This window comes from Siniperca chuatsi, linkage group LG18 (genome assembly GCF_020085105.1).
Source record: "Siniperca chuatsi isolate FFG_IHB_CAS linkage group LG18, ASM2008510v1, whole genome shotgun sequence".
Taxonomy (NCBI): domain Eukaryota; kingdom Metazoa; phylum Chordata; class Actinopteri; order Centrarchiformes; family Sinipercidae; genus Siniperca; species Siniperca chuatsi.
Window position 1 is genome coordinate 6,471,217 of NC_058059.1, and position 144,179 is coordinate 6,615,395.

Genomic DNA, 144,179 nt, shown 5'->3' on the forward strand with positions numbered 1-144,179 from the left:
CTGCGATGAATGTCTTCTGGAGAAAAAGAGAAGTCCAATGCCTCCGGTCTGCCATGACATCATCCCTGTACACATCTGGAACTGCTAGAGCAAATGTGTGTATGTGTATGTGTGTGTGTATGAGAAGGGGGAAGCTGCAGAAGAATAGGGGGGCTGGTGACACATCAGCAGTATGGAGAAAAAGGGGGTGAAAGAAGAGTGAAAGAAAGGAAAGGAAAAGGCTGTTTATCTGGGGCACATAGACAAAGATAAGATGTATAACCAATTTGTGTAAACATTATTTTTTGCCTCAGCACTAATGAATCAGAAACCATGGCCTATATACAGTAACTCAAAGCCAAACACTGGTTCATGGTTTCGTTGAAAAACAAAAAGCACATGATGTTTTTCCTCAAGGAAATACTTTGGGGAGTTAAAAATGTTTTATTTATTTCCAAGGTGATGCAGTGTTTTTAAGATTTACACTCAAGTTACAAGTTGCCTGTAACCTGTGACACCACCAGATTTATTGGTCTGTTTTATATTTACGTTGTTGTTTGTTGAAGCTTGAGCATTTTGCTTGTTATCTGTTTACATGTTTTGCTCTGGAAATTCTGTGATGGGGCGAGAGAACGAAATAACATTTGGCGCTGTCATGATTTTGCTTTTCATTCATACCACTAGAGGGGGACACTTTACTTATTGTGTCTTACAGTTGGTGAGCTGAAATCATGTAAGTGACTGCCTGTCAAATCATGAGAATTGGAACCTTTTATGACTGTTATAAAACTGCTAAAGAAGAGTAGAGAGACAGATAATATTAATCAGACTTATTGATTTATGCTGTTCTCATGCTGAATTCAACATTCAGAGAGTACATTTATTGGATCATACAAATCTGATAGATAAAGGCAAATAAAAAGGGAGTAGCCCACAGTACAGTACATGCACAGCTAAACAATATCTCAACTTCCACTTCACGTTCATACAGAACTGTAGAGATGTGAAATGTTCAAAGGAGGAAATACAAGGAAGACAAGAGAGAAGTCGATGGTTGGAGGGATGTGGAGAAAGCTGTTTGCCAGATGTTTGTACTGCAACATGCTCTGGCAAACACATTTCGAGCCTAACCCCTCATTTAGTATTTTATGATGAACTTCCATTCTCCCTTGATGCAAATCACTCAAACTGACACGAAACTATCAAATTATTTTCTGTCCAGTCAAAACCCCGCATTATTATTTCTTATTCTTCACCTTGGAAGGAGGAGAGAGAGTTTACAGTAGGGAGGAATAAGAGAAAATTAAGTTGACATGAGAGGGGTGCAAAGCAGCAAGTTGTAGCGTCCAAATATATTATGCAAGAGAACATGAAATGGAAGGTCAGAAAAATAGAGGGGAAAGAGAAAGGAGGGAGGGAGATACAGCAGTCTCCGGAACCCATGTGTTCTGTAAGTTCAGGAGATGGTGGAGACCCTTTCTCACTAAAACTGAGTGTAGCGTGACCCACTAATCCAGCCACCAGTGCCTGAAATGTTGTTGTCTCCAGCAGGACCTGTGGAGCACAGCGGACCACAGCAGAGCGGAGCTCTGCAAAACCCTGATCCTGATCTCTGCTGAGTTAGAACAAATTACCACCAGAGCCACAGACACTGCCATGCCACATAACCAGTCTATCTGTCTGTCACTCTCTCCTGCTCCCTCCTCCTCTTCTTCTTCTTTCTCCTCCTCCTTCCTGTCTTGTTTTTGGTACCATTGCATCAGTTCACTGCTTAACTGACCATCATGACAAACTTGTCTACAATGTTCTCATGCAGCAGCAGAGGTGCACTCCACTTTTGATGCTCCTGTTTTTTCCATGATGAACATCATTCCCACTTGGTCATGATTCTCTCCTGGGGGGGGGGGGAGTAGAGGAAAGAAGCTGAAGTAATTTGAAGGGAGGGTGTTGGATGGTGGTGAACTAGCCAGCTCCCACCCCCATCCAGTCAGAACAAGGCCTCCACCCCCATGGGGTTATCCTTCCTTCAGTCTGGAAAAACTGGAAAAAGGTCTGACTCACAGGGTGATAAATTCCTTTCTTATGTTGAAGGATTCCCCAAGGAAACCATTACTAGCACAAGTTACCACAAGTTGCCATATTGACGAGTTAAAATAAATAAAACCTGGTTTTAATGCTACAACTAAATGATCAGCAAATGTCAGCTAATAATATCTTTGCTTTAGTAGATGTAGTTTTAGAGCCCAAAGAAAATACTAAAACATGTGGAATCACGTTTCTTTTCCCCTATATCTCCTCTCATATTTTCCATGTTGTTGGATTTTATTCTTGTTGATTTATCACTGTTCAGTCGGTGTTGTAGGCTTTAAAACACTTGTGTCAGAGCTTGGCTTCTGCAGAGGCTTTACACAGTTGTGTCATAGACTGTGTCAAGATTCTTCATGTTGCTTGGCTTGAGCTTTCGCTTGTAGGCGTGTAAATTGTTGATGGCTACTGACTGGCATTGATACACTTTGCATTATTTATGCACAACAAATTAGTTTCTTTTTGTAATTGGCTGTTTTTTTTGTGATTAAACAAATAATATCTTGATTATGACAGTGCTCTGTCCATCCAAAAAGAAACATGTTCAATGGCGAGCGAGTTATACACACAGCTGTGAGTTTATAAATCATCTCTGAGAATATCAGCAAAGGCCGAAGAACAAAATAATTCCCAGCTGCAGTCTTAAGTCAGCCTTGCCTTCATCTATCCTCAAAACATCATGGTAATGAAGACCAACAAGCTGTTTTCAATCAAACAACACAATCTGCACTTTATCTCTGCCTTTCTGCTATTTTCCACTCCTTCATTCATATGGGGGGATTCTGACTTGCAAAAACTGCATTTTGTTGTTGATGGAAGGAGAAAATGTGCAGAGACAATTCAGTACCAGGAGAGTGGTCTGCCAATCACGTTTGGCAGAAGAGACCCTAGGTGTGAAGGTCAGTCACTGCAGCTTGGACCAATAACAGAACCCCTGATTTACAGAGGAGGATTTCTAAAACTGGGTAGTTAGTTACATTTTATAGTCTTTGTCTATGATACTCCTTAAATGTTATCCTCAGATGTTCATGAAATCATGTTTCCATATGTCATTTGGTTAAAAATATAGCTACAATTAATAATAAAAGAGATCAAGTCTTTGTTTGCACTGATTTTTACATCATGATAGTAAGCAAAATCTTTTCCAGACCTGTCAAAGTTATGATCAAATGTTACTTATACAAAATCAGAATCAGGTTTATTGCGAAGTAGGTTTTCACATGCAAGGAACAACATATATCTGTTTTTTGAAAATGAAAAGAGCTGTACAGTGTTTGAAATGAAGATGATGGAATGTGCAAAATATTTAGATTTAGATTTATTGTCCAACAGGGAGCTGGAGTTACTACCTTATCACATGTGGACGGTTTCAAAGAATGGTAGAGGGAAGGGATCTTTGGATCGCTATTAATGAACAAAAAGTACATTATAGGGGAGACAGAAGCAGAACATGGATGGCAAAAAACTAAAAGCAAGCTAGTTGGTTGACTGACTCAGACTCTTCCTGAAATAGCTCCTTTTTTCGCAGGGATAATTAAACTTTCCCTTTCATCATCTAATTCAGACAGCTGCTGTCCTAAAGAAGCACACATTTCTTGTTCTCCCTATGCTGCCATTCTCTAAGAGAACCTCATGCAGACTGAGTCAGTATCAACAGTCAGTGACCACAAACTGGAGGAACTCTGTAGACACTCTAGACCACATGGTTTTCAATCCTGGTACTCTGAGTCCAGGCCAGAACCCTCATGGTTTTCATTACAAGTATCACATCAGGGACTGATTTAGACTTGGGATACCTATAAAGATAGAAAACAGCATATTCTCAATCCTTGTTTCATTAACAAGTACCAGGTGAGATGAGTTCCAGGTTTGAAATTATGATCTGACCCCATTAAAAAAACCTGGCAAGTTCTTGCCAAATGAGGAACTTGAATCTCACTAGATCCTGCCACTCTACTAGTGATTATAGAAGAGACAAACATCTACGTATTTGAATTAGTACTTTAATCAAAAGTCAAAATATATTCAACTTTTGACTGCAGAGAAAGACGTCTCATTAGTGTTAATGTATGTAGATTTGGGTGTCATCAGCATAGAAGAAAAAAATTATCACATACTTTCGAAGGATTATGGCAAGACGTCGCATGTTTATAGAAAGTTTAAGAAGGGCTTTGCACTGAACACTGTCCAGTTACACTAGTCGCAGAAAGTTAAGCTCCTTTCAGACACACAACTGTGTTGGCAAGTTAACATGTCTCATGTCTAAATAAGCATCCGAACAAGCATCCACTTTTACTTAAAAGCCGTGCGGTAAAACAGTAGTCTTACTAGGTCTGACCTAAGACGGTGTAGTCCCTCATTCGTCCAGGAGTGTTCCATCATAGAAAAGGTTTCAGTCGTAGTCATCCGGACACTGTTTTCAGAATCAAGATGTTTCGGCTCCCATCCGGAAGTCATTCTCAATTGTGAAAATGGTCTGAGAACTCAGAAATTTAAGCTACTCTGTGTTACTTAAGCCCTGCCCTCAGGAAGGAGTCTTCTGCTGTTTACCCTGCCTAGTTTCACCTGAAACTGACCTTCTTTTGTTTCCATGATGGCCCTGTGCAGATTTGGGTGTCATCAGCATAACAGTCAAAACTGACATCAATACAGAGCATTTCGGCAAGAGGAAAACAGAGCAGGCATGCAAATTGTTAACTTGGACGTACCGTGCAATACACCAAGGTAAACCTGGAGTTTTCTAAGATGAATGTTCTGTGAAATACTTCATTCAGTCACACAGACAGGACTCCACCAACAAGGTGCTACAAATTCCAGTGGAATTGACTATGGGATTTAAAAGACTGTGATTGTTTGTCCCAAATACTGCTCTCAGATCAAAAGTGAAGAACAACTGGAATTCAGGACAAGGAATTATTCATTTCAGTTAATAATAAATTATTTCCAGAAATGAAGGGAAAATTTAACATTGGAACCTTAATTGTAAAGGATATAAGAATCAAGCATAATCTTTTTGACCAATGGTTTAATCAGTATCCCTTTTTATGGATGCCAGAGGAAAGGAGGCAGGGGATTTTCGTAACAGATAATTTTATTGACTTTGGCAGGCATTATGTGAATTAATCTCATGAGTCCATCATTAAACCCCTGCTACTTTTACTGCATGTCAGGTGTACATTGTTATTGGTGACGAGTGGACAGAGTGCATGTGCTTCAAAGGTGCTATCAAAAAATACAAATGCTCTTGCACTGATGAGGTTGATTTTAGGATTAAAAAAAGTTGTTAGGGTTAGTTAGTTAGGCAGTAAATGAAAGGTGAGTATAATGGAGGATAGATGATCATTTTAATGCTCTTTGTAGCAGTGTATACTGTATGTTTTGGATCCTCAAACACTTCTGTTTAGTGCCCTCTTTGCCATAGAAATACAGATGGCAACAATTATCAATCAACAAATGTGTGGAGGAACAGAATTCTGCAGGCAGCCAAAGTTTTATAAAATTACCCATCTCCTGTGTTTCGGCAACTTTTGTTTTCTTTTCTATACCTACTCCCCCACAACTCTGTGGGACTTCTCAACTCGGAGACATCTGAACCAAATGTTTTGGGCCTTTCAAGGACCACTTTTTTAAAGATTTTTCTGTTGGATTTGATTTTGAAAATAAACAAAAGCATAGTATACCTACTCTTAAGGGAGAACTACCGTTTTAGTTTTCTCATCGTCCTACAATCACAGGTCACTTGTGCAACTTTAAACAGTTAGATGCATGTCATCTAACTCGTATGTGTTATTACAGCAAATGATGAAGTGTGTGTTTGTTTGAGTGGGTTTACGTCTGAGTGTAGATTATAAAGACATAAAAGCAGGATAAAATGTGGAGAGAAACAGCATGCTTGCTTTCTTGTGACTGAGATAAAAGGCAGAGAAAGGAACTCAGAGCTTTCTCATTACCTGCTGATTTCGCTAAATGTTTGTCATTCACCCCCTCCCTACTTTACCTTCAACCCCTAACCCCATTTCACTTGACAGCGTATATCCCTGACCTCTGGCCATCCAGGACCTCAGGCAAAAACAAATGAGCTCACCCGTTTCCCTCTTCCATACTTCTCTCAGGTTTAGGTCGTGTGTGAAAAGAGAGGTTTAAGTTACCTCAGCTATCAGCCAGACGATCTGAACCCCCTCCAGACATTCATGCCCCACAGCTCTTCCTCTAGGCTTCTTACATTGTGATACACCCAATGTCCATCAACTCAAAAAATCTCCCTTGACTCAGGCGTGAGTGTTTGTTCTTCACAAACCTCCCTGGGGATGATAAACTCATCCAGGTTGATGTATCAATTTTCTGAAATGTTGTGTCATGACCTCACTGTGTTGCCACATCACAGATTCATGACCAGCTCGTCCTGTCCAAAACTTAATCGAAACCATTTCATGAAAATGTAAAATGGACCGCAGAACAAGAGGCTGTGTTTTTTCCACTCTCCCACAGTATTTAGGGTCTAGATTTCTTCTGACTTCTACGCGGCAGCTGTTGGATCGCCTTTCATCAGGATTAGTCAGTGTCTGTGCTTGTCCATATTGGTACTTACTGGGGGTGGTGGACTGTTAAAACCCACAATGAGGGAAATGTCTCCCTAAGTACCCTATGACTCACTCCTGTAGCACTTCAGTTTAGTCATGCTGTACAGTACGTCTCATGATAGCTCTAATTCCGCAGTTTCTCTGGTTCTGTGTGCGCTGAAGGGAACAACAAGGACATATCCTACTTCTAATAAAGTAAATAATTAAATAAAAAAACAGGCTGCACATTCTCTACAGATGTTAACAATAGAGACGGTCAACACTCTCCAGATCTTGTTTTAATGACTGCTCAGCTGTGAGAGGATTTGTATGCTCATGTGCGAGCATGTGTTGCTATTTGTGCATGTGTGTGAGTGACAGAAAAAGAGAAAGACGTGTTTTAGAAAGGCCTGCATTTATTGTAATCTAATTCTATACTTTCTCCTCCATCCTCAGGCTTTCCATTCGGACCACATCTATCTCTTCCACCCCCCAGTCTTTATCCTGTGTCTTGTGTTTTAGCTGGCAGATATAAATCAAGTGTCTGGAATGGAAATACTCACGTTATTGGTGTGCCACATATGTTTATATTTAAAGCCTTTTCCTCTTTTTTTAAACTCTTTTGCAGAGAGAGCACCTGAAAAACACAGGAGGGGGAAACCGCTGGAAAGTGTGATTCAACCAAAAATGTCTGCCCCCCACCACATCTAATGCAGCTTAGCAGAATAAGATCTGTGTATTAACCAAGGAAGAGGGAGAGAAAGAGAGAGAGAGAGAGAGAGAGAGAGAGAGAGAGAGAGGGGAGAAGAGGAGGTATGGTTCTGCTTGACCCGCAAGGCCGACAAAGGTGGAAAGAATGTGCTGTCCAGACGGTGAACACGTTAACACATAGGGGGAAAAAAACTTCCTACAAGCAGCTTTCCCACCATCCCAAACCCCCTCACTCACCATTTACACATGGAGAGAAGGAGGAAGGGAGAGTGGAGGAAGAGTAAAGCGGATGGGGAGGAGGGGAATGAAAACGCAAACTGCAGAGAGATGAAAAAGGTATTGAATGGCAAAAAAAAAGAAAAGGAGGAAAAAGGTGGGTGGCCAGACAAAGAAAGAAAAAATGTAAAAGATGTATTTTGACCTTGAATTTTAAACAGAAGAGACACAAAGAGACAAGAAAAATTGGAAGCATTGGCTTCTGAGAGTATAATGCAGTAATATGGAAGAAGGGGGGCATGGCAGCCAGGTGGCCTGACTCAGCTCACTGCTGACCCAAGACACAAGGAATTTGGTAAAACTTCAGAACTACAGGAATAGGTCGACATTTTGGGACATACACTTATTCACTTTCTTGCTAAGAGTTTGATGAGAAGATTGATACCACTTTCATATCTTTCCGCCAGGATAAAGTTAGCTTGGCTTAGCAGGAGATAATTATCTTAGCTTAGCATTAAGACTGGAAATGGGAACTTATTTATTCCCATTGAAAGAATAACTATTTGAAAACGAAAATGCATCACAAATAGGGGCTGTTGCTCTGCAAATTAGCTTAGCTAGAGGTTTAGGACGGTTTAAACCTGTGTTGTCTGGGTCAAAGTCACATGATCACATAAACGGCATTGCCGTGTCTTCAGAAGCGGCAGTTAAAACTGCACCTGTGGTTTAGTCTGAACCCGGTTGCTGGGTCCTCTAGAAATCACCTAAACTCCTGTATAGGTCACAGGAGATTTAACTTAAACCTGCTACAGAGAAGATTTAACTTCAGCTCAGATAATTTTATTAATCTTATTATTCCCACCACAGTTTTAGTGTAAACTAATACTGTGTATTTGACATATTATTGATACTGCAGTAGGTTGAAAGGAAACTCAGGAGCAAATGTATTACGATATGATCGTATCCACGTAGACTATAAATAATAAAACATGTTGTGTCAAGATAAGGTTTCAGATAGGAAAAAACTTAGCCAGGAGATGGTTTCTCACCTAACGTGATTCACTGGTGACACTGAATTCATTATCAATGCTGCATCAAATCTTCAGACCACTTTCAAGTGTGAGAATCTCAATAATCGTGCACATACCATCACTCTCGGTGTAATTGCATTAATATGTATTGACTAATTGTACAACAATGTGGAAATTGTGAACAACAGTGGAAATATTGCAGAACACAACAGATCCCAATAACACCAGTACCAGTGCTAGTTTAGCTGTGGTTCAGCTGAACCTGTACTCATTTTGACAGAGAAATCCGATCCAGTTTAAACCCTTACAAGTTCTGGTTTAGCTGGACCCATTCTAAGCCATAGCTAAGCTAGCCAGATGCTAACTGACAGAGCAACCACCCCATAATGTTTGTAGTAACAAGTGTCTTTGTTGAGGACTATTTTCAGCTGTGGATTTGGTGCACTATGGCAGCAGGATGGTGTATGTGGGTACTGTCTCAGAAACAACCTCTCATTGATGTGTTTTTTAATAGTTTTCGGATAAAAATGGTGTTTTATGGCAAAGAGAAAAAAACAATATCAGGCTTTGGATACACAGGCAATACTTGTTAACAGGATCAATTCATTTTTGTGGGATTCGTTGACAATAAGAAAAATGGAGAATAGCACCACACTTCTTTCTTTAAATGCCCATATCAGTGTGTTTGCAAGTTTAAGCACTGAACTAAAAATCATGATTACACAACTCAAGCCAATTTCAATAGTCTGCTAAATGATTTTCACACTGTATGGTGATGAATGGAAGCCAATGGATGCTTGAAATAGCAGAACACACATTTAAAATTCTAAGACACAACAGCATGGTTTGCAGAGTGGTGAGCTGTAATATAAAGTATACATGATTTGTAGTAAATGGACAAGAAAATATAGAACTTAAAAATGTTGAAATATCTGTACATGAGTTCTGCACACAAATCACATTTTTTTACACTGCACTTTCAAGAGTAAGTTATAGGTAGATTTATTGCAATATCAAACTGAAAAATCGTGTAGGTTTAAGGAAGCCCTCTGCATGGAGAACTTTAGGGGCCTCTAGGAGATGGAAAAACGTCTGCCTGCCAATACTTTAAATGATCACTGAGGCTTTAAAGGGTGAAATGGGGACACTGTTGCTGGAAAGACACGTTGAATTTTTTTAAATGCAATGTTGCAATGCTTTGAACAGCACGAATTTGAAACTATCTGCATGGCAGTAAGTGAGAAAAAATATTCTTTTGTAATTTGGGTGCACTGTGTCTTTAAAAGTGTGGCTAAGGCAAAAAGAGCAGAAAGCAGAGAGACGTAGAACCAAAAACACAGAAACAAACAATCAGACTGCTGAAATGTTGACAGCCGTGATGTTTCCTGTTGTTTTAGTAAACAGCAGGCCCACCCAGCCAGCCTTAGGTATGTTATGTGTGTGTGTGTGTGTGTGTGTGTGTGTGTGTGTGTGTGTGTGTGTGTGCCTGTAGTTACACACGTGTAGGTGTCAGGCCTCCTCTGGGGGTCTCTGGCCCCGTTAGAGGCAGTTTATGGGGAACAGACCCACACCTGTCTGCTGTTTCCAGCAGCAACCAATGGTCAGCCTCCATCTCCCGGAGAGGAGACCCTCTCGAGTTCCACATGGAGCCAACATCCTACTGGGGGGCCAACTCTTCATCATGATTTGGGATGACCTCCCAGGAGGGGTAGCATCCAGCGTATCAGCTAGAGTCCCTTTGAAAGCATGGTCTAAATCAGAGGCAGAGAGGAAGATGCCTGGGGGAGAACCAGGGAGGGGTCAGAGGGACCCAGCTTGCCCAGGATATGGCTCCCTCTGCCTGGGATGACTCAACTGCAAAGCATCTCTTTCCAGGCAAAACATCCACGTCAGTACTCTCCCACAAGCTCATTGGGTCTTTTAATTACAGTCTGGATTTACTTTCCTTATCTGCAAGACTCATTTAATCCAATCCATATCTAGAAATTTTATTTGTAATACTTTATAATGTGTTTGTATATGCCTTTATATTTGTGAAAGAAGTGTACTTGTTCTGTTAACATGACTTTTTCTTGTGAGTGTTTGTAAGAGCATTAATTTGAGTTGGCATGACAGAGATTATGCACGAGCGTTCCTGGAAGTGTTGATAGCTCGGGGAGAGGACTCTGATGTCTTTAGCAGGCTGTGATTTCTGCAAACAGGGCCTTTCAGCCCCCTGACCACTCAGCCCTGCACCCCACTACCAGCTTCCTGTCCTCCTGTGGGACCCTCTATCATTACTATCCCCTTTTCTTATAATCCATCTTGGTTTTGATCTCCATATGCACTTCTTTCTGTATCCAGTATGCTACTTTCCTGAGATGTAAGACACTTCTTCTGTTACAAACTTGTCTCAAACTGATGACTACTTAGGGCTGCCAAAGATGTTCATACTTCCAGCAATCAACGCATGTCTCTCGTTTTTCAAAAACACTGGGTGGATACTTTTAAAAATGACAGTATCATTTTGTAGTGTGGATGAGGAAAACTGAGCTCTTTGAAAATGCTGACCAATGAATGTCAAATGTCTCAAACTTCCACATGTATTAATTGTCCTACTCAACAACTAGTTGCCTTTATCTTTCTCTGTGATCACTCATTTTCTACACCAATATACCCGATCACACAAAACAGGAATTATCATGGACACATCATTATCATGCAGTCAGACCAAGTAAAGAATTTTATATCGCCTCAGTTCAGCTGTCCTGGAGATCTAGGGGGTTCAAGTTCAAATCAAGGCTGTGTTGTTGGGAGGTGCTGCTTCAGGCACCAGTAAGACATGAAATATGATCCAGGAAGTAACAGATCTCTCAGTTTGAAGGCTTTGTTGTGACAATTGTGAGCTAAACGGTAGAAATACAAAGTTGACGTTACAAAGTAATCTACCAGGAATGTTCACTTGCACATATTTGATTGGCCAACTTGATGACGTGTTACAATCCAGCAAAAGGTGAGCCAGGTTAAACTTTTCTTCTGGACGACTGTGCATGTTTTTGTTGGAGTCCTCTGTGTTGGCACCCCTGCTGTATCAACGGAGTATTCAACTACGCAAATCTGTATGAAATCAGCAGTAGAATCTCCTTAGCTGGCAAAATATCGTTTTCTCATGGAATGAGATGTCACATCTTGTGACAACACTACCCTTGCAAAGGGTGCCGCTTGGACTCAGTGCTTTGCTGTTGCATTCAGTTTCAACTTTGACCTTGTTTGTCGCTGACCTTTCAATACACAACCAGTGAGATGACAGCAGTTCACGATGTAACCTGAAAGCTACCCATGGTGGTAGAAAAGAACAAATAGATTGCCAGTGCCTTAATTTGTGTTGAACCAAAATTCCTAATTCTCATACAATCTCTGCTTGGCATTATGTTTTTTGTTTTATTTTCTGGCGCGTTCATGCTACTTGGCAACATAAACCTACACTGCACTTTGCCTCTGCGACCTGCCTTGCTGTGGGCACAGCTCACACCACCGATCATGTGTAGAGGGCTTTACCATTGGTCTTAATTAACATGTATTCATGATCCTCCATCAAATTACAATAATTTTCATGCCATTTGACAACAAAAACAGAAATATATGTCAGTGAATACACCTGTATGTTGTGAGTAGCTATACTGAAACACAGAAAGTTTAAGTGGACAAAAAAAGAGCCTTACCCTGCAGAGACCAAGCAGAATATTCAACCACATTTGTCCAAAACCAGATTATGCTAATAAGGGAGGATTTTGTTGTTTGCCAACCAAAAGAGGAGGAGAAAGAATAAATGCTATAGTAAGATATTCATTGTGGAAAATGAACTTTAAACAAAACGACTTGAAACCATCAGTGTGAAGGGATTCTTGTGTGACAGGATCTCCTCAATGTATCTTCATTATTGTGGACATGTAACATGCAAACTTCCTTTTTCGTGTTATATAATAAATAGATTCTAAGCCCGTGAATTTCATGAGAAAATACATAATGATGTTGTATTGTTTGGCTTTACGGCTTGCTGTAAAAAGGCAGCTAAAGTTGAGGCTCATTAAATGCTGCTAAAGACCATGTCCTGGAGCTTGGGAGAACTTCAGAGTGAGGGCAAAACATGCAACAACCCACATCACACAATACAAATATGGAGGAAATGTAGCCACAAGATGCCTATCACCTTACGTCAGAGAGTGGGGTAAATTAGGAACAAAACTGCACTACAGATTTTGAATGTTTGACAGGATTGTAAGTGACTAAAGGTAAAGCATGCTTGCTTTAGCCATCACTGACTTATATTACTTCTAGCTGACTGATTTATTTTATTGAAAAGTTGCATGTGACTGACATAACTGGATTGTTAATGGAAAAGAACTAGCTTGCTGAATCATGGAAGAAACTTTATTGCAGGGTATTCGCACCCCCTCAGGAGATTTTTCCACTAAGTACAGGATGGTTTCCAGAGAAAACCTCAGTTTTAAAAAGCTTTAAAATGTAAAGTTATATGTTCTTTTGTCAGTAATGTAAGAAAAGAAAGGGAAACTTTTCAAGGTCATTTCTGTGGATTTGGATGGGGTACCTGATTATTTTGGCTGAACTGCCTTATGAAAACTACACTACACTATGGTGTAATGCAGCACGGAGGGTGTAGGGAGCAGAGGAAGGTGGGGATGGCAAGGCAAGGCTAATATGAAAACCTGACCCTTGGAAACCTGCTGTGCTCTTCCTTCACCTGAGGCTTTGCTGGGGCAGGAAGAGATAGAGCAGGGACAAGCTCAGGAATCCAAACATCCACCTCAGCTCAGACAGAGTAGAAGAAAGTGAGAGTCTTTTGACACATGGTAATGAAATCCATTCCTTCACAGCTTTTACAGCAAGAGTGAAGAGATTTTTTAAAGCTGTGGTCAGACTCACCTAAAACAATTTTCTTGGCAAGCTCAGTGTTTCCATAAGTCAACTTTAATTTGATATCACCTGACACCTAAATTGAGTGTCACCTACCAAAAGCTGTGGCTAAAAACAAAACAGGCAGCATCCTGGCCACATCCATCCACTCTGACCACAGCTTCAGAACAGTGTTAAGGATGAGCATCCACAAGAGCATGATTTGCAGTCTCATTTGACTCCACAAGCTGAAAGTAATGAAGCCTCAACCTCACACAGTTGCGGCGTTCCCCTGTCATTTGTTAAATTTGAAAACTGTCCCTAAATAGATGGAGGGTAGTTGTTTTTTTCAGATCAAAGATGGAGAATACTTAAATCCCCCGGAAACTTTTCAAATCTAAAATATTTCTCTATAACATTAACAAATAACAATCAAATTATATATTATCTTAATTATTAGTTTGACACTCAAAAACTAATTTGCTTGATCAGGACTGTGTGGGTGTGGCTTCATTTAATTTGAATCAAAGTGCTTGCAATATAAACAAATCTGCCAAATGTCATCGACATTTTGATTCAGATGATTGGTGCACGGCAGTACGTGACATCCCACCCATCTCAAACCAGGGCCTACTTCTGGACATTTAAAGTACAACTTAAGTTAAATTGCATGTTCTTTTTTGTCTGCTACAGCATACATATCTGCTCTGTAAATCACATGTGTTCTCCTTGACAAAAAAATCAGAAACCAAAAGGGAGAAAAGTAAATTTTCATATTTTTTTGGTTTCATGATGGCTAAGAGTAAAACACAGCGAGTAAAAATAAAAACTTCACACTGCATAGCTTCTAGCCCTGCTTTCGGGTATCAACACACAAAAAGATAACGAGAAACAATTAGAAAATATTAAAACAGCAGCCAACGGCCTGTCATCAGAGCAGTGCTACATTGTGACAGAAATTAAGAGGGAATGGTTTGACATTGAGTTAGATGCTAAAAAAAATCTTTTTAAAGCAAAGTAGTCCATGACTAATATGAGAGGCATTCAAGGGGACATGACAGTCATGGAGATATTAGATGAGAGAATATTATAGCCTACAATAGGTGATGTTACACTGTCGGGTGCAACAGAGGATGCTACTGGACAGAGACCTAAAGAAACTGAGGCAGCTTTCGGATTTTCCTAACTACTGAACTATAAATTGCTGTGCTGAAATTGGTCAATCAACATCAACATCATCAATCTATTCAGATATATATTTTATTTTAGAAAAATTAGTAATAACTACTAAGGCATTATGATTCTTAATTCAACAAACTTTTTTTTCCTTATGGCTACAGGCATAAGGGAATCTGTACATGACTCATATGACAGGTCTGGACCAATCGTAAATTTCGCTCGTACCTAAAAGAATTCATAATACGAAAATTTGACTCTGTTCATAGGAATCGTTCTTGCATGAGGCCCATTTTCTGCCCATTTCTTGTAAACTACAGCACAAGTTTGTTTACTTTGTCTCTCGTTCCAATGTAAATCAAGCACAGACACAAACATGCCTCTCCAGCAGCTGAGAGGAAAAGGAGTATTTCTAATATGAAGACCTTTTTTCTTTCTTTTAGTAACAAAAACTATTGACAATAAATTAAAAGAAGACATATGACATATTTCTGACTCAAAAAAGACTGACTAAATGTAACTTTAAAGATCAATGACAGATTAATCACCACTCTCATTGCGATATTGTTCTGACCCACAATCCCACTTCATAAAAGAACTCAAAGCTTCCCAGAGGTCATCCAGCAAATACAGTATGCATCAGTGATGTGGGAATTTCTCTTACTACTACAACATTTAACTTCACTGAGAGGAAGTCTTTAGAAAATAATGACATACTCTTGTAAAATGCTGCTGTTTACATTCCCCCCTGGAACGAGGACATGTCTGTTTCTTATCCCAGAGACCAGAGTCATCCTCCCTTTTTTAGTGAACACCCACCCAGCCAAAGTATACACTCATGAGACAAACCTGAAAGAAAATGAGCCGTCATCGAGCTCAGACATAGCTGTGTCAGGCACTACTCTAACTGACTGAAGATCTCTTGGTCTCTTTATGTATGTCTGTCCCAATTGTCTATCATGATTGTTGATATCTGTTCCCACCCTGTTTTTTCTTGGCATCACAGTCACACCACACTTCACCCTGATTGGTTTAAATCATGCTGAAAGTAAAATATTGGATCATGGTCACAGTAAATGACAATCTTGTCGTCCAAGACAGAAATGGAAGCAAAACCAACCTTCAGGATGGGTTACAAAGTGGGAGGGAGAATAAGAGCAGAGACATGAGAGAGGTGAGAGAAGTGGGGAGGAGGGATCTGGAAGGAAGGGGTCATAAAGTAGGGGAAAAGAAAAGAGGGGAGAGTTGAGAGAAGCTTGAGAGAAGAAAGAGAAAAGAGGGAGGGAGGGAGTGGCGGAAGGAGAAAAAAGTGACGGAAAGAGAAAACGTGGGAGCTGTGAGAACCTGAAGCAGACGGAGCAGTGAGTGATGCAAAAGGGTGGGATGGAATTTGGTCAAAAGTAAGAGCCAAGGCAAATGTGCAGCTGTCAAGGAGTTTTGTTCTCTTTAAAAACATCTTTCAGTTGTTGTGCGACTTGTTTCAACATACAAGGCAATGGTCGAAAATGTAAGTCAGAGAGGAAAAGAAAAAGTGAGAGGGAGAGCAAAAGGAAGCAAGGAAGACTGCTAAATAGCAAAAGGAAAATGACCAGACAGAATTCAACAGGCCAGTAGAAATGAGAAACAGAGAGGCAAAGTGGAGATCAGCAAGTTTGGTTACATATAGAACAAGCTAGAACTGGGGAGGGGAATGTGGCGAATATTGTGCACCAAGTCAAAAGTGAAAAGAACACAGCAGGGAGGAAACTAAAGGAAAACAGAAAGAAAAAAGGAAAGGCGGAGAAGAATTAATAGTATTTTTTCAGTGCACCATGTATCCCTCACCCTCCCTGTGGACCCAGGGCCTGCGCACATGTCAGCACACCAGTGCGCATATGTTTCTACTATTACATGATAGGCTGTGGAGAAAATATAGGAAAACCGTATCTGTGTGTGCATTGGGAGGGGGCAGGGAGAGAAGGGGGTGGAGTAATACCAACAAAACTGCCTTTCCAACAATGAGCTCCACCTTCGGCTAATGTATCTGTGTGCCTGAAGTTTTCCAGTCAAGGCTCAGCAGCCCCGCCCTGTCCCACCTCCTCCCACCCCATTGCTTTTTTCTCTTACTGAACAATGGCAGTATAACCTCAGAGTGAGCCAGACACATCGGCAGCATTATCTCCTTTTCTGTTTTTGATCAAGACAGCTGTATTCCACCTGTCCAGACCTAGGAATATTTCTTTGTTTTGACAACATTTAACATTTGAGCATTTAAGTGAAATGTGGCTTTCACATGTTACAGAGCTGAAGTCAAACCTGCATGAGAATCACCATTCACACATCATTACACATTAACAGTGGGGTGAGGACAGCATGGTGATGCCATGACATGAAAGACGGTCTGGTATGTGGTCGCCTGAATGTTAGTCCCATGATGCTGATGTTTGGCAGAGCGCTGTAATAGCGGGTAAGAGCGGGTTTGGTAAAGTATACTGTGGTAGCAGAAAGGCAAGGGGCTCACCAAAGTGTTGCTGTGATGTCATCCTATGAGGTCATCTATGACCTTATGGGGTGGTTTAACAGTTGTGTTATGGGGGCGTCCTGGTGGACCAGTGGTTGAACGCATGCATAACATATTCCATAATCAGCCTGTCACCTCTCTAATCAAATCAAAGGTTAAGTTATGTGATGGCATATTAGGTTACATTAAAGCGAGACTATGTCATTTTTGCTAAACAGCAGTCACTGTGGCCACAAGTGGTAATTATGGAGTAATGATAAATGCTAAAATGTGGTATAACAGTCGCACAAGCAGAAAAGAGTCACAAAGTCAGTAAACCTACTCTTACACAAAAATATCTTATCCAGAGTTTGCTGACATTTGCTAACATTAGCCACCAAAATCCAACAACCAAGTAAGGTTGTAGCAGCAAAACCCCTGAGTGGATTGCATAGAGGAAAGGTGCATCGCTTATGAATTCAACTTTTCATTTGTGAGAGGACAAATGTGCTATTTCTGCTTTAAGTTAAGCAGCAGAAACAAGCTGTGATCACAACACTGACACATTATCACCTTTTAAGTTGATATGGCAAACAGTTTATTTACAAATCAAGCAACATTAGCATTCATTTGGAGTCGTCCTATTCACGGTGCTGGGCAGGTGGTGTACAGTGCTTTTTAGAGCTTTTCCCCTGAAAACAGTTGCCTGTTGCAGCTAAAAACGATGAATGCGGTAAGAGACGCAAACAGTAAAGTTGTGGGCCGTAAAAGTAAAACACTGAGCTGAAAGACGCTAAAATGCACTGTAGAGCTGAGGGGAATTGCAAAGTCGGGTGATAAGTATCCGCCACTACAAGCGACTCCTTCCAGATTACACATAGAGCAGCTGTAAGTAAAGTTAAATTATGTTACGTTAAGTTATCTCACCTTATCTTACAGTTTGTACAAGTTAAATCATTAGCAGGAGCTGATGCTTAAACTGGGAATGTACAGTGCATCCTTTACATCCCATAATAATACCCCAGAGGCATAGGAGAGGAAATACTTTGTTACATCCACTTGTGGCTGATGAGCCTGTCAAACAAACTGTGTGTGGGACTGAATGTATATGAAAGAGAGAAAACAAAAAAGACAGAAAGCAAGAGAGAAATGGAGAAATTCCACTGCTAATGAGTATATATTGTCACATGTGTGTCCCATGTCAACAGACTTTACATTTAGCTAGTGCTTTGTATAGACAGACCATCCTAAATAAATCTGAGCTGACCCCTCTTTCTCTCTTTATCTATTTCTGTCTTTCATCAGAGAACCAGCATTCACAGGGCATGGCACTTAGTATTATCATACAATTCATACAGTATACAGGGCTTGTCCGATTGGTGATTGTTACCAGAGATGTTATGCCTGTAGGATATCAGTGTGGTGATCAGGTATCTAACTTTATCAGTTAAATATGGTCTTGTAACATGTGTGTTGCCAAAAGGTGCAGAGGGGGTGGAGGCTTTGGCCTTCTGCCGTAGCCCTAAAAGACTTTTCAAGCGATAAGCATAGTCACTACCATGATGTTTCTGGGTCTGATAATAAAGTGATATATAATAATATAATTTAAAATGTTCATATCATACAGCCACGCTAGCAACTATCTGAGGCTGTATTTAGGCACAGCAGTGATTTGAGCTAAACGCTAATGTCATCCTGCTAACACATACAAAAGCAATGTTAACATGCAGTTTTAATGTTTACCATGCTCACCATCTCAATTTAGAGTGTTAGCATGCTAACATTTGCTAATAAGCACTAAACAGTATGGCTGAACCTGATGGGAATATCATTATATTTGCAGATATTTGGTTGTCAAATTTTGACCTGCTGGTTGCACTAAAGGATTGAAATTTGGTGGTAATTCATCCAATAGTTGTTGAGACATTTATCGAGACACGTGGTGAAGACACACAGCTGTTTATTCACAATGTACATGAATTGATTAAAATTATTTCACTGACCTTTTCGCCTACACAGGCCAGTGAGAAACCATTATATTCTTTACATTCTTTAAATACCCTCGCCTTTGACGAAAAATGAAAATAGAACTAGAAGGTTATATTTTCATTTTTCCAATACAAAGCTTCACATTGTAAAATGAAAGTTTAACCACTCCTCAATCTCTCTAAAGAGAAAATGTCAGCTCTGCACTTCATTTGGGGCTACCCCATAACACCTTACAAATAGCTCAAGTAAAATGATGAACAATGGGGGGCAGTAGAGGCAGGTGGATGAAATCACCAATGCAAGAGGAAGAAAATGATGAACCTATAGACCATTGTTGCCACTGGCTACGTCATTTGCATTCTGTTGCCAGCTTGTGATGATGTATAAAAGTTACAAGTGGCATCATTCTGACATGGACTCTAATGCCACTCTTGAGGAATAACAATGCAGACTATTTCAAAAGAAAACACCTAACCCCTCTAGCTACAGCAAAGCACCAGGAGTGTTTTGATCCTGCATTGATATTGTTAAGAATCAGATTTATGTTAAGAAACCCTTTCACTGAAAACCAGTCAGATTAAAAAAAGTCTCAGTGGTTAAGAGGTTGTGATGCCAAACATATGTTGTTCTATATATAAAAATGTTGGACCAGTAGACAAAGAATGAGGCAGTTTGCCATTGCTCTGTAATTCCTTGAAGCTCCTAATGACACTATCTTGATGTCTTTATTGATTTTCAGCTATGCTTGCTCTATCTCCTGCTGCTCCCATCTGCCTCAGCTAGAGATTTTGGCTTTGCTGGGTTATTGCTTTCACATAAGTAGAAACAGTGCTGATGGCTATTTCAGGGTGTTTGTACACCTCTTCAAAACAGCACTATTGGAGTGGCAATTGACCCAGCAGTTTGTGTTTCCATCAAGAGAACACCAAATGGTGCCATATCCTGTGGAGGAATTGGGTTTGCATTCCTCCACTAGAGGTCCAGATGGTCACAGAATCAATGCCAGCATGTGCTGCAGGTTTCTGGCAGTCATGGTGGCTCACAGTCTTATTAGCGCACTTTTCATTTTGTGACTCCATGTCTTTTGGTGGCTACCTGCCTGTGTTTAGACAATATGGTGGAGAGTTCACTGATTTCAATATTGCATCACCATTGTCCAGTTTGGTTCCACAGAATATCCAGACCACTTCACCGGAATTTAATGGTTTATTTGTGGGCCAATGAACCACATAAGCATGTATAACCTTTTCTAATAGAGCAATCAGGATCATTACAGCACATAAAACAACTCATGTCCAACTAGAATCATGAATTCAAACCTATATATTTTTTTTTTTTTTACATATTAGCTAAATGTTTCTGAGAATTTATTGAACATCCTAGACTTGTTGAACAAGAACAAATGGGAGTCTGGGGAAGGAAACAGGAATATACTCAATCCAAGCAGTGTTTGGTGTTCATTCAGCACAACAAAACTCGGCTCTCCATCTTTGCAGATTAGTTTTGCAGGGATGGACGGCATCACAGGCTACAGTTCCACCTGCCTAAGTGGGATTTATAATCTTTATTTCTCTAGAACTTTTAATACCATCCAGCCCATAAACTGATATGTGATGCAGATGGATGTCTGCAAAGCTGTGAAGTGGGTGGTGAGCACCACAGGAACACGTTGTCCTGTTTACCCTCTAAAGCTTAGATTTTATGTTATTTGATAATCACTTACAGAAGTTTGGACTCGTGGGAGGTCAGGTGCAGAGCTTTGTCTTATTGTAGGACACAGCAAATTGGTGGTTAATGTCTAATGGGACAAGGTTATTAGAACAGTTGTATCATCCAATAGGCAGAAGCTAAGGTGGACCACTAACACACATGTTGAACTGGACAATAAAAAAGGTTAAAGGTCAAAACCACTCAAATCCCAAAATTTAGGGAGGGTTAGGGAAAGGTTACAGTTATAAATCCAACTTGCTACACACCCATCCACCACCCCTACCTCCAACCCGCTGATGAGCTTTCCACCTCGCTATATACTGTAAAGGGAATACTGTGTTTGTATTTAAATGTTGGCACTGGACATAAATCATGGGCTGATTTATACATAAAATGATCAGCTTGATCCTCTTAAAGTGACTGCAAAACCATTTTTGCTATGCTGCTCTAATCTGGGTGTTTGACAGGCTGATGAAGATGTTGGTGAGGAAGGTTTCTTTGCTTGGCTGAGATTGGGCCCGCTGGAGGTTGTGGTGGGGAAAAGGATGTCAGCAAAACTACGTACCATATTAGACTCAATGACCTCCTACCTTCATGCCATGCTGTCAATGTAATGAAGCTCATTCGGTTACCAACTAATTCCACTGAAGTGTGCCAGGGAGCACTTGAGGCACTGATTTGTGCCAGAAAAGATTATTTGTCCTTCTGTCTGTCTATCTGTCTATGTAAAAACATACTCAATCTGATTGCTGTTCTATTGTATTTCTAATAAGGAACTACTAGTTGTTGTCTCTTTTCACTGAATCACTCACATTCCTCTTCAATTCTAAAACACCACACATATGTTTTATACTTCTGGGTCATCTGTCATTCATTTTGACAGTTTTCTACACAACAGTATTCTTTAATCCTTTCTCCAAAAACCCATCTCTCCAGTGTGTTCTGACATCCCATCAAATCCCTTCACAAATCCCCAAACGCAGAAGGTGCAGATGCCAAACTACAACAAAATTGACCGCAGAAAATGTTAAGTCATCTAGTTTAATTCACTTAGCTCATTATTTCTTCCCCTTTCTTTCTGAACATGCAGAAAGAAAGATACACACTTTGCCTGCCATGGCTTTTTAACAAGTTTCTGGGTGTACATTTTTCTCAGTGGGTTGTATAGCTTAATAACTGCCAGCAGCTCCCAGTTAAGAAGACAAACTTCCACGGTCCCTTCCCTCCCTCTCTCCCCCCTTCCTGCCTCTGGCCTCCCTCCCTTCTTGTAACTTTCTGAAGTTTCTGGAAAGTGCTACCTCACCCTTTCTATAAACCCCCCTTTAAACAGGGCAATACTTTATGTGTGACTCGCTGAAATGTTTCCACCACTGCTAAAACTGGATTGTTAAAGACCCTGTTCATTTGTTCAACTACAGTACAATACTCCGAATTTCTTTTTCTATGCTTTGGTTGAGTCATTACCACTGTCATGTTTTATTTTGAGAGGAAATGGCTGATTTTAGAGTTACTGGCCTCAAGGGAGACCAGACAGAAAATCAATTCAAGCATCCAGGTATGAGTCTTGTCTTCGTATCTGATGAAAAGTACAATTACTCTTTCATTCACACACATATACGCACACACATCTAACATCTGCTTGGAATGTGTTGGGGGCCAGCGCTGCATAGAGGATGGAAAATGGCGTGAGGGAAGGCAAGGGAGGGAGGAGAGAGGGGGGGACACGAAGGGAGAAAAGATCAGTGGAAGGAATATGAATGGAAGGGGAAAAGAAGAGAGAGCGCAGTGCGATGGGCATAGAGACTATAAACCCGGAGATGATGGTCTCAAAACACAAGATCTGGAGTAAGCCTCATCAGAGCCCTGCACACATGCCCTGAGAGTGCAGCACGCATCACTAGCACACACTTCAAAGAGCAGAGCTCAGGCAGGCCAGAAACAGTCTAGACACGCTCTTCCCATCACACCATCCAGACCCCTCTGTTCATTTTGGCCTCTCTCCACCTCTCTTAGTTTATTTTTTCCATCTATGTGTCCCCCTTTAGACTGTGTCACTGCTTTTTGTAACAATAACAGCTCTTAATTATATTTATGTGCTCGCTTTGTGCTCACATGCCTGAACTGGTAAAGGAACGAGACTCTAAAGCCACGCTAGCGGCTCTGGGAAGCTGTCCTTAGGCACACCCGCCCTTTCAACTAAATGCTAACATCAGCATGCTAACATGCTGATTTTAAGCAGGTATGATGTTTACCATCTTCACTGACTTAGTTTAGGTTCTTAGCAAGCTAACATTTGCTAATTAGCACTAAACACAAAATACGGCTGATGGAATGTCATTAGTTTTGCAGTTTTGCTGCTGGTGCCATGGATGTATTAAGATAGTTGAATACTGTGCCCCCAGTCAGCCTTGCTGCCAATTTGTCCCAGTGGCCAACCACAGGTAGTGCAACAAAAAAAAATCCTGTGGATATAAAATAATTCTATAAAACTGTTGACATGACACCTCCAATTTCAAACAAGGTGGATTGTTACACTTGTGAATTTTTAAGCATTGAAGGTTACTATTTGTAAAACATTTGTAAAACGTTTCTAGAGCCTATTTTTATGTTTGTGATGCAGTCAGTCATTAGGACGCATCCTCTGGGGACCATGAATGTCTGTACAAAATTTCATGCCAATCCATCCAGTAGTTGAAGAGATATTTAAGTCTGGACCAAAGTGGTGGACTGACCGACCAACAGACCGACATCGCCATCCCTAGAACCACGCTGCTAGCATGACTAAAAAAACTAGATTAAAACAGTTAAAAGTGGAAAAACATTGGGACAAAACAGGAATTAGAAAAGGAAGAAAAGAAGAAAAGAATAGAAAAGGAGAGGAGGAAAAGGGAATGAAATGTACACAGAGCGGATGAGTAGCTCCCAGTGAGCAGTGGGAAAGTCCCCCCTCCCTCCCTACATCTCCTCCTCCTCTCTCCCTCCCTCACCAGTGGTTCCAGTCCTCAGGGACAAGGTCTGAATGGGAGCACTGGACTGAATCAAGGTTAGACATTGAGCAGACAGTAGCCAGAATCTTCCACTGAACACCACAGAAATGCTTCAGGATGGTTTTGTCTCCATTATGTGTCCGTCTGTATTTCAACATCTACAGTTTATGTCTTGTGTATGGAGGAAATTACTTAATTCTGAGACAGTCTGTTGTAGTCTGGAGTTGTATTAGAGGAAAATCTTTACAGACATTTTTTGTTCATTCAGAGTTTTGTAGTCTGGGTGTGTGAGTGTGTAATCAGCCACATGAAACACCCAGCACACTGGGATTTCTGACTTACTTTGCCCCATGGTACCACTCTTTCTTCAGACCGTCATGACCTGTGGCTGTCTGCATATTTTCGACATTACCCATCTGTGTTTTAACAAAGATGCCAAAACAGTTGTAAACCATATGGGTATTCCTACTGAACATCTTCCATCTTCACCAACTCTATCCCCTTACAAGTTGACCCCCCAAACTCTCTACCTCCTTCTCTCTCCTCTATCTTTTTCCAACTGTGCATTCACCAGGATACATCTGGATTTCAACTGCAGACTATTACATGGTAACAGCTCCAGCTTTTATGATCTTATGGAGAGAAGTGGCAACTAGCAGCCATAAAATGACAGACATCCAAGGAGTGGCATTTCTGTAACAGGCGTGTGATGAATGGGCAAATTGTGCCCTTATGTTCCTTTCATCTGAGTTTTGATCAAATTTAGATTTTCAAACATACTACAGCAATAAATTCCCAACAAGAAGTCATCACTATGCTGCAAGTCCTCTTTCTAGACATTGTGTTTATCAAGATGAGCAATGAGAACTTTGGCATGGGTTGCAGTGTTAAGATTTTCCACAGGAGTGCTGCCAAACCTCAATGAGATGTTTGTGATGAATCGCTATAGCTGGAAAGTGTATTAAACAAGGCTGGGAGATTACCAGTCAAATGAAGAGCGATGGAAATGTTGTGTGCATATATGCATTGTATACGTGTGTGTGGTTGTGTGTATGCGTGCTACAATTCACTGATGAGCAGGGATGCTTGTATAAAACTTGCATTATCCCCAGAAAACCATAACTTTTTCTATGTAAAGCCTTGAAGTAAAACAGGGGGAGGGGATGATTGGTGGATACAAATCAAGTCTGTGTAGTTCAGGTCCTCCTGCCTGCCTGCGTGCAGCTCCACCTGGCTGTTAACGCTTCTCTTTAATAGGCTTATCCATGCATATAATAAACATTGGATTTTCTTATCCAGCAGAAAGGAGGACAGGTGAGACGGATTCATCTCTTAGGCTTGAAACACCACAGGGAAATAGTTTGAATGTCTGAGATGGGGGCTCCTAGAATTCAGAAAGGCCCATTGACTTCAGCAGTACATAACTGTATTACATATGGTTGGTATTTTTTGTGTGTGTGAGAGTGTGTTTGAGAACATCTGCTGGGCAGACCTCGGATGGGATTAAGATGAGAGGGAGGCTAGGGTCCATCATACATTGATCTCTGTGACCTTTATACCATTGGGATGATTTGTTTCTAAAGTTGAACCTTATGATACAAGGAAAAAGTCCTTCATACTGGAATCAGTTTCAAAGACAAGAATTTCTTCTGGCGAGAAAGACGAGAAAGAGACAAAATGTCTCCAAGTGTCTCTTTTATATGAGGGGATTGTTTTGTTTCTGTATGAGTTTGAGTCCAAACCCTCAGATTGGCCTTCTTAGTTAGTGAGGTAACTGAGCCAATGGCATCATGAACAGTTAAGGGAAAAAATATGACCACAGGCTGCTTGACTCAGCACATCTCACTGTTTCCAGCATTTCCTGAATATCTCACAATGCTCCATACATAGGTGATCTGATGAAACTCTGAGTAAAAGGTTAAACTCTAAGAGCGGTTTGGAATGACAAACAAAACTAATACCCCTTTTACACCTGGCATTAAAATGCAATCAGTATCTGGATACATTATCTGGATAAGGAAAAAAGCATGTTAAAGCCAGGTGTAAATGCATGCAGAATGCACTTGGATCAAAATACAATTGAATCAGCCAGACTACATTTGGAGGTGGTCAGGCTTGCATTGTAATCGGATCTCGGCCAGGTGTAAATGCAATCTAAGAGTCTACAAGCCATACTAGTGGCTCTATGAGGCTGTTCTTAGGCACAGTGGTGCTTTGAGATAAATGCTACAGTCAGCATGCTAACATGCTCATGATGACAATGCTAACATGTTGATGTGGCAGTTATACTGTTTAATATGTTCTCCATCTTAATTGTGTTAGCATGCTAACATTTGCTAATTAGCACTAAACACAAGGTACTGAGGCGAATGGGAATGGTGGTGCTAGAGACAGTCAGTCAGGGGATCACCAAAGTCAATAGGATACATCTTCATGGAACAGTCAAAGGATTACTAAAGTTAGAATTCATCCTCTGGGGACATGAATGTCTGTACCAAATTTCATGGCAATCCATCCAATAGCTGTCAAGAAATTTCAATAAAAAACAAAAATGTCAGCGTTCTTTTGGTGCAAGTGTAATCTAATCTAATCATCTAGGCGAAAAGTCAGGGGATCACCCAAATTAGGAGGAAAAACGCCAACTTTTATTCTTTGGCATATATAAGGATAACAAGCTGTTTGAACTTAGAAATATAAATTGTAAGAATTTAACATAAAAATTTCATTTGTGGCAACAAACCAAACCAGTCTCTTGCTTCAACAAAAGGGAGTGAGCGCTGATATCTTACAATCTTAGCCATGATTCATTACAAAGTGAAAATGTTCTATTAAGTAAAGAAGTTGTTTAGAAACATTGTTAGTGTATTAGCACATCTCCAAGCATGCATTGTAAGTAGGTTCAAATTCCCCAGAAAGTCTTCTTTTTACTAATTTGAGGAAAGTTGATGGATGGATGGAGGTTTGTTATGCGTCACAGATGAATCACATAGTCCTTTGTCTGATCAAAATTACCAAAATGCACACCATGATGAAGATAAGGGTTGACTTCAACCACCCCCCACACTTTTTCTAAGGAATACATTGCAAGCGCGAGATCTGCAGTGATTAGGCATTGCGGCACATGCTGATATCAAACTACTACTTGAATTCCTTACAGAATATCATGGCAATTCATCCAACAGCATTTGAGATATTTCAGATTGCACCCAAGTGGTGGACTGACGACTGACGTTGCCATCCCAAGAGCCACGCCACTGGCAAGGCTAAAAAGCTTCAACATTTAAAAAAAATATTTCAATAAGTGGCTTTTACCACAAACCTTTCCCTTCCAATTTTGCATTTATGAGGGATTCTATCTGTTTCTGCGTTTGAGGATCTCTCAGAACATCCAAAAATCATCAAAGCTACAACAAACCAACAGAAACTGAGATATGATAAAAAAAAAGATTTGATCCAGATTTCGGGACAACCCCCTCCTACCCCCAGTGTCATCGTTAATGTTTCAACCCCACCACTTCAGACATTAAATGTGGGCATTTTTTTCTGAACTGAGCCACACCCAACAAGACTCCAGCTGGCCTGTGCTCTATCTCCACTGTTAAACTCCACTTCTATCGTGGAGTCTCTGATTAGCATATCCTGCTGGCTCTTAATTATTACAGCCTGTATGTGATGTTTAATTTATGACATCAGCTCTCCAAAGATTACAAAAAATAACAAGAGTGTGGGACAGAGAACAGCAGGATTAATGTGAGCCAAGAACAGGGGCTGCATGCCACATGTGAGACCAAGGTAGTGTATTTGACTGGTTGGTTGCTGGCAGAGTTGAGTGTACAGTCAGCCCAGGGGCAAGGAGCAATCCAAGCTGTTTCTCAGCTGCTGACAGAGTCATTGAGGTCATTCAGTTACATACAAAGTGATGCAAAACCTCCACACTTACCTCTGAAACACAGCTCAAGTCTCTTATAACCAACCAACCAGAAGAAATCAGCAGACATGAAGTACATTTCACTGAAAAGTGACGTCGTAATGGCTAATCCTTTTTCTCCTCATAATGAACATAACATAAACATAAAATGGACCTAATAGTCTCAAGTGAACATACTGTATATGTGCACATAGAGATCTTTGACTTTTGGCTAAATTCTTCACAAAAGGTTCTACACTAATGGTAATGAACAAGAATGGCTGTTTTATATGGGTTGTTTTCTAGGTTTAAGAACAAGAAAATTATGGCCTTTCCTAATGAAGTGGCTCAATCAATGAAACTGTTTATTGATCTAATAACTTATTTTTTTAAATCAGGGGAATGTATGGGTAAAAATCTGATTAAAAAAATCTGCTGTGGTTCAACCAACCTTTTTTTTACTTACATAACATACAAAATCAGGTGATTTGTGTTTGTCTTTGCTTTGATTGGAAGCATTTTGTGACTTCATTTACTGTAAACTGTGAACACTACCTTCCTGCAGCAGGAAATACGCCATTTTATGGCTATGTAACCACATGAAATCTAAAAATTATTTTAAACCGAGTTTCAAAATAAACAAACAAAACAATTCTAAACGTAAAATTCTAAAACATAAAATGATGAGCCTTGACTGTAGCTGCAGTGACATAAAACTTGTTTGAGATAGGTAATGAATCACAGAGCATTTTGTAGGGACTGCTTTTGGTTGCTCATAGTTGGTGCATCCCAGATTTTAGAGTTAGCTGCCAGACAGCAAACTTTTAATACAATTTTTTTTTTAAATCACTATCATTTGTGATCATTTATCACTTGACATCTGTTGTTGTTTAAGCGAACCTCAAAGTATCATTGAATGCACCGCAAGGGACAGTTTTTGAAACATTCCCAGCTTGCAACTACTTTACCACAAAATGATGATGGAACATTGAAAAAAAAAAACATTTCAAGTCCCTGCAATAAGTTTAATAGTGTGGTGAAATAGATAGAAATCAATGGCTGCGATAAAGACAGGAAACATATCTAAAAAGTTATATAATGGTTTGGGAAATGATTAACAGAAATAAAAAGTAGACAAGAGTTGTGGGCACAAAAACATATAGACCCACCTGTATGGTGATATGGAGTTTTACACGTGTATCTAGCATATTGTATAAGGTAGATACACAAAGAATTAAGAATTTTGCGATGAGGTAGCATTTTATCCTACTGGTTTTATTCTGCAAATGTTCATGATAAGTTTTATGCACTGAAACTTTTCTCCACAGGGATTACACTCCAGACTCAAGGGAGAGTTATTCCTCCAGAGCACAAACATGCAGACCACGGGACCCCTGCCAATGCGGGATTTGCACTCAATTGATAACTGGCAGCTGGTGAGTTCATGACAACGTGTCAAGTGTGTAGTGTGTATGTGTGGAGTGGAGATGTGTTTTTTGTTCATTAACGTGTGTGAGAGTGTGACTGAGTGTGTGCGTTTGCGCATATCTGTGCTCCTATGGTCTAATCTGATGAATTACTCTCGTGCGAGCAGCTGCTGAACACTTTCACAAATGTTTCACATTTCAAGTATTATGCATTCATGATAATATGTATATGAGTTCGCTCCAACTAAAGGCCAATGGAAACTCTCTGTGTCCTAAGCACTCATATCATCATCATCATCATCATCAAAACAAACAGCAACAGAAGGGGGTGTACTGTGTGAGTTTATTTTTGTTTGTGTATGTGTCTTTATACTTTACCACAATGGATAAGCAGCCATCAAAACTGTCTGTCTGCATGGAAACAGACAAAAACTGTTTTAGCTTCCTTTATTTAATTACAAAGTAAATATTTTGAAATACAGTAAACAGTGTATCTATATATAGAGAGAGAGAGTAACTTAAAGAAGAAGCTTCTAATTTTAATAATCTGAAATTGTGCTTGGCTGTGATTGACAGGAGGCGGGTCCTAACCACACACAACACAGCGATCATTTGGAAACTTTATATTGGAGAGGAAGCAGAAAGCATGATTCTTCATTCACAAACAAAATAGGTCCAAAATATAGAGGAAATACACAATAAATGCTGTATAATGTTGTGGACAATTAAAGTTTTTTCATGTTTTATTGTGGCTGATTTTTGTTTGACTTGCAAGAACCAGCAGCCACATCTCCAACCACAGTACTGCCTGAATCATGGTTGAGTCTATGTGCTCCAAATGCAGACTGCATAGACTCACCCATGATGTGATGGTTGGGGTAATAGGGCACTGTACACTGGCCCCATTTTGGGGTTTTAAAAGGTTTAAAGGCTATGATGTTGGCGAAAACTTGAACATGTTTTATTCATTAATTCAGTTGGTGTGGCCAAGTTGTCCTTTTCATTTACAAAAAGCTCAAATCACTGTGGAATTGTACTTCCACAGGGCATAGATCCTGAAACGTGTGTGTTGCCCACACAATGGCTTGTGGCTTGTTTGAGGGGCAGCAGGACCCATAAAAGATGACCCTGACCCTAAGCAGTTTCTTTTGAATGCAGGAACGATTTCTGCATCCTGCAAGCAGATAATGTGGAAGGCTTGTGAACCAGTATATTGGGATGCCATGTTATGTAATGTCTCAAAAGTTGCAAGCAGTATTTTGTAATCAACACATTTCTAGGGAGCCACTGCAGAGAGGCCCTGGCAGTGGTTAAATGTTAATTTTTTACATTAAAATATGTTGGCATTGCTTTAAAGTCACTTTCAAAGACAGGTGTGAATGTATGTCTTTTGTAATAATCGTATGACCATAGAATTTTGAAGAAATCTGACCAAATCCTGTTCATCTTTGGGTTTTTTTGTTTATTTGGATTTCGAGGAGAAAGAAAGTTAATGCTATCAATTATTTGAATTCTAAAATAGACTTTTTTTGTTTGGGAATTTGTGCGTCATTGACATATTAGTTAAAGAGTAACAAGACTAAGATTCTACAGCCACGTTAGCACAGTGGTGCTTTAGGCCAGCATGCTAACATGCTCACGATGGTCAATGCTGAACACAATCACATGCTGGCGTGTGACTGTTTACCATGGTCATCATCGTCTTAGGTTAATGTGTTAGCATTTGTTAATTAGCACTAAACACAAAGAGGTTTATGGGAATGTCATTAGTTTTGCGGGTATTTGCTCATAAACCAAAATATTGGACAAATTATAAATTTGACTATGATGATGGTACTAGATGAAAAGTTAAGAGATGACTTACAATCCATCTTGAGGGGGACATGATTGTCTGCACCAAGACATATCACTTTGAACCAAATATGTCAACCGCATGGTGGTGCTAGAGGAAAAGTCAGGAATTCACCAAAATAATTAGGATTCACTCTCTGGAGACCATAAATGCCTGTACAAAATTTCATGACAATCCATCCAAAAGTTGTTGAGATATTTCAGTCTGTAACAAAATGGTGGACTGACCGACCACCATTTCCATCACTAGTGCCATGCTACTAGCATGGCTACAAATAAAATGTGACTCTGGATAATATAATCAAGCAGGAAGATGTTTGATAGAAATAGGAAGGAAACTTAAGCGGACTTGGAAAAAAAGTAATGAGGTCTGATGGAGCCATCATTCATCATGCTGACAGCAAGTTAAGTGTTACTTTGATGTGATGTGTTTCAGTGCAGTTCTGAGCTCTGTTGCAAGATTACAGAGGTCAAAGATTGTAAAAAGACTTTAGGTGAGCTGACAAGGCCTTAATCCCTTTAAGTGGAATAGAATGGAAAATGGTCTGAAGAAATTAGTGTAATAGAAACTAGTCTACATTTTTCAGATTCTCTAGGGTTGACTTTGGCCTTCTCTAACAGAAATATGCTTATTTCCACTTTTAAAATGTAAGCACAAGATTTCAGTTACAACAGCTTGGAGTCTGACGGGTAAATACGGGTTAATTTTTCATCACGTTTAAATGTTGCAACATTTCACACAAAATATCCTCTCATCTACGGTAGACAGTGCCAAAGAAGCTCAGCTTAGACTTTTGGAGCCAAATGTGGAGTTGAGCTTCTTCTTGAGAAAACATTACTGCTCTGCTTTTACAAGAGTGTTTTTTTTTTGTGTGTGTTTTTGTTTTTCTTACACAAATACCATACTATTGCACCTGTAATAAAGTGAACTCCAGTTAAAACCTCAATGGACATAGACTAGTAAATTGTTTGCGCAGTGTCACTCCTCAGACCTTTGCAATTATGTGACGAGCCACCTCCAGCACTGAAAGAAGAACATAACGAATGGGTCTAGTTAAAACGCATGGGTATGAACTGGCTTCCATAATTACAGTCACCACTACAAACAGCCGACAGGGCGGAGCTGGGCTCACACGGGTGGGGAAGGAGACATGGTTAGTTAATTTCCTTAGACGAAAGGCGACAACTTTGGCACTTTTGTTCTTGCTGCTTTGGTCGACAGATTTAATTTAAGGGAGTTTTAGGTCTCTTCACTGGAAAGGGGAACTGGGACTGAACAGAGAATATGTGATACAGCGGTTTACAAAAAGAAAAAAGCTTTGCCTTCAAAATTTTCTACAATGGATAGTTTATACTGATGCTTGTAATTTGGAGAAACCTTTGCAATTATATGTGAGATTTCCCTCTGTACATTGTTATAACAAGTATAATTTAGTCAGCTAAGAAATAACGCTCTTCATAGCAGTACATTCATGATGCTTGACAACCCTCAGCTAATTAACATCTACATCAAAGAAAGTTTCCCCCTCACCCTTCAGAAGAATACACATATAGGCTTGCCCTTTTTTTCTCATCATCTTCTTGAATGTTTTGGTAACTCTTCTCTTATTCATCCTTATGAACTCCATGTGTCAGGGCTTAAGGCTTTATCTGTGTAGTTAAACAGGATTTGATTTTACTTTTACTGCTAAATAAACATTAAACAAAACCTGGTGGAGCCCAACAAAGTAGGGAGTCACTTGACATTGTAGGGTTATATCTTTGACATAATTCTGAGGAAAACAAAAAAATGAACTTGCAAAAACATTTGATTTGGAGCCAGTTATATTTTATAGTGACTGTGGCTTTGCAAGTTACATTTGACACCTGTATATATGTCTTTATTTTAATTTAATTTTTTTTTTTTTTTTTTTTTTTTTTTTTTTTAAATTTTTTAAATAAAAAATCACTCATTCATGTATAGATGACACATGATCCTGATTTGAAACATTTGTACAGTGGTGAAAATAATAATGGGCAGTGGAGCCCCACCCACCCCCATCACCCTGTGTGACTCCCCAGTCGACACTGGAGTCCTTCTGCTTCCTGGGCACCATCATCATCCAGGACATCAGCTCCCTCACCAAGAAAGCCCAGCAGAGGATGTAATTCCTGCGGCAACTGAAGAAAATCAACCGGCCAAAGACAACGATGGTGCACTTCTACACTGCCATCATTGAGTCCATCTTCACCTCCTCCATCACCATCTGGTATGCTGCTGGCACTGCCAAGGACAAAGGCAGACTGCAGCGTAGCATTCACTCTGCCGAGAAGGTGATTGGCTGCAATCTACCTTCTCTCCAAGGCCAGCTGTGGCTTAGTGGTAGAGCGGGCTGTCCACTAATCAGAAGGTCAGTGGTTTGATCCCGGCTTACCACAGCCCCCATGTCGGGGGCTGAACCCCAAATTGCTCCCGAGGGCTGTACCTTTGGTGTGTAAGTGATTAGTGTGTGAATGTGATATGACTTTGAGTGGCTGAAAGACTAGAAAGGTGCTATACAAGTACAGCCCATTTAGCTTCTTTCCGTCTGCGTCTGGCCTCATCAACAAGGTCCGTGACCCCCACTGACACTGACTCTCATATCCACCCAACCCCCCACTTATAGTTCAGTATACTCATACTGTAAACTTTTGCACATTCCCATGTAAATATTTTGCATATCCCTGCACAAACTGTAATTTAAACAGTCATATTGACCAAATTATTTATTATTTTCTTATATATTTTTTATATTCTTTAATATCTTATTGTCAATTTTATGATTCTTGACCTGCAGTACTTGCTTTATATTTCTCATATTTCTACTATGCAAATTCCTTGTATGTGTGAATCTACCTGTTACATTTGTGTATGAAACATATAATATACAATCTGTAAAATATTTACCTCTCATACAGTGGAGAAAGATGCCATTTCTTGTATCAGTGATATGTCGTGAAGCCATCCAAAGTGTACTCAACAATGTTAACTTACAGATGATCATTCCTCTTTCATTAACAGACTCAAACATTAGCACTCCAAAAACTGATAAAATAAGGACAGTAGGTAACAATTTAAGTTAAGGAAAAAAGATGGCTGTCTATGGGATTTTTCTACATCCTGTGGAGATAAATGGATGCTGTGTGCTAAAGGTTTTATGAAACATTAAAATTAGTAAAATTTTACAAGAAGAAAATATAATAAGCACCACCACAACAATGAAAAATAACTGGTTGACGATATCATCAGTGAGTTCTCAGAAGCTAACACTTTCGAAGAGTGTAAGCAGATGTTCTGCATTTCTTGAATAGCACAAGTTGGATCAAGCTCAGTATTGTTAAAACAGAAGAAGGTAGCAGCCCTACTGAACTCAAGGTTTATGGAGAACACGACAGTTTGCCACAAGGGTTACAGTATAAACATAACTCCTTGATGCTCTCTAACAAGATCATGTTGTAGCCTCTGGAACCGTTTGAGGATCAGAGCAACAGTTGACTGTTAGTACAAATTATAATGAGATCTGATCCTACCTGTTTCACACTCTTTGGTATATTTATGCAGGACATATAGTACAAGGCAATACATGCATAGTTGTCTTATTGTGTTTAGTTTAGTTAATGCTCAGTGACTGATTCATGTCTGGCATCAATATTTTTGGCCTGCTTCTTTGTACAAGATAAAATCTGTGCTTGCAAATCTTTTCCAATACAACATGTTGAAAAAGAGATGAGCTGCAGCTGGGAGCATGAGCAGACAGGTGAGACTGACTCATTAAACACCAGTCTGTTTTTCTTCTCTGATGACAGACATTTTTTTTGTCATCATCCCAAGTGTATGTAGAGTATATGTACTCTTAAGATTTTTTGTCTTTCTAGACTTAATAGTCAAGCCTCTTAATGCTCCAAAAGTTCTTCACAGTAAGCTTAGGGAAGTTTGCCATGATAAACTCTGGCACGCTATGGAGTCACACATTGTGGAATGGAAAATATGGTGTCCTGCCATGGTGCATGATGCCAAATAGGCAACACCAGTGTGCATCTGACAGAGAAGGGATTAATTTTCTGTCAAAAGGCTCTGCTTTCTTCAAGATTACAAACATTACTTAAACAATATTTTTATAACAGCTTGTTCTCCAAAGTCTTGATAATCTAATAAAGAATGCCAGAATTTAACCATGAATTTAAAAAAAACATGTGCAATTTGACCCAGAGACATTGCATATTTGTGTTTCAGATGGCTGTCTAAATGAATTACCCTTAATTGTGATTTGAAAATATAAAGCTGGTGTCTGACTCACACTGTCTTTTTCTTTCCTTTTTTTCCTTTTAGTATTTTCTTAAAGAGAAAGCTCCTGGGTTTCCCCCTCTCTGATAGTGCACTTGCCTCCTTCATATCCAGGACTTGCTTCTGTGCCAGAAAGCACACACAACAGAGAACAAACCATGCAAACTCACACTGTGGAACTGTATTTCAAATTTTGTTACTCCTAGATTCTTGTTCTGCAGCACAACATCCTACATTGCGTAAAATTGTAATCTGTGTTTGGAGCTGCCAGGAGCTGCTCAGTGCCAGGATCAACAATTTATCTGATCTTTTGGTGTGCTGTATTTGAGTTTCCTCCTTCTGGCTCCCTAACAATCTATCATTAAAGTGAAACCACAGAATCGACTCCATTCTGTTATTCATCTCCATCACAACACTGGAGAGCGAGGTTTTGATGTAGGGTCTGTGAAAAATTATTGGGTGTCTGGGAAATGATTGAAAAGATCTAAAAGGCAGATTTAAATATGTGTAATTCAACTTGCACAAAGTTTACGAGTTCTTGACAAATGAAATGCTTTGGTTTACAGGGAACCTGAGGAGGAAGAACACATGCAGATGAATAAAGACCATAAAGACGTCCTTCTAAAATCCTCCATGTATTTTAAAATGCTATACTGTCAGATTGAAACCTTATGTATTTGTAAAAACACAAAGCAAACAATTCAAACCATTGTAACATCTTAAAATGCAGGCAAAACCAGATTTTTTTTTCAAGTTAAAATCTTAAAAACAGAAAATTGTTATGACATCAGCCAAGTTTAAAGTATTCAAAGAATGTGTCCTATGTGACTGTGTCTGCCCTGGTGCTGTTCTGGATTGGGTTGCACCAGCTTTTTCACCAATTTGTATGTAAAGTCTGTCCTTAGGTCTTAGCAACTACTAGCTAGTTTCAAACTGTTGGTTTACTAAATCAGGCTACACCATTAAAACTGCAGGAATGTCTTAGCTAGTAAAGACATAAGAAATTTGCTAGGAAACATTTGTCATTCCAATCAAAAGCAATTAACCAAGTAGCATCACAAGCTGTAGCATAACAGCTTTAGGAGTCCAAACAATAGGCTATATCAAACTTAACTACCAATTCTTTTGTAAATGTAGGTATAAGTTCGTTTCATTTATGTCTGCGTCCATGGAGAAATATATCTGTAATATACTGTTTGACTTGTTTGTCTGTATGTACAAAAGGTTTTAAACACAACTATCTGTAGATAAACCATGTTGATAGGACATTGATAGGGCAACATGACAAAATGTAATATTAATGGATTCGTCACTCCTATTATCTTTTGTCTTACTGATATTTTGGGGATAATCATGCTCTAAGTTTTGGAACTAGAGCTCCCATAATCTGGGCGCTTTGAGGGATGTAAACAGGAAGTACAATGTTGCCATGCAGTTAGTTACCTAGCTGTGGGCTACACCCTGAGCCCCGTTTTTTTTTTTTTTGTGCCTATATTTGTTTACATTTTGGCAAATTGGAACCATTAAAAGTATGCCGAATCAGCTATTATCAGTTCATGTTTTCAGTGTACCCATGGATATACAGACAACTATCATTGGCTTACTTTGATACTGCAGAAAACTTAAAAACACAATGATTCTCAGGCAAGTTCTGGAAGGAACGTCTTTTTTTCTGTGGTTTCTAAGCGGAGTAATAGACGTTTATTCACGATGGAGATATGATATCTTCGGAAAGTAAGTTACACTGAATCTCAAAAGGTGTGTATTAACGTTATGTCTGTGTGTACAGGTTTGACTGAGTTATAACTCCAAGCAGGAGTACAAATTATGAAGCAATTTGCGGCAATCGGGCGCTAAGGGTTTTTAAGTAGCCTACCTTAATTCCATGAGCTGTCACAGCTGCTGCTACTAACCATGTTGGTGAGCGGGTCAACCTGCATTTAAATTACCATTGTTTTTAGAACACCAGCAAGTTAGCTACTTGTCCCATTAACCCCATAGAGTATTTTTCTTCCTCCCTCTGCAACCCCCCCCCTCTGTCTTGGGGAGGATACCTCACAGTTTGAAAAGCTCTGCTTTAGCGTGGCCTAACTGAGGTTATTTTGGTCATTTTTGTTACATTTAGTTTAAAAACTTCCCAATTAAGTGTCGTGTCCGATGTGTTCACCATATATCCCATTACTTCTTTCACTCTTCACTGTAAATGGGTCATGTCTAAAGTTAGCTTTGTCAATTGGTTCAGTTAGCTATGCAACAGTCTCATAGCAGTTACTGGGTGGAAATATTTATCAGTTTATGTGGTGCAACCAGTTTTGATTTAGTGATGTGTAAATCTCCACTCAGTAAACACTTAAAAGGAGGTTAAGTTAACAGCTGGTGCAGTCTGCTCCTGGTGTGTGTATACTGAGATAACTGTCAAGCAAGAGTTTGGAATCTCACATCTGGCTTCAGTAAGAGTCTCATCATCTGTAGGTGTTGCTTTAACAGTGGAGGACAATTAAAAAGATGGATTGAATTAGGGTCTCTCTGGCTTTCATATCCAGCCTGAAACCTGGTGACGGTGGATGTGGAAAATAGAACAAAAAGAGGTGACTAAAGAAATTTCTCTGAACAGCAAAACTTGAGCACTAAATCACAATTTACTTCTCAGTTTTAGACCATATATTCTATCTTTTGTCTCACAAGGACTTGTTTTGTGAAAGATTATTCTGTTTGAAAGTCCTCAGATGACACATAATCGTAAATGGTCCAGCGTCAGATAAATCACCATGTTTTTGGTTAGAAGACAGTTTAAGGGAGCAAGTGGAGACCTTGTACAGGAGTAGTTTGAGAGCTTTCAGATTAGTGTGGTGTAGGTGTAAAGTCACCCTAAATACAGGGCTCAGGCCATAATTTGAACCATATATCTGACCACGTAACCATTATATGGCTAAGTGGTCAGTTTAGAAAGGCTAGCGTATTCTTGGTGTAAATATCTCCTCCCCTTTTGAGAACAAGCTATTCATGTGATACAATTGAATCAAAAATGTAACACCTTTAAAACCAAAGTAAGTGTAAACATATGGTAATAGGGGTTACCTGAGGTAAAACTGCTGTGAAGACATAAGGCAAAAGGTTGATATGTTTAGACGTGGTTATAGAGCACAAATAGTTACAGTCTGTACACTGATGACATCTGAAAGGGGATTCCAGGTGTGTACTTTTCTTTTTGCTAAATGCCTCTGTCTGTCAGTAAATGTGTTTGAGTGTTACACAAGGAATATTTTACACACTTTTGAAATGTGAATGTGGACCACGCATGTTACAGATAGTCTACAGTTAGTCTTCTTCTTTAACTTTATATCTTCCCAAGCTTTTTAACAATTTTACTAAATAAACAGCAGGATATGGAAGCTGCTCCTATTGACAATAATGTTTATGTTAATATTATTGTATGTTACAGACTGGACAATTATTGTCCAGACTATTGTCCATTGACTATTGTCTGTTTTGGAGATGCTCGAACTTTACGTTGACCGCTGAGCATCCACATTCAAACTCAATGTGGCACAGTATCAGATGTGGCCACAACCACAGTGCTGTTTGTTTACTGTGCTTAAAACCAACTTTTACTGGGCAGTTAATGGAAGTCTGCCCCCCACTGGAGCAGCCATGTGACAGTTTATAAAACACAGCTGCCATGTTTGGGCGTTCTTGAGACAACGGCAGCAAGAGGTGGTGTCTGAATCTCAGTGTGGCTCTAAAAAAAGTTTCTCCAAAATTGTTCTTCAATGTAGGTAGATGTACTACAGTAGCAATAAGTGTTCTGTGATTATGTCACATATTAGCTGCTTTTTCACAGATATGATGAATCACTATATGAAAATACAACAGTGACATCTCAGATTATACTTAATCAAAGGCTCCAAGAAAGGTTTGCATTAAGTGTTGGTTGGTTGGTTGATAAACTGTTAAAAGCTTCCTTTAAATTTTGTAATATATTAGAAGAGAGAAAGTACAGTGTTTCTCTTTGTGAGGTACAAAAGAACCAATTTGGGATCAAAATGTTGTACTTTCTCTAATGTAATAAAAAAAAGACACTTTGATGGGAGCATTTTACAGTATAGCAAGTTCTTGGGAGGCAGAAATTGCAGAGTTGCAGTTTTTTTGCACTCCACCTGGACAAGAAAGATATTTTGCTCACTGATCAGTTGGTTGATAAAACCAACTGATCCACTTGATGAAACACTTGATTAATCAAAAATAACTGTTTTTATTTAGAGTTTGGTATTGTTATTCTTTTCTTAAATTTGGCCTGTCCATGACAAAAGCTGGACCATCTTTCCAGAGGGTGATCATCACTTGTGTATCCATCATGTCTATAATTGCTGGTGCGCCTCAGTTGTCCATTGGGAGTCAAGGTTACTCATCCTCCAGCCTACTGTGTACCTGGCAAAGTAAATACAGCAACATCTTAATCTTTTGTTATACAAACAAGCAATTTTCTGTGTGTCAACTGATTTGTAATTTGATTAAACATTATTTAGGAATATGCACCATGGTCGTATATTGAGCACAATATAAATCAAGATAATTAAGGTTAACATAGATTTGACACAGGACCCCTTTATAAGATATGGCCAAAGGTCAGGTAACAATACAGGTAATGAATTTGGTGACTATCTCATTTTAACTGTAAAACGAAGAAATATAAAATGTGATTACTTTTTCCTAATATCTTTGATCATCAACTGGCCCACTGTGGAATCATGGGCAGATATAAGTTATTAGGAGGCCCCAGAGCAAGAATTTGATGTTGGTTAAGTCAAGTCAATTTTATTAATATAGCCCAAAATCACCAATTTTCTTTAAAGGGTTTTACAGTCTGTACAGCATACAACACCCTTATTTGATTAAATACAACCACGTGAGCACAATATCAACTAATATAATAAGGAGTTAAAACCAGATTTTTTGACACAGGGCCCCAATATTAGATAATATACAGTATTTTTGATATTGTACAGTAGTACATTCTCAAAGCAAATGTCCAATTAATCAAATACCAAAAACCAATTGATATGCAGTGAACCTTGGCCTTTTGGGGACCTCAGGCCAGTTACCTGCTTTTTTTTAAATAAATAAACTTAAATAATGAAGTTAGAAGTTAGTAATTTAATAAATGAAAAAAGGTTGGTAATCCAGCCACGCGTGGAATAGTGAAATACTATTCAACATTGTTGTTGAAACAACAACCTGGCTGGCTACATAAAATAAATAAATAAATGATTAAAATAACTTTTCAGTATACATCATCAAAATAATGTTCAGTATAGGATACTGGCTCAAACCTAATAGGCCTATGTGGAAGTATGGACAAAAGTGGCGCCCACCTATTGATACAACACAAGTTCATAATGATTCCCTGACTATCAGATCCAGCTCGGAGAGTCACAACTTTACACAACAAAGTCGTGTATATAATTAAATGCCATGCCTTTGTTCATATAAATCAGTTTGCTTTTCCCGCTCTGACCCTCTCCTCTGGAAATAGCGGACGAATTGTAGGCGTGAAACTTTCCCTAAACTTTTCCTCCCACCCACGGCCAAAAACAGGGCTGGCTCTAATTTATGGACTCCTCTGATTTGCCCGAGTCTCCTGTCCGCAGAGTGAGTGACAGCCTGGGGGAAAGCCTTTTTTTGTGTGTGTGTGTGTGTTGCCCCGTTGGACTTGAAGGGGCTTTACGTGACGACTGAAAGAGGAGGCAACACTTGTGAACGGAGGCGCAGCGCTGCAGGACAGTTCAGCAGAGCAGAGCGGAGAGGAGCTGTGCGGGAGAGACGGGCGCCCATCCGTCAAATAGCTGGAGGAACGCACACTAACAAACCCTTATGGCTGCTTGAGAAATAACGATACACCCCCCCTCCCCCTTTTTCTCTTTCTCTGGGACTTTTGGCTTTTTAGTATTGTCCTGACCAGAAGTTGTTGCAAATCTAATTAGTTGCTCCAAGTTGAAAAGTGAATCCACTTGCCGTGGACGTCTCTGGCGGTCATGGATACCCATATAAGATGGAAAGTTAAACGGAGGATAAGGGACGCCCAAATCACTTTAGCGGTGATTCTGCTTTTTGTCATATCGCAAACAAGTTCAGGTAAGATGCAGCTGTAAGATTTGTTGGATTCAGTTTGGAGCTGCGCTGCGCTGAAAAGTTTTTCTCCTTGGTTATAGTGGATCGCTGTGATGTCCGCCCCTCCTCCTAAACTCATCTTTGTGCCTTTATTGGTGCCTTAATGTATTCAGCTTGGTCTGCCCGAAACTATGGGATTTGTCAAAGTATCAAAAGACTGCGAGTTTTTGAGAAAAAGTGTTTTTTTGTTTTTGAGAAAGGCTGATATAGAAGTGACCACTTATTTTGTCTGTGATCTTGCTATGGAGGAGCTGGCAAAAGTTTTGCCACTGCAAAACCATCCAATAGCTGATAAATATGGATTTAGGCCTGAATATATAATCTTAATGGCAAAGTTGTGGCAAAGTTTATATGTATATAGTGAAAGGATATACTGTACAGTACGTCCCTGAATTGCAATAACATGTATTTATTACATGTCACTTTGACTATTTTGTTTAGCATTTTACAGACTTATTACTATGTTGTAATAGTAATGTTGCTGTGGTGCAGTTCAGGAAAGTTTAAAGAGGCTTTTCTATAGCTTTCTTTTTTTTAACTGATGAGAGGGATGAGCATAATTTTCATAAGAGGGAGGGGCTGTAGCTAGTCTGGGTGGAGTGGTAGGGTGGAGCTGCCTTAAGGACTCCGACATCAGGAGGCACAGTTTCTAAAGTACAGGGCCCATTGCTATGGCTCAGACCCCCATATATTCCCCTAATTGCATTCTACAAATTCTCCTCATGCTTGTTAGTAACAGTTATACAACGCAGAGTCTGAAAATATGAATATGAAAGTTTGGTATGTTGCTTAAATATCAGTTAAACTCACTCCATATGCTTGAAGGAAGAAGTGATTTTTATCATTAGACACTCTTGTGTGGCACTGTTGTGTCCCATGGGTCTTCAAAGGTCATGCAGTGCTGTGGCAGTGGGGCTGGGGTCTGGCCTTCATGTATTATTAGCACCTGAAGACTGCCTGGCATGGTTGGTGGTCTGCTGTCTGCTGTGAGGCTCTGACACAGGACTTTGAGGTGAACAGGTGGCTTCTTCTGCTGCTTCATGGACTTTTAGAAAGCGTCCAAGATAGTCCTGATGGTATAAATGTGATGTTGTGCCTGACCGAACCAGACGCTCAATTTAAAGTTCATTCCATTGTAGAATACTTGAAATGATTATAATAAAAAACAGATGCAGTTGTAGTGTTTTTTTTCCAAGCTCATATGGGCTATACTGTTATACCTTTTAAAGGAATTACTGCAGCCTGTTTATTTTCATGTTGCCTATAAACACTGGTTGTTAATTGAACACAACTTAGGTCACTGTATAATGGTTGGATCCAGATCTGGGTAATTTCTGATGACAGAGGAGTTGGACTTGAGTTTTGCTGGGTTGTTAGAGAGCATGGGACTGAATCCATTTTGATGCTGCAGGCTGGATTTAATCAGCTCTTAATACCGACAGAGAGCAATCAGAGTCTTGAAAGTTATCCTCAAGGATGCTGGTTTAATTCCTGAAACATGACACTTGACACGTGCCAAATGAGAAATACTTGATGACTTCGTGCTAACAACATGCCAACTACATGCAACTTTTATGTAAACTAATTATCTTGTTCTTCAAGTTTAAGATTTTTACTTGTATTCATCTTTTTTCTTATTTTAGTTAAGTTAAGCAGCAGTATTGGATTAAATTCAGTTTTTGTGTAATATTCACACTAATGTCGGATTATGGTAAAATATAACATTTTTGCATGTATCTTCCCCATCATCATAGACAAATGGCAATCACAGACAGCCAGTTTGTCAGCAGTAAAAGATTCATCTTGACCCAAACCAGATGACCTCTTAGCCTCAGGGAGGACCTGGATGTACATTCATCTGAAAAGTTGCAGAGGCCTGCCCAGACACACCATCACTGGTTATCTGGGACTTGTCAAGTCTATACACAGTATGCTTGCAAAAGAAATGCAATCTTATTTAATTATTCATTTCATAGTCATGAATAATGTTAAATTGAATATAATATCAATTATAGTTTATTATTATTTTATTTTATTATATTATTTGATTATATAGTAGGTATATTTCCTTAAATTGTGTGATTATTACATTCCACTGAAATCAAAACAAAAGAGTGATTGGGCAACTGTAATAACACACAATAGTAAACACAGTTCATAGAGTTGATGCCATATCTTTGCATTATATTAATGTTTGACAACTAATGTAATAATTTAATGATGTTTTGGTGGACTGTTGGGGTTCAATAACTAGTTCCACAATGGATCTGATTCCAAATACCCAGGAATCTGCTAAGCTCAGAGTCTTACAAATCTCTTATGAATTCATTTATATAATTTATAATTGTTTTTAATATAAATTAAGGTAGTCATTAGCATAATGAAAGCTACGCAAAACCTACCTTTAATTATTCAAATGTGAAATTTGAGTTTTAGTTTACAAAGCTGCATTAATTTTTTGCACCACCTGGAGGCAGCAGAATAAGCTGAAAACACAACACTGACATATTACTTTATAAAGTTGTTGTGGCAAACGTGTTAGCCGTTACCTATTTACACATCTAGCGGGCACAAAACAACATTAGCATTCATTTGGAGCTGTGTTTCTGCCCAATTGGCGAATATAAGTTTAATATTCACTTTCCTTTCATCTCTGTTTTAGTCTCCATTAACTCCTGAGGAAAATATTTGGGTCTTTAGCTTGCTAAATGTTACACTATGCTAACTAGCTAACTAGTTGCTAACTTTGTCTGTGCGCCATTTGGTGCTGGGCAGGTAGCATACAGTAGGTGTACCTGAGCTTTTTCACTTAAAACGCTGCCGACTCGTGCTGGAAACAGGGTTGATTAAAACGGTGACAGTGAACAAAAACAATAAAGTTGCAGGCTGTAAAACCAAAACGGTGAGCAGAAAGATGCTAAATGCTCCATAGAGCTGAGACAAATTGCAGTCGGGTGATAATTTTCTGTGAGTTTGTCACACGAGGGATCACTTTCACATTACACATAGTCATTTGGTAATATAAAAAATATTAGTGTAGCTTTAAGGTTGTAATGGTGCACTGAACCCCAAAATGATAAGGCTGCTCGTTAACCTGTAAAATGGTTAGCCTGTTAGCCTAAAATGTTATGATGGAATAGCATTTAATAAAATCATGAAATAGCATTTTAGCTACTGACTAACCTAATAGTAAAGAGAGAAAATATTGAGATATGCCTCTAGGCTCGCAGTATATTCCCAAAGTGTAGAAATACATTTTTATTTTTTTTGCACACTACAAAATAGTTAGAGGTCAACAGCAACCAGATGTCATAAAGGATCAGCACATTGAATGTAAGTCAAGCTTTATTAGAGAGAATGAGTGAAGTCATAGGCTGCAGTTCTTAAGGGAGGTAATCTTGCCTTGACATTAATGAGGAAGCCTTGCTTTAAACCCATGTGAAAAGTGGTAATAACAGAAGGCCTATAAGACATAGAGGTTAAGAATGAGAAGAGGGGTCAGAGTTCAGAGGTGAAGGTCAGGACTTTCGGATTGCCACTGCTGTCAGGTTTACAGTTTCACTGCCTGAAGAAAGGAATTCTTGCTGTTGAAGCTCCACTGTTCCCTGTTTCCGTAAATTCTCCTCTGCCTCTTGGAGGTAAAAGAGAAAGATAAGGAGTGTGTAGTAATATATTTTATGTCAGTGTTTAATGCTTTTTATGAATAGAATCTGCTTTTTGGAGTTTTTCTGGACCCTGTACTCCTAAACAATTCTAGAGATGCAGAATTTGAATTGAAACTGATTTAGGTAACAAAAGTGTTTTGTCTGTCTAGTTTCTAGCTAGTTAATGTTTTCAGATGTCTGACTAAATAACATTCAGTCAAATGTAATAGATACATTATAATGTAATGTAATACCCTGGACTCCTAGTGTGGGACTTTAGTTGTTTTGTAGTTTTATGATAAGCATACCTGCTGTAGACCAAATCTAGTTTCTTCTCCAAATGGTATCCTTTGTGTTTCTGCTGAGTTGCTTTTTCTACTTAGTTTCCTCAGTGGACTCTTTTCACATGTCTTAGAAAATCTGTTTTGACTCTTTTCACTATGGTTTGTTATCATTAATGAAGCAAAAGTTTTTTTGGATGATCTATATCAGTAACAAACATTCACAAAGGTCCAGAACCTACTTGTGCAGAGTACTTTAGTCATCAAAAATACTGAAATAACATTCTTTGAATACCTTACGTGCAAATGAAAACAGGGATGGATTTTGGCCAAAGTCACCTATGGCAATAGACGACAGTATTGAAAGGACCAGCAGATATGCTATATGGTCATTATTCGAGAATTATGCTATATATTAGGAGCTGATATTTGTTTTATCCTTATGTACATTTTAAAGGGATAAACAGAAGAAGGCCTCGCTGTTTCACAGAGCGTCTTCACATCTGGAATCGATAAGTTCCATTGTGCTGTCTGCTAAGCCCTCCAAAAAGCCAGAAAAAATGTCTTCCAGATGTTTTCTTCCCATTCGTGGTGGAACAGGGGACCATGAAAAAAATACTGTTGTATTTTTCAAAAGAAAATACACCATTATGTGCTGGTTTTAGAGAAAATTCCTAATTGAATAACATCTGCAGCCTTATAGCTGAGTTTGTAAAAATAATAGCAATGTGCCTTGAATTTCAGCCAGGTTTGCACATACACATCCAGGGTCATTAAAAGGTTCTTTTTGTTTAAGCGAGCCAACTTTATGACAGGGTTAAAGGTCGAATACAGCTGGTCTGCAGCTGTTTTTCATTTACAGTCTCTTTATATTTGGATAACTCCTCTTCTAAAGGAATTTATATGGATAAGTCAATTTAGCCTTTTTGTCACTGTGTATAAAGTTCTTCATGAGGCCAATTAGAAAAGCGCATAGAAGTGATTGACTCCATGCAGAATTTAACAAATTGCATAACTTCGGGTGTGCTTTATTTGTAAATTTTACAGGATGCTATAGAACTAAGGTCCTTTTCATTTTGTTAATGTCATACCCATTTATATGACTGAATGAAAGGACAAAGATACATTTTATTTTTCATTTAAAACGTTGAGCTCTGTCAAAATCAAACTAACACAGCTTGTTCAAGGTGAGAGGCAGACACAGATGTGCCTTAGCATTATCACCATGGCAGCCCAGAGGCCTTTAGTCACTCCCTCCCATTAGTAATCATCTTTCAGTCAGACATGTAACTGTGATTTTTCAGTCGGGCTTTGAGTGGGTGGTTTCTTAGTGGCAATCCTGAGGTTGTGTCCAACTCAATCAGATAAGTGGCAGTGAGAAAAAGTGGCTTCTTGTGTGTGCCTATTGCCATGGTGCAGAGGAAGGAATCTGAGTTAGTTAGTTAGCAGTGACCCTGCAATTGCATGTGCCACTTCAGCCTGTAAATGCAGGCTTTGTGGAAAGGACTCTATAAATCAGCTCTAATGCCTGATAACAACATGGGAGATCAAACAAAATATGCAGGACAAGTTTTTGACCCCATGTCAGAGTTTAGGAGATCCTTTGTGCAGCACAAGTAGTGCATTATTTGCCATATTCTGGACAGTATATTGGCTGTTCCTTTCCAGACTATTCAAGGGTCAAATAATTGTTGCTGCTCAATGGTGCTCTGTACTAATTAGACAGCATGCTTGATTTAAAGCCAGATACACATGGTTTTCTCTAAAGGTGTTGTGACCAAAGCTAGTATCTGCTAAAAACACATGGACAAAGATGGATCATTTCAGTTCCAAATTACAACTGAAAGGGACGATGTGTTCTCTACTCCTTGACAAAAAGGGAAAAAAATGGAGGCAGTGGCGTTTGAAATGTCAACACGAACACATCATTGATGTAAATGTTGGATGTGCTACCTCATGATGCAACTCCCACTCCTGTATTTGATTTTTAACAATATGCTTTGTTGCAGCGTGTAGTGCATGGCAGAGTGAAAAGTAAAGTATGGTCCAGGCTCACAAGCCGAGTATTCATTTCAGCTGGGAAACAGTGCTTTTCTCTGTAATGGGGTATTATAATCGTTCAGCATGGAAAGCAATGTATGACTCATCCTTTCCAACCCTATTCCCCCTTCCCCAGCCCAAGCTTAGCCACAGCCTGAGCAGTTAAATACTGAGAGTAAGCATTTCTTTCCTACTAGGGGAAATACAATGGTTTCTGGTCACTCCAGAAACTTCACTGTCGTCAAATGTATTCTATTTGTACTTTATTAGGTGATGAAATTAGTTAGAGCTGGAATGGAAAGGCAGCATTAAAGTTAGACACGTTTTTGCTTATTCAGCAGTATTTTGTAATTAAGCCTTGGGCTTAATTAATTTGGTTTTGTTGCAACAAGGGACCAAGCTAGAGTTTGACCGCAAACACTACACTAGTATGTGCTGAAGCAAGCTGAAGGAGATGTTTTAGACAAACAAAGACACCACTCAATACCAGCAGAAATAAGTGTTTTGAGCAACACAGTCTCCTAGAACTTACTTATAGCACTAATTTGCAACAGTAAAATGTTATGCCATCTGGATTACATTTTCTACCAACATAATGAGGAAACATTGTCAATAATGTATCTACCAAGTCACACAATGTTGACACTACACATATCAGTAAAATGTAACATTTTTGTTGTCTCTGCAATATCGGAGCAGTTGAAGCGTGATAAAACTTAACTTATGGTTATCTTTACACACTCACAGCACTTGGATAAGTTTATGGAAAGACTGTGTGGTGTTGGTTACATATTGGGAAAAAGTCAACAATGACTGGAAGCACGAGACACAACGTGCTTACTGTATTATCATGTAACCGAAACCACAATCTTTCCCTAACCTTAGCCAAAATGCTATTGTTACGTAAACCTAACCACACGCGGTGTCAAAATCCTGCATGAAAAACCAAAAAAACGTTGCCAGGGAGCATAATCCAGGCAGTAACTACGATTCCTCATGAAACGTGATTGGCAAAACAAAGTTAGTTGCATATAGTTAGTAGTAACTATCAGGGTCCGAAATTAACACTTGCCAAGCGCCAAATGTGGGTAGATTTTCCGTCACTTTCCGCCTGTCTGCTGCTTCAACCCGGTACAACGTCAAAGTGTGTAATACACACGGCGGTCCACTGTGGCAGTGTCAGGTTTTCAACACGTTTTCATTCTGCTAGAATGAAAGTTAGCAATAATAAATATGCAACGTCCGGTTAGACTTTCAAAATAAAGCAAAGAAACATTTCAGGTGACCATCGCAGTTTGGTTAGGTTTTTGGCACCAAAACTACTCGGTTAGGAAAAGATCATGGTTTGGGTTATAATAACTACTTAAAACTACTTAACTACCTTAAAACTATTGAAACATTGACCATTGGTTTCACACGGAAACAAACCCCGGTCTCCTGCGTGAAAGTCCTTTGTTTGTCCCATTACTTTTATGTTTGATCCTTATGTACATTTAATAGCAAATACTTCAGTAGAATCTTGAGATCAGGATTTCTTGAGTTGTATTCAGCCCTGAATTGATTAACCGTTGATCAATATATTAAAATAATTTTTCTTCAAATTTTACTCTGCCCTCTTCTTTAAGTTCGTATTCAACATAATACTTTATTATCTCAATGGAATGTACTGAAACAAATGTACATGTGACACAAAAAGGCAAATTATTATTTTGGCCGGTAAAAAATATGCTTGGCCGGTGGATTTTTTTCATCTACTAGTCCCCTTGGCCGGTGAATCAAAAAGTTAATTTCGGACACTGGTGACTATAGTAATTACGATAAGTTAGTAGTAATTTCTAGGAGACAGGATTGGTTTGTCAACTCTTCTCTTGAAAAATGTTTTGTTTTTTTAATTATACAAAATTATTTCACTTAACCCGGGACATGAAGTCGGGAGCCAATTTTGATTCATAGTTGATGACTCAGGTGAAGTAGCCTACTGTCAGTCAGGCAGTTTACTCTCTCACAGTGACTTCTGTTCACCCACAGGGTTGATGTTGCTCAAGACAGTGGTTGAGGTGTCAGTAGGAGATGACAGTTGCAGTGACTTGGCTTTCACTGCAACTCAGGCAGATTATTTGGCACTGCAGACGGCAAGCTTTCCTTACCCCAGGCTGCAATTACAGTGTGTGTGTTATCACTATCACAACAATGATTGATAACCTAAATGTTCAGTTTGTTTGATCATTTTCATGTTTCGTCACTCTTTCCACACCACACTGAAACTGTGCCATTACTTTTTTTTTTTAACTCCCATCCGCTCTCTGTGATTTCCTTTCCCTTTAGACATTGTTGACATGATTGCTTGTGCATCGTGACATGGCAGCTTTAAATGTATTACTTACATTAACTACAGTAAGTTGTCAGTATTCAGTGATGCCCTTCTAATGAAACATTTGTCTAGAAGCATTACTGGATTTTAATTGGGAATTTCGATGCTTTCACTTGCACATAAAATATCCTTTTTTTTTTAATCTACTCTTGTTGCTATATATTGCGGTCCATATATTGATTATGTGGACTTGGTAAAAACATTTCTTTGCAAATGTTTATGGGTCATTGAGTTCACTAATGATGATGAAACTCTTCCTTTGTGAGAAAACATTACATATTTGGGTTGATTCCCATCATTAGCTAAGAGGCACAGCACCTCAGGAAGTGTTGAAAAATGTGCCACTTAGATTTGATAGGCCTTAGTGGTGCGTCAGTGCTGGATAGTCCTTAACAAAGGGAAAAGCTTCACTATTGTGCAGGATTTCATATTTATTAGATTCAGTTTCATTGTTTTGTGTCAGTGTGTTGGTGCTGGAATAATGGTTATCTGTGAGACTGGGTGAGAGGAAATGGTTCTGTAATTTCAGTGCTGCAGGGCCCTCTTTTATCATGCATTTCTCAGCAGTCAGCCATTAAAACCATATCTGCTGTGGGAGAGACAGAATGAGGAAAAGGCTACAATTCAGGAAAAGATAAAATAGGCAGAGGGAAATAAATTTGCTAATGGAGGTAAAAAAATGAAGCTGGTGCAAAAGGAGACAAAACTACTGAGGGTGGAATAAGAAGAAGGAGAGATAAAAAGACAGAGACAACAGGCATCACACATATGCCTCAAAAGTACCATTCCTGTAGTTTCTTGCTATAAAATAAGCATTCAGAGGTGCACCAAGGAATCTTAACTCAGTTTTTCCATCTTAGTCTGTGGTGGACGGCAGACGGTGATTTATCTTCACTGCTGTGAGCTGCAGCATGGAGACAGTGAAGTAAACCATCTGGTATTCCCCCTGTTAAAGCAATAAGAGTGAGGCTAAAGCACTGAGCCTCAGAGTACACAAGAGAAGTTCTGGTCAGAAAAACTCTGTTCTCTGGATCATCTTTCAGGTCTCTGTGCTTGTATTTTTGTGTGGGAGTCAGTATGTCTGTGGGTGTCGGGGTGAATATGGAAGAATATGTCTGAAGATTCTGGGTGGATTTCTATGCATGTATTTCTCTGACTGCTTGTCATTTCTTGTTTTCTAAATTCATCTTGTTCAATGTTTTCTGTGCGATTAGAGGCTAGGGTTAATCTTTGAGTATCTTGTGGTGAACGTCAGAATGAGTTGATCATGACCAGGGGAATGAAGGCATTAGGTGTATAAGCAAAAAGATCTCACTCTTCTCATTCCCTCCTCAGCTGCTTTTATGTGTGCAGCTCTCAGCCCAGGTCACTGGGTCAGTCTCCTGAAAAGTCTGGATTAAAGCTGGCTGATAAAATGAAACTGATACTGGCATGTGAGGTCATTTACAGACTTATTTTTGCTCATGCCAGTGTAAACACTGTTCTTTGAGCCACTGATAACATGATGATTGCTTTTGCTAATGCTAATACTATAGCATTGAAGTTGGAACTTTTGCTGAACTGCACCTACTGTGGCTACGAGTGTTAATAGACAAGCAAAAGTAGACATGAGTTGTGAAGTCAATGACTCATTACTGTCATTTACATAGTTACCAGGCCAAGTAAGGCTTTAGCAACAAAACCCATGTGTGCATTGAATTGAGCATGCTTGCGTGTGCTTAATTGATTATAAATTCAACTTTTCATTTTTAAGAGAAAGAATGTGTTAATTCTTTTAAAAGTTACATTATCTTTACAATAACTCCTCTCATTGAATCATATTCTCCGGGAGCCTTGATTGCATATAAATATTAGTATTTTTGAACTTTTTTTCACTTTATTGTCAGTTTATCATTATTAACATAAATGTATATTTTTCTCAATTATTATTACAATTAATATTTGGTCATATCACCCAGCCATGGGAGGATTTTACTGTAGCTGTTTACTGAAATATAACATAAACAGCCACTAGCATGTCACATTCACATTTGTACGCCATTCTAGCTGTGATCTTGTCTTCAAAATTGTGTATGTGTGAGTACAGTATGTTGTACATACACCTTAGTTTGAGCCTCACTGCAAAGCTTACATGTAGCGGAGCAGTGATTGCCAAGAAATCTCTCTTGACAGTAGTTTGGTAGGTTTAATTAAGCTGAGGTGCAGGTGTGTGTGATTGCCTGCCATCTTGCTAACTGACATCCCATTCAGGTTTGTGCTGGCATTAGTTCACTCATGTGTTGCATGTCTGCAGCAGTGCGTGTTCTCTCACAGGATGTCCATGCAGTGTATGTAATGCGTTCAATCTAGCAAGCGTAATGCCTGCAGTATGATTGCCAGGTCTGGTCACATGAAACCCAGAAGCAACAACTTAAGGTCAATGTTGATGGAAGTGTGTCTTAGGTTTTTTTGTTATCATATTCTTGGACCTGATATCTTGATGCGTTTCACGCTGTGTTTTTATAGCAGAGGTGGGCTGCCTCACCTGAAACAATGACAACTTTCGCAAACTTAACAAAAGTTAATAGACTTTTATGAGATAAAACATTAACCTTTAAGAGAAAAAGATTAAAAGTGCTGTTTCACACCACAAATGCCATATATTTCATGAGTGTTAGTATTGATTAGGCCTTGTGTCAGGATCCAGTTGGCTTACCATCTCAGCTAAACAATTTCTTGAGGGAAACCCTTCTATTTTTTTTTTTTTAGACTTTAAAGCGAGCCTTTGTAACCTTTGCCGAACAGCGGCTACTGTGGCCACAATTGGAAAACATGGGATAATGATAAATGCTTAGCCTAAATGAAGTGTAACAGTAGTACATGTAGAGAAGAGTCAGTTACACAGTAACACCTATCCAAAATTTCTAACAAAACCATAGCTAACATTACCCAGCATAAGGTACTGGTTATGCTAGACCAAGTAAGGCTGTAGCTGCAAAACACCTGAGTGTATTGAATTGAGCAATAATGCATTTTATTGCCTATGAATTCCACTATTACTTAGAGGAAGAATGAAGTTCTTCTTTTAAAAGTTACGTAGTCTTGCTTTAAGTAATTAAAGTCAGAGCCTTATTTGTAGCCTGTTGTACAGTGAGGCTCCAACTTCACAACAGTTGGCTTCAGTTAAAGTTTTATAACATAATCAGGTGAAATAAAAAAAGCTCTTACACCCTCCCTGTCTGTGATGCGCTCTAGGGGGGGGAAGTCTCTCATTGGGCATTCTTGTTTTTAGCTGTGCTGGTTTCCAAGAGAGGCAGGGTCCTCTTTATGGCTGCAAATTACTCCTTGTCCTCAGCGCCAGGTCAAGCATGTGCCTGGAGAGTTAGGCCTCACTTCAGGAAGGGCTGGAGGAGGAAGATAGGGGGCAGGGAAAGAGGGAAGAATGTTAATCCCCCCCCCCCCATGAAAAGTCCTAATTCACTGGTCCGGCACCCCTCCTTCTGTCAAATGAAATGGTGCCGTCTGGAGTCACTAAGTGTTGTTACAAAATGTGCGTGTGTGTATGTATGTGTGCATTTGTTGAAATCAAGGGTAGATGATAGGTTAGGGGAATGGGATCCACCACAATCTTGGCACTGAGCTCCGGAGCAGGATTATGAATCTGGCACTCAAGCTACTGTTCAGAGAAAGAGAGAAAAATGGTAGAAAGAAAGTGTAGTGAAGTAGGAAGGGGAAGATATTTGCAAAACACATCATACCAACTTTTCTCTGTAATAGTCGGCTGTAATGTAGTAAGTTTCACCACACATTTAAAAATAATTCACACTTAAACTGTATACTTTTATGAATTCATTATCCTTTACTATGTTGCAACCTCATCCAACCCATGTCTGACAAACAAACCCATAAAAGGCTGAAAACAAAGTTAACCGCTCCTCTTTTAGCACATCACATCAAAGATACAGCACTTTGCTTACTAATTTGTACATTACACTTACAAGTTTCCACTGTGCACATGGCCTGGGAAGACCTAACTGTGGGAGTAGAAGTGGATACTTTACACCCCATCCATCTACGAGCTTATTTTTCAGAAACATTGAACATGCGGGCTTCATAGCAAGAAACATGTTTGAGCTGTGTAGAGTTTGAGTAAGACAAGCTGGACTTTGCAGTTTTCATCAACTAAGGAAAGATGAATTAATCCTTTGTGAATCCTTTGAGTTGTTAACCACAATCCTCTTTTTACATGTTATGTCCTTGGTTGCACTGTCTTGTAATTGTGGTGTAAATGCATTCACTTGTGGACAGCAGAGGCCCTGAGGCTGATCAGAGCATTACAGACATCCGTAATAGTTTCCCAGTGTATTGATGGAGGCAATGTACTGTATGGATAACATGAGAGGCAAAGGAAAGATGTTTTTATTTACACATGAAAAAGCTTCCAAAGAGCGCTAAGGCTTAAAGGATGCACTGTATTTATAGTATAGCTTTTTTGTGTCATGCTCCATTGCATGAAAGTAGGTAAAGCAGCAGAAGAAGCACAGCAGGCTGGCGAAGAGCAAATGTACACACAACCGTGTCATATAAACAGTTTCTGTGTATGTGCGGAGAACCTGGCTCTTGAATGTGAGGGGCTGTGGTCAGGGGGAAAAGTATTTTTAGCATCTAGTGCCAGAGGTGTTGGTCTCTTGAGGGATCTTTCATGTTAAGTGGGTAAACATCTCAGCTTAACAAGGTGGGACTGAGACCCATACCTGTGGCTTAGGATGTGGTCAGGAGGACAGCTTCCTCTGCAAGGTCGACTGCCGGTGACAGAAATCCATGAATGAAGGTGTGTAAGAATACGTCAAAGAGGGAGGGAAATAGATTGGTTAGATTAGTTTGGTGTGTGGACAGAGATATTTTATGCTATCCTTTCACCTAGCTGCTAATTGGCCCTCTCCACCTGGCTGACCTCCAGGTGACCCAGCAGAGGCCCTGTGGCCGCTTTTAGATCCATCAAGGGATCTAAAACCTTGGATGAAAAAAGTAATGTAAGGAAAAAGGAAATTGGGAAATGGAAATGAGAAAGTGGAACAGTTTGTATAACAGACTGATTGATGGAAGGAAAGAGTGGTTAACGGGTATGGAATGAGGGGCATCCTGATGACAATTGTTTCCTTCCCAAAAAGCTGCTGATTTTCATGGGATTACTTTGTGTCAGTGCGGATTAGCAAAAGCAACACCTCTCAGCAGGGGTCATGACACAGTTAGCATCGACTGGATGCTCCTTACAGACTTCCCCCTTTTTCTTCTTTCCCTGTGGCGCTGAGCTGGCTGTTATTATGATGTTGTTATTGTTACTATGACAGCCATATTGTTATAATGCACTGTGAGTTTAGGCTACTGTTGCCTAAAGGAACTTCTTCAAATCTTTTATCACTGTTTGTGTGTTGTCATCTGTAAACTAATAAAATGTCTGTGGCTTGTTGGAAACATCTGATCAAGGATGGAGGTAGTTTGCCATTAGCAGCTGCTGGTGTTTATCTCTTAGTGTTTAGACACTCTGGTGTGAAGACAGACTTTACAAATAAGTTTATAAACAAGAACAGCATTATGAGCACCTTTCCGCACAGAGTGACACTGACAATCATAGCTATATATAGCTAATATGTATTGCCATATTGACAGGATGGATCTTGAAGTACCTTATCACCTATACGAGTATTACAGGGAGGGAAATTATTTTTTTTATTTTGATTGTATGAGGTAAGATGTGAAGTAAGTGTTTGTACCTGTCACCACCAGAGTCTCTAGCAGCAGGGTGCATGCAAGGTTGTGTCCATATAAGGAAATGGGGAGACTGTGTGTGGTAGGAAAAGGCTACTTGAAGATGGATCAAGAGGAGATGGAAAAGGAAGGCTATGGCTGGTTGGTTATAACAGTCATAGAATCGCAGATTAACTCATTAACATGAAAGTGATCAACCGTTATCAGATCTTAATACTGTACCTTGGGTTTAATCTGACATGTAAGCTCCATCATTTAGACAGTGGTCGCTGTATTTAACCATAGCAGAGTTAGATTATTTCCATGCCTTTTATGGACTCCTTCTGAGCAATCGCCAGTGATCGATTCATTTATCTCCCAAGGGATACTGTGCTGGTGCTGTTGGATGTTGGAAGGTTAGAGGCAGTTAACTGTAGTGTCAAAGCACTGACTGTTGTGGCTTTTACATGGAACATTTGTGGCTGTCTGAGAAAAGGGCAAAAACTGTCAGCTTTGCCTTTGGTCAACCATGGTCCTTGTTAAAAACAGTATTAAATGAAAATCCTTTATGTGTCAGTTTATGTGTCATTTACTTCTCTTATATTAGTGGCTAGCTCCCTGTGTCTGTCTCACTGAAGCTGATTTTGAATTTAAGGAAGCTCTAGCAGGATTTTTCACTTGTTGAAATCCTGTATGAAGTTTGTCTGATAAATGCAAAATTTCTAAAGTTCTAGACTTTTTTCTGAACAATGCCTTGCATATTTTTCTGAAGAGTTACACAGGTATTGATGAAAAATGCAGGGCTATACTATTCTGAAACATAAAGGGATTGTATTCTAATAATATAATACTGTACTGTATCTGTCAGCCAGCACCGGCCAACTAGACCAAATTATAAACAGGAGCTATAAACTTTTAGCTTGTCTACAGTAAAAATTCAAAGGTTAGTATGTTTATTATTTGATATTTTTTACTTGTTTACTTTTTGTTGCCATGTTAGATCCATGCATAAAACATTTTCAGTGCTAAAATGTAGATGCTGTAATTAAGCAGATGTAAAATCATTATGCTTTCCTGGGTGCTTATTAGTTCTACGCCCCCAAAATGTTTCAAACCCTTCATTTCAGAATTATTTTGTCGGATTGATGGTGAATAATCATTTGAACACATTATCCCATCTTTCCCCTGAATCAGAGTCCCTGTGCTTTAATGCTGTATCTTCTGGCACCATGCTGACACCTTTACTCATCTTTTCAGAAGATTATTGTAGGCATTCAGGCCCCTGAACGCCTCAGTTGCTAAGCGACCAGTGTAACAACATCTCTCATGATCTCCCATGTATACACCAATGAGTGATAACGACGTAGAACACAGCTTTTGATTAATGACAGATCAATCAGTTCATTTGTAACAGAACTACGTTTCCCATCACTTTGACATTCTGACATATTATTACACTGTTGCAGCGCGCTCTGAGACAAGTTCATTAAATGAACCTCTGTCATCATGGTGAATGATAGACTTCTTCTGGCTACTTGGTGAGTTTCTGTCTGTCTCTTCATTATGAGTTGATGACAGACAAAGCTGTCTTTTTGTTTAGACCCTTCACCTGCTTAGAGGCTCTCTCATCTTGTGGTATGCACTCAGGAATATGAATGTAGATCTTTTTGACATGCGTAAATGCTGGACTAGGTGGGCTTTGAAACAGATGGGCATGGTGCTTGGATTTATATATTTCTCTCAGACGAGCTGCTATTACAGATCTGTGTGCCTCTGCCTAATATATACTCCAAAGCAGTGTTATCTTCTGCAGGATTCCACATTCATGTTTGTAGAAATACAATTACAGAGTTTGGGATTGGATAATAGGCTTCCTCCAAGACAGGAAGAGTGGGCTGGCTTAGGAGAGAGATAGAAAGGGTCAGATGAGATGAGAACATCCTGATAGGAAATCACTACACACCAAATTTATCTGACTCAAATCCTACATTTTCTCCTCGAAATGGTCTGCACAGACTTGTTCCAGATTGTTCTGTGTATATTTGTCTGTATAAACACGTATAAACTGTTATAAATGTGTGTATGTCTTATTTAATTTGTTGAGTAATCGAAAAAAGTTACTCCATGATTGATGTCTGTGTTGCAAACTGATGTTTTTGTGATTGTGTTTTGTATTTGTTGTCAGGCAATTGGTTTGTAAATCAAAGACCTTTAAGACTGTTTTAAGATTCTTGGTCTTGAAAACTCTCAGTATGCTTTTAGTCAGGTCTTTGTGTTAATGATAATAAGATAATGTAGGCAACATGCAATCACTTTACTGACGAGGAGGATGTTTTTTTCAGCTGATGAGGAGGATGTTTTTTTCCCCACAATAACTGTACAGCTGTGGACGAACACATGCAGCCAAAGTGTTCTTAAATGGAGACCTCTGTTTAAAAATGTGGAGTATTTTTTTTTAATTGATCTGCACCGCACGTGAGTCATGTATAATGACATCCAGCTGGAGGTTGTTGCAGGGTAACGCAGAATGTACAAACACTCTCGCTCTGCCCACTCCTCTTTTCCACGTTTCCCATCATCCCTTTCACTCTCAGATGGATGGGGCCATTGAAAGTTTTTTTTTTTTCTGAACGGCGTGTGTGGTCTTTGTAGCCTGACACTAGTACTGCTGTACCTGTGTGTGGGTTGCCTTTGACACTCCACATTCACATAACAACACAAAAATGCATCCAGCAGAATACCCCAACACGGTTGCTTAGGTCTTTGTTTTATTTCCAAAAAATGTGGCAAAAAATCCTTCTGTTGTCCTCTGTTTAGTTTGCTTCCTCACTTTAGTGTTTGCCTTCCTGTAAAACACTCTGACAGCCCCCGTCCTTATGCAACTATTAGGTCCCTATAGACATGACCCAGTGTCCTTTTCTGTCCAGATCTTTACTGGGACATGGCTGGATGCTAATGGGTGTCATTGTGTAGCTTATTGTGTGTGCATCTGGCTGCAGGAACAGCTGTTTGTCCTGGGTGGTTTTGGCATGCGAGGGTGCGGTCCAGGGTCAAACCCCATGTCACATTGTTCTGACCCAGTGTACTTCTGCGGTGGCCTAGTTACAGACGGGACGACCGGTCTGAAAGTGTGCTAAATGCATGGTTGTGGCCCAAGGGAGGCAGTGGTAGATTTAGCATTGCAGGGAAATGGATGGAAGGATGGGTTTTGCTGCAGCTGTAACCCATGATCATGGTGATCTATAAATGGGCACATCTCTGTTTAGCGCCTAAATGGATAACAGAAATCTTTTCTGAACCATAACAGTGAAAGATCCTGCTGAGTAGGCTAACTAGAGCTTCTGAGTCAGCAAAAGACTGGTCAAAGGGGAATGGTCAAAAATGGCCATAATTAAGGCTTATTTCATATGCAGATTTTTCTGTGTTGTGTGTTAAAAGGTTGTATCTATATATGAGTTTTATAAACAATATGATATATGGGCTGTAAGTTTAGCAGTGTGTACTTTAGAATTCGGACAAATGTTGAGACAATATAAGTGCTATTTCAAACAATTTTTAAAACAAATCTAATATCCTTTTTTTTTTCTTTATGTCCCTTTTTCCTCTCTGTAGCGGAACCCGCAGACCTCTTGAAGATTTTAGATTTTCACAGTTTACCTGAGGGTGTTACAAAAACAACGGGTTTCTGCTCACATAGGAGGTCAACACAAGGACCCGATGTGGCTTACAGAGTATCCAAAGACGCCCAGCTCAGCGCCCCCACCAAACAGCTGTATTCAGGTGAGTATCTGACTCAACACACACAGTATCTCTCTACCTCTAAGAACGAATACCACCATCTCTTTTTGTGTCTTTAAGCATTTCTTTTTACAAACTAGTTTTAATATCATTTTTCCATACTACATTTCAGGTTAATCACTACAGATGTTTAATTTATAAGTTACAAGTTGTAACACGGTCTTGCCATCTGGTCACCTTTAACCCAACATCATAGTAAACTGGCATTTTAACATTTGCTGGAAAGCAATTTCTATTTGCTTCCACCTAGACTGTTCCTTTTCTTCCCCTCAAGGTTTTTTAGGGTTTTTTATTGGCTCCTGTAACTTGATTATTTATGTCAACTCTATCTTTGATTTATGGGATTTTAGGCAGAGTATGCCTGCTGTGTCATCTTTCACTCCCCTGTGAACTTGTTTACACCTTACTAAAACATATACTGTATGTCTACAGCTTTTACTGTAAGCCTTTTACTTGTAGAAGAAATGAAGACGAAATGAGAGATGTCTTGCACATCTGGACATTTTTGGTAACTGAGTTAGTCCTGTTGCTTAGTCACACACATTCAAATGTTAAAGAAGATTTAGGGATAAATACAAATAATGCATGTTAATTCCCCCCTTGAAAACACACATCAGATGCATGAGAAATCCCACCCTGTAATATTTGATGTTGTAGGAGGAGCCGGATGATGGAAAAGCAGTGAAAATAGGGGTGGTAGAGGGGAGGGAAATCTGAGGTTCCACTTTTGCCTTGTTCTATTGTGCTGACGTGGCTTTGGGTTACTGCTCTATGGTGCGCTGCAGTAGTACTTTCCTCTCTCTCCTCCCTCTCCGGCAATCTTTCCTTGCTTTTCTCCTCCTTCTCTGTCTTTATTTTCCCTCAAGCGCCATAATTTTTCCCTCTATCATTGCTCCTAGACTGCTGCTGCCTTGCTGTGTTTTCTCCCTTTGTGTTTCATATAAACTCTGTCTGGTGAGACATGCTAGGCTGCTTTTTCTGTATACTTTCTTGTTTTTTCAGTACAGGAATTTAAAACCATATTACTGTGACCCAGACAACTAATTTCTGAAATTACTGCGATTGGTGTCCCTGCAGCTTAAAGATATAAAAAGCAAAAAAGAGCAGTGATGTGGTTTAGATGCAGAAAAGAGAGAGAAATAATAACCCTTCCTGTGAGCAAAGCTCCCACAAAGTTTTGATTGGATGACAGCCCCATTCATGGTTCTCTGAGACGTTGCATTGGCCTTAGTGGACCTTTGATCCATGTCATGGCTCTTCTTTGGGGCTTAAAGTAGAGCCACAGGGCTCCGAAGTCTTGCATACCCTGTCATGCTCTCCAATCAAACAAATACTGTTCACTTTGAAGCTCTATGACAGCAGAGCCCATATGAGTCTCTGTTTAGATACACATTCTATAATTACACACATGCTAATCTGGATCATCCAAAATAACAGTCCACATAAAACAAACCAACTTGGAGGAGTTCATAACAGGCACCACATAGTCTTAAGGTGCAAACAGAATAACTATCTGTCTGTGGCTTGAAGGCCTTAAAATCTAGTCGAAGCGTCTGTGATGTGGTCCCTCTCTCGCCTCGACATTAAGAGAATGTACAGCTCATATATTCCAGAAGGCAGCTAAACTTGTGAGATCATTTTATCCATCTTTTTTTCCCCTCTAACTAAGTTTGCTATTGATTTATGACTTTGGCCCGAAGCCTGGAGGTACAATTTGCCTAAATTATCAACACAGCATGCTGCCTCCTTAAGCTAAAACAATGCCTTATATAGAAAACAAAGACATGCAAACATGCTCGTTTTGTTATGACTATAATGTTAGTAATAAAAAACACAGTAGCTCTTGAGAACACACTGGCCCGTGACCCCATAACCACAGTCTGTGACGATGTGTTGGAAAAGAGCAAGTGCAGACATGCAATCATTAGGCAAACATGTGGAAGGGATGATTCATTTGAAACAACTGAGGCACTGAAAACAGAGGAGTTCTTTCTTACCTTTATTATGTGAATGAGAACTGAAGAAACAGGACAGTGAAGCCGTCTGCCTTATTTAACTTTTATACCACACACTTCCCATATCTCAATAGTCTGTCCTTGTCTAGTAACTCTCTCTGCATCCAAATAAATCTATGAGAAATAGCATCTATGAGTACATGTATGCAAATTCAAATTACCATAAATCTCTGGTTGTAGCTTTGACAATTTGGGAAGTTTGTGCAGAAGAGTTTTCTTCACCCCCTATCTATGTTGTCATAATGGACAAGAGGCAGCATTAGCACAAACAGTAATGAAAGAATGATGCAGTGGCTCTTACATTGTCTCTGAATGGGGTAAGCTGTCACTTGGCATTCATATTTGTGGTCTGGACAGCTTTGGCTAGATGGCACTGGCCACTCAGTGAGAGCCCTCTGCTGCAGCCTACGGTGGGATTCAAATGGCTAAGCTAAGATCACAAGCTGTAAAAGTGATAATGGTGCTGTTTTTTGCTAACATGGCTCAGGAGTGACATATTGTATTAACTGCATAAAGCCTTGGACAATACTGACTGTTGCACTTACTGCAGCACTTCACCTGTATTTATTATCTTAAATATCCCTATCCCACACGCATATTATCATTTAATTTCAGCAGAAACCCGTCTCTATTTGTGGCTTATTACCAATAAATTGAAGATTGTATACATGCACCAAAAAACACAGTAAAATGAAATAGCTGTTATTAGAAAACCAGCTTTTTTATTACACAACACAAAAAGATAATTAACAAAATGATTATAATTATGGGATTCTACATGATAGTTAGTAAGCAGGGATGCATGATAGGGAATGTTTTGCCAATATCCGATGACCAATCGTTTTTATCATCATTATAGCTGATACAGATACTAATACCAGTAGTTTGCTCCTGATGTCTCTGGGATATCAATTAAACGATTAGAGTCTTAACTTCTGAGTGGTTTTGTCCTCTCATTTCTTTATGATATGCAATTTATCACCCTTGAATTATATCCTACTGGCCTCGGCCAATGAAAGGTGTGGACATTACCAGAATCAGAAGTTATCAGAGGTGGATCATAGAGAATAAGTTGCTTCTCCTTTATATTTTTTGCACACAATCCAAATAAGCTGTTCACAAACAAAAAGGCATATAATTATATGCAGCTCTATCCCTCTACCTTTGGGGGGGAAATTATGTGGGCCTTGAACTTGACAACACATAATGAGTCCTATATTTCCATTAGAGCCATGCACATTCGGGGGTCACTCAGCTGTATGCAGGACACACACATCCATCTTCTTCCTCTCTTTTGCTATGTGTATCTCTTTGTCCACGTTTCTCCCTTTTTTGCACACCAACATACAGGTACACTTATTGTCTCTGCAGCAATGTGCAATCCCACTGGAATGCTGCTTGTCTCACACAGAAGGAGGGATATGGACACAGTGATGACTGAATGACCAATTACAGGACACAAGACTTTCTGCCCCATTTACCTGCTTGTATGCACACTGACAGATAGTCAAAGGAAGATCAGTCAAAGTGCTGGCATAACTGCTGCCCTTCCCTGACTTTTTAGGTGTTCTTAGAGATTCTGTAAGTTTGGTAGATGAAGAAGAATAATTGACGCAACTTTAATTGGTTATTTAATCTGGAGGAAATTGTTGGGTCGTGCCTGATTGGCTGTTTGAGATGTCTGGGGTTGTCTTTGAGTGTCTGACTTTCCCAGACCCTTTTAGTCTGAAACTGATGGTGGTGGTGCTGCCAGTGTAAACTCCCAGGACTTCTGGCACCACAGCCTTTGCATTCCCACCATGTCCACACACACATAAACACACTAAATGAGGAATGAGGTATCTCTCATCTGGTAGCTTGAAGTAGCAGTTTGAGAGACACATTCCAGAGAAACCCGATCTTTTCTTAATGACCCCCCCTCCATCCCCCCACTTTGCTATGAGGTCCTGAGGAGAGAGTGAGGAGGAAGGGACACTGAGACACAAGAGAGTGCTCATTTAATCTTTTTCCTCTTCTCGTCCTCAATTTTTTATTTTTGTTAACCTCCTTCTTTCACCCTCCTCTTCTCTGTGTTTTGATGGAGATTCCCTCAGGGCGTCTCAGTCCTTGTAGTGATGGGAGGGAGGAGAGGACACACTGCATAAACATAAATCCACAAATGAGAAACCTTGCTGTGTAAATGCTACTTCAATTCTATTCAGGGACAGTTAAATTCTGGTTCCAATTTCTGCCCTCCAAAAACAGGCCTTGAATTTGAAAATTAGTCATTCTCATTTCTTTCCTCCCCCCACTCCCTCTTCTTCTTTGCCATGGTGTCTCTTTCACGCCTCAGCTGACCCTTGACCTCCACACAAACAGCCTGTCCTGAGCCAGCACTGAGTCAGTGTCTCTGAAACAGACATGGCTCATGCGACAGGATGGAGTGACAAACAGTCCTTCAGAGTTTCCCCTTGGGGATCAATAAAGTATTTCTGATTCTGATTCATCTGGTTTATTTTCTCTGATATCTCCCACCTTCCTTTTTTGCATCATAACATATATCACATCATAATATTCTGACCTCTAACATCTGTATGTATCTGTCACCAAACTCCACTACACAAGGTTTTTGAAGGGTTGTTTGTCTCTTCTTCTTCTTTCTTATGTGCTATCTCTCCTGCTGTCTGCCTTATACCATCCTGTTGAAGCATCTGTCAATTAAAGCAATGTTTCTCATATGATGCCAAGGTGAATTCCTGAGGGAGCACACTGCCAAGGCATGTGCTCTCCGCATGATGTGATTTGATGCCTGGCATTAATGGAGAAATCATGGAAAAAAGCAGGAAGACAAGACAGGAAGGCAAATAGACACTCAGATGCTGACTGGGTGAATGACAATGAAAAAAATAAAGCATAAAGTGAATGGATGATGGTGTCAAAAGTTTGGTACCAGAGCTTCTCTTTTCTTTTCTTCTTTCCTTTTCCACTATCTCTTCCTAACCTCAGGTTTCCACAGCTTTTTCTCCACAGCTTCTGATTGGCTATTTAAACCATATTTACTCCAGTGTAGCATTTTCCAGCCCTTCTCCTATTATTCTGAAAATGGTGGCAGAGTAAGGGGGTTTGATGGCTGCACGAGGTGCTACAAAACCACTGCAGCCACAAACCCTGCCTCTCTTTTCCGCTCGTCTGTAAATCTCTGCTCTGCACATACTGAACAGCAGGGATCAGCTACTGGAATCCAAGTGGTTTCATTGCTTATGTTAAACATAATCCAGATGGTTTCTCATTACTCCAGTGGTTTCAATATAGTCAGATCACCTCTGTTTTTTCCAAACTTAAAGATCAGAAAGCTCTGTTTGTTAAATGTAGTCTGACCTCTACTGTACATTAGCAAGCAAGAGTCTCCTCAGATGGTTGGAAAGGCCGCCCTCTTTCTGGGGTCTTGAGAACACCCCACTATGGGAATCTGTCTGGCAGATGTGCCTCACACTTCAGCAAAATGGAGGAAATAGCTGAGGTTGCACAGCAGAACCATGCAGATAGAGGCAAACACATCTTTTTTATGTCTGTTTCTGCAACTTTTATTTGTTTAAATACCAAATTATTGGTATTTCCATTTCCATACTGATGTGTCTTTAACTCTTTCTCCTGTAAATTTTTTTACTCCTATTTCCTCATCTCCACACTCTGCTGGAGCGTCTGTTAGATCGATCAGCTGTGGGAGAAGAGAGAAGTGGAGAGGAGGGGTTTGAAGGATAGTTCGACAAAGTCTCCCAGGATCACATGTTTTTGTCATTATGCTTCTCATCCTGTGCTGCACTGGAAATGTTCCACTTTGCACTTCTGCTTCTGACTTTTGTTTTTTCCTCTGACCGGCTAGTTTGCCAGCCATCCCTTTCAGATTAATCCTATCCTGTTACATTTTGGGCGCTCCACAAATCGCTGATGTTTCCTATCGGTGCTCAAAGCCCATCTTCTCAATTCTTCCAATCAAAACTATCTATGTCTGTTTTTCTTTCCATTAGAAGTAACAATAATATTTTTTATACTCCCTCTTGACACCAGAGAGCCTGTCAGCTAAAATAATAAGATTACAACATTCTGACACAAACATAGTATTTCATTCCTCTTACGATAATGAATGGTTACTGTTACTTATACCTCTCCAAAACTTTTCTCTTAGGTGATGTGTTCCCAGAGGACTTTTCCATCTTGGCCACAGTGAAGCCTAAGAAGGGCAGCCAGTCCTTCCTGTTGTCTGTGTACAATGAACAGGGCATCCAGCAGCTTGGACTGGAAGTGGGACGCTCTCCTGTGTTCCTGTACGAGGACCATACAGGCAAACCCAGCCCTGAGGACTATCCCCTCTTCAGAGGAGTCAACCTAGCTGACGGAAAGTAGGTGCACTCGTTGTCAAGTCGACGAACATCGATCAATCTCTCACCACAACTGTACAGTACACTTATAAAAATGCAAATCAAACTCTGCTTTTTGTTTATGCATCTTCCCCTCTCATCAAAGTCCAGGTGGATGTGTCAGGCTTTGACAGTGGTTTAGTTTGTTAAGCAGTACCTGGCCCAGGTGTCCATTTGTAACAGATTTGTTAACGACATGCAACCGTGTCAGTATTCATTTGTGATATTGTACATTTATTTAATCCCTTACACTTAATGTGGATTGCAGTGTCCTCAAATGTGGATCTTCTGCTTGCATGCACAGTGTAGAATTCTGTTTGTATCATGAAAAAATGGGATTTAAGAAAGAGTAAAATGAGTGTCTATTTCACTCTAGAAAACAGAACAGGATATATTTGAATTTGAACAAGAGGCCAAACACAAAAGGGGCTCTTAATAGTGCGTTAGTAGTGTGTAAGTAGGCAGCATGTAACCCAGTAAGTGTGTGAATTAACTTCACCTCTTCTTTCAGATGGCATCGAGTGGCCATCAGTGTGCACAAGCAGACCATCACCCTCATTCTGGACTGTAAAAAGAAGACCACCCAGAAGCTGCTCCGAAGCCCTAACCCCATCATTGATACCAAGGGAATTATAGTGTTTGGAACTAGAATACTTGATGAAGAAGTCTTTGAGGTAGGCATTATACTGTAACTCCTAATTTAAATGTTTTTGATGGTATTATTCTCAGTGTTTCCCACGAATGACAGGGTAATTAAGAACACATTACCCTATTTATAGTAGGTTATTTCTTATTTCACCATTTTCATTCTAGTTATCCACCTTATTTTTGTGTTTACTCACAGCTACTTTAATCTGCTCACCTTGCTTTTCCCTTCAGTACTCTTTCTTTTTTCTACACACACACACCCGCCCTGCCTCTTTCTGTTTCTGTCTCCCACAACTTGTAAAAACGGTGAGGAGTGGAGGAGGCTTGTTGTTAATGACCATGCTTATCAAAACGATCACTGTTGCTTTTTTACCTGGTCCGTGCTTGTGAAATATCCACTGTGTCCACGTCTTCTAACGTAACACCAGAGAACGTCTCTCGCTCTCTTTCTTTTTCTCTGTTTCTCTGCAGAGCATGTGCGATTGTCAGTAGAGCGAGGGGAGATTGTCCACTAAATCGCGGATGGTGTCGTTCTCTCGGATGGATAAAAAAGTAAAAATAAAAAATGCTAATTATAATTGGTCGGCAATTATACCTGGGCGGCCTGCACAAGTAAAGTCTATGTGTCGGAAACATTGATTCTGTAATTTATTAAGTTATTGCACTATTCAGGACTATTTGTATGTTGGCTCAGCGATTACACACTATGTTGCAGATGCACACTAGTTTTCCACTCAGCTGTGTCCATTTGGTATCATTTAGTGAATCTGTGTGAATTAGTTGTGACAAAGTGGGATGAGTGAATTGATTTATAGGTTTATATAACTGGTGCAATTTTGCATCTGTTTTTTAAATGTATTTATTTTCAAGGCTGTACTAAACAAGTCTGCACACCAGTCCTTTTTGTGGATGATACTCAGGCCAACTTGACTTTGATTTAAAGTCCTTAAGCAAATGAGATAAAAGCAAGTGAGATTCTTCAGTCTTACTACAGTACAGACACATGTTGCTGTGGTGCAAATGATGGTCATCCCCAATCCCCATTCTGCGTGCCATGGCATGGAATGCGGATTGTGGTAGCAGCCACATTCTCTATATGTGGATTTAGCTTGTGGAGCCCCCAGCATCTGATTCCCCGACCTCTGCTAGTCACCCTTACACATGCACACAATCACAAATCAAATTTAATTTAAGGTTCCATATATTCCACATCTCCCACACAACAACATAGTGTCTCTGAATTCTGTTCTGTTTCCAACTGTGCCACATTTGTTTGTTGTTTCTGTTGTTGCTATTTTGAAGTTTTGCCTCGGTGTGGCTACTAAGCAGTACTTTTTGCTTTTACCTAGTGTGAAGAATCACAACAGGATTTTGTGTGGATATTTGTGGGTCTTAAACACGACCCCTGGGAGGGACACACACATACACAGACACAGACAAAAACTCACACATAGAGGCACAAGGCACAAGGAATAGTGTTGTCTTTGTCCCCTCAGAGTTGTGCTTGTTTAAAGGGGGATTAGTCTGTGAGGCTGAGGCCCTCAATAATAATTAGTAACAGAGGCTGACTGATGTGACTGATGCTGAGCCAGCTGACCTTTAACCTCAATGCTGCTCAGCAAGAACAGACAAAATGAATGAAATATGACATCACCCCCCCCCCCCCACACACACACACACACACACACACCCACACCCACACACACACACACACACACACACAACTGCTCTGCCAAGCCATAGGGGAGATAGATATATGATGGGGTATAAAATTAAAACTTCACTTCTTGCCCTCATTCAAATACCATAGCCTCCCAACCAAAGCCACATTTCTATATCTAAGACATATTGTATGTACTGTACTGTATATATATGCATTTGTTTCCATTAAGAGTGTTTATGTGGTGTATGACTGAAGCAGGGAAGTACAACACTGTTTTATATTACACGGATTATGTTCACATTTCTAGTGAAGTTATTGACTTGAACTATTTAATGAGGCATGAATGCAGATGTTTGTGGTGTATGTTCGTGTATGTGTGTCATAGCTATTATTTCCACTAACCCTAATGGCCACTGGTTAATTCTTTCAGTTGCCAATAGGATGACTGCATGTATCCGGTACAGTTGTACTTCTGCTGTTATTTAATTATGGCCCGTAGTATACTTAGAATGAGATTGAGGTGATACAGGAACAATTAAAATCTTACCCAGCTATCAGGGCCACAGTAACAGTCCAATGGTTACCGTGGGAACAGACAGATATTTTGTGAGAGATGTTAAAAGCCCTCCTGCTGTGTCTCTGCCAGTTGGGAGACAGGACAGACTCCAGTGCGTGCAGAAAATGGAAAATATGCCACATAGTTTCCAAATTATGCTCAGGCTGCACTCCTTTCCTCCTCTTACTCCCTTCTCCCCTCTGTAGTTTAGTCTGATCCTGTGTTGACTTTTGCCAGAGTCAGTTACCACCAAGAGGTGTTGAGCATGAAAACACAAAAAAACCTATTTGATTTCACCGGCAGGCCAATTAATTCAGTTGACTCAAGAGCCTGCAACTTCCAGTCAATCTCTTTAGAAAAACAGCATGTAAAAGGGGAAATAAGAAGAAAGAGCAACAGCACTTTTGTACTGTCAATTTGAGAGAGCTGTTTTTGACAGCATTAATTTGTTTTCATTTAGAGTCTCAGTACATTTCCATGCATCATAAGGAAGACTGCTAAGAAAGAATTTTCCGTAAAAAAGAGATCATCAATGTTGAGAAGGATTGAAAAAGTCAATCACATATTTAAATACAGAGGTGAGGAGGGACAGACAATCTGACTTGATCACACATTTGAATTACAGTGAATGGTCTGTTTCTTTTTGCTGTAAAGTTCTTTAGAGGAGGTCCTTTACATACAGCAGTCAGGAGGCAAGTAGTACTTACTGTATGCTGAGGTGGTTTGTGGTTTGGTTTCTGACATGGTTATTGTGGTCACAGAGAGTGTCTACCCTCTGTAAGTACCATAATATTATTTTTTTTTCTTAGTAGGTTGCATATGAGTACTGTAGCTTGTGCCAGTAAGAACTATGAAGGTAATTAAGGTTATGATTATATAAGAAGACTGGTATTTAAACCTGGTAATCAATGCTCATCAGTTGCAAATGAAACAGTGATTACTCCTTCATAATGACTGTAATGTATGTTAGAATCAGTCATTGAGAGCCATTACCTTTAGCAAAGTCCAGCTAATGACTTTTAGTGATGTTGTTTTTCTTCATGACTTTAGGGTTATGGGTGTTGAGAGTGTTTATTTCCAGTGTATTTTAATCTCTGTTGTTCAGAATGTAGGGCCTGCATGTAGTCCATCTGCAGAATGTGTCCCCTGATTTCTGTGTTCACTGTTGTTTCCCAGTGAGTGTGCCAAGAAAAACCAGAGATAATTTAATGCCCATCCCTTGGTTCTAAGCAGAGTTCAGTGAAATAAATGGCTGTGGTTGGTTTGAGGGAAGACAAACGGTACAGACACACCACTTGGCCTCACTCAGAGGTAATCCACAGGGGACCTCAAGTGAATCGAAGTAGCCAAGGTGCAAACACAGCAGTTCTTGTCTGGCCTCCATTGTTGCAGCCAAAGCAGAGCGAAAGCATTCTCGTCCAGTATGAATGTGCGCGATCATATAGTGTAGTTTTTGTCACAGAAAGATCTGGCATATTAGAGAGTTGGAGCAGATGAGAAGGAGGTTTTGGTGTTGAGAAAACAAGATGTTCAGGATTGAGAGAGTGTGGAGGAGTGGGGAAGCTGGAGCAGTAGGTTCGGGTAGTGGAGCCAAAACCTTTGGGTCATACTCTGGAAAGAATGAGGAGCTCTCTCCCCACTGATGTCAGTCTTGGAACAGCAGCTTGTGCCACATGACATCATCCAGAGGTTTCCTTGGTATCCGCTGATAGGCTGTCCCAGACATGCATGCGTGTGGGTGGGGGGGTGATAAGTTGGGAAGGCAGGGTAAAAAAGTTTGATGGGCTTGAGAAGAAGAGGATTGAGGTTAAGATGTCTTGAAATAAAGGATTAGAGATGGAATGAGTGGGGGAGTTGAAGGCAGTGTGATAAGAGTAAGAGGAGCAGTGCAAAGGGTTGGGAGGCCTTTAATAGGGCTGGGATGAAGCATGTTGTGGGGCTCCCATGGTACAAACAGAGCCAGGAAAAAGTAGTAAAAACATGCATCACATGAGCTTGATGCTCGTTAAGAGCTTTAATATTGTGATGGCACGATGAGTTTTGCACATCCTGTTTCCTCATCTTTACCTCAGGACTTTTCTTCAGTTTTCCTGCCGTTCACTCAGCTATCCCTTATTTACAGTTTCAGTCATCTAAGGTAATTATGTATTCACCTGTAGAGGTACTCCTAATTTACAACTGTTCACAAAGAGTATGTACTCCAGTTTCTGAGGCAGTAGTAAAATTGGTTTGACTGATGCTGCCAGGCCTTAACTGGGCTTCTGTTTTATTATTTGTTATTAGCTACACTCAGTAGCTCTTGTAAAACTTTTGAATCAGTCGCTCCACAGTTCCACACTTTTCACAAATGTAGCTGGACTCTTTGATTTTTATTATAAAAAAAACTTATAGGTGTCAAAGCAGTAACAGGTCTACCTTGGGTGGTAAATGGATTGGAAAATGGCTTCTCTTATGGAGCCCTGTTAGAGGAGACCTGGAAATTTGATGCCCTGCTTGGGTCTTCATGACTGTCTGTCTGGTGCAGAAATATGAAGGGGTATTTAGGCCCTCTTTCCACAAAGCACTACTCTTGGTACAGTAGATCTAATCTCAAGTGGACTGCTCTGAACAGCAGTGTAAATGTTCTTCTAAATGAAGTTGCAAATTGTTGAGGATGCATTGAGATTAGGTCACTAAAGCCCTATTCAGAGGTGTGACCACAAATGAGTCCTTGATAGGATTGTCAGACACAAAACCACCCAAACATGGTTGACATGATTTACATACAGACAAGGTTTGGAAGTACGTACCTGAAGCAAGGTACAGAGAATCCTCCTAAGTGATCTTACATTCAGTTGCCATTTTATTAGTTGTATAGGTCTATAAGAGGTGTTTCTGTTATTTAGCCTACTCTCATTGATATAAAAGAGATAAAATAAGAGAAACACCTGTCAGTATAACACAATACAATTCAACAGCACCACAAACTGCAGCCTCCAAAATGATCAAAAAGTTGAACCAAGACCTCTCTAAAACAGTTTCAACAAGCACATTACAACATTATAACCTTCATGAAGGTAGGATTTATTGTGGTACCGTTGTATTAGACTGCATTCGTTTTAGCTAGGTGCACCGAATAAACTGGCAACTGAGACTATTTTGCTGCAATATCAAGTGCAAATGTGTAAGTTCTTTTTCGATCTGCAGTTTTCCCACAGATAAAATCAAGTCAGTGGGGAGACGATACATTTGAGATTGATTTGAGAGGCATTCTGACTCCATGTGTGGACTGCGATCTGTCCCAGCTGGATTTAGACAGAAAGTTTTCCAGATGTATCTGGAATTATTGCAGATTGAAGTAGAGCACTGTGTACTTCACTGTGTAATAATGTAACCATAATGTAACTTTTGAATGGTATATTGTGGCATAGTGTTATAGTCAACGATATGCCATAAAACACCAAAAATGTTTTTTCTAAAGCGTACAATCCTAATGTTCACCTTTCCTATACAGACTTGTATTGCTGTAGTCACGTTTGTCTGCATTGTCTTGTCCAAGGTATATGTCATGCTTCACTGGCAGAGTACACTACTTCTATACATTTCAGGCTGAGGAATGGGACATAGACTTCAGTAGCCCCAGATGGACATGGAATTTCCACCATGGATAATTAAGTGAATTTCCCTAACTCATGTCAGATGTTTGTCTTTCGGCCCCTTATTCCCTCTGTTATTCCTTTACTGCGTCAGCAAGCCCTGAAGTGTGCCCTCAGCACTTTTTGTATGTAGATTTCAGCAAATGGCCAAGCCAAACATTTAGAATCTACGTCTATTAGATGAGGCGAGCCGCTCTGGTTTCCACTACCTCAAATGAACGGGAAATGGGAATATGGCTGCCCATAGTCCTCAGAGACGTGGAATTAAAATCTTATGCAGAAGGGAGTGTGATGGGGGCTGGGAAGCTGAGGGTTGAAATGATGGAGAGGCCTAGTTGGGATCCAAAAGCAGGACAACGGCAAAGAGGTGAGGGTTAAGGTGCTGTGTAGTGGATAAGTGGGGTGGCAGACGGGCCTGTTGCTCTTGGCAGCTGCTCTGAGCGTTGGGATTGAGCTACAGTCTGGAGGGGAAAGTGTATGTGGATGAAAATGTAGTTGATATCTGGTAAAGCTCTCATTCTGTAAATTTGTTGGAGTGGAATTTCTCTGTAGGCATATGTATGTGTGTTTCTAAACATGTATGTCTGCATGTATGTACTTATACAGCTATGTAGACAATGTGTATCTAGTTTATTGTGTGTCCATGAACATTTGTGTGTGTGTGTGTGTGTGTGTGTGTGTGTGTGTCCATGCTGATTTATGGCCCCTGTGCAGCGAGCTGACCTCTGCAGTGTGTTGTATGGTTTTTGTGGTCAGGTTGGAGCATGCCCAGGCGCTGGGACTGTGAGTGTGCCGGTATGGGCTGGCAGTGGGACCAAGACCTGGCTCAGAGCTCAGGGGTGACTGTGTAAATATGTTGTGAAAGTAGCTCGCCTTAAAATGCAGCCAGAGCTCAGACCTCCCAGAGTCTTATCCTGGTCTGTGGGGCCCTCCTACCCATTTTCCTTCCATATGACTTGAAAAATGATGAGAAACTAGACTTGAGTTTTTCTTCTTTCAGCTGTTCTCTTAGCATTGTGTGAGGCGTAAAAGGTAAACACAGCCATTATCAGGTGTCCCCTGGGGATATGAAGTTGCTTGCGATGCTTGAAGTATGTGTGTGTATAAGAAAGAAGAAGAGAGCATATATGTGTGCAGTTCATTTTGTTACGTTTTAGTGTAGCAATAATTTACCCCATTCATTAGCTGTGCATTGTGATATGATGATTTTGAAACCGCACCAATATTGCTTTCTATCCCATGTATCATATATTTTTATTCAGAAGAGGGAACACAGTGAACTCAGTCCACCCAGCATGATTGTGGGTCAGGTTCAGATGGAGAAAAATATTTGGCTTCATGCTCATTAGAGCACTCTCCTGCCCCCGCCTGGACACAACCAGAACATCCAGCAGGAATATGTGTGAGGGCCAAACAGGGTGAGGTTTGGGACTGAAAACCAAAAAGTTGATGTGACATTTAAGTAAATAAAATACAGAATGAATGGATGAATCTGAACATTTTCAGCCTGGATTTGTTCTGCGTCAGTAATCTAGCTGTAAGCTGCAGCCCTCACTCATGAATTCATGTGCATGTTTTATGTGTGCATGCAAGTGTCTTCAGCAGTTTTTCTTTAACATGAAGTATGTGAAGTGAGCACGGCCGTTGCTTACAGCCACAGGCAATGGCTCTTCCACCAGAGCTCAACATGAGGAGTGCATTGGCCTGGAGAAGAGTCATATTTCAGCTGAGTCCAGGGAGATGCTGACAGCGGCAGCCCTGTTATTGTCTGAAAATTCTGCCTTAAGCACCACTCTGATGTGCCACATGATGCTTCAGAGTGAAAAATGTCACTGTCCCTTCTCAAATGGGAAAGATGATTGCATGTCTTTTATGGTTCCCCCAGGGGTTGGGGTGTGATTGTATAATTCCAGGGTATTTTTTCTCTTTGGTGTGCTCTGTTTGGGTGTGGGATTGGTGGTACTTGTGTGTCTGTGTTTGCATGTGTTGCTGTATATTAATCATTTTATATATGGCATATTTCAGTCTGCATTTGTGTCACATATCAGCTTATGTTGACGTGACTTTTGAGGTGAGGAATAAGTTATAATTTCCTGTTCTTTTTAAGTGTTGGGGTTACCCAATCCCTTATCGAATTCCGAATCCCTGACTCTGCACATACAGCAGTTGCAGTGTGGTTTCCTGTCATCAAAATATAGAGAGATAGCCTCCATATACAGTAATGGAGAAAATATGTCATGTTTTGATGGGCTGCTGGACTGAGTTGACCATTCAGCGCCAGAATACTAAATGAGAAATTTGGCATTAGCATACAGCTGGAGTACAGTATAGGAATATTTACTGCTTCCCTACATCTGTAAAACAGCAGCTTATATAACGTTTGGCACCAGAATCTGTCGAGCTACGTGTGGTGAAAGAGCAGCTCTGGCTCAAAGAAAGGAAATCAGAACCAGCTTTAGTGGTTGTCACGGTGGATCAAGACTTTGACAATAGTTTTACTGTGAAGGTGTGCAGTTTTCATGGGAACACATGTACTGTTTGCCTTTTATATCAATGCAGAAATAATTTATGTGTAAAGATGGAGCATGAAAAGGAAAGAAGCAAGCATCTTTTTGTGATGATCAAATACAAACATATACATTTTGCAGTTTAGTTTCCTATTATTGTTTATATCTGATCAAAATCTGAAAAAGAAGAAGTTTGCTCTTTCAAATAATGATATATAATTGCTATTATTAAATACAATAATTTGTATGAAATTGTGGAGAACCACTCTAGATTTTAGTCAATTAACTAGTCACAGAGAGTACAACATAGCCTGTTAAAATATTTGTATAATTTCTTCTGTTGCTCTGGAGGAGCTTTGTCAAGTCTGAGATAATAACCCCCGATGATGTCATGGTGATGTCATCAAGTTTATCTTGGATTGGACATGGAGTCTACAAATTTATAACAGAAAAATTGAGTTACAAACTGGTGTGAAGCTTGATAGACGTCAGCATTTACCAGGCAGGGAGGGTCTGATGAAGAGACGCTATGAAGTTGCATTATGGGAAATGTAGGTGCAGTGTTTTTGGAGCTTCGCCCATACTAAGGACTAGAAATGAGAATATCTTACAGTCTGCTGCATTGATTTTGACCATTCTTTTTTTCTTTCGCCATTCTCCAGACTTAAGTGTAATTTTAAGTTGCTAAAATGCCCCTCAAAGTAAAAAATGTTTCTAACTTTTATTTTGCCTATCCATCTGTAGTTGGTTTTGTGCAGTGCTCAGTGCCTGGCTTCCCTTTTTATAGTCCAGAACTTTTAACACAGAATAAAACTTCAGATGGCTGGAACTGTTAGTGCTGAATGGTCCAACACAACTGAGCACAGCTCAACTCAGGTCCACATTCCCTATCCAGCTTCTTTTCATCCTTTTTCCCCTCTCACATGCCTTTGGTTATGTGCAATCAAATGTAACCATCAGCTTTTCCAGCCTCAATATAATCCTTATAGCAGCACACTTTTCTTTCTAGGCATGCACAAGCCTCTTTCTTTCTCTGTGTACATGTCACACATCATTAAACACCTCACATGCCACGGTGCTCTCAGTGTTGTGAGGATGTTCTCATTAATGCTTAGGTGTATGATTAATTATCTCATCTGGCAATGGCATGTGAATAGGAAAGCAGTTGCAATGCTCCAGACACCAGGGCTGTTTTGTTGTACAGAGGGCTTATTCCTTATTGAATGTGACCTCATTTCAAACACTTAATTCCCATCATCCCCTTTCAGTGCAGCTGTGACACACTGTCTTGCCAGGATAAGAGAGAGACAGTCAAACTGGTACCAAGTCAAGACGCCTTATGGGTCCTCACTTTAAACAAATGGCTCAGAGGTAGCCATTTCAAAGTTTCCTGGGAACTCAGAGTTCATAGCTAGGAGAGCTGTGTAATGACTACTCCAATCATTCTGTCTTGGAGGAAGTATTTGGATTTGTTTTGCTGCATCCACCATAAACACCCTCTGATAATGTAAACCAAGGACGGAGCACAAAACATCATCTTGTGGAGTGTTTTGCAAGGGTTATTAAAGGATCCGAGAGAGGGAGTTCTGTGTGGTATGTTCGAGTGTAGCAGTGGGATTGGTGCTCCTCAGTGAACTGTCACTGGTTAGACCACAAATGCAATCCATTTATGTTTGTCAGAAAAGAGAGCTATCCATGGAGAATTTAAGCTGGAAAGACATGTTGAGGGATTTCAGATTTTTGGCAATTGGACATAATTAGAAACACTTCATGCTCTGTGGCGGTTTGTTCCCATAGTTGCGTCGCTTCATGATTCTCATACCCCCCGAAAATATATTTGTTTCAGCTAAGTTGACATTGTATTGGATTGATGTGGAATGACATCACTGGATTTGGAAGTGTGATTAGGACATGTTTGGATAGATACAATAAAGCCTTTTGGTGCCATGTGCATTCTGTTTAGAAACATGTGGCAAACACACACACCCAGCTCCCTATGTAGCCTGGGGATCCTTCTGAGCCCTTTCTTTTTCCCTCTTATTCTCTCTTGCTTTTTTTCTATCAGTCTTTCTTGAGCTTTCTCTTTCTTTAAATCTCTCACTTCTGCTACTGTTCCACCCCCTTCACTTCAACTTAGTATATGCACTCAGGTCAGCTATCTGTAACTGCAGGTCTGCTCATGTTCTCCATGTCGCACATGCTAAGTCGATCCATTCATCTTACACAGTCAGCTCAAAGGCAAAATCACTCATGTCCCATTCACATCTGGGGCAGGGCTTATGTATGCTGTTCAAAATCATTCATCTTGTTAAAGAGCATTTTGTGTGTGTGTGTGTGTGTGTGTGTGTGTATGTGAGCCTGTGTGTGTTGTGTGTCATTGTTTGTGTCATCGTCCGCAACTACATGAAGTTAGTTGTTCCATGTTTTCTTGTAACTCCACTCTGTTTGCTGTAATTTTTTTGTCTCACACTCTGGTGCTCAACTCTGATGTGAAACGACACTTTTGGACCCCGGACAAATGTTCTTCATCATTTAGTCACCCTTAGATTCCCCTGGCTTGACCTAGTTTCAGGACTGCCTGTTCTGCATGTGGTAATGCTGCATGCAGATGTTCTCCCTCATCTTTATTTGTTTATATTCTTAAATTTTTCCCCACAGGTCTCAGAGTTTAAGACTGCCATCTCTGTCACTGTTGATTGTTTGTTTATTGACATGTATGACTTTTATCTGGGTCCAGCAAGTCTTGTGACTTCCTGTTTCTTGTGGTTTCCAGGGAGACATCCAGCAGCTAATGATTGTAGCAGACCATCGTGCTGCCTATGACTACTGTGAGCACTACAGCCCCGACTGCGAAGTGCCAGTGCCCGACCGGCCTCAGAACCAGGACCCCAACACAGATGAATATGTGAGTAACGAGACCTTTCTTCTCTTAAGCTTTAGGTTTTTATCAGTCTAATATGTTCTTTTAACTCTTAACAGTTCAGCTTTGTAAACTCAAGGCCATAACATTACCCATTACTAGAGAGAGGCAAGAGAACCACCAAGTGTTCTCATGGCTGACCTTACTCAAGGAAGTTCATTTCCCTTAATCCGTAATTGTCTCTAATACTCAAATCAGATCTCGGTTGGATCCTGTGCTGAAAAGAGCCTCTTGGATTATGCATGAGAACTGCACTCTGCCAGAGGAAAGTGCTGACTGGGAAGAACAGGGTTATCAGGCTATGCAGTTAGTTAATAATGTTCAGGAATGATGTGGTGCCTGCCTAAGCCTGCATCCCTGCATCGTGCCGTTTTCTGCACTGAATACCAATACACTGTGTGCATGCTAAGTAAAGGTGTGTCAGAGAAGTGCGAAAAGATGGACAGGAAGCACTTCCTCTTGACCTTTTCCTTGCCCTGGGGCCTGTCAGTATGCCTGCAAGGTACACAAAAACTTGACCTGTTTTTTCTAAAGATAGGTGAAAGATTCATTAAGAAAGCAGTGGAAAAGTAATTTGTCATTCAGTCATAACAAGTTGCAACAGGCAGATACAGCATGAGGTTTCCACGAGCAGAACACATTCCTGTGTGCTTCTGATTGATGGCCAGCCTGTCGCACACATATCAGCCATAACCCAGCACCAACAGAGTAGTGGATCATATTTAAAAATCACGTTTTTAATCATTGATAGTTTTTCTTTCTCAGACACTCTCTCAGTGTCAATGTAATGTTTCTCTTCTTTAGAACACAGAGGAGGACAGCTACTATTATGAATACCCTTACTATGAGGACGGGGATGGCAAGCCTTATGAATCAACACCTGATACTGAGACAACCACAAAAGAAGTCAAGGTAGTCTAACTAGTTTTGCCACAAATGGCCTTCAAATGTGATAATGTAAATACAATCATATTGTTTCAAATGCACCAACGTAACCATCAACAATATCCTCTTTGCCTTACAGGTAACAGATGGAGACAGTGTGTTGACCACAGTGGAGGAGGCTTTGAGCGGCGGTTCTGACAGCACCGGCGGCGAAGTCTTGACCTCCATTTCCACTAGCTCATCCTCTGGTACATCCTCCAGCTCATCCAGCAGCTCCTCAGCGGGCTCTTCAGGTACTGCCACGGGCGGAGGAGATGCTTACGGCGAGGAGACCAACCCTTACGACAGCTACGACAGCTATGGTCACTACGAAACCTATTACGACGAGTCCACAGCATCACCTGATGGGGATACCTCTCGACGTGTTACCATCACCAGCATTGGTACCGGGGATGAGCTGGATCTTGGAGCAGGGGGAACGACTGACTTGGATGCAGGGACCAGAAGGACGGTCATCACCAGTGGAGTAGGAACTTCAGTAACCATCTCCAGCAATAAGACATCAGTAGGTTGACATTAATCGCAGTGACATAATCCTCACTTAATTGTTGCTGGTGTGACCTGTAGGTCTAATAGCTGTATTGACAAGCTGTTAAAAACATTTGAAATCCTATTCTTTACTTTGTTACATATTCTATTATGCAAACCCTACCTGCACTTAAGTGTGGGATGCATAAGCAAGGGCTTCATTGGGCCCTTCTTCATGTTATAATCCACAAATCCACATGGGGGAAGCAAAGCCAATGTGGATGCATTTAAAAAAGACACCGTGAAGGAATAAATGCTTTTGTAGAAATCTCCATCGTTGCAGCTTTAGGAAAAACAATTAAAATGATTGGTCGATTAATCGATTAGTCGATTGACAGAAAACAAATCTGTTAATTAATCGTTTAAGTCCCATCTTCTAAAAATGTGATAGTAAACTCAATGTCTTTGGTTTTTGGTCAGTTGGTCGGGCCAAACAAGATATTTAAAGATGTCACCTTGGGCCAATAAATTTGAATTTAAGATAGCATTTTCCAGTATTTTCTGACATTTTATAGATCAAACAATTTATAATCAGCAGATTTATCTATAATGAAAATAATCCTTAGTTGCAGCCCTAGAACGATCTGTGTTTTAACTGGTCACAAATGCAAGGTTATGTTCTTGTTTTTCTAGGTTATTTGCTTACACAGGAAGTAACCTCCTCATTGTCAATTACATCTACATCTGATTGATTCTCATCTTCCCATCTCTCTTGTAAATTATAACTACAGTATATATTTACAACTATATCTGTGCTTTTATAGGTAGGAGGTTCCTACGATGACTACGGTGATGGATATGATTATGGCGTGGACATCACTGGTGCAGGCGGTGGCGGCAGCAGTACAGTTCACATTGGTGGTGGAGGAGGCAGTAGCAGCAGCAGTACAGTCCACATTGGTGGTGGAGGAGGCAGTAGCAGCAGCAGCAGTACAGTCCACATTGGAGGTGGAGGAGGCGGCGGCAGCAGCAGCAGTTCTACCATCACCATCGGGGGCGGGTCTGCTGGAGCTGGTTCTGCCTCTGAGGGAGGATCTTCCACCACTGGAGGTGGATCGGCCAGTGCTGGCACCGGAGCAGGGGGCTCCATCACCACCGGAACGGGCCTGGGCTTAGATGGCAAGGGTGACTACACAGATCTGGATGGGTTCAAGGAGGAGCACATCTCCGACTATGATGATTTAGACATCTTTGACCACTATGAAGACGGGGATTATGACGACAAAGAGGGCAAAGTGCTACCTGCTGAGACCGATAGGTCTTATGAACAGGTGAAAAATAATGGAAGGACATACTTACAAAGATATGATCTTGAAAATGAGGCGGATAGCATAATGAGGGTGATGAAGAGGAGGGGGGCTGATTATGTTTGATTCTGTGTGTTTGCCGTGTAGGTCGACGGAGTTCGCGGCGAGAAGGGACAGAAGGGAGAGCCTGCTGTTATTGAGCCTGTGAGTATCCGTCTTTGAACAACATACTTGAGCAACAGATGTAGGCTGCTTATGCATGTGTGCGCATGGGTGTATGCGTGGATGTTTATATTTGCAAGTATATATGAATGAGCCACAATCCACCCCCTAACTTCTGAACAAGAATCCTAAGGCCTCGCTCCTGGCTGGTCATCAGGACTACAGCATAAACATTTGGAGAACGGCCATGCAGGGATTGTCAATAATCTCTAAACTCAGTGTGGGTAGTGTGTAAACACAGGGGCAGATGGAGGGAGGGAAGGAATACAAGGAGAACAAAAGCGAGTAAGAAAGACTTTTCCTGCCTCTCTGCCAAAAACCTAAGCTTTTTTAAAATGCAAACAGGTGGAATACATCCAACCCTGATTCAGACACTCATATATACAGGTAACATTGTGAAAATGAGGACAACTCCTTTTGTATGTTTGCAAAGGTACATCAGACACAGAAGGGATTTATACCTCTAATACAGCTACAGCTGTTTCACTTCAAACAAATGTCACTGCACTCCACTAAGTATACATGCCTCTGTGACTGAGTGTCTTCATGTTTATATGAGTAGAAAGTAGTGTGTGTCCACTTCCTAGATGACTGTTTGCGTATGTGTGTGTGTAAGCATGTTCGAGTACACATCACCACTCGTGTCTCTTGTAAACATGCAAAAAGCTGAGACAGACGTTATTACACACAAATACAAACGCATACACACTTTTTTCCCCAAGGTCTAGCCCCTTTCCCATCACACACACTGCAGGCGAAACACAGACATAACCTGGGGGTCGTCAAAGATCAAATCTAGTTAGTTTATGATGAAAATGCTCAGTGTGTACAGCTTTGGGGTTGAAAAAAAAATCCTGAGATCACATAATTCAAATAAGTTTGGATAATGTGTGGGTTTCTGTCCTCATAGCAAAGCAGGAAGTCAAAATGTTACCACAAGAGCAAACTAACAAACCAATATCTCCTTAGCCACAGAGCTGCAACAATGCATCTGTAAGTCAGATTCTTGTGAGTCCACACCAAACTGGCTGCAGTTTTTTGCCTGTACAGTATATGTTAGAAATGCTCTTGGATAAGTATAATTCCAGAAGATGCTATCATTGAATATATTTCAAAGCACAGACACATGCATAAACTGGTTTTATGTTGCATGCATGATCAGAGATCTGGTCTGTCAGTGTGAACAAATTAATTATCGCTTCAATTTGATTAGTGCTGCCCTCAGCTTGTCTAGGTAGGAGAGAACCTCAGGGCGGCTTTGCCTCTGTGTCTCTGCAGTCATTCACCCTCCTGTTCTCCATGGATTAATTGTGAGCATAACTGAAATGACAGGCAGGAATGTACATTAATTTAGGCTTTGAGAAGGAAAGTTGATAGGCAGGTGTGTTGGGACATGTATGTCTGTACACTTAACTCTTTTAACCAAAGCTCTTTGTTAATTGACACAGACAATGCTTGTGAGTGCATCTATTTCACTGTGAGATTGTTGCATACAGACGTGCTTATGAATGAGGCCATGAGATGGTTGTGGGGACTCTTGCGATTTCTGATGATTTCTGTGCTTGTGTGTTTCAGGGAATGTTAGTGGAGGGTCCGCCTGGGCCTGAAGGGCCAACAGTAAGTCAATCTGTCTCAAAATCTGTCACTCTAAGTCTCTCTCTTAACTTCCTATTTTGTTTTTTTTCTTGTCCTCTCTTTCCCTCTGTGCCTCTTGATCACTGGCAGTATTCTTTGTAATCTCTGTTGATAAATAAAAGCTGATAACGGTTCATTTCACCCATTCTTCTAGTCTGTTTTATGCTATGTTCTCTGGATAGTAGAATGCAAGTTTCAATGCTTTGCTGTGAAATTCCTTGCTGCCTGATTCCTAATGCAAAGGGAGTGGCCAAAACAGTTCCCCTAAAGAGATATGGACTTGCCCAGATGTTGAAGAACTAAATTATTTATCTAGGAAGATTTTTCATACACAGTTGCTCTTGACACCCTGCAGATGGAGTCCCACAGAGGCCAGCCATTCAAGCCTTGAGCTATAGACAAATAAAGAGCGCCTCACAAAGGATTTACAACTCAACAAGTTGTCCCATATTGCCTCATGCATTCCTTTCTCCCATGTGTGACCACTTTGCAAGATAGAGGCTAGAACTTTTAGAGGAGCAAATATGCCTGCTTCTTTGTGTTGCATTATGTATGTATGATGTGTGTAAAATGAGATATTTTGCTTAAAATAGGGTCTCCCCGGACCCCCAGGTTCTTCTGGCCCACCAGGCAGCCCTGGAGATTCTGGAGAGAGGGTGAGTATAAATTGTATATGTCACACTAATTTTCAAAACTCTAAAAATACAGAAAATAACCACATTTCTGTCTGTGTGTGTGTGTGTACTCGTGTTTGTGTTATTTTCCATCTAAGGGTCCTCCGGGTCGTCCTGGTCTTCCTGGTGCTGATGGTCTACCAGGACCCCCTGGAACTCTCCTGATGCTGCCTGTAAGTAAATTGCAGTTGTTAAAAAATGAGTTAAAAATAGCAAAATAGGAAATGCTGTCTGTTTACCCCACTTATAAAAACATTTTCTATGTGACTTTATGTCTTTGTTTAGCCTTCTTTAAAGCCAAGTGTGATGTGTCTTTCTCTGTTTTATCTGTAACTCTGACATGTGGTTTACACAGTGTAGTGGAATGAAGGGGGTTTCCTTTGAAACCATTTTCATTTACAAATATTTTGTAATTTAAATCTGTGCTTTAGCTACCTCTTGTGGTATGTTGACAAAGTGAGATAGCCCCCCTTTCTATCACCTGTCATGCTGACTCTCAGTTGTTTTGACTCCATAAGCTCTAAATATTATAGGACTTTCTCTACCTACATAGTTTTAATTTATTCCACATTCTTTAGCCAAAATTTAAGCTATCCTATCGTGTGTCCTTCCAGGAAGTCATCTATCTTTAGACAGGAAGCAAAGCAATGCTGTTGCTTCAGCTGCATCCAGTGATTGGACTGCGTCAGTTACACAGCCATGCTTATGACTTCCTACGCTGTCTACCTTTTTTACTTTCTTTTCCTTGTACTTGGAAGATGTCTGAAACTGCTGCTGTTGGACCTGATTAGTTGTACAGATGTAAAGTTGTGGTTTCAGGGGTCCACAGAGCTGTCTGAGGGAGCAAGCTCTGTCTGGACAGGAACTCAAGTCTTTCTGGTGTATCCACTGGCAGAAAGCACAACTTGAAATCTGATCCTTGAGCACCAAACCGAATGAGAAACATGCATTGTTGTTTCACCCTTCTTTCACCAGAGGACTCTTTGGCCCTGTGTTGAAATCTTAACTCTGTGTTTTTGCTTAGATTGCCCACTTACATTCATCCACTAGTGATGTATCTTCTCTTTATTTTCTTTGGACAGTCTGCTCTACCATGAGTTGGTAAAAGATAATGTAATTCCCATCATTCCCAGTGTTTTTCTCTTTCTCTGGCCTTGCTAGTCAACAATTTAATGTAGCAGAACATTCTGTTCAAGGCTTGATGATGCAAAGGAATGTCAGTAAAGAAATGAATATTGGAGGAATGAAGGAATGACAAAAAGTGCAAAAAAGATGAAGAGAGAAAGAATCAAAGACAGACCAAAAGGCTCACAGATTGGCAGGCAGAAAAAAAGAAATTACTGCATATATTTGATTGTGACTAAGATAGCAAGGGGCCAATACTTAATCAAACTCAGAAGAAATGTAGACAGAAGAAGAAACTCTGGGATTTGCACAATAGTTGTGAAAAGTTTGTGCTCTGGAGAAATTTGGTGGGAGAGCTGCAGTAGATATGAGTCAGCCATGATGTTCTGAATGAACTGTTTATATTTTACTTCTTGGTAACAATGTTTCTGTGATGGTGAAAATCCTGTACAGTATTTCGCTGTTGTGTTGCTGTGCATCTGTAAACCAACCAACAGTCGGCCTCCTGAGGACTGTGCTATGTAATGCAACCCAATATGCCTGGCCCAAACAAACCTGTGTTGCATCACAAGCCTGGATATTCACCTATGGTGCAATGTCAGCTTATCACCACCAGATGCCAGTAGAATTCGAAGCTCAGAGGCCTGCAGAGGCAACCTTTGATGGTGCTGGTTTGGCAGCTGGAGGCTGATGCTTAGTTCAGCATCTGTGGAATAGTTTCAAGATCGGATTTGAGAAATATTGAAGATATTGTTGGGAATAGATGTCAATATTTAAACTAAATTATTTATTTTGCTGCAAGATCTTTAGTCATTTCTCATTTTTCACAGCTATTACTTTTGCGTTTTGCCAGTGCCTGCTGTGTGCTGGTATCATCTTTACTGGAGCGAAGTCTCACCAATCTGTGATTCCCTCCATAGTTCAGATTCAGCGCTGGAGGTGACTCTGGACAGAAGGGACCTGCGGTATCAGCACAGGAGGCCCAGATGCAAGCCATCATGCAGCAGGCTAGGGTAACAGTTCACACACAAACACATCAGACTGTAGTAGACAATATTATACTGTATATGGTATGTTTTTTCTCCATTCTCCAAACTTGCTTCTCCTGTTGAATATGTCTTTTTCTTATTATTTTGTTAATGTTTAGATGTTTTTGTGTCCTTTTTTGCCATGTTTGCCACAGTTTTTGCTGCAAAAACATTATATTATGAAATGTTTGTTGTATTTTTACATTCATTATTTTAAACCTGTTTTTTTAAACCTGTCTTTTTGTATTTATAGCACTTTTCATGCATCATTGGTACTCATACCATTTCATACTATTGGTATCATAATCATTTTTACATTTTATTACCCTGGGAGTTGCTCACAAGCATGCATAATTCATATACACACAGAATACATGAACAGGCACAAATACACTTACAGTGCACACACACATGCAAATGGATAAATCCATGTTATATTTAATCATATATCTTTTATCCTTAATAAATGTATAATTTTGTCTTATTGCTAATCTTTTCTTTTCTTGTGTTCAGCTGGCTATGCGTGGTCCTACAGGTCCAATGGGTTTGACTGGAAGAACTGGCCCTCTGGTATGTGTTTCAAATCACCTCACAGCAAACACAGACTCAAAATCAATAGAAATTTGATGTCAAAAATTTGATCAGCAGTTATTGTAGTGCGCAGTACACAAAATGAATATACAAACAACATATTGTAGCCTAGTTGAAAACTGGTATTGGTTTAGTGTCTATCAAATCTTCTTTTTCGTCAATTTTTTTCCTTCTCAGGGTCCTCCTGGTGTAGCAGGACTGAAGGGAGAGTCTGGAGAAGCAGGTCCTCAGGTACGAGATAAAAAAATGCTTAATTTAGTTTTTAAAATCTATTTCTGATAAACAGTAACAACTAAATCCAAGCAAACCCCACCTGAAAACTTGTTAACTTTAACAAATAAAAACATATATTTTGAAGTATTGCATTAGTTGTAACCCTTAAAAGCAGAGTAATATTTCCTTTCCTTGTTTTAATAGATATTTCCAATATGGAAATATAAAGAAAAAGAAATGCCTCTGAGTTTAATATAAGTGTTTTTGTTTCAGGGACCACGTGGACCTTTGGGATCCCCTGGACCCCCTGGAAAGCCTGGCAGAAGGGTAAGTGTGGCACAAACCGAGTTGAGATCAGCAAAGCATGTAACATATTATTTTCTGATGCTCATATGGAATAGATTTCAGAGTGCTGAATTAAAAGCCAGGCATATTCTAGTCTTCATAGTATATGCGCAGTTAACTGTTATTTTTACAGGGTCGTTCTGGATCCGACGGTGCCAGGGGCATGCCAGGACAGTCTGGAACCAAGGTACCTTATCTTCCATATTCATATTGCACTTCAATGCACCATATGTCATAATGCCAGTTTAAAAGTGTTTTTGAAGCCTATACAAGAGGTATGCAACTTGTTTTTTCTTTGCTCTTAAGGGAGACAGAGGGTTTGATGGTCTGGCTGGACTTCCTGGTGAAAAGGGACACAGAGTAAGTTGTTTTGTAGTGCTATGAAAAGTGTGTCTTTGTTTGGTTGTTTTGATGTGTGCCACTCTAAATGTTTGTTGTTATAGGGTGAACCTGGGCCCTCTGGACCTCCTGGCGGTCCTGGAGAGGATGGAGAAAGGGTAACAGAAACATTATGATTTCACACCTCTCTTTTTCTGATTTTTTCCCCCTTTATTTTCTTTTAGTTATATCAGCCTAAGAGGGCTGATAAAACTAAAGAAATAGAAGGTGTATGCCTGTGTCTGATGTATCTCATCTCTCAACCGTTATTGTTAAGCTGCAGAAAATACAGAAATGACTTCTTCCTCTTACCAAACTCACCTTTTTGTCAGCACCCGAATTTTCCCTTCCACTTGCTCTCCCTGTCTTACCTTTCTCACTCGATTTTCTCCTTAATATTTTTTGATCTCTGCACACCGTTATCTGCTTCTAATCTCCCTCACCATCCTCATTACCCACAGCTGATGCAACCTGATCCCCTCTTACCCTGCTTTTCTTTGTGCCTTCCCAATATCTCTTGATCCTCATAACACACACACATCCTCACTTTCTCCTCCATTATCATTCACTATCTGTTCCACATTCTGATCCGTTCTCTCTCTTTCCCAGGGAGATGATGGAGAGATTGGACCCAGGGGACTTCCTGGTGAACCAGTGAGTGATCACATGTATCGCCATTCCGTCTTATACTGAGAGATTGTATGATAGAGTTGAGAGCTGAGGGCCTGCTCTCAACATGTCACTTTGTTAGCGAACAATTATATGGTCTAATATCATATATAATTTGCAGACTGCAGCCACTGTTCATATTCATATAAATGGAGATTTATTTTTAGCATTATACTGCTGGAAAGTGTGTGTTGATCAGGCTTTGCAAGTGCTTCATCTATATAAGAGAATCTTTGGAGGTGAGAAATGCAGCCAGCTCACATCAAGCTTGTTATAATAGCCTCCCACTCTCACAGGCAGGATATATTCCCCACGGAGGTGGAGAAAGAGAGGGAAGGAGAAACCATCAGAAAGCCCTCAATACCTACCGTTATGACCTAGTTTGTCCACCAGGGTGTGCTACATTGGTTTGAATTCACCCTGCCAGGATAATACATCTTGTTAGGTAACTGTAGCTGTGAGGCAAAGCACAAAATTTCAAAGCATTGTTTGAGAGGCATAGCTGTGGGGAATGAATGTGTAAGTAGTAGTAAAGGAAAAAAAAGAAGGGGTTTCAGCTTTCCCTCACAATCGGACTCTGTAGAATATCCTCAAGGACATTTGGGAAGTCAGGTTGTTTCCAGAAGTATAATTTTGAAACTTGATTTAGTTGAACGTGTTTAATAATTCATCAATCCTTTCACAGGTGCGATATCATTCTCAATCTCATTCCGTCTTTTTTTCCTAGGGGCCCCGTGGTTTGCTGGGACCGAAAGGACCTCAGGGACCTCCTGGACCCCCTGTGAGTCCTCTCCTCTCACCATTTCATAACCATGCTGTTACAATAGATTTACTGTTTAGAGAGCAGAATAAGTTTTTTTGCCATCTCGTAGGCAACAAGAACAAAAGACACTGCAAACAACACCCACAGGGAAATAGAAAACTCAATATATTTCAGACAGCATACACAAAGAGTAGCATATGTTATTGAGTTTAACTTCAGCATTTCAGACAAATGTCTACAGCAGAGCAAAGCTTAAACCTAATGTTTATATTGTTTCAATAGATTTAATTTAACACGGACAGTGTGCATCAATCAAGTGGCTTATTTTGAACTGATATCCCTGTGCAGGATGTAGAGATCCCAAATACAATAAATCACACATTAAGATTCATATGGTGCAGATGCAAAAGCCAAGGTGTGGTTTACAAACACGCCTTAAATTTGTCCACAGCTAAGAGTGAAATTTAAGAGCTAGAAGTGCACCCAAAATACTTTTTCAGTGTACTAAAGATTTGCTGGCCTTATATGCCCTTATACAGTATGTGCTAAATGTTGTGTTCATTTCATCTGCTGTAGGGCGTTACTGGAATGGATGGCCACCCTGGACCCAAAGGAAACATAGTAAGTTAAGCTGGAATTGATTAAATTCCTATATTCAGTATCAGACATTCCCCATTTCCCAGATAAAACAAAACAAATAAAAACACAACTGTCACAGAGTCTGAAAATGCACCATTTTTATCTCTTTCTCTTTATTTTATCCTCAAATCCACGATATTGCCTCATGAGCCCTCTCTCTCTCCATTGCACTCACACACAAACACACACACACACACACACACCAGTACAATCAGAAGATATTTAGCAGATAATGAAGAATAGACCGGCTGTGTTTAGATTCATTTGAGCAGTCCACCATGGCCAGTTGTATCATTCCAGGTCAATTTCTGGTAGCGCCTGGCCATAATGAGAGAATACCTGGTTGAAGCAGCTTATCTGCTCCTTTGGGAATGTTCCAACTAGGTAGAAATGGAAGCTCAACAGCATTCCCAGACTCTTAGACTGGGGCAACATAATTGATTGCCAGTTATCTGAGAGGGTTGTGTTTCGTGTTTGTGGTTCAGCAGTGTCTTTCAGTAGGAAAGTAGGTGGGAGAATGTGTACTGTGGATGTGTGTGTGGCTTCTACCTTGAGCCAGAACAAGAAACAATGCTTTTTGTCTAAAAGTTATGGCCTATATAGGTATAAGAAGGTAATAATGCAGTGATGCGCTGTCGGACTGCTTCTAATTTATATCTGTTCAGAGCAACATTTCACTTTTAATGGGCCATATGGAGCAACAAATCACTCTTACCCTCACATGGGAACTTTTTTCTCAAGTAAACAAAGTAGCAATCTTTGTATTTATAATGGCATTTCTAAAATTAGCTTAATTTGTTTTTTCAGGGACCTCAAGGAGAGCCAGGACCTCCTGGACAGCAAGGCAACCCAGGTGCCCAGGTCAGTGATGAACAGGTTGTCTGACATTAGATTTCTCTCTCATCCATCAAATAAAATGTTCTGAGCATTTTGTATCCTCTCCACAGGGACTTCCAGGGCCACAAGGAGCCATCGGACCTCCAGGAGAGAAGGTAAGATATCATATGATCACTGTAACATATTGTGAAATACGCCATTTCTGCAACTCCACAGGAAAAAACTGCCAGCTTGATACAATGTTAATAAACACAGACCCCAAATCTAGAAAATTGCAGGAAATTGTCTCATTCATTTGCATGAGCTGAAAGCCAAGTTGCTATCTTATTCAGTTCCAAATGCTTATCACACTATTATGCAAACGCATCCCCATCCCCAACGCAGGACCAAATAGTGCCTAGTAGACAGTACAGATAGATTTTAATCCTGATACATTTTAATCCAATTTCAGCTAAATCACATTTGCCAGAGTTGGAATTTGAGAATGAATAATATAGGTATTATGTTTCTCCTGATTATAAAGAAAATACTAGAAGGCTGTCCTATTTGACGGAATAAGGAATAGATACAAGATCATTTATTTGAAAATCTTAGTTCAAAGAGGTAATCAGCAGCCCAGGTTGATTATTGATCATAAAAACACAGACTTACTGGATGATTTAATAATAAAAATGGTCCTTGTAAGCAGTCTTACAATCTAGGGGTTAATGCATAACTAAATCTATTGGATGGACCATTAACTTTGAATTGAAATAACTTTGGTGATCCCCTGACTTTTTATTTAGCACCATCATCAAGTCAAAATTTTAATTTGTACAATAATTGGTTCATGACCAAATACTTGTAAAATTAATGTTATCATCAGCCTAATCTGTACTTTATATTTAGTGATAATTAGCAAATGTTAGTATGTTCACACACTAAACTAAAATGGTGAACATGGTAAACATTATACCTGCTAAATATCAGCATGTTAGCATTGTTGTTGTAAGCATATTAGCATGCTGAAGTTAGCATTTAGTTCAAAACACCACTGGGCCTAAGTACAGCCTCACAGAGTTGCTTGCATGGCTGTAGACTCTTAGTCTTGTTTTTACAGATTTTTATGATGCTTTTAACCTTTGATTGCTATGTGTTGTCTTACTCTGTGATGTCTTATTTGCCCTAACATATTGTCTTGTCTTCTATCTAGGGTCCTACTGGAAAGCCAGGCTTGCCAGGAATGCCAGGAGCTGATGGTCCACCGGTGAGTTTATAATACCACACGTCCAAAGAAACGTATGCAAGTAAAACAGATTTTCTCTTTCTGCCTCTCTGTATTTTTTAGAATTTGCCAATTATAATTGGCATAACTGTGAGAAACAACATTTTCAAACTAGTACATGAAATTTTAATGTTTAAAAACCACTTCACGCATTCAAAACACACTGAGATAATTATTTGGCCAAAACATATGTATGATACAACACATTACCACAGCTGTGTAACAGTGGAACAACCTGCCCACACACAGTCATATACATGCACACACTCTCTTTCCCATCTTTGCACAGACAGCACAGAAGACACCTGCACTAATGGCAGATGTGTCTTAGAAGGCACCAGGTGGCACCTAAGAGAGACAGAGACGAGAGAGGCTGTGAAATATGAATATGTAGTAAATGAAAAAGACACAGAGATGGTGGGAAAAAATAAGGGATTTGGTGAAAGAGAGATAGAGGAGAGCGAACACTGCGCAAAGTTCCCTGGTCCTTTAATGGCTTTCAGAGTCTTTTTGGAGTAGAAATAGCTCTCCGCCATTTACACACTCAGATTTTTTTTTATTCATCCATTTGTTGCTTCTACCATCAACTGCAATATTCTCTCTCTCAGTGCTCCATCCCTGCCCCTCATTTCTGTCCAACCTCTCTCACGTCACTAAAAACCCATCAGAGGCTTTGCTCCTTTGTCTCATGAGAATGCAATCAATTTCCTTCCAACCTTTTTATTCTTTTCTTTTTACCAGGCATCCAGATTAGATGTGTGTTTTTGTGTCTTCTGCACTGTGTGTTTGCGCACATGCATGTACAGTATGTGTGTAATGTATTGTAAAGTCCCAAAACGGCAGTCTTGGCTTTTAGAGCGCAATAATAGCAGGTAGGGCCTCTATAATACTGTGCATTAAGGATAAAAATCCCAAATGAGATTGAACTCTTATTCCAATTTTCCATTTTGATACGTCCTCCCATAGTTTTACAACTTAATCCCTCAGTTAAAGGGGGTGTTGTAGTATTTATGGTGGTAATTATCCTGAAATGAGATGCAATAATATTTCTCTTAATAATTCACAGGGTCACCCTGGAAAGGAGGGGCCTCATGGAGAGAAAGGACACTTGGTAAGTGTTATTTCTTCTCTTATTTTGGAGCTTGCATTTGATCTTTTCTGAATTTATTTATGCTTTTCTAAGTGTCTTTCCCCTCCCTGTGTCCTAGTTGAGACATATTTGCATAAAACATTTTGCATTAATGTAGGTAACATTAGCACTATGGGTGCATGTGTGTACCGTAATTGTGTGTGTGCTACAAGCTCTCACCGAACATCTATCTCCCCAGGGCCCTGCTGGCCCTCAAGGACCCATTGGTTATCCTGGGCCCCGAGGTGTGAAGGTGAGATGATTATCAACCACTAAGAAATTAATTTCTGATATCATCAGCTAGTGGTACCCTGCAATTAACAACTGTTATGGGCTAATAGTTGCCCATTATCTTATTAAAATGCCTCTTGAAAAAAAAGCTGTGTTATTATTTCCAAGGTTTGTCTAACAACTAAGTGTGATTTTGTAAAAAGCTTTTGTTTAATAAATGAAAAGCCCCAGTTTCCTGCTAAATTACCTTTCCTTAAAAGAATGACTGTCTGGAATGGTTCAGTGACCTCTGCTTTTGTCACAGAGACATAATAACGATCTTAGTGATACAAAGATCAAGACAGGAGAGTCAGCTTTTCAGATCTTACATCATCTTGCTCGCATCATCAAAGCTTCCACTGAGAGAGGGGATCACACAAGTGGCTTGACTTCTAGCTAACAGCCCCCCGTTACATGGTGCTAAGGTTAGTCACAGGGGCCGATAACGGCTCAAGGTGCCTCAGCCCCTCCCTTGTTTGCTGTCATCAGTAGCTGATAAAACCAAAACAAAAGAAATCCCATCACATCAAGTCTTGGCAAGAGGTTGTGATTGATCCAATCATTAAAGCTTCCACTAAGAGATGGGATCACACAAGTAGCTTGACTTCTAGCTAACAGTGCCCTTGTTACATGTCTGAAGTGTCTGCTCTCTCTGGGAAGATGAGATGAATGGTCAAGAAAAGTAGTTGAGGATTTCAAATGCTTTTAGTTATATTCTAAACTACAGACAAAACACATCTAAATGCATCCATTACATGGTGTAATAGCACCCTTGTTTAACACATTTTTTTGGGGGGGGAGCAGTGACAATCAGCTATATTAGATGACTTTTCTGACTTTGCAGCCTTATTTTAGAAAAACTGTAATCATCACATCATCATTGGTGGTGAATATCTTCCTGGCTCGTGCGACTGAATGATCTACAATTGAGCCCCTCCTGTTTGTCCAATATGCACCCTATCGACCTGTAACATCTGTCTGTTCTTGCATCACAGGGAGCCGACGGTGTACGCGGCCTTAAAGGAACCAAGGGTGAAAAGGTAAGAGAGCTCAGACTGTTGACTAAGACTAAGAAAGTCTAAGAGAGTGACTGTGTGAAAGGTAGAAACTTCAGAGAAATTGTAGTATTTGTATGAATTTTACTGAACATTAATGGTGATGATGATGATGATGGTAGTAGTGGCCCTGCTTGAAATGTTTCATGCTAATGAAAATCCCAACGAAATCCTGCAAAACTGATCTGAGTTTTGCTGGTACAGTAGGGAAAAAAAGGCGATCAAGAGTTTCTATGGCAACAGGGGATCTTGCCAAGACTCCACATCTGTGTTTGTATGTGTGTGCTTGTCTTTGAGTGTGTGTCTGTGTATGAATACCACACAAATGGTTTCCACATTGTATTATCCCTTTCTTTCTCTTTCATTACATCCTCACCTCTCTATCTCCTTTATTCTCTTGCCAGGGAGAAGATGGCTTCCCTGGCTTCAAGGGAGATATGGGTATCAAGGGCGACAGGGTAAGGCTTCTTTGTTTATATTGTACTCAACAGTACGCATCAATCACATCTTGAGTGCTGGAAACATTATACAAATTAATTAAAGTAATTAGACAACTGGAACTTCTGTACTCAAAATTGTTTTTGGGGCTTAGTTTTGTTGGGGGTGACCTTTACCTGAACTAATTGAAAGTACTCCTGACATTTAAGCCCCTCAAGGCCTAAGCCTCTGTGACTTCTGTGGAATTGTGGGTAATGGGCAAACATAAGGTGTTGTTCCTATTGCCAGAAGTTAGTATGTTTGCGTGCGTATGTGTTTACGTGAGCACTTTCCAATTCTTTTTCTATCCCCTCTGCCACTTTCCAGTCAGTCTGAACCTCCACAACTTTAGGAGAAAACAGGAACAGCTTCCTTCTCCAAACAGCGTTAGGGATTTACAATGTCAAGTAGTAGCAAAACCATCTTTTACACTGAGAAACAGAACTGACCAGGCTGTCTATAGCTGAGTACAGAAAGAAAGGAGAAATCAATGGCACTTTAAACCCTTCAAACCCGAGAGAGAAACACAGGGCTCCAGCCTGTTTTCCTCTGGAGATGTAGCAGATCCGGATGAAAGCAAGGATTTGAGGAGGCCCTCTGCTCTGGAGGAGACACGTATGGACTAGAATCTAAATGACTAATTTTTAAGCATGCCTATGAAAAGTGTGTGTGTGTGATCAATTTAAAGTGTTCTCTTTGATGAGCTTGCAAGTGTGAGTCAAGTACAGTTTGCTTGATGCTGTTTTATGTGTACTTGAGTGTGGGTGTGTGCGTGCACTCGCTTGCTTGTTCAGCTCTGCACAAGCCTTTAACTAGATACCTTTCACACACCACTGGGTCTCCGCAGCAGCGACTGGTTGTCAGAGCGAGTTTGTACTCTGTCATTTAGTGTGTGTCCTGGTAGAAGGGGAGCACACGTACAGAGAGAAGCAATAACAGGATCGCTAACTGCTTTAAGGGGCAGGCAACAAGGAACATAGCTTTACTTGATTCTTTTAAGCAACTTTACACTTACAACAGATCCGAATTACCCAGAATGGACGGACTTGTTTGCTCAACAAGAAAAATCTGTTATCTAGTTGTACTTGTGACACAAATGAAAATGTATAAGAATATGAATGAAGGTGTTGCAAAGGAATGATCTAATACAGTATGAATAATTTCTTTCGTAATATGATGAGTTAAGACAATATACATATATTGAATGACTTCACATGTCCCTGCTGAAAACTTGGTTTCAAATCTAAAGAATGTCTCTATAACATTAAATATTCAGGACTAAATAAGCAACAATTAAAATGGGAAATTTTCAGAAAAAAACAAAACAAAACCCTCTTTAGGTATTATTTATTAAGAGAAATAATAAAAAATTAACAGAAGAAAAACTCAGCTAATCTGCTTCATCAGGACAGTGCAGGTGTGGTTTGATCAGATTTGATTGACAGTGGCCTGGCAACTTAAGTAAACGACCCCACAGCTGTCATCAGACTTAGATTCAAATATTGCTACATCCTGATTGGTGAATGAAAATACCTGACATCAACTCAGCCCCATCCACTTCACACCAGTAAGAAGAGCACAGAGAAAAAACTAATAAAAAAAAATGTCTAATGTGAAATAACTAAAACTGTTGGCAGAAAACTTTGTATCCATGTAGGACACCATTGCTCGTCGTGATTGAAGAATAGGTTTTCGGGGCCTTTAAATGTACTCTGTGGGGTTTTTAACCACTAGTGGTGTTATGGAGCAATGTTTCATGAGTGGTCCCAGTTTGGTTTGCATGTTTGTGTAATGTAGTGTTTCATGCTACGGCAGTAATGCACCCAGAAACGTAGCAATGCACCAGCAAAAGGCAGAAAAAAGAAATGTGCTAGCTGAAGTCTACATGATCTAAACAATTAAGGTATTAAAATATACAGTACAAAAAAATTGTCTTTGCTATTTATTTTTTTATGGTTTATGATGAAGGAAATACATTCAACATGTTTGTTAGGCCTCAAGGATAAACCTTTTTGTGAGAAAACTGAATGTAAACAATGTACAAGAAAAGTCTGCATTGTAGCTGTAAGGAAAATGATAAATTATAAGTATGTACAAGTATGTGTTCAGACCTAATGCTTACAGTGGATCTAGTGCATCATGTTTAAGTATACGGCTCATAATATTTTCTGCTTCTTGTTCTTTCCAGGGAGAGCTTGGATCAGCAGGACCCAGAGGAGAAGATGGTCCAGAGGGACCAAAGGGTCGCTCAGGTCTCCCAGGAGATGCTGGTCCTCTTGGCCCAACTGGTGAGAAGGTAAGCTCCTTTTGCCAGTTTGGCTTCTACAACCAAAACACTGATATCCCACAGAGAATGTCCTCTGCCTACATTTTACACTGACTGATAAAACAGAGTAAAAAACCAAGTTGTTATTTTGCATGTTTGATCTAGGATGATAGCTCAGCAGGGCTTAACAAGGAAAATAGTTTTTTCGATCGTTCTCTTCTGAACAGAAACCGATTTTTCATTGCTGCTGATCTTGAACCAGCTGGGAGCATAAAATGGATTCAGTTCTTAACATTCTTAAATTGTTGTTAAATTGAACACTGGATAAGCTTTTGCTGACAATACTTGAGCCATTTTTTTGGTTAAAAGAAAACCCAAAACTTCATCTAGAGGATGCAGCCTCTTAATGGTCATTAGGCTTTAAAACTGGCTTAAACAGATGTTGAGTACTATTTACTACTGTGCTAACAAACACATGCACAATCTGATTTGGCAAGTCATTAGCCGAAGTTGGAGTGAAAACTGTAGTTATGTTCAACAGTGCATGTGTTTATTATCCTTAAAGCTTTCTCCTTATATTGAAGTGCTTGTTCTGAATCTGAATTATACACTTATTTGCATTATGGCAGTAACACTGCATTGTAGACACTGGTCTGTATCTGGATCACACATGAGGTAACAGCTGAGTCATTTTCATATTTAATTAGAGCCTGTGCAGCAGCCAACATTTCAACATTCAAACACTGAGCAGGTTCTAACAAATGCTGCTTTGTTTAGCAGGTGCTTGTTCATATTTTAATGTAGTTTTACAACTAGAATAAGACTACTATTCTATTTGTTTACATTCGCAGCTGTACAATTGTAGTATAATGTGGGCCTGATGCAGTCTGCTTGTCTTGCATTTAGGTTGGCAAGATACTCATTTGGAGATCAGTGCTGTATAGAAATTCTACTGATAAATTTATTATTTTTGGAGTATTGATAACCCACAAAAATACTATATATTTCATGTACAAAGTTACATTAATACTTAGTGTCATATATTTAATGCATGCATCACAAACACCATGCAGTATAGAATTGAATGCATTTAGTGGAGGATAAGCTCATAAGCTGTTGAGTTGCATTATGGGTATTGTAGAATCCAGCATTTTTAGAGCTTGACCCATACTGGAGACTAAAAGTCAGGTTATCTGTGTCTCTTCTGAATCAATTTGACCATTGTGTTTTGACCATTTACAGGGTAAACTTGGAGTTCCCGGATTGCCAGGATACCCAGGAAGACAAGGACCAAAGGTAATTGCGGACATATGTGTATTGCTAAACAATATTGTCATTTGTTCACTGATTTCAGTAAAGAGTAACTCTAAAACTCTACTGATAAGGGACACAATTTATTCAGCCAAATTGTCACTACACACATGCGTGTTTCTGAGTGTATTTAAAAGAGAATGAAAAATGCATACTGTACATGTGCATGCTTTGCTGAACTTTTGATGGCTCATCCTTTAGCCTCTCCGAAAGCCACAGTCTGACAACTGGACATGCTTGAAGCTCCCTGATCAAAGAGCCAGGGATTTGAATATGCTTTTTGGTGTCCTCAGCTTCTGATACGACAACAATAAAAAACTGTTTTTATTTATGGTTCATTTAATCTGCTGTTGCATTTAATATGCTAGGGATGTCTCAGGGAATAAACAAAGGATATAATATTTAAGGTTTGTCACTCAAATGATTAATTGTTCTCTTTGTCCAACACAGGGATCTCAGGGTTTCCAAGGTTTCCCTGGCGCCAATGGAGAGAAAGGAACTCGGGTATGTCAGATAGACTTCTTATTATTCTTCTCATTTCTACAAGGGTTGGATCAATACTGGCATAGCAATGGAGACAGGCTCCTGTCCCTACCCCAAATTTATCAACCTAGAGGAAGTTGCATGGCTAAAGATTTTTACCAAGGACAGAAAGACAATTGCATTTCTTCTTCATTACCACTTACACAACTCATTTTGAACAACAAAAAGCATTGTTTATCACTTTGTGGTACTTGAGCAATGTTTCATTTTCTTTGTTTAAGGGATGGGCCATTAGCTTGTCTGCAAGAGTAATGGTTTTTCACCACGAGTGGAGCAAGGCACATAAAGCTTTTCATCTTCACAAAACATTTGTGAAGTTTATGAGACCAAGCAACCAGACAAAAGGGGATAATAGTTCCATTAACATAGTTTCACAGCACTTGTTTGAAACTTAAAAGCCACACAAAAGATATGATTGTTTTTCTCATTAAAGTTGTATGCAGCCACTGTAATTGTAATAGTTTTAGTTTAATTGCTTTAAAATCATATTGTGCATTATTGTTTATTAAAATGTCCTATTCTGAAGTAGTAATGAATCTAATGTAGGTGATGATAAATATTGATGGTAATTTTGAAACTGGTAATTCCTAATTAATGATAAAAGATGATCTCAGAGCTCCTAAATGGTCCAATTCTGTTTAAATGTGTTCAAATGTTACTGTCCACTGGCATTTGATTCATTCTTCTAGAGGATGCAGCCTCTTAATGATGTACCACCCCTTTGATCATTGTGTGTGTTCTTCGTGTCCACAGGGAACAGCAGGAAAGTCTGGCCCACGCGGACAGAGAGGACCAACGGTTAGTCTTACTCAGCAGACTCGTGCTTATATACAGATGGCAAGCTTGGCACCTGAGTGAAAATTGAGGTTCAACCTGGGCAATGCTTGAGGGGAACCCACACCGATTCAGCCGTGAAGCATAATATTTTCAGGTCACAAATATCTCTTAGGATCCTTTCTATGATTTTTATTCCTTTGTCTTTTTCTAAAGGGGCCTCGAGGAGAGAGAGGACCAAGAGGACAAACAGGAAAAGCTGGACCAAAGGTGCGTAAAATACTTCACAGCCACTTTCTTTCATATATTGTGGTACGACTTAACCATTTACTCCTTATTTTGTCTCGTCAGGGTAACTCAGGAAATGATGGCCCACCAGGACCTCCCGGTGAGAGGGTATGTACCATCACACTGTCATCAAGGCTCACTTTATTCTCATAACATGTATCGGTTTCCATAAGAGGCAACTGATTATTGACATGGAATCATTTGTTGTTTGTTTCAGGGTCTGCCAGGGCCTCAGGGACCAACAGGTTTCCCAGGACCAAAGGGCCCTCCTGTGAGTCCAAAACTCATACATCACACAGGACTCTGTATACAAACCCATCATGCCTTTTCCTTTGTCATTCATTCATATATTTGTATGTATTTCTCAGGGACCTGCAGGGAAAGATGGACTGCCTGGACATCCTGGACAGAGAGGAGAGACTGTGAGTAAACTAGTCTGATTACTCAGCTCTTCATCTGTATTCCACAGAGTCAGCTGTGTGACAATTCTGTTTTGTCTTCACATAAACAGGGATTCCAAGGCAAGACCGGCCCTCCTGGTCCTCCAGGCGTGGTTGGACCTCAGGTGAGTCACAGTCACTGACCATCTTGCTGCCTTACATGTATTACCAGTGATGGTTTATATTTTTATATTGATTGTATTTTTTTGTGCAGAGACAAATCTCCATTAAGTGCTGAAAAAGAAAACAATATGTATTTGTATTAATCTCAAAGTGTTCAAAGTTACACTCGGTGCTGTAGAGGTACTGTCCAAATTGTGTGTGCACAAAAAGCCAACAGAAACCTGTAGGTGATGATTAAAATGTGCACTAGTAAAGTTACCAGAAGACTCTGAGCATTTTGTCTACCCGACAAAAAATGGATTTATCCTCATACCTATATCTCACGAGCCATGACTTAAGTGTTGTTTATCCTCTTTCATATTGGCAATGGGCTCTTCATCCATTATGCATAAACGTTTAACAGACTTTCCCTCCCAGCCGCTCTGCTAATGCCAGCTGAGAGCATTGATGATAACGGAGCTGTATGTGGCCTTAATGACTAGTAGGCCTCCCACACAGCAAATGCTCAGCTTCTCCACGGCATGTTTTGTAATAGATGGAGAAATTGTAACATCTTTTTTGTATTAAATTGCTGATTTTGCTCACAGCGTTTGTCTTCTTCGCACCTCCTCTGCAATTTGGTTTTATGCTGTAGTATCCATGATTATATTTGTGTTTTTTTCAATTGTAGGGACCAACAGGTGAGACTGGACCAATGGGAGATCGGGGCCACCCTGGACCCCCAGGCCCACCTGGTGAGCAGGGTCTACCTGGAGCTGCAGGGAAAGAAGGAGCCAAGGTGAATCCTGAAGCTCTATTTAATATTTTATTTTTTTTAGCACCCCATCAACGTAATACATACCTGTAATAACAATGCTATTTATTTCCCACCCCATCTAGAGTTTTTGTTTTATAGGATGATTTAATTACACTCACGTGTAATTTGGAACATACAATCACACCCTAGACCCTAGCACTGCATTCACAGGATTAATGAGATTGTTTTTTAACCTACAGGGTGACCCAGGTCCTGCTGGCCCAGCAGGTAAGGATGGCCCTCCTGGGCCAAGAGGTTTCCCTGGAGAGAGAGGTCTGCCTGGCCCTGTGGTTAGTATTGCCTTCTGCTCAATACAATAGCATCACACAAATTCAATATCTCTCACAGCTTGGTTATTGCATAATAGTTCTGGTCTATTAAATCGCTGTAAGACTGTGGTGAACTTCAAGAATCAAACATTTTCAGATCCCTGAGTGGGCTTCAGAAGAGGAACAGTATGCTTTAGGCTGTTTATTTATTTTTTTAAATTTTTATTTTGTTATTCTAACTTGACAAAGTCATGTCCTGGTAGAACTATTTTAGAAATCAATGGCAGAAACAGCTTTTTGATGCAGAAATGATGTGATACACCTGTTCTTTTGATATGAAAAGGGATGTTCGCAGCAGTTTTGGCAAATAACTGTTCTCCCTGTCTGCTCTCAGCCTCCACTTTGGGGACTATAGGAGGTTTTTCGTCTCATGCTGAGCCTGTTTGAAGATAGGAAGTCCAGTGTAAGGCAGGAAGTGTGCTTCCCCAACAGATGTGTTTGTTTTCTGAAGCCTTCATTTCATTTTGTTCTGCAGGGGGCTCACGGCCTGAAAGGGAATGAGGGTCCACACGGCCCACCTGGCCCTGCTGTGAGTACAATTTACTGCATCCACAACCTCAGTTTGTCACTCTCACGCTCTCACGCTCACCTTCCATATTCTCCATCTCTGGGAATTGTCTTCATAGCAAAGTTCCCACCTTCAGTTGTTCCAGGCTCTTACATAATATAATGATATGCACAGTTTGCTACTTACATAAGAGAGGTCTGACCTATTTGGTAGGGTAGATGTGCCTGATAGTATGATTTTGTTTCAGTGTTAAAACTTTGGTGTCTTTGATATTTTCACTCAGTTACTCTGATTGCTAACATTGCTGTGCGTTGGTGCTGTAGGGTTCACCTGGTGAGCGTGGTCCTGCTGGTCCAGCTGGACCTACAGGTCTCCCTGGACGTCCTGGCCCCCAGGGACCTCCAGGCCCTGCTGGAGAGAAAGGTGGACCGGTAAGAACATCATATTATAGAGATTGCAGCGACATACAGAAAAAGAGTAAATTTCACAAGTTAAGCATGGCTGACAACATGGTGTTGTATTATGAACAAATATTTTAGGGAGAGAAAGGACCTCAAGGCCCAGCTGGAAGAGATGGTATTCAGGGACCTGTGGGTCTGCCAGGACCTGGAGGACCTCCTGGACCACCTGGAGAGGATGGAGACAAGGTGAGTTAATTTTCCTATTTTCTCCTACAAGTAAAGAGAAATATAATGAAATTCAGTAAAGCTGCATTAATGCTTTAATTTTTTGTGCACTCTGCATCACACACATGCGCACACTAATATACAGAACATGCACACTTATCCCCTTACAAAGACACTTTACAGTTGAGATCCAAGCTAGATACCCTCTCTTGTTTTTCTCTGTGACCTTAAATGCTCTAAGGGGAATTTGTCTGACAGAGTTTGCATCGATTAATAGATCTTTAAAAGGCGAACCTGCCTTGTTTCAGCTTTGTACCCTTCTGTACCAACAGACAGAGGAGAGGGAGGAATTTTGTGGCAATAACAATGTGTGAAAATGACCCTTTAGTATTTAAAACAAGAACAACTCCTCATACCCTCTAAAAACATTTGCAGGAAGATCAGCCGCGGAGATACTCAGAGGATAATCTCTTATCCTTTGAAGAATGCCTCAGTTCTTAACTGGCCTTACAATGGTCCCCGCGGTGCAGACGGACACAGAAAATACAGAGGGTATTTGCCATGCAGATGAAAAGGATCTCGCAAGCTAATGTTTACACACATTCAGACACTTTCTCATTATAAGTCCTGTCCGCAGGGAGTGAACAACTCCAAGGCCTTTATTTTAAGAGACTAATACTGCCTCACAAAGAGCATTGTCTGACTCAAACCCAAAAGTAAATGCCTTTGGCTTAGGCAGTTATTAACATTATTTTTTCAAACACCCACAGCATGTGGAGGCTTTGAAAGAATGGTGCAAGGTTCCTTGCTCTAGGAATGCTGGTGCAAACAGGTTGAGATGGGATTAATTATCTATTCTGTTTTGGCGGCTAGTAGCGGCAGTGACTCAACCATCATGATTGATAAGCCCCCCTCAGATGTGATCTATATTTGTCACCATTTGTCAGAGAAGGAGAGATATAATTCAAATATCCATAGACAGATCTCTAAAAAAAATAATGTCTTATCAAAGGTGGGATATAGTGTAAGAGTGTAAGTTTTATTGTGCTTTGATATGTCAGTTTCTGTTCTGTGTTTGATAATAATTTAACTTTATTCATTGTCACATTTTATCTCCCTGCCACTTATGTATTACTTTGAATTGAGAGTTTCATCTGTCTTCATTTCACACTGTGATCATTTCGTTCCACAGGGAGAGCTTGGAGAGCCAGGCCAGAAAGGAAGCAAGGGTGACAAAGGAGAACATGTAAGTTGTTTATTTACAGCGTTATCGTAAATATGTTATTTATTTATCATTTTACTGCCTGAGATTGTAAGGCTAATCCATTTTTACTGGGAATTCATGGGTTTTGAAAGTTTTGAGTAGTGAAGGATACGATTGTTGATCGACCTTTTGATGTGCTCCTTCCTCTGCAGGGTCCACCTGGTCCTACCGGCCCTCAAGGACCTGTTGGAGCACCCGGTCCTGCTGTAAGTGTCTAGTTCGCATTGGGTGTTCAGATCATTCAACGCCTCATCTACTGTTTCTGTTAGGCCAGCAGTACCACCAACCCTTGTATCTCCTGATTGTGACCTCTTCAGGGTGCAGATGGTGAGCCTGGTCCCAGAGGTCAGCAGGGTCTGTTTGGCCAAAAGGGAGATGAAGGATCAAGAGGATTCCCTGGACCTCCAGGCCCAGTTGGGCTGCAGGTACGGACTGCAATCAGAAATACAAACTGTGGTCAAATGTTATCATTAAGAAACACTGAGACAATATTATTAAATCCTCTGCACACCCCTTAGGGCCTGCCTGGTCCACCTGGTGAGAAAGGTGAAACTGGAGACGTTGGTCAGATGGTAAGAGCTTGATTGAGAATACAAATGTATACACTATATAAGTGACTGTGTTATTATTCAATACGTTACATTACAAGTTTGCAGGTGAAGTGTCTTTACTCATTAGACTGTATCCTCTCTTCCGTGTAGGGTCCACCAGGCCCCCCTGGTCCCAGAGGCCCCTCAGGACCCCCAGGAGCTGATGGTCCTCAGGGACCTCCTGGTGGTATTGGAAACCCTGGTGCTGTTGGAGAAAAGGTAAACCTCTCTTCTATTTCTGGTTTGATCACATTAACTGCGCTTGTGCCCGTTCTGTAACTTTGTCGCTCCAGATGACCCTGGATGACCTCTGAGGTGGGTGGTGTCTTGCAGCTGAGGTTGTGTTTAAGCAGTTCAGGTAGCATAATGCCGTTTTGATGGCTTTTTTTGGTGAGGGGGCGGGCCAAAGTCACATAAACTCTTTTCAGTGATGTTATTTGGTGTCTCTTTTCATTTCATGGAAATTTTATCTTATCACTTTAGTAAACAAAAATTTGACTGTTTTTAATTTTAACAGATTTTTAACTTAAATTCTGCCTCCTAAGCACACAGATATCCTTGTCTACCAAAACTATTTTGTGCACATAATTACACACAGAAATGGTGATTTAATTGCCTCCTGGAACATTATTTCAACTGAAAAAGATACATCACTCACACATGTAGATACTGTATTTAGAGTGCTGTATCATCATTTCGCTTGGAGAAGCCAGTCTGGACTGAAACCATCTATGGCTTTTAAAGTGGATGAGAGGCACTGTTGTGATTGGCCATTATGGAAGCCCACTCCACCGGCTGAAATGTCTTCCTTCAACTGACAATGTATTCATCGTCCTACAGCCTTTTTGTTCCAGATGGCACCTCTGGCCCCATTCCAAAAAGTGCAATATCTCTCTAGATGTGAAGTTTCAAAGTAAAGATTATGCAGTTTTTCCAAAGAGGTAGACAACACAACAAAGGACCCCAAGTGGACTTAATGCTATGAATCCCAGACCACTATTGCACCTGATTGTGTGTAATTTTGCATTGTAACCTCCCTATAAGATAGGTCTGATTCAGTTTTTATCCGGTTGACTGGTTTTTCTAACACTTTAGAAGAGACGGATGCAGTGTGTGAGCAGTTTGTTTGAGTGCTCTGTGGTAAAGACTGTGAATGATACCTCTTTACAAGGCTTTTGCAGCCATTAATATTTCCCATGCCTATTTATATGATACCCTTTTAAATGGGACATGATAATTATTTTCGGCCGCAGAGTGACAGATGCACTGCAGATCTAATGGACAGGCTGCCATCCCCAACAGTGCTGTTGCTGGGTAGAGAGTGTGTGAATGAATACTCAAAGGCACTGTACTTGCAATTCTAAGATGATAAATGCATTATTAAAGGCGGCTCTTATAAAATCAGCTCCTACTCTTATTTGTTGCTGCTGTTTCATTATGAAAGCTGCTTTGGCAGCCGCAGGACTGCAGTACTGTGCACCTTCTCCTCATTTTCTGTCTGTAGTGAAGGTGTGATTTGTTATATCTGGTTCAGGCAATAGAATCACCTTTTGCTCCTTTTATAATCTCATAATTATGAGGATAGCCTGTCCTTCGCCTGTGCAAACAAACACACCGCTCTTTTGGCCTAATCGCTCTTTTGGCCTAATCGCTCTTTAGCTGAGCTGGCATTTTATTAGCCGGCCCAGGGAGCTGGTGAGCAACTGAGCTCAGGCTTTTCTGTAAACACACCCCTCATATATCTGTGATGAGCAGCTGTCTTTCATGCTCTCGGTTTCCCTGTACTCAGCAGATTTTACCAGCAGCCCTGTGGTGAACATGAGTAGGTTGTCTTAGGGATGGAGTCAAGGTCCGTGTAGGGCTTCTCAGATACACTGCATAAAGACCAGTGTACACTTCTAATACAGGAGGATCAGTCTAAACAGGCGTACCAACTGCTTAGAGTGGATTTCTTGACAGCAACAAGAGAGGTTTTGGAACGCAGCCACACACACGCTAATTTAGAGTATCAGTTGATGTTCACAATACAGAGCTGTTGTTCATGCTAAAGAGAATCTGATATGCTTATCATAACACATCACCTCACAGCTTGTCATTGGCTCTGCAGAGCTGTGCTATCGATTGGCTCCCTGTCTCCCAAACATGACATGGGCTAATATTTTTCCCTGAAACAGGTGTGGCAGACTGCATCTGCAGTAGACCCCAGCAGGGAGGATGGTAGGCTTATGTGACAGTGAAGAACGATAGTGCCCAGTATATAGGTGAGTCAACAGGGCAACTATCCAATAAGGCAGGAGGAAGAGGACAAGATATATGGGCAAGGTCCAGGGAATACAGTGAGGTCAGCGCCCTCCTGTGCTTCAGCCACCCAATCTGCCTGCACTTGAATGGATGAATTGAAATCTCTTGTGTCATCTTCTATCCCCATTTGGATCACAAGGGCACTGGGACAGTGAGGGCTGCTGTAAATGATGGGATTTTTAGAACCATGTTTGATCAACAAATCACCTTTCTGATAATGCATGTGTCTCTCTCACCCTCTAATATCTCCCCCCCCGTCTCTCTGTCTTAACAGGGAGATGCTGGTGAAACAGGAGAGCCAGGTCTTCAGGGAGAAGTTGGCCCACCAGTGAGTTATCATCTGAGTTAATAGCTAGGCTACAAATTAGTTTATCTACCATGACTATAAAATATAATGATTTGTTAATTTTTCTTTCAAGTTTACTAGTTTTCTACTAGCATCTCTGAATTAGAATTACTAACATACTGTTTATTATTCCAGGGCTCAAGAGGAGAGCGAGGAGAAAAGGGAGAGGCCGGTCCAGCTGGTGCAGCTGGACCTCCTGGCCCTAAGGGTCCCCCTGGAGATGATGGTCCCAAAGGCAGCCCCGTATGTTTTTTTTCCACCTTTGGCTTCAGCAAATTTTATTTTATAAATCAATGCACTCTCACCACTGATTTAACCTCACACAAAGGACGGCCATTGTGACCTTTGCCTAAATATCTTTTCTCCAAAAAAAAGTAATACAACTTTGATTGATTTTCAGGGTCCAAGTGGTTTCCCCGGTGACCCTGGCCCCCCTGGAGAGCCCGGTCCAGCTGTACGTATGGCATGAGTCATCAGCTAAGCTGTGAATAAATTGTGCAAACTCTATTCTTTACAGTTTGTTTTTGATGCAATGCAGCATGACAGACTGTTCAATTCTTATGCAGGGGTTAGACGGTCCAGCTGGTGACAAGGGAGATGATGGAGAGGCTGGTCAGCCTGTGAGTGTTGTGTACCAATTGTGTTATTTAACCACAACTATTTATTTCATGAAAATTGCCATTTAAATTACAAAATGAATACTGTTTAATTTTCATGTCATTAAAATTCAAACTAGGGTTCTCCTGGACCCACTGGAGAGTCTGGTCCCTCCGGACCACCAGGAAAGAGAGTAAGTACTGTCCTGTGCTCTCTTGTCCTTGTCGCTGCGAAATGTTATCAATGTCAAAATGCTAAAATGTTCTGTCTTTGTATTCCACAATATATGTATTTTTTTTTAATAGGGACCCCCTGGAGTAGCAGGACCTGAGGGAAGACAAGGGGAGAAGGGAGCCAAGGTAACCAAACAAACAAACAACAAATACAGATTTTCTGTTCATTTAGTACACCATGTCAAGTAACCACCAAACGAACAAGAATCAAATGGTTTGTGTGTATCCTGTTTTTGTGTGAAAGGGAGAGCCTGGCTTGGAAGGTCCCCAAGGAAAGACAGGTCCTGTTGGTCCTCAAGGATCACCTGGCAAGCCTGGTTCTGAAGGCCTCAGGGGTATCCCTGGCCCAGTTGTGAGTAGAGTGTTTCTTACTTTCACACCAGTTTATCACAGTCATATCTTGCTGTTGTGTTGTATTGTTAAAACAGCATATAAAGCAGGTGTACATAAATGGTTTTCAATAAGCTGCCCAACATAAAGGAGCCGTGCTATTTATAGAAACATGTTTTCTATTGAGCTGAGGCTAAAAACACTGTGTAATTGGTATTTCTATGCAGGGAGAGCAAGGTCTACCTGGTCCTCCAGGCCCAGATGGACCTCCTGGACCTATGGTGAGTAGAAGTGACTCCTGGCCTTTGAACTGAGGTATCTCACACAATGTGTGCCACTGATTGGAATCCTCATTCAACAGTTATCTCCTCTCCAATGTGTCATCCCACTCACAGGGTCCTCCTGGTTTACCTGGTTTGAAAGGAGACTCTGGTGTCAAAGGAGAAAAGGTGAGCCACTCTAGCACCTGCCCAACTGATTGTTTTGATTTAAAGCACAAGATTAATAGATATATTTCCTAACAGATTGATTAGATCTGTTGTTTGCCTCCAGCGATCAAATCATCACCCTAATGATTAGAGGGTGTGCCAGATAGATATATTATATGGCTGTATTGTTTGTGATAGTGTAATATTGATTGTTGTATTGATGATATGTGTGTGTTCTTCTCTACCCTCAGGGCCATCCGGGTCTTATTGGTCTTATCGGACCCCCAGGTGAACAGGGAGAAAAAGGTGACAGAGGTCTTCCTGGTCCTTCAGGATCACCTGGTTCCAAAGGAGACAATGTAAGTAAACAAAACTATACTGTAGTCATGGTGAAAGGCCTACATGTGCACATTCTGTACACCAAAAACAGACTGCGAGTGTTGTAGAAGAGCTGTGCTATTTGTGCCAATTGTCAGCCCACTGAAAGTTATTGATAACCTTCATCTTTGTGGTCTTTTTTTTTTATTTAGCGCAGGCAAAATGTAGTCACCAGAGTTAATATCCTTCATGCTAGTCAATACTGTTGCATCAGGAATAAACAATGATTCTTGTGTTGTCACAAAACATTTATGGATTCACATGCTCTTTTTTTCCTGTAGGGTATTGCTGGTCCCTCAGGTCCACTTGGTCCCCTTGGTCCTCCTGGATTACCTGTAAGGCCACGCTCATATGTGTTATACTACAGTATGTGTGCAACTGAATAGCGTGTAATGTCTGAGCCAATATTGATTACTTGGTCATTTTTGTTCTTTAGGGTCCTCCTGGTCCCAAAGGAGCTAAAGGGTCATCGGTAAGTGTTTTGCTGAAAGATGCATTCCATCAGAAACCGTAACAAGTGTTTATCGTGATAACTCATCAAATCAGTTTGTTGTTTAAGATCAATCATTGCTTTAATTCGTCCTGCTCAGGGTCAAACTGGACCAAAGGGAGAGACTGGTACACCTGGACCCCCTGGCCTTCCTGTAAGTCAGTGCACCAGACTTTTGAATTGTACTTTATCATCATTTTGTATCTTATCCTTAGCGTGAGTCATTATCTCCTTAGTTTTATGGACTTTTATATAATCTGCATCCTTATATCTGACTGCCATTTGTCTCACCTCTTTTTGTCTCTCCATAACAGGGCCCTCCTGGCGAAGTTATCCACCCACTCCCCATCCAGTCTAACATGAAGGGCAGAACTCGTAGGAACATCGATGCCAGCCAGGTGATGGACGACGCAGCCGCGGATGCCAACTACAAGGATTACGATGACGGCATGGAGGAAATCTTTGGCTCGCTCAACTCCCTTAAGCTAGAGATCGAGCAGATGAAGCACCCACTGGGCACACAGAGCAACCCTGCTCGTACCTGCAAGGACCTGCAGCTCTGCCATCCTGATTTCCCTGATGGTTTGTATTACACTCCATCTAAAATGAGGCATGAGGTCTATTGTCTCATCCTTCCTCCCCCCAGTTTTTAATTTCTGCACCTAAATGCTACTAGACAGTACATTCATTTTTATTTATTTTTTTAATTGGCCCTGTCCGCATGCTATGCAAATTTGAGCTCTGTTATGTGGCTCCTTGCCTCACTGTGACAGCCACAACTCGCTTCCCTTCCAGCGACACCCATTTGACACACATACATGCAAATAGTATACACCCCCAAATTTATGAACATCACTTAAAAGCCAAGTTTAGGTAAATTGAGATTTTGGGCATGGATACACAGGGTTAGAAAAGGAGATAGAGTAACTGACCTTCTGCAATACGCCCTGTTCACCAACAGTATCGGGTTGGTAAATGCTTATAATGGAATTATACTTGGTTATCAACTAGAGCTCGATTAGTCAATCAGCAGAAAAATGATCTGTTGCTATTTTGATAATATGTTAATCTTTGAAGTAATTTTTCAAGCAAAAATGCCAGACTTTCCCATTTCCAGCTTGTCATTTGAGAGGATTTGCTGCTTTATGTGATATTAAATTGAATATCTTTGGATTTAAGTGTGTTGGTAGGACAAAACAAGCAATTTGATGATCCTTTTGGGCTTTAGATCATCTTTTCTGGCATTTTATAGACCAAACGATTAATCGATTAATTGAGAAAATAATCATCAGATTTATCTATAACGAAAATAATCATTAGTTGCCGCCCTAGAATCAACCATCAATCATCATTACACACTGCATTTTGGAAATTTCAGTGGCTAATCCGTCATAGTTGCATGACACTTTCAGTTGTTTACATATGGACAAGTTAATACAAGTATTTCCATTTCTGTATAATGTTCCATCATGGATGTTTGTTGAAATATATCCAACTGGGTGTATTACTTTTAATGCTGAATTTACTAGAAAACACCAACAATTAAGAATGTGTTGTATATTGTGTTTTACAAGATGTGTAATGTTTGCCTGACGTTTGGTGCCTTGGAGAGACATGCAAGACTTTTAGCACAGGCCAGGCAATGTCAGACATTGCCTTGACCTGAAGGAGTACCATATAGGCTTCAGATCATATATGTTGCTCTGTAATTGCTCTCTCTGTTTTCTCCCTCTTTCCATTTCTCCAGGTGAGTACTGGATTGATCCAAACCAGGGCTGCTCTCGGGACTCCTTCAAGGTTTACTGCAACTTCACAGCAGGCGGAGAGAGCTGCATCTTCCCAGATAAGAAGTCTGAAGGGGTAAGTCTGTAATATTTTGTAATTTGATTGACAGTAAAGTAAGCTGAATACTAAAGTTAGCTGAATACTCCTGATTGTCTTTTTTCCTCAAGTCTGGGACTAACCGCCGTGCATACTGTATAAATAACCCAAACATCTCAAGACAGCGCTAGCTGCGACAAACTCTATTGTACCTACGACATGTACCCATATAATTAGCCTCCATGAGATTACCTGGTGTATTATTACCAAGACGATGTGGGAGATGACTCAACAGCATTGCCTGCATTTCCCATGAGGGCCAAAGTCATTTTACAAACATGCTAAATCTCAGTTTTGTTCTGACAGTTGGTAACTGCAGGGAGACAATTCCCTCATTCAAACACACGCATTTGGTCTAACTCGTCCATACTCTATTGTTTCAGAGCCATTTTTAGAAACAATGCCATTAAGGACTTTATCACCTGTAAAGCCTTTGGCAAGTGACAGGCACACTGAGAAGATTTTTGGTTCATTATGCATGAGTGTGGAGAGGAGTGGAGAGTAGCAGAGTGGTGAAACATTGGCAACACTGCCTCTGACAAGTCTGGGTTGTGTAATAGCACAGTGCTACAGCCATTTTAATGATCCCACTCACCAAGCCTCAGAGGAGCAGGAGTTTGCTTAAGCTTGGAATAATGAAGCAGACTTTTTATAGCGTGCTAGTGATGGGCTGCTCTCATTTGTGTCGGGGGTAAAAAGAAAAGCCTGTTTTGTCAATCTTTGCATAAAGACTGCAAACACTCCCACATGCATTTAGATTGGCACAGTTATTATAAGAGCACATAGTTATAGTGTCCACGTACTGTACAGAATCACAGACACAAAGCCAGACATGCCATCATGGAATATAGAAAAGGGGAAAGTCAGAGCAAGGATATATATTTCCTCCTCTGCTCAGTCCACTCCAGTGAAAACAACTGAAGGTCACCTTCAAGGCAGCATGGGTCTAATGTATGCCATCTCCCAGCGATAAGCGATCTCCGGCTCATCATTCATTAACGCATTAAGTTATTGATGACAGTTTCATATCAAACCCTGCTATCTAATTATGGAGAAATTCATCATTGTCATAGCTGAGACCATTAGAGCTGTGCCCTGTTGGCCAATTCACAGCTTTTAATGGCATAACAAAGTCAGTGCACCATGGCTGCACAGCACTAACACTGAACAGCAGGGATAGAGGCCGCGGTATAAGCGCTCGTTGCAGGCGATCATTTCTTAATTAATCACTGTGTACTCATACATTTTTCAGCAGCAATTAGCTGCCAGCTACAGTTTGTATTGTACAAAATGGCATAATGGCTTACTAAATTTTTTTGCCCTGGACCGGTTGGGCTGGTTGATATCACTGAATACTGTTTCAGGTCTGGAAGACTCCTCAGAGGACAAACAGAAGGAGAAAGAGGGGAGAAAGAAAAAGCTGAGAGGGGATGTGCTTCTGTCAGATCTGTTTCCTTTCTTTAACACTGCTGTTTTTTCCTCCTCCTCTGCTTCTCTGTCGATCCATGCCCCCAGGCTAGGCTCATATCCTGGGTAAAGGAGAATCCCGGCTCCTGGTTCAGTGAATTCAAACGTGGTAAACTGGTAAGCCAGACTCAACTTTCCCAAGTCCTTTTCCCTTCCTGAATGCCTCTTATATTTTACAGAGCAAAATGGCAAAATGGCCCAAAGACTCGCCAGGCACATGGTATAGTCACTACAAGAGAGGTTCCCTGGTAAGTGGCCCTGCCTGCGGTCCCAGAGACCTGGCTGAGGCCTGGACTCTGTGTGCCTAAGGCTCTGCATGGTTCTGGTTCTGCCCTATAAAGTATGTATATGCATTGGCACCTTGCTTGTTGGTTGTTACATCATTGTGGAGCATGATTCAGCACGAGCTGCACTCACCTTCAGTCCAACGATAGGTGATGCTCTTACGAGGCAATGAAGAAGAGGTTTGTGGACCATTTGCTTCAAATGGCCAAATATATGGACCTCCTGGAGGGGTCAGATATATTGCTTCAACACAGGCAAATCTTGCCTGTTGTGTTGGCATCTAACAGATGGAAAACAATGTAATGCTGTTTCACTGTTTAAATTCTTGACTGTATAGCCACTCTGCCACACCTCTGCTACATTAAGAGAGCATCTCCTAAGAGTGACTGTGTGCCTTGACACTTCCATGACTCAAGAAGCAACAGCATATCCATACATAGCTAATTTAATAGTGCAGACAAAAACGCATGAGAGTGAATACATCACTTTACACTTTTCTTCCAAACACATTAGATTTTTTAGTTGTAATCTCAACAAGTTCCTGTCTCAGCAGGTCATCCATCCTTCATAAAGGGGGAAAATAAGTGTCATTCCCTCTCTGCTGCAGCCATTCAGCTGCACTCACATTCCCAGTGTCTCCCTTAAACACAATACTTAGATCTGGCAGAGTAGCTCTGAGTCAAACAGGTCAGGCACTCAGTCACCACCCAGGGGCTTCTGGGTACTCAGTCACTGTTGACTTGCGGCTGTGATGATAAAGAGGTAATGTTTCTCTGGCGATGTTGGGCTGGATCCACACGCTGCGCAGGGCAGGGAGGAAGGGGATGAAGAGCGGTGGGGTAAATGAGAAAAGCATGGGACTTCCCAGCCACTCTGAGGATGAAAACATCAGAACAGTTTTTACTTTGAGCCACAGTGCCGACACTCATAGACACACTGCAGAACAAAGTCTTCCTTGTTTATATCTTGTGATTAATTAGCTAATTAAATCAGTCACTGACACTAAATTGTTGCCCAAATAGATGGAGAAGATGATTAACTCTCTCTGTTAATGTCAGGTTTGAGTGTCGGTACTCTGGGTTTGGAAATGCATGTGTGCTGAGGAGTGTGTGTGTGTGTGTGTGTGTGTGTGAGCATTCGCTTATGTGCGAGAACAAGTCGAGAAAGAACACATCCAGACTCACAGACGGTTTGCTGCTCTGGCTGCATGGCACGGATGCTGCATGAGCTCTACTCTCAGTAAGTCCTGTTTGTCTGAAAGACGAAGCGACCATGTGGCTCAAATGGATTCCTGATGGTTGGTATGCAGATAGTCACTCAGAGACACTAAACTGAACCATGACTGGTTCCAAACCTGCTATCTTATCAGTCAGGATTACAAAGCACTATAATCAGCTTAATGGGATATATCTCAGTTTTCTGTAACATCTGTAAAAAGCAAAATTCTAGGTTAATTACCAGGCAATTAACATACCATTACTGCAACATAATTCCTATTAAGATAATTACATTTTCATGTACTTACCATAATTTGCTCATATTGGATATATATTTTACATAATTACATAATCAAGATTTAAATTAGGTGTTTAGTTATGCTTATTTTTTGTATTTTAAAGGCAGATTTTTCCACATTAAGCCTCACACATCAGTACAGCTTCCAGGCATTAGACCTTGGAAATATCCTGCACCCTTCCTCTATATAGTATCTTTACCTGATCCATTATTTAAGAAATGGGGACTTTATATGGCGGGTAATATTCAGTATTTTATATTGTCAACAAATGCCTTTGAAAAGACCTAAACCAACAAGGAAGTGATTCTACTAACAAGTTTTTCTGTGTATCCAAAGCCTGATATAGAGCTCTGTTGTTGTCCAAAAACTAGAAGAAGAAAAAAAACAGTGAGCCACACAGTTGCACTGGCTGACATGTTCCTTCATTACGATGGACATGGGCACTGTAGTCTATTTTGAGTCAATACCACATACACCATTGTGTTGTAAATACTCATGCATTAAATGTCTATTAATCCACGGGTGAAAATAATTCCCAACAAATGCACTTTTTCCTCCTGTTTTAGTAAAATTTGCTAAAAACTACAGTGCCTAAATTAGTCACTTTTAAACAATGATAACTAAATATTTGTGACCTGTTCTATGAGATTAATGTCTTCAATAGGAATGAATGTGCTTGGGGCTGAGTGCCACAAGCAAGGGTAGGTAAGTCGGAAAGTATTTAGAGACACACTCACACAATGTTGGTTTTGGTCTTTTCATGGGATTTATTGACAGTTAGAAAAATATAGAATAACACCAGCCTTATCCCTTAATAATCAGGTCAATATGCTGTCCTGTCTGTGCTTTCACACAGCATAGCATAGTATATCATACATTAACTCCTCATTTATCCTTGGATAACGCCTTTTTCTAACACTGTTGTCAAAAAAAAAAACATATTCTAGAAATCCAAACACAGCAGTAAAATAGGAATACAAATTACTAGTCATAAAGTCAATGAAAATGGCTGCCAAGAGACAAAAACACTGCACGGTATAGATATGACAGAGTGTTCAGTACATTTTTTTAGGATCTTCAGGATATTCTTCCTATCAGTCCGCTCATCCTTTACTCTGGTCCCTTCTCCCAGTGTTACACTTTTGATGCTCAACTCCATCTGTGTTCCTTTTTGCAGCTCTCCTACATGGATGCGGAGGGCAACCCTATCGGCGTGGTCCAGATGACTTTCTTGCGGTTGCTGAGCGCAGCAGCCAGACAGAACATGACATACAACTGCTACCAGTCGGTGGCCTGGCATGACCAGGATCTGGACAACTACGACAAGGCCATCCGCTTCCTGGGCTCCAACGATGAGGAGATGTCTTATGATAACAACCCCTACATTCGCGCTCTGGTCGATGGCTGTGCGGTAAGTCAAAGAGATGTGTGTTTGTGTGTGTGTTTGAGTAGGTGGTTGGCAGGGTTCCTTTGATGAACACTATCAGAAAATTATGTTCCTGTTGTCTTTGTAGTGGCTCAGTCAGTATGAGCCTTGCAAAAGTATATGATGTTTTTATTTCTAAAGAATATTTTTCCACACACTAACTCTCCCTCCTGCTGTGTCTCTTCTCTTCAACAGTTGAAAAAGGGCTATGAAAAGACAGTACTTGAGATCAACACACCAAAGGTGGAACAGGTGCCATTTGTGGACATCATGTTCAACGATTTTGGCGGTTCCACACAGAAGTTTGGATTTGAAGTGGGCCCTGTCTGTTTCATCGGCTAAGACTGTTTCCTGAGCAAATGGAGAAAAAAAGCATATATTTGTTTTCTCAGAAAAAAAAACAATTGAAAAAGAATAGGACAATTCTATTTGTAAAAAAAAGTAACTTTTTTTCCATAAAGCAACAAGTATGAGTAAAATGAAATCAAGTTGAGAATACAGTGAAATTCTATAGGAATAGAGGAAAACAAAATAACCTTGAAACCTCAGTGTGCCTTCTCCATCACATGCAAGTTTTGAAACTGGATGTCAGATCCTGTCTCCTACACAACACACTCGCATGCACACAACTCTAGCCCCATGTCATCACACTTGATTTAGTCTTTTTTTTTTTTTTTAACCCAAACAACGAAGGCAACCCTGAGAGCTGCAGCCGTTCCAGACGGTCGCAGTATTTGCCATGGACTCCATCTGATTTGGCTCTTTGCTTTTCTTCAGTTCTGATCTCATGTTTTCCCTCATCTCCCTGGCTTTTTCCACTTGTCTTTTGTTGGTTTGTTTGCTCATTCACTACGGGAGCTTTGTTTGTGCATAATTGTCTCCCCATTCTCTTGGAATGGATCTTATATATATAAATATATATAAATAATTTTTATGTTTGTAAGTACATTCTGTATATTTTTCCTGGTAATGTTTATTGCTTCTGGCTTCAAAACATGCATGTGACTTTATTAATTGTGAGGTAGGAGACGGTGGATACAAGGATAACATCTAAATTGTAGAAATATATCGAAAGTGAGGAAATTTGACTTGTAAATTGAAAAACAAAACAAAAATTGGTAAGTCCTGTCTTGTTGCAGTTGTGGAGCACACCTTGTTGTAATTTAAGAACAGAATGGAAATAAAAGACGAAAACAAGCTCTGTGATATTATGTGACAGTTTAATTTGCATAACGAACAAAAAATAATACATTCCTCCTTTTGTGCCCTCTGAACAGAACACCTATCTTGGTGGCAATATCATTAACTTAATAAACAGCTTCTGTTTTCTTTCCTCAAATACTCATCTATCTGACTATGCATTGGGAGATGATGTCACATTTTAATGAAAACACAAAGAAATCAAAACATAGGTGCTATTTTCTTTCTTCTGTGGTGCTATGTATTTTTCTAGTTTTTGTTGTTTGAATGAAAGGAAATTTGTGGTGATAATATTCCATCACCAGCAGCCCCTTGACTCTCTTGATCACCACATCTGACGCAGGTGGATCTTTGCTGCATCCGTTTTGTTTTGTTTTTTTGTTCAGCAGTGGTGTTTGCATGCCATTTCTCTACATATCCACTCGTCAGTGCAGCATGGCGGCATATGTTATCACCTGCTTCAGCGGACCGTACAGATTAGAAACTTGCACCAAATGTTGCAATAACGAGAGGAAACTAAGATGGTGCTATTGGCTTTGCATATCATTGCTCTAAGACGCTGCATTTTGGCTCTTGCTGTTGGATCATCTGTGTCACATCAAACTGATGGAGTTAACAAGCGGACACGTAGTGATTGGGCCGAAGCATCCTAAGGGATATGGTCCAAAGTTTTGTTTGATGTATGAAACCCTAAACCCTTCCACCAAAGGTTTTCACGAATATATTTTGCTTTAAGGGCCACGGTGGCTTGAAATCATATTTTGTTGGGTTTTTTTTTTTGTTTGTTTGTTTTAAAAAATGGGAAACAACTTGAAAAGTATTTTTTCATGGTTTAATCACAGTAGAAGCAGGTCACCAAATTAGCCAGATGAAAGAGTTTGCTCATGCAGCGTCAAAAATTGCTTGTAGGTGTACTATTTTTGCGCTTATTGTAATTATGCTCTTTGTTCAAACTATGCACTCTTATGCTTATGACCACTAGTATCTACCACAGAATTTTTACAGCCCTTCATACATAGGTTTGTTTCCTTTTTCTTTTTTTTTTTTATCTTCAAACATGTGACTTGAACCATTTCTGTTAAGATAACTCAATATGCTTGTAGATCTTTGGCTTTATTTTTCATTGTGATGCAGTACACCCAAATTTAACACTTTGCTCTCAATAAAAAGGACAAACAAATTTTTGTAAATTTCCAGAACCAGCAGTGATGCTGCCATTGTCTTTGTTTCGTTTTTGTTTTATTTTGTAGATTGCCGTTTATCTGTTTGTTTGTTTTCACAGTCTTGTCAAACCTGTGTAAGGATAAGAGGATAAAAGTTATATTGGTTTTCATGTCAATAAATTCAAGTTTACTGTGGCCATCCACTCTTGTATGTCTTTTGAAGCATTAAAACCTATCTGTATGCATGAAATTGTAAAGTTTTTTCTCTTGTTGTTATAATTGTGTAGAGTGACATGATCTCCAGTCCACGTTTTATTCATCAGGATACATCCGTTTTTTCAATGGTCATGTCCACAATTGTGAAGTGGAGAGAAAATGATGAACTTGTAACTCTACCAAAGCCAATGTTCGTTTGTAGTATATTTATTGTATTATTTAAAATAAAAAAATAAATGTTAAATGATACCATAGTGTAAGTGTAAGAGGCCCCCTCTTTACATGCACACAGGAAAACAAAAGTTATTGTCAAGAGGTTATTAATTTACCACATGCAATTTTACACAACGTATGAGCTGGAAATGACTCCTTTTAATGGAGCCTTTCAGACTGCGTTTGGCCACATCCATTTAAATAGATCGTCCTGTCTTCATGTTAACAACCTCTGGGCTGTGTGTGTGTGTGTGTGTGTGTGTGTGTGTGTGTGTGTGTGTGTGTGTGTGTGAGAGAGAATGTCTGTTGAAGGTTGAATTTAGACTATTTAAACACTAAATGTATGATTGGATGTCAGCTTTAGCTGCATAACAGGTACGGTTACTATTAATTGCACTACACTGTATGTTTTAATAGTGTCAAACAATTCTTGCTCCACAGATACTCCACAAGAAAGAAGTTCTCAGGCTGCGTCTCGTGATTGGACATAAAGTCATCCATTGACTGTTCCCTGCTGATGCCTCCAACAAAGACTGCTTAAAGAATCTTCCTGGCTAGGCATTTTTGGACAGCTAATGTATGTACTTCTATCACTTAAAGCTCATTTTTCTATGCTGCCTGCAGTGCATTATGATAAGCCAGAAAATATATGTATGATAACTCCTCCACTGTATATATTTCATGCAAACCTTCCTCAGTGCTTATTAAAATAAACTTCTTTTTAACCCTCCCATGCACCACTAATTTCAATCATCTGGAATCTCTAAACTTTGATCAAATCGTTGGTGGTAAAGATGATTTGCAGCACTTCAAGTGTATCAGCAGAAAACCTTGCACAGTGCACATTAATCCTAGCACAGCAAAACAAAAAATAAAAGTTGTTGTGCATGATACCATGATCAATATTTAATGCAGTGTTTACAGGATGGATTTAGGACGGATCAGAATCCATGGATTCTACTGAGGCAGCATCCTGGGTGAGTAAAGCAGAAACCAAAGCGAAAAGCTAATTCCTCGTCTAAGCTCAGAACTACTTACAATGCAGTGGTGATAAATGGGGCATCAAAGTGAGTTGAGGATGGGGACAAAAAGAACAGCAGGTAGGGATTTTGCTCCCTCCAATTATGGCAACAGGTGATGTGTCAAGACTACAATAGCACCCAAGTGTAATAAGCTTGTGAAACATTTTAGAAGAGCAGATTCAGGATGTGTGAAGAGGTCACTTTGGGACATGCAAATGTGCTTGCAGCACAACAGTACTCTAGGAAATTTATAGTGGGGCAAATGTATGGCTTGTATGAATTTATGGTGTCTTGCAAGCCCAGGAGGGCTGGGCATAGTAATGGATTCATCATATCACGAAACACTGAAGTGTGCCATACTATAATAGTGTGCAATACTATAATATAAAAATTCTCCATTACAAGTAAAGGTCCTGCATTTAAAATCCTACATAAGTAAAAGTACAGAAGTATTATCATCAAAATGTACTTAAAAGTATCAAGTATCAAGTACAAATAGTCATTGTGCATTAAAATGACCCCTGTGACTGACGTATTATTTACTGTTGTAGCCTGTGGAAGTGGAGCTAGTTTTGACTATATACAGTTAGGTTGTTTAGTCCAGTGATCCCCCAACTGAGGGGTCAGGTCACCTTCAAAAGATAGAGATAAACCTGAGGGGCCGTGAGATGATTAATGGGAGAGGAAAGATTAAAAAAACAAAGTTCTGCTACGCAAATCTGTATTCATATTTGGACCTAAATATTTGCTTTTTAAACATTTTGGATAATTTGACCTCTTTGGGCCTCAAACAGTTCATTAAATGAAACCATCTGAGAAGCTTAGAGGGGAAAATCCCTCTTTGGTGGAGCTGCTAACAACTCATAAATGTCTGAAAACATGACAAGTGGCCCAGGTTACAAGCCAAAAAGACAAAACAAATTGAATCTTAAACAATTTATTGTATGTTACAACTCATAGTTAATACTTATGTTTAAATGTTCATTATAATATAATACTACCTTTATTCATGTGCAACAATATTCTTGATCTTGTGTGATGCAGCATATTGATGGCTGTGCACCTCTCCCTAGGGCATTGTGCCCCAGTCATTCCCAAGTCTAGACTAACAACCACCATTTGTGCTCTTAATTTGGACATGACAAATAGAGCAAAGCAGGCCACACTGTGACATCCAGTAGATAATCAGAAGATCAAGAGGTGTACGATCAGGATTTGCTGTAACTGGTGCGTGAGGTTGCTACCATCTGTGACGAGATGTATAAATACTAAATTGTATGCTTGTTAACTTCAGTCGCTTTGCAAACCAATTCAGGTCTTTATAGTTTCAATAAAAATCTTTAAAAACTTTCAACCACATAAGCTTAACATGTTTTTTTTTTTATGTTAAATCTTAATTTGTAAAGTAACTAACGGCTATAGCTGTCAGGTTGTTCATACACTATTACTTTATACCGTATTATTATCATCAACCGGTAAACCCACTTTGTACTTCACATTTTTTTTATATTTGGTACTTAATTTATTTTCGGACCTGTATTGTAGTGTATTATATTTTTTTGCTTAGTACTTCTATTCCTTCTATTCCTGTGTGCACTGACGTGATAGTGAGCTGCTGTGACAAAAGAGTTTCCCCTCGGGGATCAATAAAGTATTTCTGATTCTGATTCTGAAAAAGTACAATATTTCCCTCTGAAATGTAGTGAAGTACAAATATAAAGTTTTATAAAATGGAAACAGTACCTCAGAACTGTACTTAAGTACAGTACTTGAGTAAATGTAATTAGTTAACTTTCCGTCAAGTTCTCTGACTGACTAAAAAGCTGTTATACCTTCGGTTTAAAATTATTCTCCACTCAAAATGTGTCTTTACATTAGAGTATCAAATAATCACCACCTGTAGGCTTAAAGACAGAACTGAAAACTGGTACAGCCACCTGTCTTTCACAAAGAACAGCATCTCTGTGAAGACTCACTTTAGGACAGACGTGGGAGACTTAACCATAAGAAAATGCAGACAGAGCAGCAAACAGATTTTAAGGACATACGTTCTCTGTAAAGTTCTCACTAAAGAAGTGATGAATGAAGAATATGACAAAGGTGAATGTTATTTGGAATATGGGTGCCATGGATTTATTGACATATCACTGGTTCATTCAGGGACTAAGAGAGTCACTGTCTGGGATTACTGCAGGCCTTTTCTGAGACAGCCCAGAAAAATAGGACACCAGTCTAAGGACGTCTTTCTGGATGTCATTGTTATAGTAGCAAACACTTCTCAGCTGCTGTTACATATCGTTATTTCACAACTGGTCTTACTTCCTCCATTCTATGTTTGCTTGTTAAATTAGAAACTTATTATATATAAGTATTATATATCCATTCACACCGTTCATACAGTACACGAAAGTCTAATTATTAAATGTTAGAGAGTGCTGTTTGTATGTGTGGTCTGGGCTGGTAAGGGAAGAGCTGAAGGGTCAAGCGGTAGACGTTACAAGGGAAATTTGGGACGGAGTCCTGTGCTAATGTGTAATTGCTTTGAGCCTGTGGATCTTCGGCTAACAGAGCCCATTCATCGCCAGGCCCCGGCACCACTGACCTACTTACATATGAATCAGATAGTGGAGAGAGAGATAGTGTTACAATGCAGGGACTGTCATATTGGGATATTTATAACAGGCTTTTCCGCTCTAATAGACTTTGAGATTGAGGAGTGGCTATAGTTCAAGATGTTGGTTTTGTAATGTGATTAGGGCTGGCCACCCAAGCATTACACGTGGCTGCATCTCTCCATTATCAGCTGTATTAAGCTTAGTTTGAGCCTCATCATCATCACGGCGCTTTTGTCTCCATTCCATGACCCAAACAAAAATGTAATTTAACACGTGATGAATGTAAGGAGCTTTCCTTGACATCTCACACCACACTGATAGGTGATTTTTTTGTATGCTGGCTTGAACTGGACCATAGTTACCAAGGTCTCTGGAAGCAAGGTTTCGGAAAGTCAGCACGATGCATTTCAAAATCAACTGGATGACGCAAAAGGTATAAAAGATCAGTAAAAATCTAATACAACCTCAGACCAAGTCGTCATGAATGTAAAACAAGAGACAATAAAACAAGTTTTATTATTTTTCCTATTTTATTTATTCACTTAACTGTTGACTTTCATTGTTATTTTGCCTGTAAATTTTATTTCCTAACACAAAGAGACTAAAAAAAATTAGTCAAATTTAAAAAGATTCTAAACAAGTTTACAGCCATGCGAGCAGCTCTGTTAGGCTGCATGTAGTCACAGTGGTACTTTCAGCTAAATGCTAATGTCAGCATGCTAACACGCTCACAATAACAATGTTAACATGTTGATGTTTAGCAGGTATAAAGTTAACCATGTTCACCATCTTAGTTTAGCATGTTAGCATGCTAACATTTGCTAATTAGCACTAAATGCAAAGAGCTGAGGCTGATGGGAGTGTCATTAGTTTTGCTGGTATTTAGTTATAAACCAAAGTGCTGGACAAATTAAAAGTTTGACCTGATGGTGGAGCTAGAGGAGGTCAGGGGTTCCCCAAAGTCATTAGGATACATCGTTGGGGAACCATAAATGTCTGCACGCAATTTTGTGACAATTCAATTAGTAGATATTTAAATATTGTGTTTCACTGGATAAGTGCTAGTGGAAAACAGAGAAGAAAGTTGGATTCATCCTCTGGGCACCATGGACATCTGTACCACATGGCATAGGAATCCATCCAAAAGTTGTTGAGACATTTAATCAAAAACCAAAAATGTCAACCTGCTGGTGGCGCTACAGGAAAAGTCATCCTTTGGGTTCATCCTTCGGTGACCATAAATGTCTGCACCAAATTTCATTGCAATCCAGCCACTATTTGTTAAGATATTTCAGTCTGCACCAAAGTGGTGACAGACAAACTGACAGGCCAACATTGCCAGTCCTAGAGCCGTGCTGCTAGCGAGACTAAAACATACTGGAATCATCCTATAAAATATCCACCAAGTGGAATTTCCTACATTGTTGAATACAAACTCCCTTTACTCCTTTTGCTAAAACCTCCAAGAAATACCAAGGACATGACCTCAGTGTCCTCAATGGAAGCTACATAGTAATGTGGTTAGACCAATCAAAGTACACTGTTGTGGTTTTTTGACCTTTAAAGCTTTGATACTTCACCTGCCACCCTTCTCCTAGTTGTGCCAGAACCCCAACTCTACTTCAACTGAGTTGCAGACAAACATACTATGTCACTGCCTAAACCCAAATAGAGTAAATTACAAAAAGGAATATACTGTATGTATAGCCATACTTTGCTGCATACATCAGACATCAGTTGAAGTGTAAAAGGTAATTGCTTTTTGCACCACCAGATTAGGGGAGGCATTGATTATATGGACATGTCTTCAAAATTGTAGTAATTTCTGTCAAGGCCCCTGCACACCCACACAAGTCTTTCAGTTATTCTGGCTGATTAGACACCATTTCACCATGCTTGGTATTCACTGAGGACACAAACCTCCAACCTCCACAAGTAAGTTTTACTGTTATGAAAATCAAAAAAGGATCTCAAAGGTGCAACAAAACTGCCAGGAGTGTCAGGCACATGTCAATCAAGCACAGTCTGTACACACCCACACAGTACACAGAGAGGTCTAATCAGCTAAGTGACAACATCTGTGTGGGTGTGCAGAGGCTTGAAATGAGCTGCCACAGTCTTCAGAATTTTATTTATTTTTGTACATTCTATCTCATTAGCTTACCTAAAGTACTCAAGCTCACCTCAAACATTGTTAAGTTTATTAACTGCAGCTGTGTGTGTTAAGGCTGTGACGCCTCTGTTCTGTAATTCTACAACCTTGCATCCGTTCAATTTTAAGCGGTGGAGCATGTATAACAAATGTAATAAATTATATTCTATGGTCTGATTTTAAGATTATAAGATTAATAATATAATGATCATAAGATAAGGCTGTCCTTTGCAAGGAGGTAAAACCAGCGATATGAGGAGAGAGGATCAGAGGAAAACTAGAAGACAAAAAAGGAAAGCCGTGATGGGGAAGCGAGGGAGATGTTTGATGTGTAAATACACCACACACAGCCGGTGATGTTTTCCCTGCAGAAATGCAGGTAAATAACACATGAGTTTGGTTCATATTTAGAATAATATTCAAATAAGTGTCAGCAGATATCATCAACATGCGGAGAGTGAATTAGTCTCGTCATTCTGTGCATCTTCTTTGTTCCTCTCAGCTATTGTCATGAGGGATACGAACATCTGGGATGTTGTTAAATTCAGTTCCTCAGAAGATGTGAGATTCTCATGGGTGAAAAAACTCAGATGTCTCCAGAATTAAAAAAGGTTTAAAGTACAAAAAATTAAAAAGATTAAAGTTTACCAGATTAACAAATAGAACATTTTCCATACTGTGTGTCAGTGTAGGTGGATGTGAACTTCAACTGCGAGACTGCTTTAAGGAATCATTCTTGGCATTGAACTGATGTGATGAATTCTGTGCCAAAAAGATATCGCTAACAATATGACTTTGAACCTTCTCTCAGCAGGAGAAGCTCGGTCCCACTCATGTAAAACTTAGCACTTGATTTAATTAGATCATCTTGTTTCACGGCCAGAAGGAAGAGCATATGGTCCTGCACTTTCCCCCCCCCCTTCACTCACATACAGTAGCTTCGTTCTATTTTCAGGATCCCAGAGTATTAGCTTTGAAGCTGCGGGCCTCTCCTCCACACTTTGGTCCCCTGTAGAGAGACAGGGTCAAAGAGACCTGTGTGGTACAGGACCCAAACAGCAGCCAAGGACGGGCCCGAATTAACAGCATTAATTACTTCTCCTGGACACAGTGTGAGTGCAGCTTTTTTTCCCTTGATGTCATTCAAAGGAGACAATCAAGGACAGGGTAAATGATTCACTTAAAAGGACTCACTTGTCGGCTCTGCAATTTTGCTTGTCTTGGTTTGTGTCATTAAATATTTTTGCAGTCTTATGCACTTCTGCCCAAAAATGTTTTTTTCTGTGCCCATTTGTGTCAGCAATGTGCTGCAATTCTTGGTATAAACACTTTGAGTCTTAAAACTGACTTACAGTACAATTGTGCCTAAATACTAATGCATTCTGACTGCATGGAAAAAGTGCATGAGACGGTCTCATGTGACCATCAGCAGGCTGTTGCTTAATTAAATAAAGTCCCTGAAAGGCTGGTTTCAAATGTTGAGTATTTCTCACAATATTTATGACTAAATAAGCAACAATCAAAGTTAAAGTTTCATTCGTAGTTATTTATTAAGTTTAAGAGTCAAAAACTTGATTGACAGTGACGGCAACATAAGCAAAAAACCCACAACTGTTATCAGATTTTGTTTCAAATGTTGCTAAATTCTTATTGGTGTGCGGAAATACGTCCCACCCACTTCTAACCATCAAGAAAAACAAGGGCAAAACCACAATTACAAAAAATTTAAATAACCAAAACTGTTCAAACAATGGCAGAAATGACTGAGTTCATGTAGGATCCCCTTGCTCATAGTAAAAAGATGAGATGAGAAAATTGGTTTTCAGGGTCTTTAAAGCTATAGGTAATGTATTTGTATTTTGTTATATTTGTTGAAATTGTCTTTACATCTCAACAGCAAACAATAAATCAAATACTCTGGGGGAAAAAAATGAAAAAAATCCAGTATATGTGGCTGTCGCAAGTCTTAATAAGCCTACCTACCTGCGCGCACTCTGCCTGTGCACTCATTACGCATGAAATTGTGTTTTGGGGGAGTGGCTTTGGAGGGAGGCCTGAAGGGAGGGGGTGGGACTTTCAGTTAGATACTTTCAAAATCTAGCTAGTTTCTCTAATGTTACCTACCCTAGCTTTAAGTTCCCTCTGTCCAATAAAACCACAGGGAAACTAACCACTTAAAAGCCATCAGGCAAAATAGGAAACTCTCTTAACCTTTTAAACCAGCAAATCTTCATTTATCTGGGCAGAAGCCGAGACAACACGTGCCTGTTGATATAACTCCAAGTGAAATGACCACTCTCCAGTGTGCAGACAGAAAGGTTCAGTGGTGGAGTGGCAGGAGGAGATGAAGGTCTTTTATGGATTGACATTTGGAGACTAAAAAAAAACCTTCATATACTGAAGAGGGCTTACTAGGTCGATGAACACAGAAACCAATATTGTTTGCTTTCAGATTCAATTGGGAGGTTTTTATATGTGGTTCTGTTAGCTGTCAACAAACAATTTCTCATAATATTTCTTCGTCTGTTATATTCTTTGTCCTCCTCTGCTCGCAGGTGGGGTACATCTCTGCTGATGAATACGTTGGTCAAGCACAGGTGGGAAAAAAATAGGGAGTTGTTAATGGATTTGGGAGAGGTGAAAAGCAGACATTGTGCAGTTGTTTAACATGCAAGTGCGCACTGTGCTGTGTGGTTCCATTAGTAGCTCAAGGATTCAGCCAGGTTGTAGATACTGTATGAACAAACGTTTTGGAGCCATTATTTCTTTTATGGGTCCATTATTTCAGCTCATAATTGTATGTTTGATAATTGAATGTTGTGCAATATATTATATTTTGAAATCTGGATTTAATAGGAATTATATTTTATTAGTTTAAGAAGAATGTGCATGACTAAGTAGCCATTATTAGAAGATATTAACTATATGCATGTGTTCTTAGTTCTCAGTTTGCTCAAAGGTCTATTAAGACATATGGTACATAGATACATGTACCATATGCAGAGATAGATTTTATAACTGTGTTATGCAATGGTATATTGCATACCATTTATTAGCCATTTTCAAGAATGTGAAGAAACATATTAGGAATATGTCAATTTGATTCAGTCATTAGTGCTTCCCTATTTTCTCAGGTTGAGACCACATCTTTCAGTTTTCCATCAGCATATGTCTAGCAGATTCAAATGAATCAGGTGATAAAATAATTTCAGGGCACTCAACTGAATATTTCATGATGCTGGCAAAAGCTATCGACAGCAAATCTCACATTCCTCTCTTGTGCTTGTATTTGCTCTTAAATCTTTCGTGAAATGGCAAAATAGAATCCAGGCTTGGTCATTTGCAGATGCAAATTCAGCCACTAAAACATATGCATGAGTTAGCATAAAGAGACTTGTACATACATACCCCTGCATGTATAAACTGATTACAAAATACATATTTTGTGATATGTTCTATATATCAAAATACAAACAGAAGACCAAGGCCCTTCTCTGTAGCTCTCTGCAGACAGAGGCACTGACCCTAATAATGTTAGATGTGTGAGAGACAATGACAGGCCCACCTGGAAAAGCTGAAGCCTTCACAAAGGACAAACTGTAGAACAGCGCCAAGTCCCCACAGCCGTTAATTCACACCTTGGTGTAAGACTGACACAAGATCCCGGTGGAAGCCAACGAGATCTCAGTTGAATCTAAACACAGGACTGTTATTGGACGAGACGCGCAATACAGCGCATGAAATCTCAGCGCACAGCTGTGACGACATCACATCTATAAAGCCTAGCGCCACACACTGCTCGTCATCTTTTCCACTGTAACCCCCATTACGACAGGAAGGCACATCACATGAATTTTTATTTTCCTAGGAGAGTCTTAACTCGCTGGACGAGCAACAGGCTGGATCTCGCACTTATGGATCCCGATCGCTCGCCGCTGAGCCTCTCTCTCCCCACCGATGTCGACCACTGCTTCCCTTTGCTGCCACTCACAGTTTTGCCATTGGAGCCGGCGACAGCACGGACCCGGCTCCGTCAGTATCCAAGTTCGAGAGGACTTCCCCGGATAACTCAAACAGACTGACACATACAATTGCTAACCAAGAGAGATTTTCAACTAAGAGGCTTGTGTCTGGGCAGAGATAGATTTTATAACTGTGTGTTATTTCATCTAAGCTTCATTGTTGTGAATTGTGCTTTGTTTATTTTGGAAAGTAACAGACTCCTGTGTCCTAATTGCTGTGTGTTTTTCTTTGTTTAGCACCTTCCATTTACTTTTCTTTCTCTTTCCTCTCCACTAACCTACATGCACATATATACTTACACACACATCTCAAACGAACCAGATAGCGTGGTAGCATAACCAGCTAAGCTGCACGCTATCTTGAGGTCAAAGAGAGCCCGTCCTCCATTTTGGCTCTGCCCCTTTGTTTGAGTTTCGCCCGCCATTAAGGCTCTGTGGGTGGCGAAGACCCACACGGTCACGTCCGCCATCTTCCTTCCACCCCCCTCTCTATTGTCCCACACACACACACACACACACACACACACACACACACCTTACATGCTTGCTGATCGTTGTCTGCTTATTGTGTTTAGAATAGATGATAGTGGTTGTTGGCTGAAGTTATTGATTGTTAATCAGTGCTAAGGTTAAATAAACGCTATTTAAAGAGCAGCTGCCTGTGGTACGTGTGGTAATAACAGCTGGTTGCGACGGTCAGTGATCGGATTCACCCTTCACTGTCTACTATTATTAATGTAAGATAATACTTTAAATATCCGCATTTGTAGGTGGACTGCCACCTTGAGACTGTTTTTCACGTTTTTTTTCACGTAATTTTGATAATGTTAATAATTTATTAATATTCATAAATATATTTGATATTTCTGCTAAAAACCAAACCTGACCTGCCTCAATCCTAACAATAGCCACTAAAATAGCAGCTGGTTGGCTCTTGCCTTGACCACATTCAATGCCTGTGATATTTCAGTCAATGTCATAGAAATGGCTGTTTAAATGATTTGTAATCCTTTTTCTACAATACAGGGTTTGTCATTGCATGAGTGCATGCATGTGTATCTGGCAGTTGAAGTCTTGAGTCTTTCTGTGTTCGAAGTCACCTGAAGGTGTTATTTTTGCTCCAATTCTTGTATGTTGTTCCTCAGAATTGAGTGTGATAACGTCCTCCCTTTTTTTGGAGTTTAAATTTAGAAAAATGCCAGACAACCAACCTGCCCAAACTTGATTTTGCATTGATTAGAGTCACCTGGAATTATCCACCTCCACTGCATCCTGCCAAAAAAGATATAAGTTGAAAAAAGGTAAGATTAAATTATGAAAGTGCAAATGTACCACCTGAGGTCACAGCACATAGAGGTAATTCATCACTGTCATTTCAACATCAACACCTTTCTAGCAGGTCAAAAAGCTTCCTCTGATTAAACATCAAGTGGAGACAGTGATGCCAAGGAGAATAAAACCAGTGAAGCATCTTTGGCCTGCAGGAGACTCTTTTTGCAGTCTGCTTAACAACCAGTTCTATGAGAAACATTTAATTATAATGAGGTTATATCGCTCACAGCATTTTAACATCATGTTTCTGAGTGCTTTGTTTCTACAAAAATAGAAGACTGCAACCTTGTGAATGATTTGTTATTGTTATTTTTAACCTGTGGTCTATGGTAACATTATAATATGATGCAATACAAAACTGGGCATCAACAATCACAGTTGACTTGAATGAGCCCCTCTATCTCAACAAAATGATCATTGTGCTTTGCAAAGGTAATACCACAGCCAGGGCTATTATATTGGATTGTAGTAGATTATTATTGTAGTAGATTATTATGTAACCCCAGTAATCAGTAACTTTAATAATGGATGCACTGCATTTAGGTTTACCAGATCCATGAGCCTGGTTTTGTGTTTTCTGGGTTACTGCCATTAAAGCCTGGTATGCTTTTGGAGCTTCTGTTTCTATTCTATTATCTCTGTACTGAGCTGTTTACTCCCTCCTGCCATTTTGTTCTCGGGACTGTACATCATTTCATTCAATAAAGAGTTATTGAAGTGGGAATCGTTAGCTTGGTTGCTAAAGGGACAATACGTTCGCAAAGTTTATTCAAAAGATGTATTTGTACCATCGATTTCTGTCTCATAAGTGTTATACTCTTGTTGAGCAGTTTATACTCTGACAGTAGGGTTAAATAAAAGTGGATGGTGCAACGCAGCTAATAAGCTACGATAGCTTCCTCCATTTTAGGCACTCTGACTTTCCATTCCCTCAAAGGTCAAGGCGGCTTGCTATTGGTCTACAGTAAGAATTCGCCAGTCAACTTTCACCAAAGTTATTTGCTGGTGTGACTGGGCCATTTCTGGGACACTTAAAAGGAACAGAACCATGATTATGTTATTAGTTCCGTCTGTGCTTCTCAACATGCAGTCTCTGTTCTTGTGCTCCGTGTATTGGAATGACATCAGTGAGCCTGAGAGGATTGGTGAGACTGGACTGGCTGGACTACGGCTTGTCAAGCTTGTGCTACTTGCTGTCCAGAGCCAGACTGACTGATGGGGGGAATAATTCATTTAATGGTATTAAGTTGACACTGCTCACTGCTGTCATCACTCGTCTCCCCTGGTACCAGCAGAAGCCCAGACTGCTGGCTCTCCCCGTGTTTACACACACACACACACACACACACACACACACAAACAAACTCAAAAACCCACGCAAACAAGAACACATATTTTTTCACATAAAGTCCAGGAGGAAAAACTGAGAATAAGCAGTAAATGGTCCTCAACAAAAAGACAACCTCTTTTTGGTCTCAAACTGAGTGTTGGAGCCTGAAAACATCTTTACCTGTTGTGCCCCGGCAGCATGGCTCTTATCACCCTTGATTCAGTCAAACTGATTCTGTTACAGGGTTGACTTCATATTACTTTCGTCTGTGCGAGGTGTCATTAACTGTTACCCAAAATGACAGCTGGATTAGGAAATGCCAAGCACACGCCGTTAGAAGTACAACAAAGATGTTTCATCATCAAAACCCAGCTGGATCAAATAAACTTGGGTGATGCATCTTTAATGGTGCCTAGGCAGGCATCAGGAAGCATTAACTTTTTAAGGAATAATCCACCCTCAGGTATTCTTACACTGTTAGTTATCATCAATCTGTGACACTTCTGTGATGAGTGTTTGTAGGGTGCTTCTATAGTGCACCCACTTTACCTCAACCACCTTCTATCTGAGTTTGTGATTTCCTGTTCCCCTGAAAGGCTTACAACAAACCCCAGAGAGGAAGGTTTTATTCAAAGGTGGGAATAAGAACATATAAATATAGCAAGCTTGCCAATTAGTAAATGCACATTGGTACTTGTCTATCATTGCTATCACGCCCTTTACTCACAACGAAGTGTGTCTTGCACAGGTACCTACTGCATTCTGGTCTATTGTGGCTACTGCGGGTGTAGAAATAGTATCTTTCCTACTTCTTGTTGGTTGTTGATTATTCCATCCATCCATTCCTTTTTCAGCTGCTTATTCGGGTCCAGGTTGCGGTGGGAGCAGGCTGAGCAGGATAGCCCAGACGACTTTCTCCCTAGCTACATCCTCCAATTCCCCCAAGATGTTCCCAATCCAGATGCCCTGGGGCTTCGTCCCAATTGGACTTACCAGGAAAGCCTCTAAAGGAAGGCGTCCAGGAGGCATCCCTATCAGATACCTAAACCACCTCAACTGACTCTTTTTGATGCGAAAAAGCAGCAGTTCTACTCCAAGTTCCTCTAGATGTCTGTTGAAAAGAAACTCATTTCGGCCGCTTGTATCCGCAATCTCATTGTTTTGTTCACTACCCAAAGCTCATGACCGTAGGTGAGGGTTGGAAAGTAGATTGACCGGCAAACAGAGGTCTTTGCCTTCAGACTTCCACAACAGTCCTGTACAACACCTGCATTACTGCTGATGCACCAACCCGCCTGTCCATCTGCGGATACAGACACAACTGCTGATTATTGTTGATGCAAAATAATGAGCAGTGAGGCCCTTTCTTGAAGAGGGTCCCTGTGTCAAAAATTTTGTTTTAAGCCCTTCATCATTTCAGTTTTGTGCTTATATGATGTATATTTCTAAATGAATGTGCTGAATCGCATTACCATTCAGCAAATCTGGGGCCAGGTAGTGTTCCAGCATGTACACACTGCACTGTGATGTCATGCTGTACTTTCACTCAGCTATCAACGGCAAAATCAGGCATCAAACAACAACATGGGACCAGATATGCCAGGCACATAACCAACAGCTGATTTTTTTAAAGGACAATATGGCAAAAGCAGAAGCACACATGCTGTTTAACATGATTTCTTACATTAAATCAAAGCAACAGTATGTTGTGACAAGCTGTTAAATGTATTTTTGAAAACAATGTGAGCCTATGACTTTCAGCAGGTCAGGCACACCTACAACAGACAATTCATTGTGGTGAATAAATCATGAGTTTTATATATATTAACAGCGATAAGCAAATACACTTCCTGATATACTTTGAAGTAACTTAGGGTGAATTCTTCCTTTAGGTGTCAGATGCCAGATGATTTGGATATCAGTCTACTGAGTTCAGAGGCAAATAAGATAAAAGCACTTCAATACAGTCAGATTCAGATTATTTGATGCACTTCTTTGCACTAAATTGATTTGGTTCCATTTTCATTCCTTTTTCAGTTCAATCTCCTGCTCTTAGAGTAAATCTACCTGAATCTACAACCTTCTTAATCCTGCTTTATTAATTTAGGTATGTCTATTTTACAAATAATTGCCTTTCTCTGTTTCTTTTTCTCTCTCTGACTCTCTTGCTCACACACACACACACACACACACACACACAATTTCCAGTCTTAGTGAATAATTTTATTCCATAAATGATAAATCAAGAAGATATATTTCTCCCCCTTCCTTTCCATTTCAGTTTTTTTGCTGTACAGCAAATACACACACACACAAATATTCACTTCCTCTACTTTTCAAAGGGTAACTTCTTTATGAGATAAAAGGGGTCTCATGAGCATATGCTTTTCCTTAACTAATTAAAGCGTTAAACATTAAATTAGGAATCCAGTCGGCCACTCATTTGTCATTAAGTGGCAGACTGTCACCAAAACCCAAACGCTTCTCTATGCCTCTCCACCCCTCCTTACCATTTGTTGTAGTCAATAACTGTTCAGCGCTTTTCAGAGAAGGGTGCAGCCGTGCCTGTCTGACATGTATATGCTACTGAGTGCCAGCACAGGTGTGCAGTTGGCAACTCACACAGAAACAGCTCTGACAGCTGAAAACTTAGTGTGATATCTCAATAACCACACCACATCATTCTACTGCATTTTAATAGCAATGCAATATGAAGTAGAATGTGTATAAAGCCATTATGTGAGCTACACACGGGCAGGGAATTTTATTGAGGATACAGTGTATATTTGGAGTTTCTAGAACAAGTCAAATGTGATTCATGGCCTCTGAGGACCAAAAAAACCAAAGCAGATTGTCCGCTGTGAATACTAATTACATTGTGGCCCAGTTTGGAGGAAAACTTGGGGACAAAATGTTAAACTACCCAAACGCCTGGAAAAGAATGACAACTCTCTGCTTTACTATACAAGCCCTTAATGCCAATTTGCAGGATTCCACCTGTCTGAGAATTGCTGTTTGGGGTTCACAAAAAGTCTGAATATGTAGCTAGTTTGGCATCATGTTCATTCACAGCTGTCAGGCCTCCTCTACACCCTGCGTCCCTCTTCAGCGGGGGGATTCTGTATTAGCTTTGATGAGAGCAAAACCCTGCAGCAGTGGGGGGGATCATTATGGGAGCCACGTCTCCTGCAGTAGCTGGTAGCTACAGCCCTCGCTGTGGTGCAACTGCTGACAGGATGGAATTTAACCCAGTTTGAGCACTGAAAGTGAAGACCGTGACCATGAGAAATTTTTACGGCAGGCTCTCAGACATCATAGCAGTCCATCATGAGGTCCGTCTTCAGCAAAGCGTCCTACATTGAATCAACTATCAAAGGAGTATGAGAGTTGCAAGAATTGGGGAGGGGATTGCAGAACATCTAGTGTAAAATTGTGCTCAATAATTGAGCATATGTATTGCTTTTTTGCATGTGCGTAAGCAGGTTTAGCAGTACTTGTGAGGACTGATGACAGCCTGTATTGTGAGGACATTTTGGGTTGGAAAAACATTTTTTGCTAAATGTAAGTTATTACATTACATACACGTTTTGAGCCTCTGCTGGTTGCCTGACAGTGACGACAAGACTCAAGTCTCTGAGCCCGGCATAGAAAAAGTTCAACAGACAATCTTTCCGTAAAATCACATCTTTATTTTTACACTTTGTATGGATTAAACAAACAAGATACAACATGTTAATTAGTAATCTTTAGAGGTGCTGGCAGGTGGATTTTGTTTATCTTTGGACCCCCTCTTCAAGCCTTTAAGCTAAGCTAAACTAATCATCTCGTGGCTGTAGCTTCATATTAAATGGACAGACATAAGAGTGGTATCGATCTTCTCATTGCACTCTTGGCAAGAAAGGGATAAGCGCATTTTCCAAAATGTCTTTAAAACAATGTCCTTAAAAAAATCAATGTGTTTAAACAAAATACAGCCAAGAAAGTGCTACTTCTTGTGCCTTAAGTGAGTTTTACATTGCCCACAAAATAGAAATCTGTGATCAAATTATGTCTGAATGACGACATCTGACGACAATCTGTCTCACTCAGAAAACAAATGTGGGGGGAAAGGGGAGGGTCATAGGTGTTTTATTCACTCCTGCACTTGGAGTACACAGAAATAATAATAGCAAAACAAGTCTGTTATGCAATTTATGCATGACCCTGGAAATAGACATGTCTTTCAGCCATCTGTCTTTGTTGACTAATTTCATGTCTCCCATATTGTGTACCCTCTTCTCTCTTTCCTTCTCTTTCTCTAATTCATGATTCCTCCTGATGATGTCCACAGCGCGTGATGCAATGTGCTGGCATCCACACATTAATGACAAAGTCAATGGGAAGACGAAGGGGGCAAAATGATTTGCACAGCACCATGTGAGTTAGTTGCACGGCAGTCAGATACCCTGGGGTTACATAGGAAGGAAATTGGATCTAGAGGGAATGAGAGTAGGCTGTGTGATGTCATATATTACAATAGATCAGTGGCGAGAGGTGGGGTATCAATCATGAGGGAGCAGTGAACACAGCTGAGCTGCTGCGTAACATGACAACTGGCTGCAGGAGCCAAAAAAACTCCAACAGGGTCTTACATGTAGGTGGCAGTAACTAACTGAGCAGCATACTCTGTGGATGTGATTCAGTGCCTATGAATCTGAATTAAAGGTAAGCTTGTAAAAAGGCAAGACAGTCTTCATATTGTTGTCAGTATTTGGATTATTTCTTCATTTGTCTGTGTGACCTCTTTCAGTTTAGGTTAGAGGAAGAATGGCAGCAGTAGGCAAACAAAATGTTGAAGGTTGATAATGGCTGTGTGGTCTCCATTTTTGCTGTAAATAAAAGACAAATCAGTGTATTTGCTTGGATGCAAAAATAGCTTTTGTACTGTGGCCCACATGGTTCTCTCAGTCAATGCATTATTAATGATGCTGTGCTGCGAAGTGTCCAGTAAAGGATGGGCTGGGACACAAAAAGAAAAATACTGTATTTGGCACCAAGATGCTCAGGCAACCAGGTTTTAGGATTATTGCTTAATACTGATATTATTGTGTTAATTATTTAATAGATGAACAGCTGTTTGAGTCCCCACTGAGCACCACCTTGCATTCATTTGTTACGCTTCAGTTGTTTTGATGCATTTTACAAAACAAAATGGAAGCAAATAGAGTACAAAAGATTGTAGTTTGGATTCAGTAATAACAGTAGAAGTTTGCAGTATTATCATTCTGACACACTCCTTAGTTCCAGGATGCAAATTGGACCTGTACAGCTCAGTGCCAGTATCCTTGTAATTTCAATTGGGCTCATTTAGGCATAAACTGGCCTCAGAGAGAGAATGAGGCTGGGGAACACAGAATTAGCTGGAAGCCAAGTCACAAAGCATTCAGCACCTGATTCTCAGCTAGGACAGATGGCAGAATTGCAGCACGATGGCACAAACATGCACGAAGAGAGGAAGAGGGAAAAGCAGAACACCACACACACACACACACACACACACACAGCCGTGTCTCAGTGTTCCCTTAGGTGTGGGGCCAAGAAACTCAATGTTTCATAAGGATTAAAGTCTCTGTATGAAACCTATGACTGAACATGAGACACTGGATCATGCGACATTGCCAAAACAGCTGTCGGGGGCTAGTCACGGTACCGGCAGTGAGTCACAGTTCCTGTCCACAGGCCTTTTATTTTGTCATGTTATGACGATGTGAAAGAGATTTTCAATTCAGCGACCATCACGCTTAGCCCACCATGTTCCAAATCCTCCTCCACCCAAACGTCATAGACCTCTGAGTTGTTGGACTTCCTGTGCTGATGGCGTCCATGCTGTTGATATCCCAAAGCTGGTTACTGTAGTTTGAGGATCATAACGGTTTTCATATCACACCCAAATTTGTGTGCCGGTATTAGTTGTACCCTGCTTAAGCTCCTTGGTTTCTTAGGGGCAGTGTTAATCCATCAATACTTAGATCTGTTTCCCCACTCTTCCATGATCCAAGATGATGGGCAGAGCTAATAAAAGCATGGGCAGACAGAAGCTGGTGATAACACATTATCCTCGCCATCTAATCCCTCTTCTAATTAGAGATGCTGACTTAGACCAAGAAAAAACAACAAAACAAGGAAAAATGTAAAGAGACAGAGCCAGGCACCCACTGGGTTTTTTAAAATTGTATGAACTAGTCAATTAAAGGTCCATACTGGCAGATTTGTATGTTTAAGACCATTAATTACACATCACACACTTCGCATTACTGTCGACCGTTTTCAAAAGCACACCAGAAGTTTGTAGATTGATTTAATTCCTTCCAGGCAGCCATTGTTTTCCAGCCATTGTTTTCATTTCAGTACTTCATTAACCTACAGAGAAAATAAAAAAATGGCTTGCAATAGGTAATCCATCACAGCAAACTTAGATTTTAATCCTTTTTTTTGGTATGAGGTACTGTATGTTATCAGTTGGGACTGCTTTAAAAAGTCTCCTTGTCAGAGCACTCATGGACACTGACATCCAAGATTTCAGGCTGCCAAACAGCTAACTTTTAAAGCTGCACTTATATATATTATACACTTATAATAAATATTTTGCTTAATGGCAAACCCATAGAGAATTATTACCAAACTCTGCAGCTCTACGGAGCCTTTTAGCCTCTTTTAGCTCATTGTTTTGGTTTTCTGGCACACAAGCTTAGCTCTCGTCAACCTTGTTTCCAGCTGTAGCAGTCAGCTGTTTTTAGCAAAAAAACTCTGATAAAACCCTGTATGCTATCTGCCCAGCAACAAACAGCAGTCAAAGTTAGCAACTAACTAGTGAACATAGTTGATATTATTTCTCAGGAGCTGGTGTAGACCAAATCAGAGCTAAGAGGAAAATGAATATTGGATATACTTTCATCAAATGGCAACAAATCATGCAAAAGTAATGCATTACATTACTCGTTACTTTAGCTACCAATACAGCTCCGTCAAAGGTGCCTGTAAACAACTCCAAATCCTCCACACCCACACGTTGCATCTTTTGTTTTTCACACGTGTAGAAATAGAAAACAAGACATTGTGGTTTAACAAGCAAGCAGCCCTACCATTTGGAGGAATTTACTGACCATCCAGCAGCTAGCTTAGCTTCGGTGACTGCACTCAGCCTCAGTCTCGACCTCATCGCCTCAGTTTAATTTCTCGGCAAGTTGATTGTAAGAGTGCACTGAAGAGAAAACAATGGTTACCTGGAATATACCGTGGACTGTAGTCTACTAGTATTGTCTTTTCAGTTATGGGAATTTAGAGAAAAGATGGACAAAAGCAGAAAAGAAAAAAAAATGAGAATGAAATAGAAACAGAGACACAATGAGTTGTTGGGGCAGAGAGAAAGACAACTTCTGTTTGTCACCTTTATTATTTTATAAACCTGGTAATGAAGAGAAGGCTGTTTTTGTTTTTACTCTTACCATTTTCCTCTTGTTTTACTTACTGTCTCTGTATTGGCTTTGGCATGAAAGGGCACAATTATATGTGTATTTGTGTGTGTGCATATCTGTCACTTTTTGAGAAAGAGGAGGGAAAGGTAGAAAGATGTTCTCAGTGACACCATCTACTCCTGTCACTCACCTCCCTTCCCCATTATCTTTGACGACCCCACTATCCCCCTTCACTTTCTCTGGCTCTCCTATTTTGTCATTCAGTGAACATTTATTGCTCTGGTGAATTTAAATCCCTCTCTCCCCTCTTGCACTGCATATTCTCCACTTCTGACTCTTTGTTTACTTTCCCTATCTGTAGTTTTTTTTTTATTTTTTACACCAACCACCAATTTTCTCTCACTTGTCTTTTATATTCCATCACTCACCATGATTGTCTGCAGCTTCTCATCCTTGCTGTGTGTGTGGTTGGACATCATTGTTGTCCTTTCCTCTCCCTTTATATAGGCAAGCAAGCTGAGGTACGTTTTTTATATCTTAGAGGGCCAAGATGTTAATGATGCATTAATGTCCTTACTATACGGTTATATTAGGTTAGAGTAAAAGAGATAGAAGAGAAAGAGGCATTACAGGGAAATAAAGTGTAATTTGGCTTTAGCTTTTTCTGAACATTTGAGATGTAAATCTAAAATGTTCAACATCTTAATTTGTGAAAAAAAAAAAAAAAAAAACGAATTAGGATGCATGAACTGAGTGGTCAAATTGTGTAAATTTTAAATAAATGGAAAAACAGCTGAGTTACAATAAATTACATTTTTGTGAAAAGCATGGTAGCTATTTCAGAAAGAAGCTACTTTATGAGTTTCACAAGTTAACTTGCCCAAGCTGCTGATGTTGTGAAGATACTTTGCTGAGCCTGGAGAATAGACTGAGGATAGTAGACGACCTACTGAAGGCTCTTTGAGGTGTTACTTTAGCATCTCTCTCTCTGAGCATGTGACCTATCTCTCCAAGTAACAAATTGAAGCACATTTACTTGGACAAATCCTTCTCAAACCTTGGCTGATGCCCAGTGTCAAGAGTTATAAAAGTTTTAGAGCGCTATGAAGGGAGTGATCTCTAATTGGTTCAGCATGCTTTGCAGTAAAAGCACTCCCAGTGACTCATAGACAGTAGCAGGAAAACACAGATCAGAGATGTCAAAAGGTAAAAGTATGGCAGGTGAGGAGGCTCTCAAGGCTGTATCCAATAAACCAGAACTGGTATTTTTGAATCATCACTGTTTATCTCTTTTCCCATATCCTGGCTGCCACCCCACCTTGCACCCAAGACTGAGACAACTCATCATTTGTTTATTATTTTTTGCTGTTGATGGAGTCAGTGAGAAAGCCAGACAGGCTCAGAGGGTGCTGATGTCAGACCTATTATCCTCTGCTGATACACAGCACTACAACTTTACCGACTGCAGGTACAGCAGTTCAATAATGTACACTCATTGGACAGAAAAATGGGAGTCTCCATGTTTACAGCATAGAGTATCTTCTAAATCACAGTTATACCTCTCCCAGGCAGCATTCTGTTTGAACTCTTTGTCAGTGTAATGTAACATGCCTATTTGAGCAAGCTGGGAGCAGCATTAGCAGGCAATATAGCTTAATGAAGGCAGTATCCTCCTGTGGGGAAACATAGCTTCCCAGACTACTTGGCTGAAAGCTGCATCATCTACAGCAGAGGGAAATCTCAAGTTACCCCGAGGCGGAGAGATGCCGGTCCACTCTCACTCCAGGCAAATCCTCATCTTCTTTCTCCAGCAAACGGCCAGTTGTCTAGATAAAGAAAAGTGTTGATGTCTTCTACGTCTCTTTTCTCTTTCTATCAGTGTATGTGTGTCATTTTGCGTGTGTGATGGTAAAAGTGTTGTAAACTAGGGGGATGAATGGGAACCATGTTGAATATTTGGCAAGAAACACAAGTCAAGTAAGTACTTTGTCTTAGTCTGCATACAACTGACAAACCCTAACTAGGCACAGCAGGCCTGTCAAGCTTTGGATTTCTTGACATGATAAGGTGGTGTGCAGAACGATTTTAATGAGATTATTTTCAATTGCTCTTTGGTACGAACGAAGGAAACCTAGTCGTACTTGGTGACTTTCTTTCTATCACTGTGCCCAAATTTCACCTTAAACCTACTCCCCTTTACATGAACAGTGTACCAGTAACTTTACCACTCTAGTCACAAACTGTCTGCGACTCACAGTGAAATTACAGTATATTGGTGGAATGTCTACATTAAGTTTGAATCTGATCCAAATCTTACTCTATTATTATCCCAGTGATGATTTCGCAGATAAACCTAGTAACCCTCACCCGCTAAAAAAAAGAAAACAGAACGATGAGCTAGCAGAAAGGAACGGAGCCATAAGATCTGGCTCCCTTCAAAGAGCTATAATTCCCATCGTTATCAACTGTGTTGAAGCTGATCCGGATGCTAAAATTATCAGAGTTTATTAGGGCAACATTAGTGGCTCTGTCCTACATTTACTCCTCCTTTTGGATTTGAGGAAGTGTGACTCTAACCAAACTTGTTAGCCTAGATAGCATATAGCGAGCAGAGACATCAGCCACTGTCTATTCCATCCCCGCCTCCACAGTCTCAAAAGTCGCTGAGCAGTTGCGAGCGCATAGGGAGGGTCGAGCTCACGCTTGTCACCGCCCCATGTTCACGGAACCATGTGCACGTGGAGCAGAAATGCTCCCTCGCCAGGATGCTTTTCCACTTGCGGATGCTGTTCTGTGCGCTCGTATCACGTGCACGCGCCTGGTGTGCAGGTTTTGAGAATAATTAAACGGCATAGCTAACATGATTGCCTGGAACATGTAGCTTTAGCCTAAGTCTTGTATAGCAACCAGGAGCATGTTTAAGACCCTTTTACAGGGTTCTCTTTAAAACAATTCAGCCGCGGACTGAGTTCTCAACTGCTAACTTGCTAGCTAGAGATTTTTTTCTACCTCTGTCTGAAATCAGGGAACGATTATTTAAAAAATTGCAATGAGTTTGAGTGGTAAATCAAAGTCGCGTTAACATCAGTTTTTACTGTATGTACTGTAATGAATTATTCACGACTGAAATCAGATCTTAGACGAAAAGAAAAGCCATCTTGGTTGTCCTGCCTGCAGAGTTTGAGGGGAGAGACTTTTTGTCTCATCAAAAAAGGGAGCAACGCTCTCACTGTCTAAAGATTCATAAAGGCTGCTAATGATGCCCAATGTGATGCAAATTACTCATTCATAGCTGCTGCCTGGCTTCTCCCAGAATAGATGGGGGAAAACTCAGACCTAATGATGTTTGGGTGGAATCTCTGTTCTGCATTAGGGCTCACATTCATTTGCAAACACAATATCTTCTTTTATACCATTGCAACTAAATCAAACAGAGAGGAATCCCGTTAAAGCCTGCAGATGCTTGTTCAAATTACATTAGAAATTCTATTTCAAAATGAGCAGTCTACAGTGCCTGGCCTGCTCCTCATCACACTGACAATTTACCTCCCCTGCCGTTTTGAAGGAGCTGAAGAAGCTGAGCGTATGGTGTCAGATTCATTCAGAGAAGTGTTGGTGCAGTTTAATATTACATGCTTGGGGCATCAAGTTAGGGTTGGTTTGCGTAAGCACATCAAAACTGTGCTATCAAAATCAATTCTGCACTTCCTTGTTCTCATACACATCAAATAAACAATCCCACGCAAAAGAGAATAGTGAGTGTTTTTGGCAATATGAAGTAGGATTCATTTACTCAGTGTCCAGTTGGAGCAATAGATATTAAAAACATCTATCTGTTCCCTGCCAGCTGCATATCAGCGCACTCTTACGTGATGCGGATCTGTCAACACAAATCTGACTCAGGCACGCACTCTGTTCACAGACAGCACTGATATATGAATATGTCAGTAAGAGAACCACAACTTCCTCCTGTAAAATAAAAAAAGTCTTGTCAAAAGGCAGCTCTGCAGGGTTATGTTGATTTATTCTGTTCACTGTGCAGCCTCCTGAAATAATAGAGAGGCGGTGACTTTATAGAGTAATCGCAACAGTTTGACGCTTCAAGCTATAGATGAGAGTATATCTGCTGGCATGCTGTATTAATGCTGAATTAATGCTGATCCCTGTTTGTTTGTTTTTTGTTTTATTTATAATGGTTTAGTAACCCCTACTGGTCTTGGGAGGGCCAACTGAGACAACACCGTGCGATTAATTGATTCAGTTAATCACAGTGTATAGTAGTGTAGAGGCATATAACTGTGTGTAGGATATGAGAAGGAGCTGCACAAAAAGAATAACGTGTAAACAAATCAATCAATACTCAACAAATATCTCATTTTCTTTGCTAAAACAAAGCAAAAATTTAGGATTTTTGACTCTCTTTATGTGACAAACTACTGCTGTAAATCTCCATTGCCAGTACAATGCAGAAATGTATCACTATCAGACATTTATTGGTGAAAAATAAATTATTTACAGGCACACTGACACTAATACATGTTCTAGCTTCCATATACTCTAAATAAAGATTGTTGTACTGCGGTCTTGATTTAACGTAAACCATTGTTGAACAGCAACCGCTTGTTTGCTAGCTAGTGTCTTTGCAAATCTGTAGAGAGGATAGCTGCTTGTCTGTGTTAACCTACAGGGATGGGGGAGGGGTGGATGAGACTGATTGTGTCTCAACTGTACTGAAGCACTGGGGTCTCTCTCTCTCTCTCCATCACAGTGATTGTGTGAGATTTTGTGAGGGCGTTAATGCTCCTGTGTGCATGCCAACTAGCAAGATGGATGCTTACTGCTACACAGGTGTAATTGGATCATGCACATGCCTCTGGTGTCATTGATCTCTTCCCCTGTGGGGCTTAATGTTTAAGAAGGGAGAGCTAGGAGACTGAGCTCCTATTGATTTTACCCTCAAACTGATCATGAGTCTTTGGACACATGTGATCAACATTAATCTGTGGTGCTGCATGATGGACTGGCTAACAAGGGCTCAGCCATTCCTTTCAATAGGTCTTCACGCAGTGCAGATACAACCCTAAATACATTCCACGTTCATAACTGCAGTAAAGCTGCTCCACTTTTCATATGAAATCGATGAAATTGTATGTTGACATTTGGCTTGATTAGTGTAGCAATGTACTGGCATGTCAGGGCTGTTAATTGATGATGCAACAAAAAGACTGAGAAGTAATGGGATGGAATATGGCCTGGGATCATCAAGGGTTTTTGCTCCAGAAATGTAATTTTTGTTTCAACCTACGATGAATTGTAATGAAAATTTTGTCCGGGTGTGACCTATCGAAATAAGGCCTTTGCAGGGACTCATTTTGAGAACCACCAAACCACAGTTTATTTACATTAAATTCAGAATCCATTACAGTGCCATCAATTCAAAATGTCACTTTCCATCATTTGACTTTTGACTGTGTGGTGACTCTGTGCTTAAACCATCTCACATTCAAAATAATGGTGTGCTAGGAGAAGGCACTCAGCAAAGCAATTCTTGACAGCCACACTATAATCATACTTAACTCAAACTACACATGTCCAGAAAATACTGTTTCTCTGTAAGATATCATTCAATGAAATGAATGACTTACTACTCTAACTGTCAAACTAAATGATCCCTATGCACAAGTACAGTAATTATAGCATACCCTACTGTATATGTATATTTTATCTAATGTTGCCACAACATAATACAAACTACAGACAATACATAGGAAAATAAGGTCACTCACAAGGATTGAAATGCACATTTTGACATCTGTGTCGTGATAATATTTCTAATGCATTTATAAAACAAAAATACACAGTCAGGCAGCTATTTGGAATCAAGGGTGATTTATCCCCCTAGATGACATTTACTTGGCTTTAATGGCATTCACACAAACCCAGAGAACTGCATTGCCTGGGGGGCATCAACAAAGCAAACAGTTAAACAGCATCATTATCATCCACAGAGCCAGGCAAACTCATTTCATTTTTAATGTATGAAGGTGTGTCTCTGTTTGTGTGTGGCACAAATGCGATAAACAAGTCAAAGGAAATTACAATGAGATAGGCAAGCCGCTGTCTTTCTATGTAACTCTGTGTATGTGGCCATAGTCCACTTGTGTGTATAATGTGCTTTGGAATTTGTGTGATGAACATACTGTATATGTGGTGTAGT

The 144,179-nt window shown here is 40.1% G+C and overlaps 1 protein-coding gene across 3 annotated transcripts; it reads left to right on the top strand.

The window, feature by feature from the left end:
- The first annotated feature begins 36,806 nt into the window (after positions 1–36,806).
- Positions 36,807–118,076, top strand: col5a1 (procollagen, type V, alpha 1). Of its 3 annotated transcripts, none has more exons than XM_044175425.1 (66): positions 36,807–37,037; positions 59,147–59,314; positions 65,513–65,726; positions 66,256–66,418; positions 77,527–77,658; positions 78,478–78,585; positions 78,698–79,123; positions 79,911–80,417; positions 80,541–80,597; positions 82,191–82,232; positions 82,844–82,906; positions 83,023–83,097; positions 84,970–85,062; positions 85,591–85,647; positions 85,846–85,899; positions 86,155–86,208; positions 86,360–86,413; positions 86,533–86,586; positions 86,670–86,723; positions 87,214–87,258; positions 88,001–88,054; positions 88,613–88,657; positions 89,483–89,536; positions 89,623–89,667; positions 90,705–90,758; positions 91,843–91,887; positions 92,105–92,158; positions 93,171–93,215; positions 93,635–93,688; positions 95,896–96,003; positions 97,216–97,269; positions 97,735–97,788; positions 98,581–98,625; positions 98,818–98,871; positions 98,953–98,997; positions 99,107–99,160; positions 99,258–99,311; positions 99,401–99,454; positions 100,123–100,230; positions 100,449–100,538; positions 101,053–101,106; positions 101,409–101,516; positions 101,625–101,732; positions 102,904–102,957; positions 103,128–103,181; positions 103,293–103,400; positions 103,494–103,547; positions 103,677–103,784; positions 106,141–106,194; positions 106,348–106,455; positions 106,613–106,666; positions 106,779–106,832; positions 106,949–107,002; positions 107,115–107,168; positions 107,287–107,394; positions 107,600–107,653; positions 107,768–107,821; positions 108,052–108,159; positions 108,460–108,513; positions 108,615–108,650; positions 108,769–108,822; positions 108,983–109,250; positions 110,416–110,528; positions 112,196–112,264; positions 114,995–115,228; positions 115,439–118,076. In XM_044175425.1, the coding sequence occupies exons 1-66, from the start codon at positions 37,022–37,024 to the stop codon at positions 115,583–115,585; spliced, it is 5,931 nt and encodes a 1,976-aa protein (XP_044031360.1). In that variant the 5' UTR covers positions 36,807–37,021; the 3' UTR covers positions 115,586–118,076. The 3 variants fall into 3 exon arrangements, with proteins under 3 accessions (XP_044031360.1, XP_044031358.1, XP_044031359.1); XM_044175423.1 differs by lacking the exons at positions 36,807–37,037; positions 112,196–112,264 and adding exons at positions 41,020–41,435; positions 112,065–112,133; XM_044175424.1 differs by lacking the exon at positions 36,807–37,037 and adding an exon at positions 41,020–41,435.
- The last annotated feature ends 26,103 nt before the right edge of the window (positions 118,077–144,179 follow it).

What these genes read in the sequence shown, in the direction of transcription:
- col5a1 (XM_044175423.1), top strand. Translation starts at nt 41,336, where the DNA reads ATGGATACCCATATAAGATGGAAAGTTAAACGGAGGATAAGGGACGCC. An exon ending in CATATCGCAAACAAGTTCAG is followed by an intron (nt 41,436 to 59,146) that starts GTAAGATGCAGC and finishes TCCTCTCTGTAG; the next exon opens with CGGAACCCGCAGACCTCTTG. An exon ending in CTGGGCCTGAAGGGCCAACA is followed by an intron (nt 82,233 to 82,843) that starts GTAAGTCAATCT and finishes TGCTTAAAATAG; the next exon opens with GGTCTCCCCGGACCCCCAGG.